The sequence below is a fragment of the Lactuca sativa genome, chromosome 8 (assembly GCF_002870075.4).
Source record: "Lactuca sativa cultivar Salinas chromosome 8, Lsat_Salinas_v11, whole genome shotgun sequence".
In the NCBI taxonomy this organism is placed as follows: Eukaryota; Viridiplantae; Streptophyta; class Magnoliopsida; order Asterales; family Asteraceae; genus Lactuca; species Lactuca sativa.
This window is the reverse complement of record NC_056630.2, coordinates 303427582-303571760: the sequence shown is the minus strand read 5'-3', so window position 1 is coordinate 303571760 and position 144179 is coordinate 303427582. Positions and strand designations below refer to the sequence as shown.

Below are 144179 nucleotides of genomic sequence, written 5' to 3'. Positions count from 1 at the left end.
ATGTTATGGGGTTTAACAATTTCATAGGAATCACACAGAATAAAATTTGAGATTTCCTCAAGGTACATCCGTCAGTTCTTTGGTGAAAACTTGAGAAAATTAATTGTTCACCGTCAATTCAGATTTGGTGTTGAATTTTGGGTTTCACTCAGCTCGTAGTGGCACGAAACTAAGATCATAAACACAGTTGTTGTGTAACCATAAACCTCAGTGGTAATTTCTGAGAGTCTCAAGGGTTACGTTGATGAAACGAATGTAATGGAGAAATGTAATGGAGATGGTGTAAGAAATTAAAGTACCTCAGCTGCGAAAATAAGGACCAAGCAGAAAACTCTTGTCTAATGTGAGAAGAGAGTGAGGTAGCTCACGATTAGAATAAATGTGGTAGCCTAATTGGGAAGACAAGGTTCGTTTATACCAGGTCATTAAGGCTATTATTCAGAATCTTATGAGGCTTGGGACACACACAGCAGCATGCTTCTAGGGACACTTAACTAATCCAACAATTTTATCCCCATAAACGAACGAACACACAAATAAAATAAAAGATAAAAAAAATATTTTTGGAGTTTTTGATATATAAAAAAAAATAAAATAAAATAAAAAATAAGCAAGAAAAAATAAGACTTAGAAAGAGTAAAAAAAACTTTGGAAAAATTTGGTAACCGAACCTGAATGTTCGGTTGGTTACGGTTGAGAAAAATTTTGAAAAACCGAACACGTGCGTTCGGTTGGTTTCGGTTTTGAAAAATTTTGAAAAACCGAACTCGAGCGTTCGGTTGGTTTCGGTTTTGGAAAATTTTGAAAAACCGAACCCGAGCGTTCGGTTGGTTTCGGTTTTGGAAAATTTTGAAAAACCGAACCCGAACCTTCGGTTGGTTTCGGTTTTGGAAAATTTTGAAAAACCGAACCCGAACCTTCGGTAGGTTTCGGTTTTGGAAAATTTTGAAAAACCGAACCCGAACCTTCGGTAGGTTTCGGTTTTGGAAAATTTTAGAAAACCAAGGAATTTAGGCTTGCAATAAGAAAATACTTTTGACAATAAGATAAACAACTTTGTACATGAAATTTACAAGCAAGAAAACTACCTTTGAAGTGATGAGCGAGTCAGATGATTCAACCGAACCTAAACGTTCGGTCAATTTCGCTTCTTACGATTGAGGTTGAGAGATAGTTTGAGGTACTGACTCTGATTCCATCATACCTAGCCCTTGTAATATTCTGTTGAATGATGCTTCAGGAAGAGCTTTGGTAAAGACATCAGCCAGTTGATCAGTGGTTCTAACAAAGTGTACTTCGACGTTTCCATCTTCCACATGATCTTTGATGAAGTGATACCTCAATGCTATGTGTTTGGTTTTGGAGTGTTGCACTGGATTATGACAGATCCTAATTGCACTTTCAGAGTCACAATATAGTGGGATCTTCTTCATATTGAGTCCATAGTCTCGAAGTTGACTCTGGATCCAAATCACTTGAGAGGTGCAGGATGCAGCTGCTATGTATTCAGCTTCGGCAGTAGACAAAGACACGCACATTTGTTTCTTTGATTGCCAGCTAACCAACTTCCCGTCAAGGAATTGGCAGCCACCTGTGGTGCTTTTTCTGTCGAGTCCACATCCTCCAAGGTCTGCATCTAAGTAGGCTTGAACAAAGAAGCCTGAGTTGGAAGGATACCATAGACCTAAGGAGGCAGTTCGCTTGAGATATCGTAGGATGTTCTTCACTGCAAGCATGTGAGGTTCGCGTGGGTTTGCCTTAAATCTAGCACAGTAACACACAGAAAACATAATGTCAGGCCTGCTAGCAGTGAGATACATCAGTGAGCCTATCATTTGACGATAGAGCGTGATATCAACAGCCGGTTTGTCCAGGGATGGGGTGAGCTTGGTGCCGAATGCCATTGGGACTTTGACTTTGGAATCTCCCATCATACCAAACTTTGCTAGGAGAGTCTTCATGTAAGCTTCCTGATTAATAAAGATGCCTTTGGGTCCCTGTCTAATATTTAAACCAAGGAAAAAGTTAATAGGACCCATTGAGCTCATTTCAAATTTAGTCTCCATCAGCTTTCTGAATTCAGCTGTTAGGCTGGGATTCGTTGAGCCAAAGATGTTATCATCGACATAAATTTGAACGATCATAAGGTGGTTACCTTCCTTTTTGCGAAAGAAGGTTGGGTCAACCGAACCTTGTTTGAATTTAGACATCTTTAAGAATTTAGTTAGCGTTTCATACCAGGCTCTCAGAGCTTGTTTCAATCCGTATACAGCTTTATCCAGAATGTAGCAATGATTTGGATATTTTTCGTTCATGAACCCAGGAGGTTGCTCCACATACACTGTTTCTTTCGAGTTCTCCATTAAGAAATGCACACTTGACATCCATTTGGAAAACTTCAAAGTTTTTGTGGGCAGCATAGGCAAGGAATATTCTGACGGATTCAAGCCTAGCTACAGGAGCGAAAGTCTCTTCATAATCAATCCCTTCCTCTTGACAATATCCTTTCACTACTAGACGAGCTTTGTTCCTTATGACGTTTCCTTCCTTGTCCATTTTGTTCCTAAAGACCCATTTGAGACCAACAACCGAGGCTTCTGGAGGAGTTGGAATGAGGCGTCAGACTTTGTTCCTTTCAAATTCGTTCAGTTCGTCTTGCATTGCTTGAACCCAATCGGAGTGATCAAGAGCAGTGTTAACTGTCTTCGGTTCAACTTTTGATACGAATGAGTTAAACATGCAGAATTCAACTTTGGAAAATAAGGATGTCTGTTTTGCCTTGATTTGTGATCGGGTTAGAACCTTTTCAGAGACATCACCAACAACTTGAGAGACAGGATGATCTCTGGTCCATTTGGTGAGAGGAGGGTAGTTTGGATCAAAGGTTGGATCCAGTTCAGCATTTATCATTTCTTCTGGTTCGGACTGGCTTTCATAGTTGTATGACATATCAGCATGCTCCCCCTCGATAGATGAGCTTTCAGGAATGCCTTGAGCTTCAGAGGTTTCTTGTTGTTTGGAGCTTTCGGGCGTAGATGCATCTTCGGATGATTTTGCACTTTCGGTTGGCGAAGTGCTTTCGGTTGGCAAAGTGCTTGGCTCCCCCTCAACTTGTGAGCTTGGCTGGGATGATGATGGTGGATTCTCCCCCTCGACTGAAGCATTGGGTGATGGAGGTTCGTCAGAGTTTGATCCTCCTTCATTTATTCTCCTGGCAGCTTCTTCGACAATTTGCCTCATGTGATCTACTTTATTATCTGTTGCGCCTGCTTCTGAGAGAGTGCCTTTCTCTGGTTCGTCGAATAGCTCCAGAAACTTCTCGTATAGATTAGCGATCGAGACCGTAACTTGGCCAGTTTGAGGAAAGATTTCCCCAACAGTGTTTTCACTGGCCTTTAGCTTTTTGACATAGCTATCATCGAAGGTCACGTAGTAAGTCTCTTCAATTTTCTTTGAACGCTTGTTTAAAACCCTGTACGCTTTAGAAGTGAGAGAATAGCCCAGAAAGATTCCCTCGTCGGCTTTGACATCGAACTTGTTACGGTGTTCCTTAGAGTTAAAGATGAAACACCGTGAACCGAACACATGGAAAAATTTCACATTGGGCTTCCTATTGTTGAGAATCTCATAAGGTGTGAGCGTGAATCGTTTGTTGAGATATGACCTGTTCTGTGTAAAACAAGCAGCAGAAATAGCATCAGCCCAAAAATAAAGAGGTAAGGAAGCGAAACTTAGCATGGTTCGTGCAGCTTCACACAAAGATCAGTTTCGTCTTTCAACAATTCCGTTCTGTTGAGGTGTGTAGGGAGCTGAGAAGTTATGACTTATTCCCTTTTCTGTCAGGAATTCTTCAAATTCTCTATTTTTGAATTCCCGACCATTGTCGCTCCTGATGTTGCGAACGACCTTCTTCAGTTGTACTTCAATCTGCTTGATAAACACCTTTAGCTTGTGAGTCGCTTCAGATTTAAGCTTTAGAAAGAACACCCATGTAAAACGCGAAAAGTCATCAACAATAACAAGAATATACTTGCTACCACCGATGCTTTCGATAGATGATGGACCACACAAATCAATATGAAGTAATTCAAGTGGTTCAACAACTTTAGTGTTAATTATAGATGGATGACTTTGACGACTCTGCTTCCCCATTTCGCATGCAGCACACAAACGATCTCTATCATACTTGAGCAGTGGAAGACCTCGAACATGACCTCCAGTGACAAGTTTGTTGATATCTTTAAAGTTGAGATGAGAGAGCCTTCGGTGCCACAACCAGCTTTCGTCAGATTATGCTTTTGATAACAGGCAGATAGCTGGGTTTCCTTTGATAGGTTTGAGGTTTAGAGGAAACATTTCACCCTTACGCTCTGATTTGAGAATAACTTTCTTCGTCTTCTTCTCAATAATTTCAGAACCCTCATCGTCGAATGAGACTTTGAGATCGGTACCTCCAACGAGCTGAGATACACTGATGAGGTTGTGTTGTAGTCCTTCCACGTATGCCACCTTCCTTATAGTGAAATCACCATTGGTAATCATTCCATAGCCTTTTATGGTGCCAAAGGAGTTATTTCCAAATTTGACGTTTCCACCATTTGAAAGAGACCGGTATTCCATAAGTTCTTCTTTCCTCCCTGTCATGTGACACGAGCAGCCACTATCAATGTACCATTCTTCGTCAAACTACTCGTCACTTATAACCTGCAAAAATTAAGCAGATTTAGGAACCCAAAGTTTCTTGGGTCCACGTGAGCCTCTCACAGGTACAGGAATAGTAAGAGAGATGTCAACAAGGTATGTTCGTTTTATTAGTGTTGTTTCATCTTTCTTTTTGATGGTAAAAACTTTGGTTTTATTAGGATTAGGTGCGTTCGGTTTAGACTCAGGTTTAGACACCGAAATCTTCTGTTTCCCTTTTTGTTCAGCTAAAGATTGAGATTTTTGAGAAGGAACAGAGTGGAATTTAGAACAAGGTGGAGAGTAATTGGAAGAATTAGAAGAATTAGATGAGTGAGAATGAGAGGGCTTAGATTGAGATGACTTCTTGGCTGGAGACTCTAGGTGTCCCTTTGGCTTTTGATCATTGGTGGGATTAACCTTAGAGTTTTGATCTCTTTTGATTTCAGAACCGAACCTTTGCTTTTGGTTGGTTTCGTTCTTTGAACCGAACCTTTGCTTTCGGTTGGTTTCGTTCTCTGAACCGAACCTTTGCTTTCGGTTGGTTTCGTTCTCTGGACCGAACCTTTGTTTTCGGTTGTTGTGGCTCTCGTGCATTTCAACAGGATTTTTCTCATACTTCAGGTTCTTGTCTTGATGTAAGAAATAAGCATTCTGGGATTGCCAGAACTATTTTCTTTCAGAGAGATTCTTCCTGTATCTCTGATTCCTTTGACGTTTCTGATTCCTCATCTGCTTCGGTTGACGATGGATGTTGGCTTTCATTTTCGGTTTTTCTTTGGCTGGTTCACTTTGAACTAAGGAAGTTTCACTAGATTGAGTATCTTCTTTTGCTGAACTTCCATTTTCTTGAGGAATGTCTTTCGTACCACAAGTACATGGCACATCAAAATTATCTGGCTTGTTCAAGAGTTCTGGTACGTATCTGCCTTTACTTTTCCATGAGGTCCTTTCTGATAACCCTACCGTTTCATCAGCATTATCGATTGGAGCTGACTAGAAAAACTCATCGTAGCCATCAGCATTGTCTTCGTTTGCAATTGCTGTGAGTTCAACAGTTTGATGTTCGGTTACTCCGGTGACCTTGTACACTTGATTTGGAGTGGTCCTAACCTTTTGATACACAACCGCCTTCTCTGCTAGGATCGGGGACTTTTGTTGGGACAATCGAGCGAATTCCACTAAATTTTCTGAAATCAGATTTTTGTGGTTTTCAGGTTCGCTTTTCACAAATTCTGAGCAGTCAACCGTGTCCTCTACAGAAATTTCACTCATATTGTCATCCTCATTAAGCTCAGATGCATTTTCAACATCAATTTTGTTTTCTGAGCTCAAGTTGGAGTTTAAAGAGTCAAATTTTTGTATGGTTTCGGTTCTCAGTTTAAGTCTATCATTTTCATCCAAAAGGTTTTTAAGCATGTCCTTATGGTCCTTGGATTTAATGAAAGATTCTATTTTGTCCAGTCCATACATATAGGTCGGATTGACGTCATCAGATGATATCGCACTCTCACAATTATAAGCTTCAGCATCAATTTCATCCTCCTTAAACTCAAGGAAGGGCAAAATCATGCGATCAATCTTTTGTCCTATTTCACAATCCAAGTGAAGCTGAGTAATATTAGTCTAAAGACGTTTAACAATCAAACAAAAAACATTTCGTTGTTTCAAAAGCTTTAAATTGTCTCTTTGCAAATAAATGTTTTCATCTTTTATTTTGACTAATTCTGACTCCTTCAATTCGATCCACATGCGCCGTTCCTCACTCTTCGAAGACACCCTGCTTAATTGATCAGTTAGGTTAGAATTGGTGACTCGAGTTTGAGTTAAACTACTATCTAGATGAGAAATTCTTGAATTAACACTTTTTAGTTCTTTTTCATATGAGCATTGTGGGACTTAAAATGAAACAAAAACCAATTGTACCTTCTTGATCAGTTCATTGAGCTCGTTGAACTGCACGCTGAGCGGTTTGGCTGTAAAGCACATATCCTGCTGCTCCTTCGGTTCATTGCTTCCACCATCAGTGTTGTATCCCCTCATCTGAGATACGTCAGACACCATCAAGCACCTTCCTCCACTGCTTTCCTCTTTTGCCACACAAGCCTTTCCATGAGATGGCTTCCTCACTTCATCGTCTTCAGAATCGGTTGACCAAACCTCCACGCCACCGAACTCGTCATCAACAACCGAACCCTGCACAATTAGAGCATTCATAGAAGTGTTAGCGGTAGATTTCTTCTTCCTTATCTCATCAAGCTTTTTTTGCAGCAAAGCCTCCTCATCCTTTTCAACCATCTTTTTGAGGACACAATCCTTTGCATAGTGGTTCTTTCCCCCACAATAGTAGCAGCTTACTCCAGAATCACCTTCTTCCTTCGGTTCCTTCTTAGACTCTTCAACCTTCGGTTCATCTTTAACCTTTTCTGAACTATAACTCCCCTGCCAGTTTCGGTTTTTGTTGTTGGGGAATCTCTTCTTGATGAACCTCTTGGGGTTAGACATCATCATAGCATAATCTTCAGACGTGAGGTCATAATCCTCCAAGTTGAGGTCTTCGTCCTCCATTACGGCTTTACTTTTGGACAGGAGGGCTAACGAGCCTAGGCTTGAAACCACATTCTTTTCCTGCAACACAATCTTCTCCTGAGATTTGAGAATACCCACCAGTTTCGCCAAGGAATATGATTTAAATTGCTCATGGGCTTTAACTGTAGACACCACTTCTCTCCACTCTGATCTTAGACCATTTAAAAACGTAACCTTCTTCTCAATAAGCTTCCTTTCGATGTCATGTTTGATCATCTTGCTGAGAAGATGATTGAAGCGATCGAACGTTTGGGTCATAGTTTCTTCGGCTCCTTGCCTGAATTCTCCAAACTCAGACAAGAGTAAGGTTTGGATAGAGTGTTCAAGATCCTCGTCTGTAGAGTACAATTCACGTAGCCTATCCCAAATTTCCTTTGCCGTCGTGCATGAGCTCACCAACCTGAAAGTGTTGGACTGAAGGGCGAATCTGATCAATCTTAACGCCTTGATATTACACTGAAATTTATCTTTTTCATCTTGCGCAATATCTTTAACATCTTTCAGAAGATCATTATACTCCTTTTGAGTTTTAATAATCCTTGAAGTTGCAGAATGAGAAAATGGACCAGAAATAATTGCTTCCCAGATGAGGTATCCATTATCCTCAGATCCTATAATGTAATCTTCAAAATGATGCGCCCAGACTTCATAATTGTGGGTGTATAGGATGGGAATCTTCGTTGTTGATCCAATGATGTTTGAAATATTAATGGGATTCGATTAAGACTCGTCCATAATGATCGAATAACCTGTTCAAAGATCAGACTTGTAATAAATCAGATTAGGGCAAAACAATAAATATCAAGATACGTCAATAATGAGATGACGGCTCAATAAATATCAGTAATTGCGGAAAACCCTATTTGAAACCTTTTTCACAGAAAAGAAGTGTATCGATTACACAGCCTCCCGCTTTGATACCAATTGTTAAGATTAAAACTTAATCTTGAAGATCGATTATATCTTAAACAGGTAAAATAAAGATTAAACAGCAAGAACACAAAAACAATAAACAAATCAAGAATGAATCAAACGTGTCGAATGATTATAAAACAACCCTCAGAAGAGATCGATCAAGAACATCAACTGTAGAGGGTTAAAAGGTTTACAGGAACGACAAAGAAAAATGCAAAGCTATCATAATTCTCTCTATTGTATTCTTGATCGTAACCTAATATGCATTCAAGCATATTATTATATAGTAAACCTAATAGGCTCACGGTTGGACAGGCCCAAACCGGAGTACAAAATAATTGGACTACTAATCGAGCCCAATGACGCAATACTAAACGAATCTGCAACCCAACAAACTTCTTGCTAAGCGCAAGAGAAACAAACGATCGGGTAGCACCCAAATCAAACAACACCTGAACTAGGATATTGTTCACATGGACCGATCCTAAACATATATATATATATATATATATATATATATATATATATATATATATATATATATATATATATATATATATAGAGAGAGAGAGAGAGAATGAGAGAGAGAGCATATATCAATCTCATAAGCATTATATGAATAAATCAGGGAGAAAGAATCATACCCGTCACCACATTGGGTGCAACGCGTGCCTCCTCGGTAGTCAACTGGATGGCCCGGCTCCTCACCACTGGAGCTTCTGACTTGCCTTGCTGGCCATCCATAATCCGCAGGGTCGTTGGAGCTGGCGCCTTCACTGGCCTTGCTTCTGTCTACAGGGGGCAATTGGCCCTCTTATGGCCCCTCTCGTTGCAGTGGAAACACAACAACTCGGATGTCTGAATAGTGGGTGTAGGGGCAGTACAATCCTTGCTGAAATGCCCTAACTTTCTGCACTTATACCAGTCCAACGATCCCAACCTGCACGCTCCCTCGTGTGACTTGCCGCATTTCCTGCAATGGCCTCAGCCCTGCTGGCCTTTTGGCCCAACGTCTGATCCCTTGGGATTCTTCCCTGAAGCCTCAGTTACCTGTCCCTCCTCGGCCTTCCTCTTCCGAACAAGCTCCAGGTCAATCTCCCTCTCCTTTTCCCTGGCAATCATGGAATCCAGAGTAGAGCAAGCTGAAAAAATGACATGCTCCCGAATGTCGGCTCGTAGCATGTCAGGGTAGTGGGTTCTCCTCATATCCTCATGTCACGTATACTGGGGCACCAGTAACGTCCTCTCCTGGAACATGGCGGTGACCTACGCCACTATGTCAATCGTCTGTCTCATATCCAGGAACTCTCGGGCCAACTGTTGGAGCTCCACCGCAGGCACAAACTCAGCTCTGAACCGGGTCAAAAAATTCGTCCATGTCATAGCCTCAATAGTCGATGGTCCTAGAGAGTCACCAACCGACTCCCACCAATCCCCGGCCCGGTCTCATAAGCGTCCTGCTGCATATCGCACCTTCCACCCCTCGGGGCATAAGCTAGTCAACTGTGTAGACTCAATGTATGTAATCCATCGTCTGGCAGCAATGGGGTCCTTCGCCCCATGGAAATCCGGCGCACCACTGCCCCTAAAATCCTTAAAGAATAGTGTACGTGATCCTAACTGGCTGGTCGCCATGTCACCCCTGAACGCCCTGAGGCGATCTTCCATCAGCTCGATGATCCCTTCCTTGATCAACCAAATAATGTTCAAGGCCGCATAAAGGATGCCTCTAGTGATCCCAGATGCGATGAAATCGCCTAGCCTCTCATCCACTGGTTCGAAATGTAAACCTAAACCCGATCCCTCTCCTGAACTGCCAACTGCTAGCCTCGGTCGTAGTACCACCATTCCGTAATACACAATGACAATCGTTTGTGATACTGATACATCTAGAGGTATCACATCTATCACAAGTTTCCTTGTCTCGTCTCAGCCTTCCTCGACTCAAGTATGGATCCTCTACTTTTAGTAGTACAGGCTGTAACAGCCGGATTCCCAGGTATTAATTAATCATTATTTCTCTTGTAATTTGTAAGTGGACTCGGCGAGTTGGAGCCTAGAACTCGCTGAGTATGATCGCAGATTTGGACGCGGGTTCGCGGCCGGACTCGGCGAGTCCATGCTGTTTAATGAAACCCTAATTTCCCGGCCCTGAACCCTATGTAAAGGGCCTTATAACCCTTCATTGCGGCTACCTTCGACCTTGAGAGCACCAGAGCATTTGAGAGTCCTTGTGAGTGAGAAAATAGGTCATTATTCACCATCTTTGTGTGTGTTTGCAAGAAAGGAAGAGGAAGGCCAATCTAGGAGAGTTGGGGAGCTTGGATCTACTTCTATTTCAGCAGAGGAAGCCTTTTGACGTAACATTCAGAGCTTATTCTCGTGTTTTGTTGATATGGCCAAATCTAGGGTTTCTTTATGCCTTGTTTGCCTTGTATTTGGAGTGTGAGAGCTCCCTTGGGGAAATGGTACCAAGATCTGGACCTTAGTAGGTCCAGAGAGTCCCAAATGCCCTGCTTTATGCCTTTCCTTTTGAGTTGGGGATTTAGGTTACCATTTTAGAGGTCATTTCACCAAAAGGAGCCTTGTAAGCGTTGCATGGTAGCCAAGATTGTGACTTTACGTGATGAATGTGCTTGGAAGGACTGGATCTATGAGTTAATGGAGCAGATCTAACCTTAGGAGCGAGTTTGGGTTAATGCATGGCATGGACTCGCCGAGTCTGAAGAACAGACTCTACGAGTAGCATGAAGATTGTCCTTAACCACTCAGCGAGTGGTCTTGCCGAGTTAAGGTGTTGACTCAGTGAGTCAGAGAGGGTTGTCGCCGAGTTGTTCTTGAGACTCGGCAAGTTGAGTCGTGGTGGTCCCGCGATTCATGCCAGGTAGAACTCGTCGAGTCAGGGAAGTACTCCACGTGCCAGGAGAGGATCCGACGGAGTCAGTGAAGACGTATAGACTCGCCGAGTCGCTCTAGTGCACTCGCCGATTCCGGTCAAGGTGACCGTTGACCAGGGTTGACCAGTGTTGACTTGATAGGGGTAGACAACCTTAGTTGAGAAAGTGTTAATTAGAGATATATTGTATTATAAGAGGATTATAGCTCGAGGATCGAGCGCGAGTGATTCCGGAACTTACGAGCATCGAGATACACGAGGTGAGTCTTCTCACTATACTTTACCTTGAGTAGGTAACCAGTGTTATGATACAGTGTTTGTATACTATATATGTGTTATATGTTGCATTGCATTATTCTATGTGATTTATGTTGTGCATGTTTACAGAGTTAGAACTTGAGGGTTCACAGAGTTTGGGTGTACGGGCCCACAGAGTTATAGCCTCGAGTGGCTAATATTTGTTATGTGTGGTATTTTGGGGAACTCACTAAGCTTTGTGCTTACAGTGTTGGTGTTATTTGTTTCAGGTACTAGTGATGACCGTGGGAAGGCGCCGGCTTGATCAGTACACACACATGGGATTTTATGATATGTGATCTTGGGATGCTTTGTATGACATTGATTGGAGTTTCAAACATTGATGTTTTATGAAAATTAAATGAAAATGTTTTTATATTATGCGAAAAATTGTTTTGAAATTTACGTTGTTACAAGTTGGTATCAGAGCCTTGGTTTGAGGGATTCGGGTACACCTTCGGGGGGTATTTGAACTCAAACTGAGGATTTGGAAAACATTTTCAAAAGAGAATCAAATTTTATAAAAGAAGTAAAAGATTTTTAGAGAAACTCAGAGCAGAAACGTGTGTACGATCAGTCAACGCCCGAACGGTGATTTCCTAAAATACCCTTATATTATATGATTGTGAGATTGATATGATGTATTTTCTTGCTAGAGCAGGCTAGGTATTCCTATTAGGACTAGACTCCCCTGATTTGTGATGCCTTAGCCTAGGAAGGTGAGCTGCTATGAGATGCTTGAGAGTGAATAGGTAGCGGCGAGGAGCTTATGAGAGATATGTTAGAGAATGATGGAGTACTTGGGACTTGGAGTCCGAAGAGGAAGATTTGGGGTGTATACTGAGACGGTGCGGACAGTAGTATTGGGCCCGTACTACTGAAAACACCGGAGCGGTGTACAATTCAGATAAGAACCTTCGGAATGCCAAGGATCAAGGAGGGAAGAGTTGTTGAGTGTGAATATGCTCGAATGGGTTCTAATATATCGTATGTTGTATTTCAGAGGTTGATCATGGTGAGGACACGTCATATGCCAGAGAGTAGTGGGGCTAGTGATGAGGAGATCCGTCAGATCATCCACGAGGAGGTGGCTGCGGCTATCAAGGCAGAGATACCAGAGATGTTCGGGTCTATTAAGACCACGCTGATTGAGACTTTCGACGAGCGTTATGTTGCTCTTTTTGAGGCTGCAGTTGCGGCAGCCACCGCAGCTGTTGCTGCTGCAAGGCTGCAGGGTGGTGATGCGTTGCTGTTCCTAGAGTTCAGCAACACAAACCATTAGAGTTCGATGGGACCCAGGACCCGGTGGCAGCTATGAGATGGATTTCTGATATAGAAGGGTGTTTCTTCACTTGCTCATCTCCTAAGCATTTGAGAGTTCGGTTCACGCTGAACCAGCTTCGCTTGGGAGCGAAGGACTGGTGGAAGTTTGTGACGACGCACTTTACGCCTGCTGAGCTTGCGGCAGTGACTTGGGAGAGGTTCACTGCCATGTTCCGAGACGAGTACATTCCCCAGGTGGAGAGGGAGCGTTTGGCCCAGGAGTTTCTGACCCTCAAGCAGGGTACTGAGTCAGTTACGGTGATTATCAGGATGTTCCATGAGAGGGCGATGTTCTGCCCTGAGCACGTGTCTACGGAGCAGGCACGTATGAGCAGATATCTGAGTATCTTGAGGCGAGACATTAGGGAGTTCGTGGTGAACTCCACGTACCGGACATTTGCCGAGCTTCAGGCAAATGCCCGGAAGAGGGAGATTGAGCTAGAGACTCAGGCCAGAGAGGAGGCGGAGTCTCAGGGGAGGGATCGGCGATCGGCACAGTCTCAGCCGGCAACCAAGCGGGCCAAGCCCGCTGATCCCAAACCAGGGAGCCAGAAGGGCCGCACTTGTGGAAAGTACGGCAAGGGTCATGATGGGGTTTGTAGAGCTGGGTCTTGCTACAAGTGTGGCAAGGAGGGGCACATGGCCAAGGACTGCCCCAAGGGGTTTGCAGTGTGTTTTCACTACAATCAGACCGGACACCGGAATGCGGAGTGTCCACAGTTGCGGGGATCAGCTCAGGGTACACCTCAGGGATCTGCCCCTGCCGCCATCAGGGTTACCGAGGTTCGGCCAGTGAAGGCCGAGGCGCTGAGGCACGAGGGAGAGCTTTTCAGTTGACCGCGGAGGAGGTCCGCGCAACGCCCGATGTCGTGGCTGGTATGTATTTTTTCGTGTATTTATTTTGATTTTGAAATAGTATGCTTATATTATGTTATACGTAGGTACTTTTCTTGTGAATTATGTACCTGCATTGGTGTTATTTGACTCGGGTGCGAGTCGGTCTTTTGTATCTTTGGCTTTTAGTCAGCATATCAGTGTTAGTCGTGAGGCATTGAGTCGGCCTCTGAGAGTTTCCATAGCTGATGAGAGGGTGATATATGCCACAGAGGTTCTCTGAGGGTGTGTGGTCGAGATTTTCGGTGTTGAGTTCCCGATTGATCTGGTTCCTATTGCGATGGGTGATGTCTGTGTCATTGTGGTTGAGCAGATTTGGTGCGGTTATCAACTGCGAGCGGCAGCTGGTGACCATACGAGACCCTAGTGGGGGAGTTCTTACGATGTACGGCGAGGGCACCCATTCTGGATCAGCGTTTTGTTCAGCTGCTAGGGTGAGACAGTGTCTACAGCAGGGCTGTAAGGGTTTTGTGGCGTACGTGTCAGATACGCGGGTTGATTCCGAGAGGCCGAAGGCAGTGGAGGAGGTTCTGATAGTGCGTGAGTTTCTGGATGTCTTTCCAGAAGAGTTTTCGGGGTGTGCCTCCTGTGAGGCAAGTGGAGTTCAGTATCGATTTGGTTCCAGGGGCCGCAACAATCGCTAAGGTGCCTTATCGCCTTGCACCTCCAGAGATGCAAGAGTTATCCTCGCAGCTTCAGGAGCTGCTAGGGAAGGGGTTTATTCGGCCGAGCAGCTCACCGTGGGGAGCGCCTATCCTGTTCGTCAAGAACAAGGATGGTTCACACCGGATGTGCATTGACTACCGGGAGTTGAACAAGCTGACGGTCAAGAACCGTTACCCGTTGTCGAGGATCGACGATTTATTCGATCAGTTGCAAGGAGCATCTTGGTTCTCCAAGATCGATTTGAGGTCTGGATATCATCAAGTGAGGGTGCGAGACGAGGACGTCCATAAGACAGCATTCAAGACACGTTATGGGCATTACGAGTTTGTGGTGATGCCTATTGGGCTCACCAATGCCCCGGCAGTGTTCATGGATCTAATGAACCGAGTGTGTAGGCCGATGCTGGATCGGTCGGTGATTGTATTTATCGACGACATTCTGGTATATTCGAGATCTAGAGAGCATCATGAGGAGCATTTGAGAGAGGTTCTCGGAGTTCTGAGATCGGAGAGGCTTTATGCCAAGTTCTCCAAGTGTGATTTCTTGTTGCGGGAGGTCCAGTTCTTAGGGCATCTCGTTAACCAGCAGCGGATATTGGTCGACCTGGCCAAGGTTGAGGCGGTGATGAGTTGGGAGGTGCCGAGGTCACCCTCCGAGATCAGGAGTTTCCTAGGATTGGCAGGGTATTATCGGAGATTTATCAAGGATTTCTCTAAGATCGCAGTGCCACTCACCAGGTTGACCCGGAAAGGTGTTGCTTTTTCATGGGCCCCCGAGCAGCAGGCCTCCTTTGAGACGCTTCGCCAAAGGTTATGCGAGGCCCTGGTGTTAGCCCTCCCGGAGGGAATGGAGGATTTTGTGGTATACTGTGATGCGTCGATCTTGGGGTTGGGAGCGGTGCTGATGCAGAGAGGGCATGTGATAGCATATGCATCGAGGCAGCTGAAGCCTCATGAGGCGAAATATCCCACCCATGATCTAGAGTTGGGGGTAGTGGTGTTCGCCCTCAAGATTTGGTGTCACTACTTGTATGGGGTTCGGTGTACGATATACACGGACCATAAGAGTTTGAAGTATTTGATGGATCAGCCCAACCTAAATATGCGTCAGAGAAGGTGGTTGGATGTGGTCAAGGATTATGATTGTGAGATCCTGTACCACCCAGGCAAGGCAAATGTGGTAGCCGATGCACTGAGTCGCAGGGTGGAGAGCACCCCGCTGTGGGATGTATGTTTGAGATTGACCGTGATAGCTCCAGTGTTGGACGCCATTCGTGGGGCGCAGGCCGAGGCTGTGCAACCAGAGATGCGGAAGAGGGAACGGGTTGTTGGTTTGGTTTCAGAGTTCTTTACCGATAGTCGGGGGCTTATGACATTTCAGGGGCGTATCTGGGTGCCGATTGTGGGAGGAACGCGTACCATTTTGATGGAGGAGGCTCATCGGTCAAAATTTTCGATCCATCCGGGGGCCACTAAGATGTATTTGGATCTGAGAAAGGAGTATTGGTGGCCCTGTATGAAGAGGGATGTTGCGTGGTTTGTTGAGAGGTGCTTGACCTGCCGTAGGGTCAAGGCCGAGTACCAGAGGCCGCATGGTAAGTTGCAGCCATTGGAGGTTCCCGAATGGAAGTGGGAACAGATCACCATGGATTTTATCACCAAATTGCCAAGGACTACTAGGGGAGTCGATGCAATTTGGGTGATTGTGGATAGATTGACGAAGAGTGCTCACTTCCTTGCCATCAGTGAAAGTTCTTCCGCAGAGAAGTTAGCAGAGATATATGTGAGGGAAGTGGTATCTTGGCATGGGGTGCAGACCTCGATTGTTTCAGACCGTGATGTGTGTTTCACTTCTAGATTATGGAAGAAGTTTCATGAGGAGTTGGGTACTAGGCTGCATTTTAGTACCACATATCATCCCCAGACAGACGGACAGAGTGAGCGGACGATTCAGACGCTCGAGGATATGCTTCGGGCATGTGTGTTGGATTTCGGGGGGAGTTGGGATACGTACTTGCCCTTGGCAGAGTTTTCCTACAACAACAGCCATCATTCGAGCATTGGTATGCCGCCCTTTGAGCTGGTGTATGGGAGGATGTGCAGGACCCCCATTTGCTGGGGAGAGGTGGGTCAGCGCGTGATGGGCAGTACAAAAATAGTGCTTCAGACGACAGAGCAGATCCAGCAGGTCAGACAGAGGTTGTTGACCGCTCAGAGTCGTCAGAAGAGTTATGCAGACAGACGCCGGTCCGAGCTTGAGTTTCAGGTCGGTGACTTTGTGCTCCAGAAGGTCTCTCCTTGGAAAGGAGTGATCCGATTCAGGAAGAAGGGGAAGTCGGGGCCCCGATATATTGGTCCATTCCGAGTGATCGCGAGGGTAGGCTGGGAAGCCTATCGTTTGGATTTGCCAGCAGAGTTGGGGCAGATTCACGACACTTTCCATGTGTCGCAGCTACGGAAGTGTATAGCCGATGAGTCGGCAGTGGTTCCATTAGAGGATATTTAGGTGGATGTGAGCCTGAATTATGCTGAGAGACCAGTGGCCATCAGAGATCGGAAAATCAAGGTTCTGAGGAACAAAGAGGTTCCCCTGTTTTTGGTTTAGTGGCAGCATCGGAAGGGGTCCGAAATGACTTGGGAACCGGAGCGCGAGATGCGTGAGCAGCATCCAGAGTTATTTGTGGAGCAAGACTTCGAGGGAGAATTCTAGTTCTAGTGGGGGAGAATTGTAATAGCCGGATTCCCAGGTATTAATTAATCATTATTTTTCTTGTAATTTGTAAGTGGACTCGGCGAGTTGGAGTCTAGAACTCGCCGAGTATGATCGCGGGTTCGCGGCTAGACTCGGCGAGTCCAAGATTGGACTCGACGAGTCCACGCTGTTTAATGAAACCCTAATTTCCTGGCCCTGAGCCCTATTTAAAGGGCCTTATAACCCTTCATTGTGGCTACCTTCGACCTTGAGAGCACCAAAGCATTTGAGAGTCCTTGTGAGTAAGAAAAGAAGCCATTATTCACCATCTTTGTGTGTGTTTGCAAGAAAGGAAGAGGAAGGCCAAGCTAGATGAGTTGGGGAGCTTGGATCTACTTCTATTTCAGTAGAGGAAGCCTTTTGAGGTAACATTCAGAGCTTATTCTCGTGTTTTGTTGATATGGCCAAATCTAGGGTTTCTTTATGCCTTGTTTGCCTTGTATTTGGAGTGTGAGAGCTCCCTTGGGTAAATGGTACCTAGATCTGGACCTTAGTAGGTCCAGAGAGTCCCAAATGCCCTGCTTTATGCCTTTCCTTTTGATTTGGGGATTTAGGTTACCATTTTAGAGGTCATTTCACCAAAAGGAGCCTTGTAAGCGTTGCATGGTAACCAAGATTGTGACTTTACGTGATGAATGTGCTTGGAAGGACTGGATCTATGAGTTAATGGAGCGGATCTGACCTTAGGAGCGAGTTTAGGTTAATGCATGGCATGGACTCGCCGAGTCTGAAGAACAGACTCGGCGAGTAGCATGAAGATTGTCCTTAACCACTCAGCGAGTGGTCTTGCCGAGTTAAGGTGTTGACTCAGTGAGTTAGAGAGGGTTGTCGAGTGGACTGAGTCAGATGGGACTCGCTGAGTTGTTCTTGAGACTCGGCGAGTTTAGTCGTGGTGGTCCCGCAATTCACGCCAGGTAGAACTCGTCGAATCAGGGAAGTACTCGACGTGCCAGGAGAGGATCCGAGGGAGTCAGTGAACACGTATAGACTCGCCGAGTCGCTCTAGTGCACTCGCCGAGTCCGGCAAGTTAACCGTTGACCTTTGACCAGTGTTGACTTGATAGGGGTAGACAACCTTAGTTGAGAAAGTCTTAATTAGAGATATATTGTATTATAGGAGGATTATAGCTCAGAGGATCGAGCGCGAGTGATTCCAGGACTTACGAGTATCGAGATACACGAGGTGAGTCTTCTCACTATACTTTACCTTGAGTAGGTAACCAGAGTTATGATACAGTGTTTGTATACTATATATGTATTATGTGTTGCATTGCATTATTCTATGTGATTTATGTTGTGCATGTTTACAGAGTTAGAACTTGAGGGTTCACAGAGCTTGGGTGTACGGACCCACAGAGTTATAGCCTCGAGTGGCTAATATTTGTTATGTGTGGTATTTTTGGGAACTCACTAAGCTTTGTGCTTACAGTGTTGGTGTTATTTGGTTCAGGTACTAGTGATGACCGTGGGAAGGCGCCGGCTTGATCAGTACACACACATGGGATTTTTATGATATGTGATCTTGGGATGCTTTGTATGACATTGATTGGAGTTTCAAACATTGATGTTTTATGAAAATTAAATGAAAATGTTTTTATAGTATGCGAAAAATTGTTTTGAAATTTACGTTGTTACACAGGCCCATACTACCTTCCACATTTATCCGTACTTTCTCAAGAACTGCCTCGACTGCACCAAGTCCCTTCTACTGCTACTGATATTTGCTACTCGCATCCTAGGCTTGCCCTAGGGTACCTCTAACTCCACCCAAACTAGTCCTTAGGTACTGAAGGCCTCTTTGCAACGCCAATTAGCCACCATATGGATACAATCACATGCCACAAGGCTCAAATAATCCTTCGAGTAAGGGACCCATCTCTACAATGGTTAGGACTCAAACAAGAGTTACGCAATAAGGTCAAATCCAACACTCTGAGATTATTCAACCCTAATTGCATGTAACCTAACATACCCACCTAATAGCTATCTCCCATCACTCCGAGTCCCACAAAGCACAAAGCAAGCAGCATTTAGACAAAAAAGAAACAAGCTCGAGCAATTTTATCCACATAAAAAGAATTTGTACTAGCATGTGATATAAGCTGATATAATCAGGCCTAACCTAAATAGGCTATCCTATCTCTGTCTAATCAACACAATCATGCAGCTCAAAAACACATATAATAGGCACATATGGCATCCTTCCTAAATCCTTAGTCCTAATCTAGCATGTTGTTCTACTGAAACTGATAATCATAACACAAACTTGTATAGGTACTTTGGGGAAAAACTTAATTGAGCTCGGCTGGTCGTGCACATCACAAACCTTGTTATTTCTTAACACTTTATAACTTAGCTTTTAGAAAACCATTTTCTTTGTAAAAATCTTTTAATCCTTCGGTGTGAGTCCAGACATCCCCGAGGGTGTGTCTGAATCCCTCAAACCAGGGCTCTGATACCAACTCATAACATCCCAAAGTTTGAGTCCAAAAATTTCATTTTTAATTAATTGATTTATAAAACTTCCATAAGAAAACATAGTGAAAACATATCCTTTTATAAAACTAATATCTGATGTATGAAAACCAAACCATAAATATAACAATGTCAGAGTACAATCCCAATTAGTATGAATCCTTCGTAAATTATAAAATATAACATGAATTATAATATTTTATAATGAGATCTACAATTAGTTTGAAAACTAACCCTGCAAGTTAAACGGTTGGTTAAAACGGTTTCCAGTGTTAAAAGCATATGGAAAATGAAACATTACAATCGAAATAATAATTTTTAGTACAAGACATTCTAGTACTTTTGCTTGTATTCCCCCCCCCCCCTGAAAACATTGAAAACACAAAAAAAAAGTGTAGGGGCTTGAGTACACATGAGGTTCCTATGTAATATGAAGAGATACATAATTGTATCTAGTTAGACTTTGAACTACTAATTAGATAAGACAATACACTCCGAGGCGCGAAAACACTATAATTCAAGTGTTAGGAGTGATCCGGGCAGTATCTAAGGGTGTGTAAGGCCTAGATATGGAGTTTGGTCTTCAAGAGTAAACTCTTAAAGGAGATTACAGCCCTAAGACCACATCCCCATGAGTTTACGGCCGTAAACTCATGGGTGGTGGGTTCTTGGTTGCTAAATGGTCTTATAACACTTGAGGGATGATGCTAGATTTGGTTCTAAGGCATTGGAAAGGGAATTGACCAACATATGGACCATTTAAGGAGTTTAAGGCAGTAAACTAGCCGTTTATGGAAATAAACTCTCAAGTACCCATTCCTTATGTGTTTTGGTGTCCGTAGGTTAACCACAAGTGTTTCTAGTCCAAAGTACAAGCCATGGAAGGAAGTTAGGGCATCATTTGACCAACATAAAGGAGTTTACGGCCCAGGAACCATTCCTTGGGAGTTTTACGGCCGTAATCTCCTAAGGGGATGGTTTCTTGTATGTTTAAGGTCCCTAACACAATGGAGGATGGTTCTAGACATTATTCCAAGGCTTATGAGGTGTTTAAGGGGCATCTTAACACCTTAAAAGGTGTTTGCAGCCTAAGAAAGGGTGTTTACGGTCCAAGCATGTTCTTGGGCCGTAAACTCATGTTAGCCCCTCAAATGCTAAGGTTTTTGTGTTCTAAGTCCAATCTTGTAAGCCCCTTGGTCATATCTAAGCTCCAGAAGTGGTTTGGAAGGGTTTTAGGGCTCCAAAACCCCATTTATAGGTGTTCACGGTTTGGGGAGGTTCCTAGACCGTAAACACAAGTTCTTGGTCCTATTTCATGATTTAAACATGAATTTGAAAGCTAAATATGTTACACAATGAGTTAGGATGGATTTCTTACCAAAATGGAGCTTGAAATGGGTGATTTTGGATCAAGACTTGGATTTGTAGAGAGAGAGAGAGAGAGAGAGTGGAAAAGCCTCAAATGAGGTCCACTCAACTTTATATATGGATTGAGTTTGAGACCCGATGGAAATCTACCCAATACTGACGTTAAATGAGGTTTATGGTCGTACCCGATTTAGTTGTCGTAACCCGACGTGGTCAAAACTAAAAAATTTTCCAATTAAAAATTGGGTATGTTTTCATTTGTTTTTAATGGGTTTGGACACTCACAAGGTCAAAATAAGAGTCTTAAATTAAATGACCTAATCCAAAATGTTAACGGAAATTTTTTTAAGATAACTAGGTTTTACTGACGGGAAAGAGTTATCGTGAAAGAAAAATTTTTGGATTGTCACAAAACACATGTTAAGTATTGAAGAAGGGCTTTCATAATTTCCATAAGCTTAGTTCTTTTACTAGCATTAAGCTAAAGTTTCAATTTAGGATAAAAGATTCAGAGAATCAATGTTAAAATGGTGATGATGGCAACCATACATATGTTCATCACTAGTTGTTGTTTGGTTGTTGTAACACTCGTTTTCAGGTATTTTGATTTTTAACCTAAAAATGAAATTTTTTGCAAAATAGGTCCTGGGTGTACGCGAAGTGTACGCCGAGCGTAAGTCACTAAATGGATCACAAACTTTGTTGAGTACGCAGGACATACATGCTGAGTACGCAGGACGTAATCGTCCTATTCCAAAACCCTAAAATTTGGGGTTGTAACCCCTATTTAAGGACATTAAATCCTCTTGGACCTTCTTATAACCAACCTTCATTCCTCTTAGCCTTGATATCGATACCCTAACCCTTGAGTGTGAGTTTTGAAGCTTTTGAGTGATTTTTGGTGTTCTTGGCGGTGAATGAAGATTTAAGAATTGGTGGTGCATTCAAGCTCTTGGATCCAAAATATACACCTCATTGTTCATCTATATAAGGTATAAAGACTACTAGAAAAATGGCTTTTCTTGACAATCAAATTACGACATAAAGCAGTTTTATGACAGACATTAACGTCTGTCATAAATTTTATGTCATATTTCGTAAAATATCAATGATTTACCACAAAAGGAAATGTTCGTTGTAAATTTATGTCGTATTTTAGTGTCTAAAAATTAAATTAAAAGAAAAATATGGACACTAAATTAATTTGTTTATATCGGTTAATACGAGAAGTAAAATTTGAAATGCAAATGACATACTATTTAACTTATTTATAAGAGAAAGGAGTGTTTTTGAAAACTAAAGTTCAATAAGAAATATAGCAATGACGTTTTTAAAATAATACAAAAAAATTTTAAATATGTAGATATTGTTATAAATTCAACGTGATTAAGATAATTTAAAACAAACTAAACTAACAACATACGTAAAGAAACTTGATGGAGAAGAAGATTTAGAAAAGATATCAGATATTTTATCTTTGTGAAATTGTCTACTCTTATTCTTGCAAGAGCATGTTATATATACAATAAAAACTACCTATCATACGTCATGTAAATAGTATGATATGATATCTTTCACAAATTCACCAATTATTGGTGTCATTCACAATAATTTACAATACTCTCCCTTGGATGACACCATTTCTGATCTAGAGTTCAGTTTTGAAGTACTGCCTCATTAAAAACCTTGATAAAGAAAACCCAATGGGAAGAAACTTTAGCGAAGGGAAAAAGAGTGCAGTGTATAGTTGACTCCCCCTTATTTAGACATTTGTTACATTATATTCTATGCACATGTCGAATTCCAATGCCATGTACATGCTTCATGAAGGTTGCAGTAGGAAGTGCCTTCGTAAAAAGGTCTACTACATTGTTGCTTGATTGAACATATTTGATTTCAACTTGATGGTTCTTTATAAGTTCTTGAGTGTACTCACAAAACTTTGGAGGTATATGTTTTGTCCTGTCGCTCTTGATATATCCTTCTTTCCTTTGAGTGACACATGTTGAGTTATCTTCATATATTAAAGGTTGATCTATATCTTTTTCAAGTCCACATGAAGTTAAAACTAGTTGTGTCATTGATTTCAGTCATTTACATTCTCTACTAGCTTCATTTAGTGCAATTACTTCAGCATGATTTGAGGATGTGGCAATAAGTGTTTGCTTTTGAGAGCGCCAGGAAATTGCAGTACCTCCATTCATGAATACATATCCAGTTTGAGATCTAGCTTTATGAGGATCAGACAAATAACATGCATCTAAATATCCAATCATGCCTTGTTTTGAATTGTTGGAATAAAATAATCCTGAATCACTAGTTCCTCGAAGGTATCGAAAAATATGTTTGATTCCATTCCAATGTCTTTTCGTTTCGGGCTGAACTAAATCTTGCTAGCAAGTTTACAGCAAAAGAAATGTCAGGTCTAGTACAATTGGTAAGATACATAAGAGCTCCAATTGCATTAAGGTATGGTACTTCTGGACCAAGAACTTCTTCATTTTCTTCGCATGGACGAAATGGATCATTGTCAATATTTAATGATCTAACAACCATTGGAGAACTTAAAGTATTAGCATTGTCCATATTGAAACGTCTCAAGACTCTTTATGTGTAATTTGATTGATGTACAAGTATTCCGTTAGGCATATGCTCAATCTGTAAACCAAGACAATATTTGGTTTTTTCCAAGATCATTCATTTCAAACTCTTTCTTTAAAAGTTCAATCACTTCAATGATTTCTTTATTCGTTCCAATGATGTTTAGATCATCAACATAGACTGCTATGATCACATACCCAACTGTTGTTTTCTTAATAAATACACATGGACAAATAGTGTTATTTTTATAACCTTACTTGTCAAATAATCGCTCAAACGATTGTACCACATGCGTCCAGATCGCTTTAACCCATACAAAGATCTTTGTAATTTTATAGAATACATTTCTTTGGGTTTTGCACTTAATGCTTCAGGCACTTTAAATCCTTCAGGGATTTTCATATAGATATCACTATCAAGTGATCCATACAAGCAAGTTGTAACAACATCCATAAGACGCATCTCTAAATTTTTAGAGACTGCCAAGCTAATTAAATATCTACAAGTGGTTGCATCCATTACCAGTGAATAAGTTTCCTCATAATAAATTCCAGGTCTTTGAGAGAAACCTTGAGCAACAAGTCTAGCCTTGTATCTTACAATTTCGTCTTTCTCATTTCTTTTTCGTACGAAGATCCATCTATACCCTAATGGTTTCACAACTCCAGGTGTGAGGATAATGGTCCCAAAAACCTTTCTCTTGTTACGAGAATTTAACTCAACTTACATAGCTTCCATCCATTTAACCCAATCATTTCTTCTTTGACATTCAATGACAAATTGTGGTTCTGGATCATCATTCATAATATCACATGCAACTGAATAAGAAAATATTGTACTTATATTTTCAGTTTCATTTTGGTCACGTATTCTATTTGCTTGACCATAATTTTGTGCATCATCCGCCTTTCCTGGGGGAATTTGAATAATTCGTGTCTCTCTAGGAACACTTTCCTCATGATCCAGTGCAGTTTCTGATCCTCTTCTTTTTCGTGGGTTCTTATCCTTAGAACCAAATGGCCTTCCACGCTTCAGGCGTGTTTTAGAATCTTGAGTGACTTTATCATCAGATTGTCCATGTGGAATTTCAATTCGAGCTAGAACATTGACATCCGGTATATATGAATTAGTCACCCTTTTTGTGTCAGGAAATGCATCAGGCAATTGATTTGCCATTTCTTAGAAATGCCTTATCCTTTGAATTTCCATGTCACATTGCTTTGTGCAAGGGTCAAGATATGATAAATAAGGCTCATGCCATGACACATCTTTTTCCATAATCTTCTTTTCTCCCCCTAATGATGGGAAATTTGTCTCATTAAATTGGCAATCTACTAGGCGTGCTGTAAAAACATCACATGTTAACGGTTCAAGATATCTTATAATAGATACTGACTCATAACCAACATATATCCCTAACCTTCTTTAAGGACCCATTTTGGTTCATTGAGGTGGTGCAATAGGGACATATACTGCACACCCGAAAATTCTCAAATGGGATATATTTGGCTCTTGACCAAAAGCAAGTTGTAGTGGAGAATATACATGATATAAACTCGGTCTCATGCGTATCAATGATCCAGCATGTAAGATTGCATGACCCCAAACAAATACATGAGTTTGGTCCTCATTATCAATGGTCTAGCTACCAGTTGGAGACGTTTAATCAGTGATTCAGCTAAACCATTTTGTGTATGTACATGAGCAACTGGATGCTCAACAATAATCCCTACAGACATACAATAGTCATTAAATGCTTGTGAACTAAATTCACCAGCATTATCAAGTCTCACTCTTTTGATAGTATAATCAGGGGAATGTGCCCTTAATTTAATAATTTGGGCAATAAATTTTGCAAATGCCATATTATGAGTTGATAATAGGCAAACATGAGACCATTTGTTGGATGCATCTATTAATACCATAAAGTATCTAAACGGTCTAGATGGTGGGTGAATCGGTCCACATATATCACCTTAAATTCTTTCTAGAAATATAGGTAACTCCCTTTCAACTTTCATTGGAGAATGTTTTATAATTAACTTTCCAAAGGAACAAGATGCACATGGTTTTAAGCTGTTGGATTGAGGGAACTTTTGGTCCTTCAATGGATGCCCATTCGTATTTTCAATTATCCTTCGCATCATTATTAATCCTAGGTGGCCCAACCTATCATGCCATAAACTGAATGTCCCAGGATCCAATGTTTTCCTTTGATTACCATATTTGATTCAATCATATGTATATATGTATAATGCAGACCATAATCAAGTGTTTGTAGTTTTTCAAGCACATGGTTTTTGTCTATAATATACATATATTTCTTATTTTCAATGGTCACAGTTTTTGTATCATATCCTTTGAAATATATGTCATTGAAACTTAGTAAGTTTCTATTAGACTTTGGAGAAAATAAGGCATTTTCTATAGAAAATCTTGTACCATTTGGTAATACAAAATGGGCTTTCCCAGTTCCCTCTATCAAGTCTGCAGGACCTGATATTGTATGTATGACTGTTTTTGTTGGTACTAATTTTGAAAAATATTTCTTTGATTTCAGAATAGTATGCGCACTACCACTATCTGATATACAAAGATCTCTAACCGTTTCTTGATGTTGTGCTCCAGGTGGACTCATATTAAACTTCACATATGAAAGAAATAATAAGCGAATAAACATAATCATAATAATTATTATAAAGAAAGTTCATTTATTGTAGGAGATACATTACATGAGAAACAAATAAAGGAAAACAAGTTTATTAGAACAATAATATAAATTTTTAGTTTAGTTTATCAACAAGGCTTGCTTCTTTCCTTTTCCTTTAATGGACTCTTGATAAAGTTGACAAAGATGTGTAGGTGTGCAACAGGTCCTTGACCAATGGCCTGTGCTACCACATCTATAACATGAACCATCAGATTTTTGTGATGTCCCAGTATCATGCCTTGCCACTTTGGCCTTATATTCTGTATGGACATTGTTTCTTTGTGAAGATTGGTAATTATTCCTTTTCTGGCCACGATCACGATTATTACTTTGTCCACGACCAAATTTATATTTCTGATTATGGCTTTGGTTTCGATTAAAATAGCCACAACCTCGTCCTCAGCCCCGGCCTCGCCCTCGTCCACGCGTATTGTTTCGATGACCATCAGTATTTGTAGCATTTGCTTCAGGAAGTGCTACTGATCTTGTTGGACGATATTCATGGTTTTTCATCAAGAGCTCGTTGTTTTGCTCTGCAACAAGCAGGCATGCATTTAGTTCAGAATATCTTGTGAACCTTTGCATCCAATATTGTTGCATCAAGGTAATGTTTGTTGCATGAAATGTGGAGTAAGTTTTCTCCAACATATCTTCATTGGTAACTTCTTGTCCACAATACTTGAGTTAGGAACATATTCTGAACAGAGTTGAGTTGTATTCATTTACTTTCTTGAAGTCTTGAAACCTCAGTGTTCTTCATTCATCTCTATCATTTGGAAGTATAACTTCCTTTCGATGATCAAATCTTTCTTTCAAAAGATTCCAGAGCATACTTGGATCAGTATGTCACACCCCGAAAACCAAAGGCGGAAACATTTCCGGGGTTAACTCCATGTTAAGTATCAAATCCAATGTACATAGTAATCAAAGTAAACAACCATTACATTACATATATTTGAAAGTTTACATTTGTTTCAAAAGTAAATTGTACAAGTATGATACATAATATATATATATATATATATATATATATATATATATATATATATGAAAAAAAACGAGACGAGTCTTCTATACACTCCGTCTTCACAAAAAGAGATCGTCGGGTACCTGTCTAATGCGGACCTAAGAATACAAGCAGTTTGAAAATCAGCATAAAGCTGGTGAGTTCATAAGATGTTTGTTTTATGAAAATGTACCAGTTTCCTTTAGTTTTCCGAAAAGTTTTGTTATCCAAGAAAATCCCATATTTTCTTATGTAAAGTTAGTTTAGTTATCACTTGTTACTAATTCGATTTTGTGTTATATTTTACCCCAGGAAAATCCCATATTTTCCTAAATGCAAGAACGATTGAATATCACAAAGTATAGTTTAATATGCAAAACTATATATTGAAAATCATGGGATTACTATCCCGAATTAGATATAAAATACTTCGATATACGTGAATTATAGATAGAAAGTAGTTTGAAAACCATGGGACTATCATCCCGTACTAGATACAAGATAGTTTGATATGCATGAAATATAGATTGAATACCATGGGACTACCATCCCGGACTAGTTACAGATTCAAAACCATGGGATTATCATCCCATACTAAATATAGTTTCAAAACCATGGGATTACCATCCCGTACAAGATATAGATTGAAATCATGGGACTATCATCCCGTACTACATATAAGATATATATACATACTGAAAACCATAGGAATAACATCCCGCATTAGATACAAGATCAATAGACCAAAAACCATGGGACTACCATCCCGTACTAGATATGGAGACTATAGATAGAAAGTAGGTATGAAATTGAATCAAAGTCAAAACCAAACCCAAAGCGATACCGTAAATAAACTTATATTAATACATATTGTGAGTCGGGTAACCATGCTGATACGACAACGAGACCTCCTTGACGCTTGTCAGACGTCGGACGATATCCAGAATTTGTCACCCCAGGCGTGCCCGCCTAACTGTAGCTAGCAGTTAAGGTGTAGGATTGTCAGTCCCGAATAGATCTATTCACAAATTCCTCGCTCTCCCTCCCGGAGACTCTGGTTACACTTCCGGGGAGGATTTACTGATCATCCAAAAAGGGTAGTGACGAACTCACAAGCTAGTACTAAACTATTCACAGGGTTCTCATACGATATCAAACATACAAAAGATTATGAAACATAATACAGTGAATACAGATACATACAATGAAACTATCTGGCAATACATTCAAATGATACGGAGATAAACTGAATCAGACATAGTTTATCTAATGACTTTATATACATATCAGTACGTGATTAAACAAGAACTAAAGAACCCCAAATTATTCCCATAATAATTTGATTTATTTGGTTATTTCCTTAACTGAAATTCATATAGTTGTAGTTGATAAATCATCCCTTATGCTCAGCATAATACATAAGGGGTAAAAGTATTTATAAGTTTGCCAGATATTATTTGAAATACATCAAGTTTATGTTTTGAAAACTTTTATAGTTTGCTTGTATTCCCCCCCTGAAAACATTGAAAACCCATTTAAAAAGGGTAGGGGTATGAACTCACCGGACGAGAAACGTGACGATTTCGGATGCTAAACGTTGGTTCGGGGCTTGCAAACGTACGAGGTTCCTATGTATAATGAAAAGATACACATTTGTATCTAATTAGGACTTAGAGAGGTTTATTAATTATTTGCAAAGAGATAATTTAAAATTGTTAAAACAGCGAAATGTTTTTTGTTTAATTGCAAAACGTCTATATTCTAATATTACTCAGCTTCACTTGGACTGTGAAATAGGCCAAAAGATCCATCGCATGATTTTGCCCTTCCTTGAGTTTAAGGATGATGAAATCGATGCCGAAGCCTACAATTGTGAGAGTGTTATATCGTCTGATGATGTCAATCCGACCTACATGTATGGACTGGACAAAATTGAGTCCTTCATTAAATCCAAGGACCACAAGGACATGCTTAAAAATCTTTTGGATGAAAATGATAGACTTAAACTGAGAACCGAAACCATACAAAAATTTGACTCTTTAAATGCCAACGTAAGCTCAGAAAACAAAATTGATGTTGAAAATGCATCTGAGCTTAACGAAGACGACAACATGAGTGAAATTTCTGTAGAGGACACGGTTGACTGCTCAGAATTTGTTAAAAGCGAACCTGAAAACCACAAGAATCTAATTTCTAAAAATTCAGCGGAGTTCGCTCGATTGTCCCAACAAAAGTCCCCGATATTAGCAGAGAAAGCAGTTGTGTATCAAAAGGTCAGGACCACTCCGAATCAAGTATACAAGGTGACTGGAGTAACCGAACATCAAACAGCTGAACTCACAGCGATTGTAAACGAAGACAATGCTGATGGCTGTGATGAGTACTTATGATCTGCTCCAATAGATAATGCAAACGAAATGGTTGGCTTATCTGAAAGAACCTCATGGATGAGTAAAGGTAGATACATACCTGAACCCTTGAATAAACCGGATAATTTCGACGAGCCTAGCACCAGTGGTACGAAAGACATTCCTCAGGAGGATGAAAGTTTGGCAAAAGAAGACGTTCCCTCTACTCCCTCAGCTCAAAGTGAAACTCCTTCAGACATTCCCTCTACTCTCTCGGCTCAAAGTAAAATTCCTTCAGTTCAAAAGGAACCAGCCAAGGAGAAACCGCAAACGAAAGCTAATGTTCATCATCAACCAAAGCAGATGAGGAATAAGAAGAGAGAAAGGAACCAAAGATACAGGAAGAATCTTTCTGAAAGGAGACAATTCTGGCAATCCTAGAATGCATACTTCTCGCATCAAGACAAGAATCTGAAGTATGAAAACAATCATGTCGAAAAGTCTGAAAGTCACAACAACCGAAAGCCAAGGTTCGGTTCACAAGAAAATACCAACCGAAAGCAAAGGTTCGGTTCTGAGAAAGACTTCAACCGAAAGCCAAGGTTCGGTTCACAAGACGATTCCAACCGAAAGAAAAGGTTCGGTTCTGAAGTCAAAAGAGAACAAAACTCTAAGGTTAGTCCCTCCAATGATCAAAAACAAAAGGGTCACTTAGAGTCTCCAGCCAAGAAGTCCTCTCTATCTAAACCCACTTCTTCTACTTCTTCTAATTCTTCTACCAATTCATCTCCATCTCGCTCTAAAGCTGATTTTGTTCATTCTCAAAAATCTCATCCGTCAGCTGAACAAAAGGGCAAGCAGAAGGTCAATGAATCCAAACCAGAGTCCAAACCGAACGCACCCAATCCTAACAAGATAAAAGTTTTTACCATTAAAAAGAAAGATGAAACAACACTCATAAAACGAACATATCTAGTTGACATCTCTCTTACTGTTCCTGTTCCCATGAAAAGCTCACGTGGACCCAAGAAACTTTGGGTTCCTAAATCTGCTTAATTTTTGCAGGTTATAAGTGACGAGCAGTTCGACGAAGAATGGTACATCGATAGTGGCTGCTCACGTCACATGACAGGGAGGAAAGAGGAGCTCAGAGAATACAGATCTCTTGCAAATGGTGGCAACGTCAAGTTTGGAAATAATTCTTTCGGCACCATAAAGGGATACGGGATGATAACAAATGGTGACTTTACTATTAGGAAGGTGGCTTATGTGGAAGGACTCCAACACAACCTCATCAGTGTATCTCAGCTTGTTGGAGGTACAGGTCTTATAGTCTCATTCGATGATGAAGGTTCTGAAATTATTGAGAAAAAGACAAAGAAGGTGATTCTCAAGTCGGAACGAAAGGGTGAAATGTTTCCCTTAAACCTTAAACCTATCAAAGGAAACCCAGCTATATGTCTGCTATCAAAAGCTCAATCTGACGAAAGCTGGTTGTGGCACCGAAGACTCTCTCATCTCAATTTTAAAGATATCAACCGACTTGTCACTGGAGGTCATGTTAGGGGTCTTCCATTGCTCAAGTTCAACAGAGATCATTTATGTGCTGCATGCGAAATGGGGAAGCAGAGTCGTCAAAGTCACCCATCTATAATCAACACAAAAGTTGTTGAACCACTCGAATTACTTCATATTGATTTGTGTGGTCCTTCATCTATTGAAAGCATCGGTGGTAGCAAGTACATTCTTGTTATTGTTGATGACTTTTCAAGATTTACATGGGTGTTCTTTCTAAAGCTCAAATCAGAAGCGACTCAAAAGCTGAAATTGTTCATCAAGCAGATTGAAGTACAGCTCAAGAAGGTTGTTCGCAACATCAGGAGCGACAATGGTCTTGAATTCAAGAACAGGGAGTTTGAAGAGTTTCTTGCAGAAAAGGGAATTAGTCACAACTTCTCAGCTCCCTACACACCACAACAGAACGGAATTGTCGAAAGACGAAACCGATCTTTGTGTGAAGCTGCCCGAACTATGCTAAGTTTCGCTTCCTTACCTCTTTATTTTTGGGCTGATGCTATTTCTGCTGCTTGTTTTACACAGAACAAGTCTTATCTCAACAAGCGATTCACACTCACACCATACGAGATTCTCAATAACAGAAAGCCTAATGTGAAATTTTTCCACGTGTTCGGCTCACGGTGTTTCATCTTTAATTCTAAAGAACACCGCAATAAGTTCGACGTCAAAGCCGACGAGGGAATTCTTCTAGGATACTCACTCACATCCAAGGCATTCAGAGTCCTAAACAAGCGTTCGAGAAAAATTAAAGAGACATACTACGTGACCTTTGACGATGGCTATGTCAAAAAGCTACAAGCCAAAGAAGACATCGCTGGGGAAATCTTTCCTCAAACTGGGCAAGTCACAGTCTCGATCGCTAACTTATACAATAAATTTCTAGAGCTCTTTGACGAACCAGAAAAAGCTTCTCTCTTAGAAGTAGGTGCAGCAGACAACAAGGTCGACCACATGAAGCAAATTGTCGACGAAGCTGCCAGGAGAATGAATGAAGGGAAATCGACTGCTAATGACCCTCCATCTAACAATGCTTCAGTCGAGGGGGAGCCAAGCTCACATGTCGAGGGGGAGCCAAACTCACATGTCGAGGGAGAGCCAAGTTCTACAACTGCAACTGAAGGTGCTTCTCCAACCGAAAGTGCTTCTCAAAACGAAGGCGCTTCAACACCTGAAAGTCCAGCACCACAAGAAACCCCTGAACCTCAAGTTACTCAAAGCTCATCAATTGAGGGGGAGCATGATGATATGACGCTTGATTACGATAGCCAATCTGAGCCAGAAAAAATGATCAACGCTGAACTAGACCCAACATTTGATCTGAATTACCCTCCTCTTACCAAATGGACTCGAGATCATCCTATCTCTCAAGTAGTTGGTGATGTTTCTGAAAAAGTTCTGACCCGATCACAACTGAAAGCAAAACAGACATCCTTATTTTCAAAGGTTGAGTTTTGTATGTTTAACTCATTCGTATCGAAAGTTGAACCGAAGACAGTTAACACTGCCCTCGATCACTCTGATTGGGTTCAAGCAATGCAAGACGAACTGAACGAATTTGAAAGGAACAAAGTCTGGCGCCTCATTCCAACTCCACCAGATGCTTCGGTTGTTGGTCTCAAATGGGTCTTCAGGAACAAAATGGACAAGGAAGGGAATGTAATAAGGAACAAGGCTCGTCTGGTTGTAAAGGGATACTGTCAGGAGGAAGGGATGGATTATGAAGAGACTTTCGCTCCAGTAGCTAGGCTAGAATCTGTTAGAATATTTCTGGCTTATGCTGCTCACAAAAACTTTGAAGTTTTCCAAATGGACGTCAAGTGTGCATTTCTCAATGGAGAACTCGAAGAAACTGTGTATGTGGAGCAACCTCCTGGGTTCGTGAACGAAAAGTATCCAAACCATTGCTATATTCTGGATAAAGCTGTGTACGGTCTCAAACAAGCTCCGAGAGCCTGGTATGAAATGCTAACTAAATTTTTAAAGATGTCTAAATTCAAACAAGGTTCGGTTGACCCAACCTTCTTTCGCAAAAAGGAAGGTAACCACCTTATGATAGTTCAAATTTATGTCGATGACATCATCTTTGGCTCCACGAATCCCAGCTTAACAGCTGAATTCAGAAAGTTGATGGAGACTAAGTTTGAAATGAGCTCAATGGGTCCTATTAACTTTTTCCTTGGTTTAAATATAAGACAGGGACCCGAAGGCATCTTTATCAATCAGGAAGCTTACACGAAGACTCTCCTAGCAAAGTTTGGCATGATGGGAGACTCAAAAGTCAAAGTCCCAATGGCATTCGGCACCAAGCTAACTCCATCTCTAGACAAACCGACTGTTGATATCATGCTCTATCGTCAAATGATAGGCTCACTAATGTATCTTACTGATAGCAGGCCTGATATCATGTTTTCTGTGTGTTATTGTGCTCGATTTCAGGCAAACCCACGCGGACCTCACATGCTGGCAGTGAAGAACATCTTACGCTATCTCAAGCGAACCACCTCCTTAGGTCTATGGTATCCATCCAACTCAGGCTTCTTCGTTCAAGCCTATTCTGATGCTGACCTTGGAGGATGTGGACTTGACAGAAAAAGCACAACTGGTGGCTGTCAATTCCTTGACGGGAAGTTGGTCAGCTGGCAATCCAAGAAACAAACGTGTGTGTCGTTATCTACTGCCGAAGCGGAATACATTGCCGCTGCATCCTGCACATCACAAGTGATTTGGATCCAAAGTCAACTTCGAGACTATGGACTCAATATGAAGAAGATCCCACTATATTGTGACTCTGAAAGTGCAATTAGGATCTGTCATAACCCAGTGCAACACTCTAAAACCAAACACATAGCACTGAGGTATCACTTCATCAAAGATCACGTGGCACCTGTGCTCGGACCGAACATGGTTTCGGTTCAATAAACCTGGAGCGAACCTAGGTTCGGTTGGTTGTGCTTGAAACGAAAGTGCCTCAGATTCGCGTCTTCATGATAGGAAGCGATGGAATTGATTGGAATCGGTACTTTGGTTTTCGTCTACGATTTGATTCGTTACAATTGTTCTTTTAATCAGTCAATATATGGGAAGAAGACACAATGTTACATTTTTGGTCCCTATAACTCCAGCGAATTGGCTCTTTTGGTCCCTGTCGTTTTCACAGATTGATATTTTTGGTCCAATCCCAGAAATTGTTACAAATAAAGGGGTATATTGATGCAAATTTACCATTCCAGCCCCTGTCTTTCAGCAAGTGACAGTTTCGGCCCAATATTCAGAAAAGTTTATAACTTTGTGGGCCGGTGAACAGTTTTGAATTTTTTAACGCTCATATTTTTTCGTGAACAGCAAAATAATGATTCCATCAAGTCTTGGCAGTTCGGAAAGTCGTTTTTCGTGATAACGTCAAATTTTCACGACTTTTTCGGATTTTATACTTCATCGTTAATATCATTTTGTCACGGGGGAGCTTAGTAAATTTTTATCCATTCAAGATCATTCTCATGACCATTTAAAGACTTTATAATCATGTTTTTTGATTATAAATCGGGGGAGAATTTGGTATGGCCATTCGAAATTGGATTTGTGACTTTTCAAAGTTGAAGATTTTTGATAAAGCTTGTGGTAGAATTATGAAGGTAGCTTTTACAACAGAAGTTCTTCATCGAGCTCTACTAAAGCTTTTACAGAGAAGTATCCTTTACAGCGGAAGTTTTTCATCGAGCTCTGCTAAGGACTTGTTATATCTCCGACTTCTTGTATTTTCTCGATCAATTGGCGTTACGAATCTTAAAGTTTGGGTTGTTACATGATATTTTTTGATGGCTTATATCATTAGCTTATTTGAAGATCGTTGTGACTTGGAGGGGGAGCTCTTCAAAGACAAGAAGTGATTCAGTTTCTTTGTTCTGAAATGGTTTTTTATGGCGGGTTTGGTTTTCATGAAGATTCTTTGGGATTACATTCGAAAATGAAGTTTAAAGACATTACTTCAGTGCTTGATTTATATATCCTAGAGCCCGTGTTTGAAGACTATTGAAGAATCAAGATTCGTGGATTGCTTCATATATTCCTCGTTGCAGATCTTTTTATTTGCTAGATGCTTGTTTTGGAAGTTAAAGCATTGTCATCCATTCCATACTTTGAGGGGGAGATTGTAGGGTTTCAAAGCACTCCATGGATGATGGCAATGGGCCCCTTTGATGAATTCTAGGTTAAAAGCCCAAGACTTGTCTTTTCCCTATAAATAGTCATGTATTATTCACTATTAGGGTTAAGAGTGTGAGGCAAAATGTAGCCGCCACGTGAGGTTTCTTATGTAGTGTTAGATTCTTTAGTCTATGCTTTAAGTGTAATTTATTCCTCATATTTCAATAAATCGAGTGATCATTCGACATATTCTTCATTATTTGTGTTTGTTCTTATTTTCCGCATCTTGTTCATCAAATCACAATTAGGGTTTCATTCCCAACATGTTAGGGAAAAACACTTTTAGTTGCGGAAACACCCCATTGCAAGTGTTTGGAGGGACCCGGGTGGCGTTCAAGGACTTGTATGACCGGGAAATGGAGTTTACTCTTCAAGAGTAAAATCATACAAGAGTTTTCGGCCCATAACACCCATTCCCCATGAGTTTACAGCTATAAACTCATGGTGGGGTGGTTTATGGTGCAAAATGGCTTGAAACAATTAAGAGGGAATTTCTAGGGTTTGATTTAAGGCTTGGAAATGTAATTTGAACAAAGTAAGGGCCATTTGAAGAGTTCACGGCTGTAAACTCTATGTTTATGGCCGTAAACTCTTATATACATACTCAAAGTGTTTCTTGGTGGCCTTAAATTAATCACATGTGATTCTAATGATTTTTCCTAGCCTTGTATGGATTTTTGAGGGACTTTGGACAAGGTTTTTGGAGTTTACGAACCATGAACCCCCCTCATGGTCTTGAACTCCCTTGCTGTGTGATTTATTATGTTTTAAGATCCAATACTTGTTTGTAGACACTTCTAGAATTTATCCCAAGGCTTTAGGTGTGTTATAGTGGCAGTATAACACTTTTAGAGGAGTTTACTCTCGATGTTTGAAGGGTTTACGGCCCAAGCATATACCTTGGCCGTAAACTCTCATTTTTTCCTAAAAATTTATGATTAGGATGCTCTAAGGCCAAAACCAATATTCTAGAAGTCATATCTAAGTCTTGTTGGTGTCTTGGAAGGGTTTAAGGGCTTAAAAACCCCATTTATTTGAGTTTACGGCCCAAGCATGCTCTTGGGCAGTAAACTCATGTTTAATCATCAAATTCCATGTTTAAGTCATTCTAAGTCCATTCCTTTCAGCCATTCAGCCATATCTAAGCTCCAAAGGTCGATTGGAAGGGTTTTTGGGCTCTAAAACCCAATTTATGTGAGTTCACGGCCTAGGACTGTTCTAGGGCCGTAAACTCATGAATATGGTCCTATTCCATGATTTGAACTAGAATTTGAAGGCTTAAGATGATATACTAGAAGTTTGGGTAGTTACCTTGGTGATTTGGAGCTTAAATTTGATGATTTTGGACCCTTAAACTTGGTTGAGGAGAGAGGTTAGAGAGAGAATAAAGAGATGAAGCAAAAGCTTCAAATGAAAGCTTAAACATGTTTAAATAGATCTCAAATCTTGGACATGGTGGAATTCTACCCGATACCGGCATTAAACGGGGTTTTTGGTCACACCCGATTAAATTTCCGTAACCCGGCGGGGACGTTTCTAAAATTTCTGAAATAAATATTTTTTGGGCTAATTTCATGAGTTCCTAAGGGGTTTGGACACTCATTAGATTATAATAAACATATAAGTTTAAACGATTTAGCCTCAAACGAAATCGGAACAAATTGGTAAACAACGAATCTTTACGGGTAGAACGGTTTTCGGCGTTGGACAACTTCGGGTTGTTACATTATCCCCCCGTTAGAGGGAATTTCCTCCCGAAATTCAGAGATTAAGATACATGCCATGAATTGGAATAAGATACGGATGGATTTGTTGCCTTGGATCTTCATGCTCCCAAGTGGAATCGGGTCTCCGCTTGGCATTCCAGCGAACCTACACTATCGGGACGCGTCTTTGTTTCATACAGCGACTCTCTTAATCCATGATCTCAATTGATCCTCCCATGGAGGTTCCGACCCTTGATGACTTCGGTCTCCTCAAAGGAATTACTAGGATTTCATCAGGTAGGTACTTCTAAGGATTCGAGACGTGAAGTATCGGATAGATGTTACCAAGCTCTAAGGGCATCCGAAGTGTGAAGATTGCAGAATCGATTCTACGAGGATCACGAAGGGTCTGGTGTATCACCACGTAAGTATTTTACACTTCCCAAAGCATATCATGCTTTTTTGGGATACATCCATCAACAGGACACACGCTCCAACAAGAAAGCACGTCTTCATGGAGCCGAGTAGCTAAGGGTTTGATGGCTTTTAGAAGAAATTTATGGGTAAGTCGGCGATATTAGTCGATGGGACCCAAGAATCGACAGGTTTCTATGGGTATTTTCGGTGCTGACTAATTCCCTATCGCCTTAGATGTTGGAAAGTACACGGTCACGACTGCTTTGCTTGGCTACATGATCAAGGGAAAAAGGTTTGACCGAAGGATACCACTACTAATCCATAGCGATCATACCAGTTTTTGGTCATCGTCTTGAACACGTCATTCTCACTGAGGTTCGGTCACGAGGTAGTTCTAGAGATTAGGTCGATGTGGGACTAAGCTAGACGTTCGGAAGGAATTCTTGGGAATCCTTCGGGAAGGACATTTAGGGAAAAGAGCTGCAGACTTCCCGTTTCCCAATGATCACAAGAACAAGGGATGCATGGCAATTCCTATTGGGAAAACTTTTTGAGCTTCGATGCACGAAATGATGCGAGGATTGGATTTAGGTTGGATGCCGAAGATCGCGAGAGCCGGGTCGGGGGAAAGATTTAGACGAGCGACCCTTTTGAAACCAAGAATAACAACATGAATGAGACTCGGTCATTTCATGTCAAACATAGCATCAAAGCATTTCAAGAAAAGTTTGCCATTTAAATCGAATGGAACAGAATAATCCTCCGGACTGAGAATACAATCTATAGGTACGAAATTAGCGTTCTCTATCTTATCGGTTAGCCATCTTGACGTTACACCTTTTCGATTACTAACGAAGGATTGAGTTTAGAAAGAAGTTTGAATGGATAGATAACAAGTTTCCCTTTTTGCACTCGAATCGAAAAGAGTTGCAGGCATAAGGGTTGTCAAAGAGAAGTATACCTGCAGCGACAGTGGGATCGGCGGTTGTCTCCTCTCGTCCTATTGCTAGGACTCTTCCAGCGTTGCCAGTTGTTGCTGCCTTGGGGCAATTTCTTTTGAAGTGCCCTACTTCGCCACAACTGTAGTAGGCCGGACTGATTCCCATTCCGGATGATTGGTTTGTCGATTTGGCTTGTTTTCTGCAGGTTCGAGCAAGGTGGCCCTTATTTCCAAAGTTGTCACAGATTCTTTCATGACATGGACTAGGAATACGGTGATGGTAGCTGCACTTACCGCACCAAGGAAGGGTACCGGTGTATCCACTGGTGGGAGTTTGGGCCGTGGATCCGACAGATGAAACAGCAACAGGGGCAGTAGCAGCATGGAGTGCTACCGTTTGTTGTTTCTTAGAGGAACCTTGCATACTTTGGGCCTTCCTCTTGTTCCAGAATTTCTTTTTACTTCCACCTCCACTTGTGACTGGCTCAGGAGTGGTAGCCTCCTCATCAGAGTTGTCTTCGTGATCGATCAGGGTTTGCGCAAGACATTTAGCGCTGTCATAGGTGTCTGGCTTCGCAGCCAAGACATTCCCTTTGGTTGGCTGGGTTAACCCCCAGATGAACCTCTCAATCTTTTTACTCTCCGGGGTAACCATTCCCGGACAGAGTAATGCCAGGTCATCGAATCTTGAAGTATAAGCGGCTATGTCGGAACCCTTCATCTTAAGGTTCCAGAGTTCGTGTTCTAGTTTCTGTATTTTGCCCCGAGGGCAATACTCAGCGAGCAGAATCTCCTTCATAGCTTCCCAACCTAAAGCATTTGCTACAGGTAGAGTTAAGGATTTGACTCGGCCGTTCCACCAAGTTAGTGCTTTGTCAAGGAAGGTGCAGGCGGCAAACTTTACTTTGTCAGATTTCGAACAGGCACATATTTCAAAGATTGATTCGATTTTCTCGAACCATCGAGTTAGGGAAATGACACCTCCAGTGCCATCAAAGGATGTGGGCTTCGCGTTCATGAAGTCTTTATAGGAACCGTCTTTTCGGTGTCCCTGGCTATCTTCTGGGTTTGGGGCTGGGGACCACCTCCTGAACTACCGGCGTTCATTTGCGACATGGCTGCTACCATTGCAGCAGTCAGAACTGTCTGAAGCGATGCAAGATCAAATTGAGGAGGAGGTGGTGGCAGAGGAGGATTATTGTTGCTCTTTGAGCTAGGTCTCTTTCTTGGAGGCATCTTGATTTAAAAAGATCATGAAAGAGAGGATCATAAGTCCTCTGAATTGAATCAAGAGATATGGATCAGGGGATATCTCATCAAGACAGATATAACATTATATCAAGCGATAAAGCAGGAAAGAGTTATCAAGGCAGATAATTTTATCGCTAGAGGAACGATCAAGGAACAACACGTATACGAGGATTTTCTACAAAGGATTGACTCGAGAAATACTCCCATAGTATTTCATGATTCACTGCAACGACGACTCGTTGTTTGGGGTATTGGGTAAGTTTTAGATATGTTGCGTACCACAGTCACTCCCAAGCACATGTTGGCCGTGTCTCGAATGAATATAGTTGGCCAGGCTATATTGACCGTAGACACGACTACATAACTGCCCAGGTTTAACCGCAGCGTACAACACCCATTTACTTATGTTTTGTTCTACTTGTAGTTACGAATCTCGACGTTTCGGTATACTTGTATACTTTCGAAAATACTTATATTTTGAAGGATACTTTTAGTTCAGAGCACTTAGGCCCTTTAATGTTTATAGTTTTATACCATGTAAGGTTTGGTATACTCCGTTCACTATAAACAAGGGCTCTGATACCAATCTGTCACACCCCGAAAACCAAAGGCGGAAACATTTCCGGGGTTGAATCCATGTTGAGTATCAAATCCAATGTACATAGTAATCAAAGTAAACAACCATTACATTACATTTATTTGAAAGTTTACATTTGTTTCAAAAGTAAATTGTACAAGTATGATACATAATATATATATATATATATATATATATATATATATATATATATATATATATATATATATATATGAACAAAACGAGACGAGTCTTCTACACACTCCATCTTCACAAAAAGACATCACCGGGTACCTGTCTAATGCGGACCTGAGAATACAAGTAGTTTGAAAATCAGCATAAAGCTGGTGAGTTCATAAGATGTTTGTTTTATGAAAATGTACCAGTTTCCTTTAGTTTTCCGAAAAGGTTTATTATCCAAGAAAATCCCATATTTTCTTATGTAAAGTTAGTTTAATTATCACTTGTTACTAATTCGATTATGTGCTATATTTTACCCCAGGAAAATCCCATATTTTCCTAAATGCAAGAATGATTGAATATCACAGAGTATAGTTTAATACGCAAAACTATATATTTAAAATCATGGGATTACTATCCCGAATTAGATATAAAATACTTCGATATACGTGAATTATAGATGGAAAGTAGTTTGAAAACCATGGGACTATCATCCCGTACTAGATACAAGATAGTTTGATATGCATGAAAATATAGATTGAATACCATGGGACTACCATCCCGGACTAGATACAGATTCAAAACCATGGGATTATCATCCCGTACTAAATATAGTTTCAAAACCGTGGGATTACCATGCCGTACAAGATATAGATTGAAATCATGGGACTATCATCCCGTACTACATATAAGATATATATACATACTGAAAACCATAGGAATAACATCCTGCATTAGATACAAGATCATTAGACCGAAAACCATGGGACTACCATCCCGTACTAGATATGGAGACTATAGATAGAAAGTAGGTATGAAATCGAATCAAAGTCAAAACCAAACCCAAAGCGATACCGTAAATAAACTTATATTAATACATATTTTGAGTCGGGTAACCATGCTGATACGACAACGAGACCTCCTTGACGCTTGTCAGACGTCGGACGATATCCAGAATTTGTCACCCCAGGCGTGCCCGCCTAACTGTAGCTAGCAGTTAAGGTGTGGGATTGTCAGTCCCGAATAGATCTATTCACAAATTCCTCGCTCTCCCTCCAGGAGACTCTGGTTACACTTCCGGGGAGGATTTACTGATCATCCAAAAAGGGTAGTGACGAACTCACAAGCTAGTACTAAACTATTCACAGGGTTCTCATACAATATCAAACATACAAAAGATTATGAAACATAATACAGTGAATACAGATACATACAATGAAACTATCTGGCAATACATTCAAATGATACGGAGATAAACTGAATCACACATAGTTTATCTAATGACTTTATATACATATCAGTACATGATTAAACAAGAACTAAAGAACCCCAAATTATTCCCATAATAATTTGATTTATTTGGTTATTTCCTTAACTGAAATTCATATAGTTGTAGTTGATAAATCATCCCTTATGCTCAGCATAATACATAAGGGGTAAAAGTATTTATAAGTTTGCCAGATATTATTTGAAATACATCAAGTTTATGTTTTGAAAACATTTATAGTTTGCTTGTATTCCCCCCCTGAAAACATTGAAAAACCATTTAAAAAGGGTAGGGGTATGAACTCACCGGACGAGAAACGTGATGATTTCGGATGCTAAACGTTGGTTCGGGGCTTGCAAACGTACGAGGTTCCTATGTATAATGAAAAGATACACATTTGTATCTAATTAGGACTTAGAGAGGTTTATTAATTATTTGCAAAGAAATAATTTAAAATTGTTAAAACAGCGAAATGTTTTTTGTTTAATTGCAAAACGTCTATATTCTAATATTACTCAGCTTCACTTGGACTGTGAAATAGGCCAAAAGATCCATCGCATGATTTTGCCCTTCCTTGAGTTTAAGGATGATGAAATCGATGTCGAAGGCTACAATTGTGAGAGTGTTATATCGTCTGATGATGTCAATCCGACCTACATGTATGGTCCTATTCCATGATTTGAACTAGAATTTGAAGGCGTAAGATGTTAGATTTTCGGGGTATTGATATACTTGGATCAGTGAGAGTTGTGAAACACTTTCAGATTAAAGCATTTCGAGGGTACACTCAAAATCTCTAATCGGATGAAACTCACTAATTTTGTAGAATATAGAATGAAGAAGATGTTATGAATCTGTACCCAAAAGAGAATCCGAAATTGATCATATATAACAGAAAACTAACTTTCTGTCTTAAAACTGCCATATGGTAGTTATATATCTAAATAACTTCCTGTCCGAAAACCTTCATATTACCTTTCATAAACTACCATAAAACCAGGTCTATTAAAAGGATCACAAAACCGGGTGTTTTTAACAAAATACGGATTTCTTAAAACAGCACGACCCCAGCCAGGGGCTCTGCCCCTTTTACCCCGCAAGGGGCTGCCGCCCCTTGGACCCCGCTCCCAGGGGCACTGCCCCCGGACCCCCGTCAGTTCAGGGGCTGCACCTCTAAATAGCAGTATACTTTCAATAATGACAAAATCAAACAAATGTGCACTCCGCACCATACTAATTTGTTCAATAATTGTCAAAGTGACATTGATCAACAAATTAACCCCATTACACTTAAATAATATTAGTGATATAAAATCACCAACAAACCTCCCCATTTAAGTGTAATCTTGATTAACTTAAAATAAATCATAACAACAACAAACTGATGCATAAATGAAATATCGTAACGATTGAATTTCACATTAGTATAGTATTCATTCCAAATATTCGAATATCAGGGTGTCACTTAGGATTGAACCCTTTCTATTCTAAGTGAATACATGAAGATAATATACACAACAGTTTTCATTCTCAAAATTCTAACTTGACACTATATTTTACTAGCTTGTGTCCTATCCTTCAATAAGCATATCAAAGTCAAGTCCCAACTTCTTGAAGCAGCTAAACTTCATGCTTATATAGGTAGTTCTTTTGTTCTTGCACCTGCATATGCAATTTTTCAAAGAACTATTAAGAAATTAAATTTCAACCTCCTTAACTTGCAGTACTGAACACATACCTTGGGATGATGATAACAATGTGTTCCAATCTTCAAATATCAAGCTTTCCACATTGAATTCAGCATCTAATTATATTAGATGGGAATTGGGTATCTGAATATAAAAGATTTTAGGTGGACTTTAAACCCATCCCTACAACCGCCTTGTGCACAAGATCTCTAGCTAACCCTTTGGTTAAATGATCAGCTAGGTTCAACTGAGTTCTCACAAACTCCACAGATATTACACCAGTCATGATGAGCTCACGAATCATGCTATGTCTAACACCTAAATGTCTAGACTTCCCATTATACACTTGACTATAAGCCTTAGCCAAGGTTGCAGCACTATCACACCTGATAGAAATGGTAGATATCGGTTTTGGCCAGAGTGGAACTTTCAAAAATCAAATTCCTTAGCCACTCAGCTTCTTTACCAGCAGCAGACAATGGAACAAACTCAGATTCCATGGTTGAGTTAGTAATACAAGTCTGCTTCTTGGATGCCCAAGAAATAGCACCTCCTCCAAGAAGAAACACCCAACCACTTGTAGAGGAGTGATCCTCTAAGTTGTTAATCCAGCTGGCATCTGAATAACCTTCCAAAATAGAAGGATATCCACTATAAGTTAAACCATAATTCATGGTCCCTTTCAAGTACTTGAACACTCTACTCACAGCTTGCCAATGATGTGAACTGGGATTACTAGTATATCTACTAAGCCTTCCCACAGCATATGCTATATCAGGCCTAGTACTAATCATGGCATACATTAGACAACCAATAGCCCTTGAGTATTCAAGTTGAGACACTGGAGATCCTTTATTAGGTAGAAGCTTAAGACTAGGATCTATAGGAGTGCTAACAGGAGAACAATTCTCAAAGTTAAACTTTTTCAATATCTTCTCAATATAATGTGATTGAGAAATTGAAATCCCATTGTTTCCTTTTCTAATTCTTATACCAAGAATTACCTCAGCCTCCCCCATGTCTTTCATATCAAAACTAGATGAAAAGAATTTCTTGGTTTTATCAACTTCTTCTAAATCAGTACCAAAAATCAACATATCATCTACATATAAACAAATCATGACTCCTTTAACAGAAGTATCAAATTTGCTATATACACACTTGTCAGCTTGGTTTAATGCAAAACCATTAGACAAGACAACATCATCAAACTTTTGATGCCATTGTTTTGGTGCTTGTTTCAAACCATATAATGATTTCTTCAACTTGCACACTTTGTGTTCATTTCCAGGCATCACAAACCCTTCAGGTTGTTTCATGTATATTTCCTCATCCAAGTCACCATTCAAGAATGCAGTTTTCACATCCATTTGGTGAATTACAAGATTATGTATAGCTGCAAGAGCTAATAATAATCTAATAGTAGAAATTCTGGCAACAGGAGCATAAGTATCAAAGAAATCAATGCCTTCCTTTTGTCTAAAGCCTTGGATAACCAATATGGCTTTGTACTTATCTATTGTGCCATCCACCTTCATTTTTCTTTTGAGGATCCATTTACATCCTAATGCCTTGCAACCAGGAGGTAAATCAGCCAATACCCAAGTATTGTTATGCATGATAGAATCAATCTCATCATGAATTGCCTCTTTCCAGAAATGTACATCCCTAGAAGCCATAGTTTCACTGAAAGTCTTTGGATCCTCTTCAATATTAAAACAATATTGATGTTGAGAAATAGTCTCACTCCTTGTTCCTTCAACTAAATATAGTTGAAAATCAGATCCAAAAGACTTAGCTTTTTTAGCTCTGGTGCTTTTCCTAGTTTCAGGTACAGAACTTGCACCACCAGAAACATCTTCAGCTTGAGTAGCACTCTTGCTGGAAGATGGATGAATCATGTCCCTTGGTCTAGGTATAGATGTAAATCTTTCATCAAAAATAGCATCTCTTGACTCTATCACTGTGTTTACAGACATAGAGTAATTAGATTCTAAAACATAGAATCTATATGCTTTGGAATGCTCAGCATATCCAATAAAGATACAATCTATACCTCTCTCACCCAATGTTTTCCTTTTGGGTTCAGTGAGCCTTACAACTGCTCTACATCCCTAAACTTTGAGATAACTCAAATTTGGTACCTTTTTACACCAAAGTTCATAAGGAGTATTCTTACTCCTTTTATTTGGAGTTCTATTCAAGATGTAACATGCAGCTAACATTGCCTCGCCCCAAAACCCTTCACTTAAACCAGAATACAACAACATGGAATTAACCATTTCTTTCAAAGTCCTATTCTTCCTTTCAGCTACACCATTTTGTTGTGGTGTATATGGAGCTGTGGTTTGATGTATTATTCCAGTTGATTCAAAATAAAGTGGATCATAATACTCACCACCTCTATCAGTACGCAATACTTTTATTAATTCATTTTTATGAAGCTCAACTTGTTGTTTATAAATTTTAAATTTATCAAGTGCTTCATCTTTAGAATGTAGCAAATAAATATAACAATATCTAGATGCATCATCAATAAAAGTAACAACATACTTCTTGTTTCCAAGGGAAGGTGTTGCATGGAAATCACATAAATCACTATGTATAAGATCCAACACCTTGCTTTCCCTAACAACATCTTTGAAAGGTTGTCTAGTGATTTTAGTTAGCATGCATGTTTTACATTTTTCATTATTTTGCATATCAAAAGCAGGAATTAAACTCATTTTAGACATGCCTTTTATTCTCTTGTAATGAATGTGTCCTAGTCTAGCATGCCATAATTCAGATTTATGAAAATTATTGCTAGTACTACTAGAAACCATGCAAACATAATTATCAATAGAAGGATAATTAATATTAAGCCTAATCATTCCATTACATATATAGCTAAATCCCATAAAAGAACCATGTCTTGACAAGATATACTTGTCACTTTCTAACACTTGTTTGTAACCACAATTATTTAATACAATTTCAGACACGAGATTCTTACGAATCCCTAGAACATATAAAACATTGTTCAAACACAAACATTTCCCAGAAGTAAAAGTAAGTAAAACAGATCCTATGCCCTTGATTGGTTCAGTTGCAACATTTCTCATCCTCACAACATATCCATCATTAATTGGTTGAAAGTCCTTGAACCAATATAGATCTTTGCAAACATGACTTGTTGCTCCCGAATCAACCCACCATGCAACATTATCATCCTGCACATAAAATGCTTCAGAAATCACAGAAATATAATTCTAAATATATTTAGAATTCTGCATGAATACAGAAATCTGACCTTGTTGCTTTTCTGGATCCTTGGATCCACTTGGTCCTGCACCATCCTTGTTCACTTTACGCAAACGACAATCTTTCTTGAAGTGACCCGGTTTGTTACAATTCCAACACACCACTTTAGCCTTCTTGTTGGAAGACTTGTCATCCTTTCCTTTAAACTTCCTTTTTCCATTAGACTTCTTTTGATTCTTTGATCCTTCTCCATCCACCATGTTCACAGAAGAGGAACCAACTTGGTTCTTTCCTTTGGGATTGTTATCAAGTTCTTGAGTCCTTAAGGACTCTTCAATCCGTAAATGGCTTCCATGTTGAGTCAAAGTCAATTCCTCTTTGTTATGTTTCAGATTATGTTTAAAATCCTTCCAGGAAGGGGGCAGTTGGTCAATGATCATAGCCACAGCAATGGCTTCATCCATTTTCAGATTATGTTGAGCAAACTGTCCCAGGATCCTTAACATTTCATGGTATTGTTCCATAACAGGCCTGGATTCAATCATCTTGTAACCCATAAAGTTACTGACAAGAAACTTCTTGCTAGAAGCATCTTCAGCCATATACTTGGATTCAAGAGAATCCCATAATTCTTTTGCAGATTCAAAATTTTGATAGATATCAAAAAGAGAGTCAGACATACCATTTAGAATATGACCACGACATATGTAATCATCATTTTCCCACTTTGATCTCCTTCTTGTTGCCTCCAAAGGTTCATCTTCAACAGATTCTGGTAAGACTGGCATGGGTGTACCCAGAACATACACAACTTCTAGAGTGGTAAGGAGAAACTTCATCTTCTTCTGCCATCTATGAAAATCTTGCCCTTCAAACTTGTTCAGTTTTTCAAACTTACTAGTCATTTCCTTCACAGAATCACCACTTGTCATGATCATAGAATGCTTTAATCTTTGTTAGATTTTCGGGGTATTGATATACTTGGATCAGTGAGAGTTGTGAAACACTTTTAGATTAAAGCATTTTGAGGGTACACTCAAAATCTCTAATCGGATGAAACTCACTAATTTTGTAGAATATAGAATGAAGAAGATGCTATGAATCTGTACCCAAAAGAGAATCCGAAATTGATCATATATAACAGAAAACTAACTTTCTGTCTTAAAACTGCCATATGGTAGTTATATATCTAAATAACTTCCTGTCCAAAAACAGTCATATTACCTTTCATAAACTACCATAAAACCGGGTCTATTAAAAGGATCACAAAACCGGGTGTTTTTAACAAAATACGGATCACAAAACCGGGTCTATTAAAAGGATCATAAAACTGGGTCTATTAAAAGGATCACAAAGCCAGGGGCTCTGCCCCTTGGACCCCGCCAGGGGCTGCCGCCCCTTGCACCCCGCTCCTAGGGGCACTGCCCCCGAACCCCCGTCAGTTTAGGGGCTGCACCTCTAAATAGCAGTATACTTTCAATAATGACAAAATCAAACAAATGTGCACTCCGCACCATACTAATTTGTTGGATAATTGTCAAAGTGACATTGATCAACAAATTAACCCCATTACACTTAAATAATATTAGTAATATAAAATCACCAACATAAGATGTTATACTAGAAGTTAGGGTAGTTACCTTGGTGATTTGGAGCTTGAATTTGATGATTTTGGACCTTTAAACTTGGTTGAGGAGATAGGTTAGAGAGAGAGTAGAGAGATGAATCAAAAGCTTCAAATGAAAGCTTAAACATGTTTAAATAGATCTCAAATCTTGGACACAGTGGAATTCTACCCGATACCGGCATTAAACGGGGTTTTTGGTCACACCCGATTAAATTTCCGTAACCCGGCGGGGACGTTTCTAAAATTTCTGAAATAAATATTTTTTGGGCTAATTTCATGAGTTCCTAAGGGGTTTGGACACTCATTAGATTATAATAAACATATAAGTTTAAACCATTTAGCCTCAAACGAAATCGGAACAAATTGGTAAACGGCGAATCTTTACGGGTAGAACGGTTTTCGGCGTTGGACAACTTCGGGTTGTTACACAGTAGATATTCAAATCTTAACATTTCATTAATATGCTTACGAAGAAAAACTTGTGCTTTTGCTTTGTCTTGTGCCAAGCAATTTTTAAATTTATTTATAGCATTTGAGATTCCCATGGACTCAAGATGCCTTTTTACATCTATCATCTATGACACATAGTTTTTCCCACTAACTTCAAGTGTTGCAAATTCGAGCTTTGCAATGTTGGACATATTGTAACTATAAATTTTAACCAAAATAAAACAAAAATTAAAATCCATTTATTTCAATAAATATTACACAAAAAAGAAGCGGTAAAGCTAGCATTGCATACAAGCCTAAAAGTAGATGAAATTTCATATTATCTTCGATGTTAAGAATTTGGATGAAAAGTAACATGACTATTATAGTCATGATTATCACAAACGGGTGAATCATCCTGAAGCTTGATTTCTTGAAATTGATTTGTTTGATAGAAGAGAGAAATATTATTATGTGTAAAATAAGCAGGGTAAATATGTTTATTTATAGTAAAAAAATATAGTCGTTGTTTTTGCTGTTTATAATCGTTGCATATATATATATATATATATATATATATATATATATATATATATATATATATATATATATATATATATCCGTTGTGTATATTTATAAATCATTTGATAGGATTTATAACTAATACATAACTTTACTTGGTATAATTTTACTAATTAGAAATATAAATAAATATTGTTAAATAAAATTATGAATAGTATCTAAAATATGAATAAACATTGACATGTATAAATAAACGTTGGTATATATAAATAAAAATTAGTTGCATAATTTAAATGTTAGTATGCATAAATAAAAGTTAGTTGCATAATGTAAATGTTAGTATGCATAAATAAAAGTTAGTTGCATAATGTAAATGTTAGTATGCATGAACAATTAGAATACATAAAGAAATGTTAGTATAAGAAATAAAAATCGTTAGTAGTCCATAATGTCCATAATGTATAAGTTTTATTAGTTCATTAGTATTATTATTATTTTAATATGATGAAGCTTTTTATAATTAATAATGTTTTTACTAAGTAATACATACATTGATTAAGATAGATGTGATTTCCACTTCTAAATAACCTTAGTTTGAGCTTTCGTTCTGATAACGTGTTATAAATTCAATGTGATTAAAATAATTTAAAACAAACTAAACTAACAACATACATAAAGAAACTTGATGGAGAAGAAGATTTAGAAAAGATATCAGATATTTTATCTTTGTGAAATTGTCTACTCTTATTCTTGCAAGAGCATGTTATATATACAATAAAAACTACCTATCATACGTCATATAAATAGTATGATATAATATCTTTCACCAATCCACCAATTATTGGTCTCATTAACAATAATTTATAACAAATATCATTATTTTTTAGAATGGCTATATGAGATGGATAATTGTAAAAACTAACATTTGACAAAATGTTATCTCCTGTGGATAAGAGCACATCACTCTATAGTGATATTACTGTGATTTACTACAGGCATCTTGACTTTTAAGAATCCCCCTCCATGAACTCGCTGCATATTCTTCATTTCTCTCCTATCTTCCTTCTCCACCACCATCATTAGATAACTAGAGCACCACCGCCGAATCGTTGCCCTCTAGAACCATGACCTTGCCTTACCTCACCAACTTGCACTTTTGGATTTGATTTTTTCGGTTGTTAGTACCTTTTATAATGTTTTTTCTTCTGTTTTTTTAATCGTTTTCAAGTTCTGTTTGATTATTTTAAGTCTGACCCAACATGAATTGTTTTTAGTTTGTTTCTTTGTTCTCAGGTGAACAGATCGGGAAAGAATCGACTATATAACATCTCACAGACCTTCACCCATTCTCCTCTTCTACTACATTGTTAGGAGCCAAAGAGGTCTTGCATTTACTGCTAACCCAGGTAAACCAAATATGTGAAAACCCCAGCCAAAGGAAAATATCAATTTGTTCATCATTTTTGCTTAACAAGACTTTTAGCTGTTTTGGTTGATAATTTACTTTCCGTACTTAGAAGATGATGTAGATATGGATTTCATATTCATCTCGAATCCATGAAGATTAAAGTTCAAGAAGTTAAAATCTATGAAAAAGAAAGAATATTGGAGTAGTGTGCTTCTAATCAGGGAACCGGTGGTACAGATAAACCCTAAATATAACTGGGCACATTTACGCATCGGCTACCAGTACCACTATTTCTTCTCTTCTTTTCACAGTGCACTTTCCTTTTTCATAGATCACTTTATTTTTCTTTCTACAATCTAACTAACACCTGAACAGCTTATTTCCAATATTTCTCATATCGATATCGTTTATTCTGACATCCAATGGCCCAAGAACTTACCACTCACCACCGTCATCATGAACTTCGCCACATTCAAGCACCATTTTTTTGACCCTTTTTTTCTAATCTTTCTCTACATAAGCTTTAATTTCATTTAACAAGTATCATGTGCAGGTACATGAAGAATCATAAATCAAAACTTAAAATTGTAATGTGAAATTAGGGGAAAGAGGATCTACGTTGATCATTGATCAAGTTCAGGTACCATTTATTTTTATTCATATATTTCACGATTTATTCCGAAAAGATTTGTTTTTTTTTGGTTTTTTTTTTTTTTTTTTTTGTTATTTGAGGGTAAAATGATCATTTAGTCATGGGTTTGTAAAGATTTCATTTTGTTGATTTTTGTGGATTTATCATAGCTTATTGTGGATTTTTTGTTGTTTTTTATTCACAGATTAGTTATGTTGAGTGGTTCATGATCCAGGCGATCTATGATGAAAACGACATCTTAAAATAAATTTGATAACAATTTTTATATAAAGATCAGCGGAATAATCTGATGATACAAGACTTAAACATCTCCCAAAGAAATTATCATTTTTAGCCTATCTTAATTAGCTTAAGAAAAAGACCAATTATCATTTTTAGCCTATCTTGATTAGCTTAAGACAAAAGACCTGTTGTTGTAGTTTTATGATAATATGCTATTTTCTTTCTTTTTTTGGCCAACCATCCAATTTTTTTTATAATGATCCCTACAAATGTCTTCATTATGATCAACATCATTCATGGCCAACCCCTTCTGAGGTAACATCATCTTAACATCTCTCTCATGTCTCTTTTTAAGTCTTGAGTGAGGATGTTGAAGATTTCAAGACAAGTATGACTGGTTTACTAATATAGTTAAGGGTTATGATCTACATGATGTTTCTTGGCTTTCTTGGTGAATTTAAAGGCGACACATTCTCCCGAATTTTCAATAATTTATATCTTTTTAGCCAAAACATTTGTGTATTTCTAACACTCTTCAATGGTAATTTTTTCCCTCTAATTCAATAATTTATATCTTTTTAGCCACAACATTTGTGTATTTCTAACACTCTTCAATGGTATTTTTTCCCTCTAATTATACCTGATTATACTCATCTGAACTTTTATTACTGCTTTAATTTTATTTTGAATCGTTTATTATAGTTGTTGAGCATGATTTTAATTTGGGGAATGTCACTAAAAGCAAGCTTATCTTATGGAATAATACGCTGCTCAACAGAACAACTATTCCTTTAATGTATGTTTTTATTTTATTAATAATAATAATTTATATGAGATTAAAGTTTTCCACATTTCTTATGTGGCATTATTAATGCATGTTGGAATTGTATGCTAGAGGAAGACCACAACTATAAGTTCATTATTATTATTACTTTTTTTTTTAAAAACTTGACTATTATAGTCTTTGAGAAAAGAGTTTGGGTTAATGATTAACTAGGGGACATGCATCGAGTAAGATATATTTTTTTAGAGCATACTTATGTTGTAGGCCTTAAAATATGTGATTTTTATCATTTTAATGATTTTGACATTCAATATCTATAACTCAAACAATATGTACCGATAAATCTACCTGTAAAGTATTGCCTGTAAATCAATTTCAAAAAAGAAGCTTAGAACAAGGGCGCATATTGAAGATGTAAGGAAGTAAGTTGAGATTATGAAACATGTCAGTAATGCCACCACATCAAAATATTGGGGGCTTATAAGACACTTATGAAGATGATAATGTTGTTCCTTTGGTTATGGAATTATATGAAGGTGAGATATGATCGTTACTAGGGGCCATTAAATAGAGAGGGCTATTGAAGACATGATTCACACCAATGTTGAAGTGATTAAAGTGAAGATTTATCCATCTCTATTTTCATTTATAGAAAGCATGCAACTTGGATCTTGATTGTTCTTGAGTTATTTATTGTATGCAAAAGTAATTATAGGATTAAAAAAAAAAAATCTTGATTTTGGACCATAGTCACATAGTTCGTGGTACGGTCTGGTATGGGAACAGGGAACGGGAACGGGATTCATGAGGTTGGGCGTATCGGGTACGAGGGGGGTAGGTTCATTTCGGTATGTGTCCGGTACGGCGTACCATTGGTCCCGATACGGTGTACCTGTTTTTAGAACACATATTTAGCAACGTATTTCATTTAGAAGTACAATTCCAGCAACATATTTCATTTAGAAGATAATTCCAACAATATATTTCATTTAGAAACAGAATTCCAGCAACATATTTTTATAAACTCAATTCCAACAATATTTTTCATGATTCCATAAATCAAAATACCAAAATACACATATTGTAAAGATTACATGCTGGAATTAGAACAGATTACATGTTGGAAATCAAAAGTTCAAAATAGCAACAGTTTTGTAATAACTCAAAAACACAAACAGGAAGGGTAATAGAATAACAGTAGAAGAGAAGAAGAGAAGAAAAGCAGAAATCGGCAAGTGTATTAATGGATGTTGATGTTACAGTGGAATGCAAGAATCATCTAATTGAAAAAGATGAAGTTTATGGTGACAGGGGCCTAATTTAATAAGCAAATCGTACCTAGTATCGAGGAATCAAACCAATTGTCGAAGTGTTTTTTTTTCTGAATCATTACTTTTTGGATTCGACATCACCATTCCCGCCCAATCGGTGATCCAATCGCCGTTTTTTTTGCAATCGTCGACCCAATCGACGAATTGCTGCGATCCAATTCGACAGAAACGCATTCCCGACATCGTACCGGGTGATTGCTCGGATCGCCAAGGAGCCGTACCAGAGAGCGTTTCGCATGGCGTTGGGATCGACTCTGTACCCCGTTTGGGTACGAAACGTTCAAAACGTGGTACGTGACCACATGAGCGACTCCCGTGACTATGTTTTGGACACCTTTTGCGGTTTAATATTAGCTCTTTTTTTCCGATCAAACTCTAAAGTTTTAAATATTTTTAAATTATGCATTTTGATATTTCACCAATAATTCCTTTTTTGAATTAACCATTGGGTAATCTTACGGTTTACTTTGCTTTACGATTCCAAACAATTTTCTAAATTAAAGCAAAAAATAAATAAATAAATAAATGAAAATTGTGATAAAAAAATCATGTGTGAATTTTTTTTTTTGACACAACTAAGGCTCTTTGCTGTTGTGTTCCAATATGTAATTTGTTCATGAAGAATTTAACATTATTATTTGTTTTTTGCAGGGAGCACAAGTTGAGAAAGTAATACTTTTACTAATGATACTATATTTAATATTTCTAAAACTAGGGTTAAATACAAGAAATAACAATTGACTTTCATTAAGCTGTTAATATATCTATTGTAAAACATACCCATACGTTTAAATAAGTTGTGCAGAGGTGACTGTATGTATATAGGTGTATTTGTATATATGTAAATATGTAATTTATATTTGTCATTGATTTTCCATTAGTAGCAATGTACTTCCATTAAATTTGCAAAATGTACTAAAATGACCCTTAATGATTTCTTCCCATCTCAATAAAAATTATTGCATAAACTCCTGCAGCAACGCGCGGGCCTAAAAACCTGGTTTTAAATATTAATGTATATACGACAAGTTAGGTGGCGGTTATATATAGACATTAGTCGTTAACAGATGTTCACAAAAAAAATTATATGATTTCTGAAAAATGTAAATTTTAGGATAAATTTAAATATAAGGCTAATGATTTATATTTATGCGGCAAAGAAGTGATATTTCTCAACAATTTATATAATGGTATTTTATCTATTTAAAAGCAAATTTATTCCAAATGATATTTTCAATTCTATTTGTTTTAAACAATTAAACAATTATTAATTTTGTCTTTTTTAATAACATTAATTTAAAACACAAACTTTTTATATTAATACTTCATTGGCCTAATTTTTTATATTAACTAGGTGTACATGAGACCCGTGTAATACACGGGGTTATTACAAGAAATGAATTTTTGCATTTTTATCCCTTAATAGCATCATACTTTCATTTGTATCACATAATACATTATGATGATATTAAGGGATAAATAGGCAAGTATGATGTTATTATGGTATAAAAGCAAAATATAAATTATGATGCTATTACACAAATTAACAAACAAAAACAACATGAGCAGGGGAAATATTATTTAAGAACTGCAAAATCATAAAACTAAAGCCAAATATAAGTCTATAATGTTAAAAATAAACAATCTATAAGGTAGAATGCTATTACATTATTAAAACAAACATATTTAATGCAGTAAAATCAACAAACACTATACAATTGGAATAAAAGGAAGCTAATATGTTCTATAAAGAGTATATGTGTTATAAAGATTGATTTTTTATTTGCTTTTTTGCGTTGTTTAAGTAAAGATGTATAAATTCAAGGGGAAACCACGAACACATACCAAAACTTGTAAAACTGAATAGAAAAAACGAAATGCAATTTTCACCAAAACAATCCTAATAACTTCATAAAGGTAATTCAATCCAAATAAAATAATGTCAAATACTTCCAACCATCAAAGCAAAACAAACCCACACAAAGAAAAAACAAAAGTTGAAATAGTTTTAAAAGGGAGAATCCACTTAAAATATTCAGTTGGGTTATATGCTTAAAGATGCATTTAGTTCTCTATTTTTGGAATCAAAAGTTCCATCTTGCCATGTCCCGAAAAGCCATCATCCATGATAACTGAACGCACTTTTGTCGATGACATTGCTGGTGGGTCATCAACATCGTAAACTTCAGAATGATTGCGCTTTAGCTCTGCATTGGGAGAAACAACTTTAGAAAAACGGTATTTGGGCAACGGACTCGTCGCTGTGCTTTTCTCAACATTAGAGACTGGAGTGATGTTATCTCCCGTGAATGATATTGCATCCTTTTTTTAAGTACATAAAAAATGATAGTTAAGTAGTAATGCAAATGAAGTTAAATTAAAATTAAACTTTCAATGTAAAATAAATAGCACCTTCAAATTTGTAGTTTCTTGAGATGTGACTTCGAAGGTTGCAGTGTTGAAAGAGTCGGAATCAACATGCTGCAAATAAGAACATACTAAGAATGTCTTAAACAATATAATAGTATAGGGATTAAATAAATTGTGCAAGATTGATACCTGGTCAATTGTAAACTTCTTTTCAAGTTCAGAAAGTATTTTACGGTCAATAGTCAACTTGCTTATTGAATACCCTTGTACTTTATTTTTCAAATTATATTCAGAAACTTCAATCGGAAACGCAAATTTCCTCTCAAGCAAATCAGTGATTTCAGCGGGGAAAATAGCAGTATTACCATCCTACAAGACAAATGGAATACAACATGTAAGATAAAACATGAGAAGAACAATTAAGTTGTATAGTAAAACAGACCCAACCTTATTAAAAGTTTCCAGCAATTCTTGTGCATTTTTTCTTAAAAGCCTAATAGCATCACCATCAAAAAGAGTCAATGAAATTACTCCTGTAGGATCTTGGACTCTAATTGGGATTTTAAACCTAAACATATTAAAAAAACAATAATGAAATATTACATTAATGTGTAAAAAAAATAATAACAATGAGAAAGCATAAAGTATGTGTTCAATACCTAGGAAGAACAGATACAACTTTATTGTTGCAGATTGAGGATGAACACACAACCATTTTTTTGCCGTTTGATCCATCATTTAGCTCAGTGTTCATCATAATATCTTCATCAACCTTCTTATGACACGATTTACATCCCCAATAATACCATGAAAAATTTTTGCACACACGCTTAACTGTACCAAGCACAATTACTCGGCTTACCTGTAAAAAATAGAAGTTGTTTTAGTATACAATCAATTGAAATTAGGTAAAACTTAAAAAAAAATACCTTTGTCATTTCTTGGATTTCGGTAATGGGTTTGAAGTCATGTTTCAAAAGAAACTCATCGGTCTCAGAATACAATAGGGATGATGAATCTTTGCTACGATTAACAGACAGATTTTCAAAAGAATTTTTGGAAACCAAACTGTTCATGAATAAAGTTTAATTTTTGTTATGTAAAAATGCATAAAACCAGTACAATATTAAGAAAAAAGATGGAAGCTATCTAACGTGTTCTTGAATTGTAGGATTTCTTCTATGTTAGCATTGATGTAAAGCTTGGTAACAAAGTACCAATTTGAAACAGACAAACGACCTGCAAAAAAGAGTTATATTTCAGGTTTCTGTGTAAAAAATGGAACAAATATGAAATTTTATGTTGTAGTTATTTGAGTAGGGTCAAAACAGTACAATTGGTTCCCAATAAAATATACTATCAATTTGTTGTTTAAAGTGGGAGGAATTTATTACTTGTTAAAGTATATTGTTGTTTTTTGCTTTTAATGTTCTGTTATAAATTTTACTCCTGGCAAAATAATATAAAGATTCTGGGGCAAATCAGTCATGAAAAAGTATAATAGTATACGTTATAATGAAAAAACTACAAATCTGCATATCATGCATATTGTCTATAGCTTAATTGTTTAATTTAAGCTTTATTTAAAAAAAGGATTTGTGAAGGGACAATAATGGTAACCAAACAAAAAATATTAAAGTAAGAAACATACCTCGATAATCAGACAGTTTTCCAAACTGGATAATTATTATAACAGTCCTTTCTTCCGGATTATTTGACACATAATCAACAAATTGTTGAGCATACTCATCCCATAAAGTAACACTCACTTTTCGCCCTCTGAAAAAATGAAGTAAGGGGAAATGAGATTGTTATACAGGTAAAATAAAATTGTTTGTGTACAATAACCGATTCTCACTCTAAATCTTGGATTTGCACATTCTGTCTACGTGTTTCTTGCCATGCTTTGACATAAAAGTCTCCATTGGAAAATATAAAAGCATGTGACCAATTACATCTAGAGAAAATCAAAGTATAACACAAAGTGTAACACAGGCATTAGGAATGGTAATGTATGAAAGAAAAGTATAATAAATTAAATAATTAAATTTAGATTAAGCACTAACCGACTGGTGTTTTTTCTGGAATATTATTTTCAATGACTTTTTGGTAATTCTCAAAAGAAAAACCGTACAGAGGACCCACAAAATCATTGGATTTGGTAACCATTGTGATTGGACAGAAATCTAATTTGTTTGAATTAATCACAAATTTGTTATCCGCAGTGTTTTCACCAACTTGAGGATTCTCGATATAATAAGATTCATTTTCAGCAAGCATCTTTTCAAATCTGAAAACCCACCTACTTGGAACTTGAGCTTCAATTTTAGTACCCTATATGCAAAAATCATAATTTAGAATAATAACATAATTATTAGAATACCATTGAGAAGTAGTATGCTTAACAAAAAATGAGACAAAGTAACTGAAAATTGAATAAATACCTCTTCATCAACTAATATCATATCAATACGAAAAGTCTTCTTCTTATCATAAGTTAGTTGTTTAGTCAATCGAATGACTCGAACTTTCAAAGTGAACTTCTCATGCGACAAATCAAGTTGTCCTAGTAGTGTGATGTTTTTAGGAGCCATGAATCTGTAACACGCACAACCAACAAAAGCTACGTTATAGACAATGCTAATATTTACCAAAACAGAATGTACACTGAAATGAAAGCATTATGTTATTCTAGACAATGCTAATATTTGCCAATATGAAACATTTTTACTCATTCAAATAGAATATAAGTATTATGTTATCATGAACAAAAAAAGATAACAAACAAATTCTTAATTAAAAAGACCATACTACACTTATACCCACGATTAACTTTGGAGGTTATCAATACTTAATCGTACCTGTAATAACACCAACAATAAACATTTTGAAACATTTTTACTTATTCCAACAAAGTATAAATATTATGTTATCATGAACAAAAAATATACATAATCAAATAGATTGTGGCAAATTTAACAATTTTCTAATATTTGCCAAAACATAATGTACACCAAATTGAAACAAAAACAGTCACATCTATGATTTTTTAACAAATAAGAGTTTTTTTTTCAGATTTGTTTTTAATCACTCGATCATGTGTGTAGGGATAATTTGATGAGAGTGACATTTTTTAATCTTAATTGAAGTTGTATATTAAGATTCTCACAAACTTGCAAATTACACCAAGTGGGTTATTTCAACTAACCTAAACCATTAACCATCTGGTGGTTACATAGCAAGCAGTTATATCATCAAACACATAATCTTCATTTTGACCAATTATCGAGAAATCCAGAAGCTACATTATAGACAATGCTAATAAAACTTAAGTCATAGTCCAATATTTTAATTTGGCTGAGGCATTTTAGCAAACACATAGAGTGCAATATATGAAAATTTTAGCAAACATAAAAAAATTAACAATCTGAATGAAGCATTCAATCAACAAATAATGTAAGATTCTTCTTTGAACATTATCAGATGATGGTATGTATAAGATGAAGGAAATAAAATACATACCTGTATGCAGACTGCGTTGAAAAAGAATAACGATGGCAGCCTCTACAGATGGGAAATTGCGAGAATATGATAGATGATAGCAAACGTATTTATACACAGTTTTGATTATAGAATCCATTCTGTTTCCTAAAATATTGAGATATTACGCTGTCAATCTAAAAATCAAATCCTTTATCTTAGCATATAATTTCAGGAAAACATCAATTCCCTGTCAATTTTTTTCTGATTTTTAGGGGATTTAAACTTGACATCCGATTGTACAGTTATACAATAAAGGCTCATTGTCGTTAAAATAAGAAAATTTTGTATCGAATGATGGTGACGAGATATATGATACAGGAATGTGAGCGTGAGAAACTTGTTTTGGTAGGGAAAATGAAAAATAGTGTTTTTTAAGAAAATGATTTTGAAAATGTAGTGTTTGTCCGTTTTTTTTTTTTTTTGTATTAAAAATGCCATTGATTGACATTATTTTGACTTCTAATTGCAATTTTTATGTTTATTCAAAACTAATATCCGTTTTTTTACAGAAGTAACCCAAAATTGGTGTTGATATTATGGAGTTAAAGAGATTGGCATTACCATCTAAAGAGGTTGGCATTGCCATCTGTAGAGCTATTAAGGTCATTGTTCGTATATTGGCTGCATTGTAATAAATTTGTTTTTATGCCTTCTTCTTTGCCATAGTCCATAGTGGATAACGAAAATATTTTGGCACCAATATTCGACAAATCTTATTTTATTGTACCAGTGAAATTATGTTTCTATTTATTTAATTAATTTAAGAAAAGCCTTATAGTTTACACTTTGATAATTATTTTTTTTAATGAACCCGTGTAGTACACGGATCTTACTTAGATTTTTTATTTCTATTTTTGATCTAAATGTTTTTATTTCTATTTTTGATCTAAATGATCATTTTGACCTTTATATCCAATTTACTTAGATTTTAAATGTATATTAATAATTTATTTTCATTATTTTAAAATTGGCATACTTCAAAAAATTATAATACACTAATATGAAACTCTTAAAACATAAATCAATTTTATTTGTTAAAAGTTGTTATTTTGACCATTTTAACGGCAAATAATCATTTTGACAATCATAGAATAATTAACATTCTACTTGAATATTATTTTCTTATTTTTTTTAAATGTACAATTACTAAAAAAAATGATAACTAAATGATTAATGATTACACATTCATATTTATTTTTTCATGGTATAGTAATATAAAGTTGAATTTTAGAAATAAATATAAAGGAAATGATGATCAATTCAATAATTGAATCTATACAAATAAAAAAAAAAGTATTGAAATATTTTAAAAAATTACTCACAAATTTCCAAATACTTCTTTGAATACAACATTAGACGTTTTATTGCTAAGGTTGCCATCACTATCTAAAACTAATATTTTTAATCCATCTTTGCTTTTAACTCTCGACAATGCAACATACAACTGTCCATGAGTGAACACTGGTTGTCTCAAAAATAAACCTACTTTCGATAGTGATTGTCCTTGACTCTTGTTTATTGTCATTGCAAAACATACAGCCAATGGAAATTGTCTTCTTTGAAACGTGAGAGGAATTCTTTTTTCTGAAGGAGTTAAGGTCATTCTTGGAATAAAAGTACGGTTTCCTATATTACTTCCGGGAATTATCTCTGCTTCTATAACACGGTTACCCAATGTTATAACTCGTAGTCTCATTCCATTACACAAACCACTTTTTGGATCAATATTCCTCAGTAACATAACTGGAACACCAACTTTTAATACCAACTTATGGATCGGCAAACCTGACGGTTTAAGACCATTTAGAACATCCGGCGAATACAAGCTTTCATCAATGTCATTATGAACAAAATCTGAATAACAAAGACTGTCTGAACTCAAGTATTCTTTTTCATCACCTGGAAATAGTGATAACAGACGATCATTTATTTCCTGAACAACTTCGTTTTTCGGTGCAAGGATTGCTCTTCCTTGAAAAAACTTGGGATGATTGGCATTTTCAATAATAGAAGGATAGACAAATGCAATTAATGAACCGATTGGATCAGATGAATCAATAATGAGAAGATCATCAAGTATATCAATAATTTCCTCACCATCATTGAAACCACCCACATTTCCTTCTCCTATATCCAAAATCCAGTTTGCAAAGGCCTTTGTTTCCTCAATATCATTTGTTTGATCACTCAACCTCATGGTTTTTGTTAATCTTAAGACTTTGCAATCTGGCCAAATGTAGGAGGAACTTAATGAAGCATTCACAATGTCTTTCCTGCTTCCGTTTGGAACAACAGGTAGAATCTGCCTAAAATCGCCTCCAAAAACAATTGATTTTCCTCCAAATGGCAATTTTAAGTTGCTGCGAAGATCACAACTCAATATATCCTTCAAAGATCGATCCAATGCTTCAAATGCATGTTTATGAATCATTGGTGCCTCATCCCATATAATCAATGATGCTTGTCTTAACAAATCGGCAACATCACTATCCGGCGCGAACGAACAAAAAGAATCCTCAGTAAGATTTATAGGAATTATAATGTGAGAGTGTGCCGTTCTACCTCCGGTAAGTAATAACGAAGCAATACCACTTGAAGCAATATTTAAAACCATTTCACCTTCAGATCTTAAGGCTGCAGATAATGTCTTCCAAAGAAAAGTTTTCCCAGTACCACCATAGCCATATACAAAAAACACGCCTCCTTTTTTTTGTTGAACATGTTTCATGATTTCGTCAAAAACACCTGTTTGTTCAATTGTTAATGAATCCAACAGATGAATCAACTCGTTGTGTAGAACGGTCCTGTCAAAATCTAGCTCCTCGGTTATCAAACGATTGTTTGAAGAAGATATAGATTCATGATCTGGGTAAGGCATCCCATTATAATCTTTGAGGCTTAACTTGTTCTGGAGTAAAACTTTTTCAATCTCATAAAGGGTCAAGTTCTTATGTTGATCCTCATTAAGCGATAAACCTGTATAAATCGAAAGCTAATTATTTGTAAAGAAACATACACAATCATAAGTACATAGAAATAATGTTTCCAAAAATAATATGATAACATATTATGAAAAAAATGTAATTGTGAATAAAAAAATACTTATTAAACATAAGTATATTATTAATGCATATATTTAAATGTTAAAAAATATCATAATACCTGGAGAATTTAATCGCTTCTGTTGATTGTATAGAATTCCATCCGATAAATATTTCCATGTATTTTCCCAAACACAGGACGGGTTAGACAAACTATTCGGCTTTAGCATAATTGCAAATAGAGATCGTAAATAATAACCAGACCCTGAATGATTGGCTTCCTCGATGGCATCAATGTATTCTCTATCATCTTCTAAAAGTCCAAGAGCATAACATGCCTCTCTAAAAGTAGCATATTCGTGACCATTTACCGTGCGGATATCTTCAAACGATTTCGGACCTTTGACTTTATTTAAAAGAATTCTTAAAAAATACGCTTCACCGAGATTAGGTGAAACTGCATGAATTCTACCGATCGATTTTCCTATTTTTCTTGGCATCCAGCAATGATCTTTCAATTTCCATACAAATTTTGAAGGAAATTCAACGTATGAAAGTTTTTGTGCGTCTTTATTATGTTCGTTACATGTCATCCAAGCTAAGAACATCGAAAAAGAAACAAATTCTTTGTCGAGGACATCGTCGATATCGTCGTCTGCACCATACACAACATTTTGCTATCCAGGAAGATGGAAAGGAAGTCTAACAACAGAAGGATACCTGTAAATAATTATTATTTAACTAAGAAAAATAATTAGTATTTAAAATTTATCTTTTTATAAAACAACATTTGTTTAGTGCTAATACCTATAATGGACGTCAAATCCAAATATCCGCCACGAGGCTTCACATGTAGACAAATATCTACAATCGTAGTAGTTCTTTATTTCATCAACTGCATCTTCAGTATCATCTGCATTGTTGCTTTGGATAACTGCCATGGTAGCCCTATCAGGACCCTTGTTAATATATTTAAGCAAATATTTGATGGAAGCACCCTGATTGCACCATTCAACATTAATGTGAGCTTGATATCTTTTCAAAAGGACTTTGTGATATGGAACGACAGTTCTGTTGTCTAATTTCACACCCGACTTTTCAACAAATGAACCATCATTACGTCTCCTGTATATAGGATAACCATTAGAATCAACAGAAGTATGATCTAAGAATGGTTTTGGGAAGTTTTTTGAACACTTGTTCTGAATCATGCATGGGCATTTAGGATTATCACCACCACAAGGACCATGCATCATGAACTCGCTGACAAGTGCATATAATTCCGGATCCTCGTCTTTGTTTGGAATTTCAGCAGAAATAACTCGATCAATATGTTCAACGGTAGGCAACTTGTAATCAGAGTGCATGAATAGACATATATGGGCGTGAGGCAAGCCGCGTTTTTGAAACTCCACCGTGTAAACAACTACATATGTATATTAATAAATATCATATTATAAAATATTGGAAATAGAACAAAAAATAACAACTATAAATATAAACATATTAAAATTATAGTTGTTATATAACATACCTGCTTGGACCGAACCCAATAATGCATTTGTCTTTAAGTCTGTAATCAACGAATCGAGCTTCATTTTAAATAGCCTAGATAGGATATGTGGCCTGTCTTCAGGGTTGAGCTTTGTATCCTTAAGAAACCTTTTAATTTCTGGCCACTTTGGATTGCATATTACGGTTATGAAAAAAATCCTGGTACCCATACCACTTACAAAGAGACATAGCATCTAAATAGTTCTGCATCATGTATCGTGCACCACCCGTAAAAGAAGAAGGCAAGATCACACGTTTTCTGATGTTGGAAATATCATTATTTCCATGACTTTCTAGGCTACGCAAAGTTTCATAAGATTCACATCTAAGAACTTTTTGCTGGTTGCGTACGTAATATAGCCGCTCACTTTCGATCATCGTATAGGCATCAACCAGGAATTGTTGAAAAAGTCTTTTTGAATTCAAAACTAATGAAAAAATATTCACCCTGTCTTGAATTCTATAAGCAAAGAACTCTCTCATTGTACACTTGCGTCGTTTGGTATCCGTTGAAGGCGTAACATCTCTATGAGGGATGTCAACTCTATATCCATCATCTCCATAAGGAAAGAGTAGTAGGTATTGAAGAGCAAGGTATGCAGGATGTAATTCATTTATACGTTGTAGACGTCCTGATTGAGTTGTTACAATGATATCTCTATTATCAATTGAATCACCAATGTCACCAACAATCAAGGAAGCAACCTCAGAAGCAGTAGGTAGGTTATACGTTCGTCCATCTGTTTGCCTTCTTCCTATAAGACGTAACTTTAAATCCATATGAGGATTTTCAGAAAAACAATCTCTTGCCCTTCTATACCACTTAACAATCTCTTGCCCTACCACTTAACCAGTTCATTTATTGAATCGAACATAACCTTCAAGAACTGTATGGTCTCGATATCAAGTGAATGAGAAGGTGATATATACCCATCTTTTTCTTTACTGTTAAACATAAAGGTTGTATGAAATATTCAGTAATTAAATAATTAAATATATAAAGATAATAAATTAAAAAAAAAAAAGCATACGGAAATAAATATGAAGACAAACCTGAAAGTGTTTTGCCTATGTGAAATTTCGTTTTCAGTATCATATATGTAAAGTTGAGAGAACTTTGGTTTGGATCCATATGAAGGTAACAAACTTCCCATAGTATGATAATTTTGACCGCTAAGTCTGAAGGTGTACGGAGCATTGCCTTTGTTAATGGAAGAGTCAATTTTTCCACCCATTGAAGTAAATGAAAACATCGAATTGAAGCGACGAATATTCTTCATGAAATATTTGGATTTGGGATCAAGCTGATGATACAGATTTAGGTATTCTGGAGGCGCTTCTTTTAATTCAGGAAGCTCAACTTTGCCTTTACCACAACACATCGAAAAATATGTGCTCTTCCCAGATTTATTACCTGGATGGGCTTCATCTTTCCATAATTTTGCATGACAGATAGCACACACAAGAGTCTTATCACCATGGTCCAAGTAATCTGATATATATAAAAAAAGTTGTTAAAAGATTGAAAAAATTAAAGTTTAATAAAGAATTAGTTTAATTAAAAATAAATGGAGTTATAGCCAACGAACATTACCTTTTGAGAGACCTGAAATTACATCTTTAAGAATGTAACGATCATTTAAGTCTTCATTTGATGTCAAGTCAAGAAAGGGTATAGCAGATATATTTTCATTCTTCCTTTTTAAAGTTTGTTTCCCGAACGATAAATTTATGGAAGAATCTCGAGTGGTTCCTGATGAAGTCAATGACCTCATATGAGCGAATAATACAGAATATTGTCCATTTCCTGAGGACAATGTTTTAATTGTTAGTATTGAATTTAGAAATGAATTGGATATAAAAATAAAAAATGTTAAAAGAAATGTATTTGTACCATTGAAATGTCAGATAACGGAGTTCTTAGATTAAAATTGGAAGTAGATTCGGAAGTTTGTTGAACACGACCAAGATTTGCTATAAAATAAAAACATTAGTAACTACAGATATGTATTAATTAGCTGAAAAAGAAACAAATTGATTTGGATAAACATATATTTTTCATAAATTATATATATGGAATGGTGGGCATTGTTCGATTGTTAGTATTGAATTTAGAAATGAATCGGATACAAACATGAATTGAAATATGTATAATGCATGCAGATGGACATAAGTAACATATAAAATAAGAAATATCAGATGGAATGTATTTGTACCGTTGGATATGTTAGATAACGGAGTTCTTAAATTACAATTGGAAGTAGTGATGAAATTTTGTTGAACACGACCACGATTAGCTATAAAATAAAAACATTAGTAAATACAAATACATATAAATTAGTTCAAAAGAAACAAACATATTTGGATAAAGTAATATATTTTATATACTATATGGAATACCTATTGGTGTGGTGGTCATATCATTACATATTCTCTTATCCAAATACATTTTTCTTTGTTTTCTTTTGACCTTGGGATCGTTATATAATGGACTTTTGCTATTAACAATGGGAGAAGATTGGAAACTTGTGTGCTGATATCCATATGCTATATATTGGTTAACATTTTCATCAAAACGGGTATCACATGTAGAATTATCTGAATAAATTATATGTTGTTGCCGATAACCCACACCTGATAAAAAAAAAGTAACAAAAATAATTAAGAAAATACACTAGTTATATGACATAAAGCTTCGATTGGATATAATACAATATTTTGTATAAGTTAATTGATATCAACCTCTGAAATTACAATATAAAAATTTCAACTGTATACCAACGATTACCAATTGGCATGCTAGACGTAACATTGGATTTTCTTTTATCGATGCATGTATATCGACATAAGTAACATATAAAAACAAAAATGTGAATAGAAATATATTTGTGCCGTTTGAAAAGTTAGATAACGGAGTTCTTAGATTAAAATTGGAAGTAGATTAGGAAGTTTGTTAAACACGACCAATATTAGCTATAAAATAAAAATATTAGTAACCACAAATATGTATTAATTAGTTCAAAAAGAAACAAATTGATCTGGATAAACGAATATATTTCGAAAACTATATATATGGAATACGTGTTGGCGTGGTGGGCATTGTTCGATCATTAGTATTGAATTTATAAATAAATCGGATAGAAACATAAATTGAAACATTTATAATGCATGCAAATCGAGATAAGCAACATATAAAATAAAAAATATTAAACTGAATGTATTCGTACCATTGGAAATATTAGATAACGGAGTTCTTAAATTAAAATTGGAAGTAGATTCGAAATTTTGTTGAACACGACCACGATTATTAGCTATAAAATAAAAAACATTAGTAAATACAAATGCATATCAATTAGTTAAAAAGAAACAAACATATTTGGATAAACGAATATATTTTATATAGTATATGGGATACCTATTGGCGTGGTGGTCATATCATTATATTTTCTCTTATCCAAATACATTTTTCTTTGTTTTCTTTTGAGCTTCGGATCGTTATACAATGGACCTTTGCTATTAACAATGGGAGAAGATTGAAAACTTGTGTGCTAATATCCATATGCTATAGTTGGGCTAACATTTTCAATAAAATGGGTAACGTGTGTAGAATTATCTGAATAAATTATATGTTGTTGTCGATAAGTCACATCTGATATATAAAAGTAACAAAAATAAATAACAAAATATATTAGTTATATGACATAAAGATTCAATTGGATACAATACAATATTTTGAATAAATTAATTGATATTAACCTCTCAAATTACTATATAAAAAATTCAATTGTATACAAACGATTACCAATTGGCATGCTAGACGTAACATTGGATTTTCTTTTATCCATATGTAATTATCTATGTTTTTGTCTTTCTTTAGGGTCTGTAGAATCCATATCTTGTTCGAAACCGTTTTTTTATATTCCTGTAATAAATAGTGTAACGGAAAGTGTTAATTTTTTTAATTAAGTTGTTACTTTTAAGACAATTGAATATAGTTTTGCTTGTAATGACGGTGTTTATGTCATTATGATCATTGAATATAACCACAAACAAACTCAATTCCACAAGAAACTAAAAAAACCACATCAACGATTAAAAAAATTAAAGACAAATACAAACGACATACTTAAAACATAATTAAAGACATAAAACATAATTAAAGATAAATACAAACGACATACATAATTACACACAAACACACAGTGATAAAACGGTTAAAAAAATAATTGATGTCAGCGCTGTGTAGAAGCACATTCCAACCTTGCGTAGAAGCTGTAAGGTAACAAATATACACTTTATCTAAGCAAATTAGTATAAGATAATGACAGTAACATGTATGCAGGATGTTTTTTTTTTTGAAAAATAAATGTCCGCATACACAAACATGATAACATAGTAGTTTCAATTTGGTGTTTAAAGTGGTAGAAATGTGGTAGTATACTCATATTTTATAAATTAAAACGACATGTCACGAAGTAGTTAGTTGAGAAGGGAAAAAGGTTAATTTACAACAAATACACAAAATAAGGAAATCATTAAACAGAAATGGACGGAGTGTGGATGCAAAATAAGACCGAAAATGATATACAAATCAAGTTTTGTGCAGCACATATAGAACATCTAAAAAGTTAATAATACCTCAAGTACCACGTACCTACTTATACTATCAAGTATGTACCATTTAGATAGACAACAATTTGATAGAGAAAGTAGTCTCTCAGAACAATTGTACCACCTGTGGAGATAACAAACAAATACTTGATTAAAAAGACGTTACTACCCTTATACTCACAAGTAAATTTGGGGGTTATCAATTATAACAAACAAACACCAATAAACAATATGAAACATTTTTACTCATTCAAACAGAATATAAGTATTATGTTATCATGAACAAAAAAAGATAACAAACAATTTCTTAAGTAAAAAGAATGTACACCAAATTGAAACAAAGACAATTTTCTAATATTTGCCAAAATAGAATGTACACCAAATTGAAACAAAAACAGTCACATCTATGATTTTTTTAACAAATAAGAGTTTTTTTTTTTTTTTTTTTTTTTTTTTTTTTTTTTTTTTGCAGATTTGTTTTTAATCACTCGATCATGTGTGCAGGGATAATTTAATGCAAATGACATTTTTTATTCTTACTTGAAGTTGTATATTAAGGATGTACCATTCAGATAGGCAACAATTTGATAGAAAAAATCGTCCCCCAGAACAACTGTACCACCTGTGGAGATAACAAACAAATACTTGATTAAATAGACGTTACTACCCTTATACTCGCAAGTAAATTTAGGGGTTATCAATTATAACAAACAAACACTAATAAATAATATGAAACATTTTCACTCATTCAAACAGAATATAAGTATTATGTTATCATGAACAAAAAAAGATAGCAAACAAATTCTTAACAAAAAAGACCATACTACCCTTATACCCACGATTAACTTTGGGGGTTATCAATACTTAATCGTACTTGTAATAACACCAACAATAAACATTTTGAAACATTTTTACTTATTCCAACAAAGTATAAATATTATGTTATCTTGAACAAAAAATATACATAATCAAATATATTGTGGCAAATTTTACAATTTTCTAATATTTGCCAAAACAGAATGTACAGCAAATTGAAACAAAAACAGTCACATCTATGATTTCTTTAACAAATAAGAGTTTCTTTTTTTTTTTTTTTTTTTTTTTTGCAGATTTGTTTTTAATCACTCGATCATGTGTGCAGGGATAATTTGATGCAAGTGACATTTGTTAATCTTAATTGAAGCTGTATATTAAGATTCTCAGAAACTTGCAAATTACACCAAGTAGGTTATTTCAACTTACCTAAACCATTAACCATTTGGGGGTTACATAGCAAGCAGTTATATCATCAAACACATAATCTTCATTTAGACCAATTATCGAGAAATTCAGACCAAAAACTGTTATGAGCATATAATCAAACAGTTGGTGTGCAGGGATAATTTGATGCAGGTGACATTTTTTAATCTTAATTGAAGTCGTTTATTAAGATTCTCAGAAACTTGCAAATTACACCAAGTGTGTTATTTCAACTAACCTAAACCATTAACCATCTTGGGGTTACATAGCAAATAGTTATATCGTCAAACACATAAGCTTCATTTGACCGGTTATCGAGAAATCCAGACGAAAAACTGTTATGAGCATATAATCAAACAGTTGGTGTGCAAGGATAGTAGAATCATACATGTTATAACGCCAACAATTAAACTGAGAACGTGGAAGATCGATAATTGCAAGGGTTACAGCCTAAAGATGGATGTAGATCCTAATGATCGATGTTGGTAGATCAAGAAATTGGAAGATCGATGATGGAGTTTTGGGCTGGATTGCTGATCGAAGATGGGAAGCTTGAGGATGGATTGAGAGAATAATTGGATGCATTGTAGAGATGGAGGCGTAAATGAGGAGATGTAAAATGAGGGTATAAAAAAGAAATCAATTGTATTAATTATCGCCTTTATTTCTAGCAAATTTGTAACCGAAATAAGCTATGAATGTAAACCAATCAGAAAATTACATTTGGAAATAATAAAATTCTAAAAATCTATTAAAATGCCATGTGTCCAAATCATTAAGGACATGCTATGTGGCAGAAAAATGGTTTTATTTATTAGTATAGATACTTCAATCTTCATTTTGATTAGTTTTGAAACTTGTATTAATCTGTGAATTGTTTTGTTTCATTTGGATTATAATTTAAAGCCCATTAATTGAGTCCAACTCATTTAAAGGATTTAACCCATATATAAACTTATAAGCTAAAGCTAATATTCACAAGAAAAATTATGTTCAACTCCTTCACTTCCGATCGACGGCTTCATCTCCAAAAGAAGCTTGGTAGTCTAAAACACACACATACACACATATATGATGGAGATAACGTCGAGCTTCGATCACGATAATCGAAATCCAAGGGCTTTGATTGACAACAAACTTATTGTTCGAGGCTTGTCGTTTTCATATCACAGGGTTCCTAAACAGCTTCTCAGGTTATCAGTTCTGAAATTAGACGGTTCTTCCTTTGGTAAACCTTCGATTCTTCTGTTTATTACATAATGTAATTTGTTTTCACGCTCAATTTCGGTTGTTTAAAGTGTGATTTTTTTTTCTTTGACTATTTAGGCATCGAGGTTTCTATGAATGCTACCATAGCATATCTTAAATTCGTATTAGAGGACTTTTTCACTTCTTGCCTAAGGAGAAGAGATGCATTCTTATCTTCGATTCGCTGTTGTTACTTGTTACATATACATATTTTGGTGCAATTCACATTAACACGCTATAATTTTTAACTTATAAAATCGTTTTTTCTTGATTGCAATCAACTCGTGTAAGCTTTTACGTTGAATTTCCTTCCCTTGACCACAAATCTAGGTCAAAACTGCAACTTTTTCCAACTATGAAGATCATTCCTAAAAGCGATACATCAAACTAAACTGAAACTGATTTCAGTGAAGGAAACAGTTAGACTTGAAAATGGTTGGATCAACGCATGTGAAGACTGATTTAGACTTCAATTATTTGTTGAATTCTAAAATTGTTAATGAATTAATGCTATTGAAATTGTCTTCAAATTTATTATTACAATATCTCAAGAAACTTCATGATATTAGGTCACATATATAGGGGCATATTTGTCTGTGCCATAAAGGGCAAAAGCTGCAGAATGATAAATGTGCTTTAAATTTTTTTCATTGAAAGCCGTGTTTCCTTTTTTCCTTGAATTCCAAAACTACCCTTTTTAAATGGAATTTCAGTCACATACATTTTACTTTCCATTTAAAATTGATTCAATCATTACATATGAAACTTTATTTGGAAAGACATGTTTAGTTCGTCGGTTTTGGCAAATTCCGATGAAATCAGAATACGAGATCTCCTTTCATGGCTGCAAAGTGGACAGACTTTAGTTCCCTTCTTACTAAAAGACCAAAATACCCTCAACACTATGCATGAGCAAACGGACCGAACCGGCTGCAAACGGCCCGACCCACGAACCGGCTTCGGCCAAAATCAAGAACTGAACCGGCCCGGCGGTTCTATTGGTTCCGGTTCCGGGTCCGGTTTTTGACTGGTTTTTGATTTTGGAACCGGTATGATTTGACATGATTCCTTGCGGGGCTTGTAACTCATTTAATTTTTAACCAAATCAAGCGTTTTTATAGTCTAAACTTAACTACAAATCCAATCTACATATAGGAAAAACGATTCGGGTCAAAACAAGTTAAATTGAATGAGTTATGCACATCCTACTCAACAAACACACACACACACACACACACATATATATATATATATATATATATATATATATATATATATATATATATATATATATATTGAAATAAGTTTGAATTATATTCCATTCTTTCTATATCTCAATTTCCTCATATTCTGATTCCATTGACAGATTCCATTCCTATGAAAATCATAACACAAACCAAATGCTCTTTAATTATTCCACTTTCCACATAATCTTAGAGATTCTAATTTCTATATTCAGGACGTTGGTGAATCATTAGGTGGAGATGCTGCAACCGGAAGATGAGTACTTTTTGCAATAGAAGCCCTTCTTAATGACTACAGAATGAGTGTTTCTGGTCAACAATTTGTCATACAGGTATATGCGTGGTAATTCTTTACAAAATATATTTGTAATTTAGTCAATTATTTTATTTACTTAAAAAATGTGCTTTTATTTAGAGAATTGGGACATCAGGAAAAGGAAGTTCCACATGGTGTGGTCTTTGGTGGGTTGAAATGTAAAAAACAAATGGTAATAATCATTTACCTTATGAATAACAAGTGTCAATTCCTTCACTTTTGCTACCATTAAGAAGTCATATGACACAAAACTGAAGGTATATAATATATTACATGTTTTATACATGGTTAAGTAGAACTCTAAATTCTACCTTTTTGTTAATTTGTTTTACTTTCCTTCACATGACAGGATGCAAAGATTCTTATTCCAATAATACCCTTCCTACCGAAATATGAGGTTCTCTTCCCTTCTTGCTATAACAAGCTCTCTAAAAATACAATAAAAGCACTTAACAGTTACCATATCTTTTTCATCTTCACCTGTTTCCCTTTTTAAAAAGTAAATTTCCAACTTTTTTTATTTATTCATACTTTTGATCTTCTGGGAGAAAAAGAAAAGTTTCAATTGGTTAAATGAACCATATATATATATATATATATATATATATATATATATATATATATATATATATATATAGGTTTAGGTTCATTTGAGACCATTCTAATTTTGTGAGACCGTGAGACCAAATCTAAAAATAATTTTAAAATGCAAAAAAATGGAAAAATCCAAAAAAAAAAAATTTAAATATTATTTTCGGAACTTGAATTAACTAAAAAAAATATAAAAAAAATAAAAAAAAAATCCCGTTTTTTCTAAAAAATAATTTTAAAATGCAAAATAAATGGAAAAATCTAAAAATTCTTTTTTTAAAAATTATTTTCGGAACTTGAATTAATAAAAAAAAAATAAAAAAAATCTATTTTTTTTGAAAAATACATGAAATATTCTAAATAGAATATTACACTGTACATATTCTAAAAATAATTTTAAAATGCAAAATAAATGGAAAAATCAAAAAATTCTTTTTTTAAATATTATTTTCGGAACTTGAATTAACTAAAAAAAAATAAAAAAATGCGTCTCACGGTCTCACAAAATTAGGCTGTCTCACATGAACCTAACCCTATATATATATATATATATATATATATATATATATATATATATATATATATATATATATATATATATATATATATTAAAAAATTATTACCTAAATGGTTTTTAGAGCCTAAAGTTGGTTCAAACTCAAATTAGCTCAAAAGATAAAGAATTCGGTTTGTTTATTATTTCAAATTAAACATGTCTATAGTGAAGAGTAAATGATATTTTTTTGAATCTTTATTATATTTCTTTGAGGGGTCCATTTTTTTTTCTTTTCGCCCTGGGCCTGTATATGTTTGGACCAGCCTTGAAATCTTCCATCAGATATAAATTCCAGGTTGCTCTTACACGTACCTTGGAGGTAACTTTTACCCACTAATTAACTTTGTTATTTTCATTGTCATTTGACCTATATGTTCATGTTGTTGTAATAGGATATAATAAACAAGTAAGTTAAAGGTACACTGGTATTTCCTGATTTTAATTTTAATTCTAATTTATGATCTGTTATTAGAGGAATCATCTCAAGTTGGTCAAGGTTCAGTTCTTACTCCAATTGAAGTAGTAATTTGTATTCATGGCATTGATCCCGAGAAAGATTGAATTCCCTTAAAGAAGGCATGTATTTGTATTCTTTAATTTTTCTTTCCTCCTTTTGTCCCTTTTCCACACATTATTCATCCAAAAAAGTATTTTGTTTAATTATTTACCGGTTATTTGCATTTGATAAATATTCTTTGATGAATTTAGAACACACTTTCGAATTTGACACTAGAGTTTGTGCAATGGGTTGCAATTTTGTATATGTATGTTGTTTTATTTTGCATTATTAGATATTAAATGTGAAATATTGTTTGATTAAGATTTAGATTAAAGATTTGGCAAAAACTTAGAATATAATTCGTAACATTTTGTAGTTATTGACAAACATTTACGACATATTTATGTTATGATTGTTTACATTGTTTTATGACATGCAATTTATGTGATGGTTCTATATATATATATATATATATATATATATATATATATATATATATATATATATAGAACCATCACATAAATTGCATGTCATAAAACAATGTAAACAATCATAACATAAATATGTCGTAAATGTTTGTCAATAACTACAAAATGTTACGAATTATGACATACAAAGTCAATCGTAAATGTATGTCAAAATGGTGTGTTGTGTATGTATGTCTTAATTTTAGGTCATAAAGGTTTGTCGTAAATTTTAGGATAGACCAAATGTCTGTCATTTTTATTTATAACATGACTTTCAATGACATACATTTGTCTATCATGTATAGGCATTTATGACAAACATTGTCTGTTAAGGAAAACCTTTTTTCTAGTAGTAAAAGTTCATACCTTGAGGCATGCTTTGCTAGATCTTGCTAGGGTTTATGTTTATGTTCATTTTGTCCCCAAACCTTGGTCTTTGTGAGTGTGGACTACTCCAGACCATTTGAGCTGTTTTTATTGACACTTTTTAGTGCATGGTGTCATAAAAATGCAAGCTTGGTCATTTCCTTTCATCTATGAACGAGTTATGGGGTTTTTAGTAATGTTAGAAGTTAGGGTTTTGGGTTTGAGCTCTCTTTAGCCATGCAAAGGCATAAAGTGGGAGACTTTATGGATTATAATGCTTCTTACGTCAGATCTAAGGTTGGGGTGAAGTGTCTTAATGATTAAGAGCTTAAAAGTTAAGAATGGAGTTTAGGCTGAGTACGACATGCATAGCCAGGATTTGTGTTCTACGCCATGCGTACAGCCTTGGTACGCAGCACGTAAGGTCATCTATGTTGACCTTTAACTTTTTTACTGAGTTTGACATTTAGTCAACTGTGAGGTTTTTAGTGTTGGAAAATGGTATTTTTCCCAAATTGTGGATTAGACTTGGCTTAGGACTTGTTGAGTTTGGATAATTACCTTAATTATTAATTAGGGTTATTTGGTGCGATTAATAAAAGGAGTCTAGTTTCGGCAGTTTGGGTAGGTTTTATTAGTGTTTTGTACGAGGTGAGTTTTCTCACTATACTTACCTATGTGGCAGAATATATGTGTTTACCAATTGGGTCTATTTGTTGTTATAGTGATCTGTATTACTATGTGTGCTGAGACTTCGGGTAGTCTCCAGCGCCCTCTAATATTTTAATTTCAAAAAACATTAAAAATTAGATTAATGAAGAAATTTCAATTTATGGGTTGGGTTTGGGGCTTCTTTGTCGTCGGCTAGGGTTGTGGATGGCGGAATAGTAGAGGAACTATCGACATCAGACATCAACTTTTGATGAAGAAGAAGTGGGGTAATTTGATTTCTCCAGAGGAGGTAATTTGATGATGTTAATTTAATGGTGAACATATGGATGAGAGTGTTTACGGAAAAAGAAGATTCCAAAGAAGACATCGTGAGATGAAGATAGAAAATGAAAGGCAAAAAGAAGAAAGCGGCGAGGGTTAGGGTTAGGATCGATATTTAGGTTGATACCATGTGATAATAGGATAATTGTTCCCAATAAATTTTATTGAACAATAGAGGAAAATATATATAAAAGATACAACATTAATATAGGAGATATACAAGATAAATAATCATTATACTATATATTAAATTTCTCTTCCGTTAGCTACAGTAATCTTCTTAATGTTTTGGCAGAATTGGTTCCCAGTCTATTTATGGTTGGTAACTTGCAGATGTTTTGTGGGTTTCTTTTACAAAGTAACTTGCACATGTTTTGTGGGTTTGTTTTACAAAGGGTTATGGCATTATCTAGATTGGAGGTGGACACGTGTATTTTTATTTGGCTTCACCGTTTTGTGGCCCAATCACGTTTGGATCGGTGTTATTCTTTTTCACCGTTTTTGTTAGAGACCTCAAGATTCCATATATTGTATCGTATCGGCTTTATCTCACTTCTCTTCCAGAAACCTCCTCCACTACAGATTGAACATTGACAGGCGATTCTCGCCACCAACATGGACGATCATCATCTATTTTTCATCCGTTCCTTACTCGACCATCTTCACCGCCTCTTTATCGACTTCACCTTCTTTCTGCTTCTCGCAATCCTCACATTCTTTGGAAAAATCCGGTCGGCATCACTACCACACCACCAACATTCTATAGTATCTCCACGACTATATGTCGCTGGGTGGATGGGTTTGTAAAAGGCAAAAGTGAATCAAGTTTTCTCGCCGTTAGTAGTTCCTCCACGTTTTCTTCGCTTCTCTCGCAACACCGTCTAATTCTTCTTCTTCTCAATCAGTTGACAGGATAACCACCGCTACCAAAAAAGCCCTAAGCTCATCGACAGTGGAAGAAACGACGATGTCTTACCGTTTGTCCATGAAATTCGCAACACGTTTCGTGGTTTGGCTTGACTTTCATTCAACATCAAAATCGTTCTTTCAACACATACAATACCGCCTTCCTTCAGTATCCTCTTGCTTCCAATCAAATAACAGATCGATAGACGCAAAAAGAAAGGAAAAGGTCGCTTGACCCGGACCCTGCCTCCTCACCGTCGATTATAGCTGTGCACCCTCCTATGGTGCTAGGGCTCTAATGGGACGACCGGTGTTACCGTGTTATGATCAATCGATGATTGCCTCCAAAATTTTAGTCACAATTTCTCAGTCAGTGGCGTAGATACGAGCATGTTAACGTGAAAATATGCTCGATTCGTATAGCAGAGGTATGTATTCATTGATTTTTTTTATTTGCTACAAACGTTAGTGTCACTCTAGAAATATGGGATGATTGTTTTGCATTTTATCAATATACTCTTCATCTTTATTTTCTTTTGATTTTTTTTCTTCTCAGGGAGAACAAGAGGTTCCTAATTGATAACTCTTACTTTATACCTACAACAAAGGGCACCATAATTTCGGGGCAACTGAGTAAACTTCGGCCACTTCATCTCCTTTATGCTCGATTGAGAAAAACACAAGCCCATTTCTATGGCTACTAACCTCAACTTCTTCTCCTACATTTAACTACATGGATTTAACTACATGGATGGATCCCTGCTTCGCTTATATTTTTCAAGTAAACCAAGCCCAAGAGTACTAACCTACTTTTTAAATATATTTTTAAAACAATAGTTGCTTTAAGTAAAATTAGTGTCAAGACTTTTGTATTTGTTATCTTTAATATATTTTAAAAACAATAATTGCTTTGACTAATTTCATGTGGGTTCTGTGGATTGGTTTTCATTTACGTGTTTCTGATGACCATTTGGTATAATCCTGTTGGCTTTTGCATAGGTTTAATGGCACTACCTATGCCTTTGTGCAACTACCACCATTTCCGTTAGCACTACCTTCGTTGAAAATCACAGGTGGTTCAATGGCAAGGTACTAACTGGACCTAAATCACTGCAGACTGCTTAATTTCTGATTTTACCCTTATCTACCACTCGGGAAGCAAAGAGTGGAGGAGCTTGAATTTATATTTGTTATCTCACTGTCTTATCCTAATCATCTAATAGCTTATTAGATTCTTTTCATTTATGTATATCTAATAGCTTATTAGATTCTTTTCATTTATGTATACGTTATTAGACTACAGTTTGTTATTTGTCTATTGTTTTTCTATTATAAATTGTAGGTCCAGCAATAGGTTATTGAAATTGTCACCCATATAGCTTTTACAACATCAAAGTTGGCAAAAAAATGTTTCCTACTTTGCATATCAGGTAATTTTTAAATTGTAATTCTAATTTCATGTATGTGAATGATATATAATAATGGATATTTGTTCTTTTTCTTATAAAAATATTATAACGCTGGTTCGATATTTGAAGGGCTACATCATCCAAAATCTAACCAAAATATAATATTTCCTAATATGCCCTTCCTTCCTTGATTTGTATCTGTAATGTCAATTACTAACTTTTGAAGGTATCTGTAATTTGGAATCATTTCATGCAGCCGATTCAAAGTTTGACCAAAATATCCTTATTAAGGAGTGTGCGGTATCATAGAAGTGTGTTACTAACTTCTAATTCATTTTTTTTTTTTTGTTATTAATGATGTGTAATTTCTTTGTTTCCCAATAACCACATGTACTATTCTAATTGATTTGTTTATCAATTGCTTAAATTTTTATTTTTTTACTTGAGCATTTTCATAGGTCTGGCATTGTATTTTTTGTAAAGTTTGTTGCTATTTCCTGTTACTTATTGGGACCCTGGATCAACAGAAAGGGCTTGTGAAGACCCCAACCCTATGATGGATTGAGGAAGAGGTAACTGTAATATCGCATCTATTGGTCGTTCTTGAGCTTCTCCTCAAGGTTTTTGTCATAATCTTTTAAAACAAAACTAAATTATTTAATATGTTTTCTGTAAAGAAAGAGAAATAATTTAATATAATGTGTTTTGATCGAAACCCCAGGAAGGAATCAACATGGGAATATTGCATTTCAAGGGACAAATACAATGGGCCAAGGTGCATCATCATATTACAGTGGTGTAGCACCACCACTTGCTCCTCCTCCGCCACCTCCACCACCACCTTCTGTCATGTACCCACCGTATGGGTGACTTTTTCTTACACTTTGTGAAGTTTAGGTGAAAAAGTGAAGTTAAAAAAAAACATTTATAAATTGATAAAGAAAGTTGGTCTTGACAGAGGATAAGTGGGTAATGGGGGAATACATATACATATATGTTGTTGAATTTTTTATAATTACTTGTGTTCCTTGCTTTATTGCCAAGTTGGTTGCCATTGCAGGTTACATAAAACTGCAGACAACCTTCAGCTTTTTCAGATTTAAATGGTCTCAATTAACTCTTTATATTAATTATATAAACTCATCAATTAGTAATTTTTTAATGAAAAAAAGATCGATATAATTCGCTATAAAAATAGGAAAATATGTTCGGTTGTTTTTAATTTAGGTTTTTGAATCTACACTTCTTGGTTAAACTGTTTGTTTGATTTACCAAGTTCTTTTCCTATATTAGTTAGTATATAATGTCAGCTAATTTAGTTATTTCATTTATTTAATGAGCTTTTTATCAAGGAATTTATACTAAAATCCGTCTAAATGTGATTGTAAAAGAAGTTGTTAATTTGGCCATTTGGGTCATAATGATTTCTTCTACTAGGTATTGAGCTTTGAAAAATCTATCTAATTATAACATTGTACTTTTAAATATTTTTCTAATTATAACACTGCAGTCGAACGCAAAAAGGGAAGAAAGTTTCCCTTTTTTGCATGAAGTCATAAAGAAACAGAAAAAAGGAAAGTATGTTGCTTTTTAACACGATAAAATAAATCATTTTTCATATTTACAGTATGGCTGTTGTCTGAAGTGCTTTCTGCTGTTTTGTCCATTTTACCCCTGCTTGGTAAAAACTTTATACAAAATAATCCTTTTGTGATGTTCAGATTTTGGTATTCTTCTCAATCTATGATGATATCAGTTACCATCATGGACTTTTTAGGCAACCAAAACCACCTAATCTGGTATTATCCACGTGCATTTTTTGCATAATTTTTTTTTTGTCTAAATCGTTTTAATATATTAATTGCTGTAATATTTTTTGTCCATAATGGAATAAGATTTCTCTATGAAGAAAGTGTATGGAGGGTGTTGGATTGATACAATAAGTCTGACACTATCCAAAATGATCTTAAAATTAGTCTTTATTTTCTGATTTATTTTACTTAAATGATGTTACGGATTCCATAAATATAAGCCATTTCTCATGAGGTTGGAGTCGTTAAAGAAGATAGTAAAGGCTGGAATTTGTCCCACCATCTCCTGGACATAGAAAAACTTAGGAAGAAGAAGTAAGTGAACTTTTTTACTTTCCTCATTTGTTGATTTTCACATTAGGGCAAATTATTATTGAAACATGATATAAGAGGTGAACATGGTTAGATTAGGAACAACATATGAAACTTCTATGATTTTTTAGGTTTTGATTAGATTTTTTTCTTGCATTTGATACTTAATTCTTTTTTTTTTTTTTTTTTTTTTTTTTTTTTTGTGTAGATACTCACGGATTGAAGGCTATGCAGGACATTAAATGCACATGTTAGCAATGAACTTTCATTCATTAGTTTAGACTACTTTTAGAGTTCGTTTATTAGGATATTGTAATCCTAGGGTTATTGGTGCTGTATTGTAACTACAACTGGTGGATTGACATTAAGCAGTCTGCAGTGATTTAGGGATTGGTTGGTATGGACAATTTCAGATTCTAATACCCCTCCCGACCCATTCTTTTTAAGTACTTATTACTCTTGCCAATTAATATCAAGAAACACGTTCAGTCTAGATTTCCATCATGTAGAAACGACATTTTACAAACAATCGACCAAAAAGAGTTCACACATCTGGACCCCGCAAAGCGGGGTCACTCATCTAGTTTATAATAAGGAACTAAATAAACTAATTATATATACGATTTAATCTCCAATATGTAAGACCGGTACAAAGATGGTAGAGTGTATTATGTATATACAACACCATAAAACCTAAAGTCAAGAAAGGCAAGTTTGTGATGGGTACTAGTGTTGGGAAGAGATGTGTATATGATGTGGATGCAACATGAAGGTAACATATTTGTTAATTACATTTAAATTTATCTAATATTCATTCTAAACAATAAATGATTGATAATTTTGAAGTAGAAAGGACATCTTACTTTTATAAATTTATAATTTTCATACAAATATAATAAAAAAATAAAAATTAATATTAAATAAAATTAATAAAGGGATATTAGTCTTTTTAGTTCAATCAAGGACCACACAACATAAATATATAATACAGATTGTCCGACTTAAGAAAATAAGTTAGAGATCAAACGCACAATTTATCCCGAATTTATTCTTTAATTAATTAGTTACGTCATAATTTGATGTATATAAATATATGGCATAGAAACACTATCGTTTTTACCTTACAGTTAACATACTGTTTATGTGCAAATGATACAATAGATTTAACATATGAACACATTGTTTATGAGAATAAGGGTTTAGATAAGAAGCTAAAAGTTAATTAACTAATGATACAATGTAATCTAAGTGTCATTACATTAGCTTTTATTGATCGATGGTTTAAGTTTTTATATAAGTTGATTAAGCGTAAACTAATGTATTATATAGTATATAATTAGCATTTTGTTCATGGATTAAAGGAGAATACAAGAGTACCAAGTAGGGTAATTTTTACAGCAACCAAATGTGAGTAAGATTTTTTTGAACACACATCCCTAAAAGATTTTATTTTTGTGTTTACGTGGTATGTGTTATGATTTTTTTTATTGATTATATGATATGATTGATATTTTATGATCTAATTACAAGATTTTTATGAATTTATGTGAATATATATGTTTTTCTTCTTTTATTTCTTTAATATATATATATATATATATATATATATATATATATATATATATATATATATGTTTTTCTTCTTTTATTTCTTTAATATATATATATATATATATATATATATATATATATATATATATATATATATATATATATATATATATAACTCTTTTAAAAAACATAGTTTTTCATGTGCACTAATGGATTTAATTACTTCTGTTAAACACATGTTAAGTATTGAGGAAGGATTTTCATAATTTTCATAAGCTTGGTTTTTTTACTAGCATTAAGCTAAAGTTTCAATTTGGGATAAAAGATTCTGAGAATCAATGTTAAAATGGTGATGATGGCAACCGTACATATGTTTATCAGTGGTAGTGGTGGTTGTTTGATTGTTGTAACACACGTTTTTAGGTATTTTGATTTTTAACCTAAAAATGACATTTCTTCTAAAATAGGTCCTAGGTTTAGGTGATGTGTACGCCGAGCGCAAGTCACTAAATGGATCATAAACTTTCTTGAGTATGCATAACATACATGTTGAGTACGCAGGGCGTACTCGTCCTGTTCCAAAACCCTAAAATATAGGGTTGTGACCTGTATTTAAGGACATTAACTCCTCTCGGACCTTCTTATAACCATCCTTCATCCCTCTTAGCCCTAATATCAAAACCCTAACCCTTGAGTGTGAGTTTTGAAGCTTTTGAGTTAATTTTGGTGTTCTTGGTGGTGAACGAAGATCATTTGAGAATTGGTGGTGCATTCAAGCTCTTGGATCCAAAATCTACACCCCATTCTTCATCTGTATAAGGTATAAAGTTCATACCTTGAGGCATGCTTTGCTAGATCTTTCTTGGGTTTATGTTTATGTTCATTTATCCCCAAACCTTAGTCTTTGTGAGTATGGACTACACCAGACCATTTAAGTTGTTTTTATTAACATGTTTTAGTGCATGGTGTCATAAAAGCAAGCTTGGTCATTTCCTTTCATTAATGCCTGAGTTATGGGATTTTTAGTAATGTTAGAAGTTAGGGTTTAGGGTTTTAGCTCTCTTTAGCCATACAAAGGCATAAAGTTGGCGACTATGTATTAGAATGCTTCTTATGGCCAGATCTAACGTTGGAGTGAAGTGTCCTAATGATTAATTGCTTACAAGTTAAGAATTGAGTTTAGGCTGAGTACGCCATGCGTAACCATGCTTTGTTCTCTAAGCCATGGGTAGAGCCTTGGTACGCAGCACGTAAGGTCATCTGTGTTGACCACTAACTTTTTGATTGGGTTTGACATTTGGTCAACTGTGAGGGTTTTGGTGTTGGAAAATGGTCTTTTTCCCAAATTGTGGATTAGACTTGGCTTAGGACTAGTTGAGTTTGGATAATTACCTTAATTATTAATTAGGGTTATTTGGTGCGATTAATAAGCGAAGTCTAGTTTCGGCAGTTTGGGTGTGAGTTTTATGAGTCTTTCTTGCGAGGTGAGTCTTCTCACTATACTTACCTATGTGGTAGAATATATGTGTTGACCAGCTGGATCTATTTGATGTTATAGTGATGTGTGTTATTGTGTGTGCTGAGACTTCAGGTAGTCTCCAGCCCCCCTCTAATATTTTAATTTCAAAAAACATTAAATATTTGATTAGTGAAGAAATTTCAATTTGAAGTACTCTTGACGCTTGATACTTAATTTCAATTTGAATAACGACTTCATCAATAACAAAACATTATCAGTGGTGGTTGTCGGAAAACATGGACATAGAGGAGGAGGGGGCTATTAATCCTATGGGGAGAGGGTAAGAGGAGCTTTGGTCTCTTCTAATATTTTAATTTCAAAAAACATTACAAAATTGATTAAAAAGGAAATTTCAATTTGAAGTGACCTTAAACCGTGACACTTAATTTCAATTTAAATAAGGACCTCATCTACAACAAAAATTATCAAAATGACTGAAATTTGCAAGTTTAAAACCTTTTACCAGTTTAGTCAGATAAACCATTCGTACCATATTTGCACTTTACTTTTTAAAGATTGACCCTAATAGACAAGAGAAGAAACGACTTTTCTACAGAAAGGCAGAAAAAAGGACATTTTTTTTGTCCGTCTCACCAAAAAAATGATTAACATGTTAAAAATCCAACAAACGATAAATGTTTTCTAATTAAATGAAAAACATGTTAAAATGCCAACAATTTAATTGAATAACATGTTATTTATCTTTTCATTATATTTATCCACATAAGTGATTCATTTATATAATGGGAGCTCCATGTGATAACTTTGGCACACAATTTTGTTACGTTATTTCTTTTCAAACAAAAAATATATATATTTGGAGCTTCTTCTAATGGCGTTTTCTACATTTTCTTTGTCCATTACAATCTTTTTAATGATTTTGCAAGTGTTATGGAATACTAGCGTGTATGCGAATGGATGCTATACGTCCATCTTTAGCTTTGGATACTCCTTGCCCGACACTGGAAACATTAAGCAAATCGCCTCCATAACCCACACATACGTTGAGGCTCTTCGGTGGCCTTACGGAGAAACATTCTTTCATCAACCCACGGTTCGTGCCTCCAATGGTCGCCTCCTCATTGATTTCCTATGTAACTCCTGTGTATGTGTGAAAGTAATAACTATTAAATGTGACTAGTAATGGTTGAGCCCTAGCTAGAACAACTTAAATATTGCAGTAAACAGCAAGATTTGATAGGACATAGTTAAATTTGTTTGTCCCGGATTAGACTTGACTTAGAGTGGTTTTGTTTGATTGAGGATTAAATTTGACTTATGGTTTAAGGTATGTCTTATATGATAAATGAGATTCTAGTTGTCAGTACCATTGCATACATACATCGAATTTCGTTCATGCATTGACAAATACCTAAAGCAGTTCACCGACCACGTTCCTCATATCATGTACATGTCTGGATAAGCCAAATCCATATGTGTAATGCTACGAGCGCATTAAAAATTGACCTACATCTTGGAGAGAAACATTATCTTTGTATCAATCCTAGTGGTGGGTTTAGATATTTGACATCTTGTAAATAGTATCTAATAAACTATGTAGTTCATGTTCTAGGTGAACAAATTTTGATCTTTTCTTCTTCCTGAAGCTAAGAGTCTTGGGTTGCCATTGATACCACCGTTTCTGCATGACAAGGAGGATGACAAAGTGGTGGAATTTGGACAAGGAGTTAATTACGTGGTGGTGGCTGCAACAGCATTGGATACATCGTTTCATGAAGCAAGAGGGACTGTTAATGCTGCGACAAATGTTTCTTTAGGAGATCAATTGAGATGGTTTAAACAATCATTGCCTTTTATTTGCAGCAACACTTCAGGTAATCAAACATACATATGTGCTTCTACTGTATACAGTTGTGCTAACCATATGTGTGCAAAATATTTGTTATATATTGGGATTATAATATTTTCTAAAAAGTCAAAGATTCTTGTTTATAATTTTGAGATTCAATTTACAATTTTTAGTGAGTACTTGTATTTATTATAATTGTTGGCAGACTGTAGAAACTTAATTGGGCGTTCTCTGATCCTAATGGGAGAGATTGGTGGAACCTGTTAGGGTACAAAGTTATTCATTCATGACTTTGTAAATGTTTGACTTTTGTAAAACCCACTTGCATGTGGTGCTTTAGCCTTTAGACCCATTTGTTTGTGAGAGTGAGAGAGAGACATGTAAACACCTCTATAAATAGTGGGTTTTTACCACTTGTAGAGGTGTGCTTGAGAGATGTAAAAGTGAGTGTGTAAGTGTGTGTTATTTATGTAGTCTAGATCTAGATCCTTTTTGTGTAACACCATATACATTCAATATATCTCTTAAACACCAAAATCACTTTGTTCAATTGTGCAAGCTTTAATTCCGCATGCCAAACCATGTTCTTTGTCACTTCAATTGATTACAACAATCCAATAGTTGGTAATAAACCAATCGATCAGCTCAATTCAAACGTTCCACTTGTTATTGATACCATCATCTCAGCAGTTAGTGTAACTACTCAAATCATTCAAATTATATTTTAAATTTCTTTTTCTAGTTTATGATTTTCTGTTGGAGTTGAATCTAATAGTTTTAAATACAGGAAATAATTAACATGGGTGCTCAAACATTGGTTGTTCCAGGAACCTTTCCAATTGGGTGTTCTGGTATGATTCCAACAAGCCATTTTTTTGAAAAAGAAGAAGAGTATGGTAACAGAACCAGTTGCCTCATCAACTTCAATAGACTTGTTGAATACCACAATGAACTGCTGCAATCCAAACTAAACCACCTTCGAGAGCTTCATCCGAATGTCACCATCATCTATGCTGACTACTACAATGCTGCCATGCAGATTATCCGTTCTCCAGATAAATTCGGTACTTTTTTTTCTTGAATGGCCAGATTTATATTAAAACAGATGATAGCAACCAGAGACCAATTTGAGACTCTACTCAAGTAAGCCAGTAGGTATATATATTCACCCAATCTTTTCACGTAAAAGGAATATACACAACACCAAGTTTTCCCAATTTCAAAAATCTTCCCAACACAAACAAAACACGTTTTTAACATGAAAATTATCTCAATCACACCAACACCCTTTGATCTCACAGTTAAGATTGCACCCCAAAAACCTGAACACATTCTATGAGTTCCCATGCATCCAATCCACTATGATCCGTGTTCCAAATAATGAATGTGCGACATGCATGCTCTTTCCTTTCTTCATCATTCTTAGACAAAGGGCAAACTATGATCATCAAGTTATACGCCAATTTCAAATTGACAATAGTAGGAAGTCGTTTTTTAGGAGTTCCCTAGATCAAGACATTAATTTTTCCAGAGATCAGGTTATTCCACTTCCACTTTGCACAACAACCACGAAAAATCATGTCATTTGATATGCCTTAACGATCCAACCCTGAATCTTTTCGAAGGACCTAGAGACCATTTCACGCAATCTGTGTCTCCAGATAGCCTTACATTTATGTAAATGTCAAACAGATTATCGAATTCCTCGGTAGTCCTTCCAGCCACCTTTTCTTGAATCCCCTCCCATGAGAATTCTACCCCCTCACTATATTATTTTAATCTTTGGCTCACTAGAAAATCTCTATTAGTTTCAATTGCCAATACTCTTGGAAATGGATCTGCAAAGGCTGGTTTATCACACAATGTTGTTAGCGGGTAATATAGCAAACCCCTTGTAATTGTGTTCACAACCCTTGTATAAATAGCCCAACAGTATGTTGTATTTTGTTACATATTTCTATTGTAATCCCTAATATCAGCAACAAGAGTGAACCTTTCAAACAAGGTATCAGAGATGGTATCTTCTCCTAAAAATCCACACTTTCCCTTCTTTCTCGACAACTTCCTTTCTTACTCAAGGCGGCACCACCTGCTCCACCTCCGGCCACCATCTTGTGGTCTGTCTTTTTCTTCTTCTTCTTTTCCAAACAAGGTCTTTGGTATCACCAATATCAAAACTCACATACCCTTGATCCTGGACTTAGATCGATTGAACTTTGACGGTTGGAAAGAACAATTTTCAGTGGACCCATGTGGACAACACCATGCCTAAGCCAACAGATGTAGAAGGGAAGATGATTGATGCTACTGTGAAACTCTAGAGATATGGCAATGTCTTCCAAAACCTATCGCCGATGATTTGAAGATTGGGTTCACTGTTAAAGACGTGGGTGAATCTAGAAGGCTTATTATGAGTCAGTAAGGATGCAAAAGCTATGGAGTTGGATAATAAATTGTGTAATGTGTCCATTATTGATATCTCAGTCACGAGATCTTCACAAAAATCAAGACAATGGTTGATTTAACTGAAAATGTCGGATCCCCATTACTAGACAAAAAACCTAGTCTTCTTTGCTATTGAAACATCCGATATCCCAAGCTAAACCTTTCATTTCAAAAACAATAAAACATCCAGTTTAACAAAGTTACATTTGGGGCAACCCATTTTTTCATAAACCATTATTCATAAATCGGAGTTAATAAGAAGACAATGAGAAATCTCAAATCATAAATCTGAAGATGTATGTGTATAGTCTCGCCTTTGCAATCGGATAAGTCCATGCAAAATATTTAATCCACAACTGTAAGCACAAAATTTAGTGAGTTCCTAACATATCGCATACATCACGGGTTATCAGCAATCCTGGGGACTATCAACAGTCCTAGTGGGCTAACGGTATGCCATGTAGATTCCACAGCACACCTCATGGGTAATCAACAACCCTGGGGACTATCAACAGTCTCATGGACTCACAACAGTCCAAAAGTTATCAACAACTCAGTTCCCATATAACAGAAATTAATAAACAATACCCAGCTGGTCCACATTCATATACTACCGCACATGTAAGTATAGTGAGGCGGCTCGGCTCGCAAGTAGTGGCTAAACACCACAACTCTCACTCGAAAAAGATTGATCCTACATGGAACCTAACAGCTATAAATAGTACCCTCTCAGTCTACACTCCAAAACCCTTAGTTTGACCAAAAACGTAACAAATGTCGAAATTCAATGGTGAAAGTCAAAATCAACAACCACCAATATTAACAGTTGACCCTCATGTCGTGACCAACCCTTGGTCACATTATGAGAACGCACCACGATGTGAGTCCTCCTTGTTCATGTCGTGAACATATCAGGACAAGATAATCACGAGAACTTCCATTGTCATGTCATGACACTCTCTTAATCACGACATGACCACAGTCTAAAACATAATCCTAATGGTTTGAGTCCTTAATCTAATAAGCCATCAACTCCAACTTTCTAAAAGGTTTTCCCCAATCCAATGGACCATAAAAATCATAGTTTTTTAGTCATGAATGTCCAATGCATGACTTGAACACTAACTAGGTCAAAAAAAGGAAAATGAGGCCATGACTGATGCTTGGAATCCAATCCACTACCAAACTTTAGATCTGATACTTATGATTAACAAATGAAACCATGTTCGCTATCCAATTCCTGAAAACAATGGGGTCTTTCACCTCGAAGAACTTTGGTGCCCCACATCCCCAAAAACCCATAAACGTGAGGGTACGGTCTTCATACTGCCCGTCAAACATATTGGCTTGATAAACCCGAAAGCGCTCCTCCATCATTTCAATGATCCCTTCCTTGATCGTCCCGAACGTCACCGGGTCGCATCAATGATACTTCGCGTAATCTCCGATGTGATGAACTCAAGTAATCACTCATCAATTGGTTTGTTACCATAACTAGATCCTGAACCTCCTTCCCCACCTTGTGTCATCACTATACTTAAACACAATACACAAACAATTTGTATACAAGCGAAGAGGTTCAGACTCTACAAGTTCCTCAGAATCATCATGACTATCCTCGATTTGAGTGTGGATCCTATGCTTTCAGTAATACGGGTCTAATATTACCTTGCACACCTATCCATACTTTTTCATACTGGTACACTCAGGTACCCCGCTAAACAACACAACAATCAGACTAAAGTACTTCCTAAGCACTCCTAGAATTCCTACATCACCCTACCATCAGTTGCTGAAAAACTCCTACTAATGTTAGCTAACTACTTCATGAATAAAATTACATGCAACAAAGCTTAGATAATCCTTCCACTAAAAGACTCAACCCTACAACGGTTAGAATCAAACGAGAGATGTGCAATAGGCTCAGATCAATCACTATTAGATTATCTAACCTTTGTAGCATGTAACTTAACATATTCTTGTACTAATTAACTCACATCAATATGAGTCCCACAAAGCACAAAGAAAGCATCATTCAAGCATCGAGTAATCTAAACTAAGGAACCACTAAGCAGGGCATTCTATCCAATATCTGAAATCCATACTAGCATGCAGCTCTGAAATCTCAATCAACAAGCATATAAGGGCATATCTGCTAGTATCCTATCATGCAATCCCGAGGAGATCCTTAGCCCTAATCTAGCATGCAATTATCATATATTCATACCAAAACAATAAACATAACACATGTATGGGTATTTTGGGAAATACATACTCGAGCTTGGCCGATTGCATGCGTCACACCCCTTTTCTTTGAAGAAATACTTTTAGAAAAGTTATTTTCATACAATAATTTTACAAATTCCTCAGTTTGAGTTTAGACACACCCAAGAGTGTGCCCGAATGCCTCAAACCAAGGCTCTAATACCAACTTGTAATGTTCCAAAAATTCTAAGTGATTTTTTTCCTTTAAATCAACCAAAAACAACCATTCAATAAATTTTAAATCCCATCAGAAAATGGAAAATAGTCATTAGAGTACAAAACAAATCAAATCATGCGGAACACTAGTGGATGTGGTACAAACATGTTGAGCTCTTCCCTTTGGAACTGGATGTATCTGAAACCATAAACATAAAACCGTAAGCAACAAAGTTTAGTGACTTCCCCAAAATACCCTATACCATACATAATCTCGGGCCCCGTCCACCCATGAGGTCCCGCCCATCATAATGGACCCAAACAACATATAATCTGGCCCCGTCTAGCGCACATAATATGACCCGCCAACATACATAATGGGCCCCGCCCACCAAGCAAAATAGGCCCAACTCATCATACACATGCAAGGCCACCCAAAACAGTTAGCATCAAACCTATCATAATCCAGTGGGCTGGCATTGGTGCCTTCGACCCATGAGTATAGTAAAGAGACTCACCTCGATCGATAAACGATAGATCTCACATACAAGCTGTTGGTGTTAAAGTCACTCCCACTAAACATATTAAAAACGAAACCCTAATTAGTAATTAAGGTAATACACCCACATAATTGATCCAAATACCAAGGTTAATCTCTGTTTGGGAAAAAGACCATTTTCCTATTCTAAGTCCTCAACCCTTCACAGTTGATAAAAGAACAAACTGGTCAAAAAGTCAATGGTCAATGCTCAATTGTTTTACCCCATGTAACCAATCTACACCCTACGTAAAGCTACACGATGCATACTTAGAATATGCCCTGCGTATCACACAATTAAATCATTTCCATTTTTGACTCTTAATCCATATAGACTACCCATCTATTGCTCAGATATGGTCCTAATAAAGGTGTAGAGTGATAAAGTTCCTAACTTTATGCCTTTTCATGGCTAAATATAGCTCAAATCCAATCTCTAGTTTCCTAACACCTTCTAATGTCCAAAAGCTCTTGCATGGGTGAAAAAAGGCAACCAAGATACCATTTTTATGACATAAAAACCTTCGAAACATAAGAAAATAGCTACCCTAAGGTCTGGATTAGCTCATACTCTCAAGAACCAAAATCATGGGACAATAAGCATGAAAACCAAGAAGCTAATGAGATTTAACCTATGGACCAGCAAGATTCAATCATTATACATTTTAGATTTGTGAAAAGCAATGTAGGCTATGGATCCACAAGCTTGAGCTTCAACAATCAATAAGCTTGGGCTTCTAATTTTTCCAAAATACTCCGAAACACACAAAAAGGCTCAAGATTTGATGTAGGGGATTAGGGTTTCAGGTTAGATGCTCAAAAGGGTGGATGTTGATGATAAGAAGGGCCTAAAGCGGTTAGAGTCCTTGGATAGGGCTCGAAACCTTAGAATTATGGTTTTTGACAGCCGCAGTTATGCCCATGTGTAGCTTATTAAAAATGCATCCCTTCATCAGCCACTACGCCATTCGTAGCTGCCTTACGCATTGTGTAGGGTAAAAATCCCTTCTTCCATCTGAATTTCAAACATCCATAATATCTTCGTTTCAACTCTATTTTCGGCATTCTTTATATGCACAAAAAGCTATTGGACAGCCCACAATCGTATTTAGTTACTTTTATCTTAGCACATGTCGAACTAAAACCCTAATCCATGCAAGAAACCCGACATATAACTTTTACCTTTCTACCCTTCGGTTCCAGCACACAAATCAAGGGCTTAGATCTCACACCTAACGCCTTTACATGATCTAAATTTTGGTCCACAACCCTGAATTAAGAAACAACTCAAAACAGTGTGTTTCACTCCAAACCTAAGATCACTTTAAGTCTCTCGGACGAGACATTCTTAATGATTTGATAGACACAACCAATAAGATCAGTTGGTCTATATGTACTCACTAAGATTTGATATTTCATCAACCTTCGAGATTAAGGTGATGAATGATGAAGTAGATCCTTTGTCAATGGATGAATTTCTTTCAAAGTGGGTAACCATATCATTACCCTAATGAGGTAGATCTTTTGCCAATGGATTAATAGTGACTAACTGTTTTAAGAAAGCAAAGGAGAAGCCATCAGGCCAATTGCGTTATCTCTACTATACACTCGTACCGACTTCTTGACTTCGTCAACTGATAGTAAGTTTTTAGAGTTGTAGGTTATGATATTGAGAATTTCCTGAGCTTACTACTAAAAAATATAGGTCTTCAAAATTTATTGTCCAAGAATTTGGACTTAAATAATTCAAACACAGAAACCTTAACTAAAGGATAAATAATGCAACTTATGCTAATGGTAAGGTTGTTAAGACTATTAATCCTTCTTTTTTTGTTTCTAACTCGATGAAAAAAAGCGAACTTTTCGTCCCCCTCGACCCCTATTGCACCCTCTCCTTTTGTTTCACGTCAAACACCGACTTCCTCCTTATGTATACGCTTTTGATATGGTGAAGCTTTCTCTCCAGTCAATTCATTTCTTATTTTATCTCACTCGACACCATTAGGAATCTCATCCATCATATTCTATAACTTCATTTTTGCTACCTGATTCTTTATATTTTTTAATTTTCCAAGATGATGTCGAAATGTGATTAGGAAGTGGGATCCATCTCCCTAATAAATCATATATTTGAATCCATCACAACTAAATCCTTATATGTTAACCAATAACTAAAATTATAAAAATAATTAGTATTGAAATCTACCTTATCAATATGTCAACATGATGATTGGGAAATGATCTTATAGATCCGTTTCATGGAAGTGGATTATGCATCCGAGAATTCTAAAGAAAAAACTCAAGAAACAAAGACTTTGTCTTACTTAATTTAGCTCCATAGCGACATTCTTGTAAATCCCTTCCTCCTATCTTCAGATCTACCAAACAATATTTTCTATGAATTTATCAAAGTAGCATACACCGGCAGGGCAAAACAATTAGCATTTCCTTTCATTGGCTTTTCTAACATCTATAAATCGTTGAATATTATCCATCAACCTTCTTTGTTACTCTCAATCAGCCTATTAATTTCTCCCCATAATAATTTCTTATCAGATCAAGCTTGTGGAGCATATACATGGATGAGCTAATTATCCATTTTTATGTACCCATATGCTTTTTATTGCTAGGAAGAATTCTTTCTTTATACCAATGACTTTGTGGAATAACAGAAGGTTTAAATTGAAAATAGACCACCTGGTTTCCAGTTTAGAATTACAAGGTAAAATTGCATGTTATGTCTCCCCAAATATATCTATAATGCTTAATTCAACCTTTGATGTGATAAGTTCCTGAACCCCCATGAACTGTACCCTATTTTCTCTACATAACTCAGCTATCCAATTTATTTTGGATGCATAGCCCACTCCTATTTCCAATAAAAAGGGTATTCAGAGGTGAATGTTTAGCACAACTCCTTTTTCACAATTTCTAATATATCATTTTCATTACTACACATAGTGAAATGTTCTTGAAATTCTTCTAACTTCTACATCTACATCATAAATTGAGATTTTGCAATTAGCCTTAGATGGGACTATCAAGTTTTCTATGTCATTGGCCTTATTTATTTTGTTGATTTGAACGATCTTTGAGTCACTTAGAGAGTCAGACCATATCTCTATGGACCTAGAAACAACAATAATTCATCACGTTTTCCATTCTTCTTCTTTTTTCTCCTATCCTTGTTTAATGTTAATTCACTAGGCTTTTTTCTTTTTCTTCTCTTTCTACCCCTATCCTTTTTTGTTTTTTATTTATCTAGTTTTTCAATAAAACTTAGGTCACCATACAAGATATATGAAAGGGTAGCCATCTTTAGACTTGTACTGGATTTCTTAGCTCCACTTCGTTTAATTTTTCATGAATGATTTGAGTTAGTTGAATAGGGATTTTGATTACTACTTCCATATCCTAAACTTGTACATAATATGTTATAAACTCAAATCACTTTCTTTTTCATCAATGGGAGCCTAGTGGTTGAGGTCCAAAATTCCAAAAAGGAGATCTGATGTTTAAATATTGCAACAACCAAAATATTGCAAGTGCTACACGATTACCTTATTATTTGTTAATTTAGGATCTTGATTTTCTTCTTCTGATGGAACTAAAAATATTGTAGGGTTCACAAAAATGGTTTTGAAGTCGTGTTGTGGAGGAGGAGGTCCATATAATTACAATCCCTTGGCACAATGTGGATATGCATTTGCGACTACGTGTGATGATCCCAATATGTACGCTTACTGGGATGGAATACACTTTACAGAAGCAGCATACCTAATAATCTTCAAGAGTTTATTTCAGGGCCCATATACTACACCCCAATTTAATTTGTTGTGTCCTTCATCAACATTAAAAGTTAGAGTTGGGTTATCGGGTTCACAAATGCAACACAAATGCAACAGAGACCTATTAGAACTGGAGTAGAAAAGAGAGATGTGCATTTGCTAGAAAAAAAATGTAATGTATAGTTAAAATAAAAAATGGGAACATGTCATCCACAGTCTACAATTAGTGGAAATGTGAAGGGGTGCAGTGTATTATAAGGAATAAATCGTTATCGAGTTCAATGGTAATAGCATCATTCATTGAGAAATAATAAATTTTTTAAGAGAACGTTTGGATTGTTAGATTATTTTTATGGGGTATGGAATCTGTCAAACCATTAGGAGTTAGATGGATTTAAACTTACAAAGACTGAGATGGTATTGTGTGTTTGTATAATATTTTGAACATAATTAAAATTTATTATGTTTACAGTATCGTTTAGTTTTCAAAAGATTTTGAATGTATTTATGCCATGGTTCTAAAGTGCTCGTCATGATGCGTCATTGCTACAAGGCTTATACTTGAAGAGAGGCATTAAAAACATGTCACGTTAATTTATTTATGTATATAAAACAAATCATCGTAGAATGTGTGTGTGTGTGTATATATATATATGTATATATATATATATATATATATATATATATATATATATATATATATATATATATATATAAAACTACCGCTTTTAGTCATGTCTTAATAGCAGTCGTGACTAGCCACGACTAATAAGCTTGAGGGTTCACATTTCCATCATGACACACCTCGCGTTAATTAGAATCTTTATTTATGTTAGACATAAGTGATCTTTAACTTTTTTGAAAAAAAAATAATAGATCTTATTTATATAACCTATAAAATATATTTCAAATTTGTTGTGGAGAACATAAATGATCAGGAAAAAGCTTTCGTGGACAAGTGGCAGTGTTGGGATACATATTTGTATAAATTTGAGGATGAAAAATATATACATTATAGTTATAGTTTATCTGCTCATTGTAGATAATCATTATTGCCTAAGTGTAAATAATATAACTTAGACAAACTGATTTATCAGAGTTTATTTATATGGTTAATTTGAACATGCCGATGGAAGTTCATTTTTCAAAGATTGAAGTTCATCCCCTGATGACGAAATGACACTGAGGAGACTATCAACACCAAAGGCACTGAAAGTTATCAACACTAAGAGCATTAGTCACTATAGATTGATGAATGTGTCCATAGGTTGAAGTACTTACACTGATGACACAATGATTATATGATACGTTGATACTCTACAGACTGATGCACTACGATGGTCATACACTATTTGCTGAAGCTGAAGATGCATAACGTGTAGCTGAAGCTGATCAGTGGATGGCTCCCCGACAATGATGTTGATGCCATGATTAGCGTGACTTCGATACGCTGATGCTCTGATCAACATATGACGTGTTGATGTTGATGTCCGAATATGGAGTAGAGAAAATTTACTTACTGAAGAAGCATTTTGAGGATCTAATCTGATCCATTCCTTAAGTACCATATCTACATTTATCATTGAAGATTCAATCCTATCAAATCAAGGATTTGATATTAGAGTAGTGTAACGCCTCGATATCGCGTTATGCGTTTATTCTTTTATATTTTTATTTTATTTATTTATTTTTAGTAATTAAAATATATAAAATAAAATAAATTAATAAATAATTAAAAATATTAGTAAATTGGTTAGAGAATTAATTATTTAAGTGGGAGGGTCCTCTTTGCCAAAACCTAAAACTAGTAATGCTAACATCTTTGCCTTTTGGGCTAATATCGTCGTTGTGAGGACTTGAAGGGCTATTTTTGCTATTTTCGAATTTCTTGCATGGCAGCCCACACCTACGAGATTCTTCCCTCTATGCAGCCCGATAAAACCTCTATAGGATCGGCCCTCTCCCCAATCCTTGAGCTCCACACAATAAACCTAATCTAAGTGTGTGAGTGTGGTTGCGGCTACAAGATCAAAGAGAGAGAGAGAGAGAGAGAGAGAGAGAGAGAGAGAGAGAGAGAGAGAGAGAGATGAGAAGGGAGTGATGGGAAAAAGGAGGCATAGATTGATGTGGTGCTCATACCTATAAAGGGAGTGTTGCAAGGCCTTGTCTGGAATAGGTTTCTCCTTAAGTAAGTCATAAAGGTACTCCTTTCTTCCTCCTCCCTTTCTTGTGGTTCAACCGTGCACTCTCCACCATAAATCACCATGATTGGCTTGCCATTACTTTCCTTACCGACAACCACTGCCACAATTCTAGGTGGCGGTGGGTGGTGTCCATAATTGACCCCTTTGACACCTTGAATCATTCTTGAAGGCTTAAACTCAAACCTTGATGATTTGCCCATTCTAGCATTACACTTTGTTCTTGTTCTCGTACAAATTATATACTTTGGTGTATGACCTACCCAACAATCAAGATTTCTAGTCCCAAACCTTTAAGTCAGTGTTAATACTTCATACTCCAGTAATTAAGTCATTCACCTCATGACTTAATGTGTTAAGTAGCCTCATTAACCCTAAAAAGCCAAGCTGAGAATTTCTGGAAAATGTCCTAATCTGTTCCGATCTTTGAAAGACCATATCTTGGTCATGAAAACCCCTTTTTATTCGAAATTAGTGCACAAAGTTTCCTAATTTAGTCCTCTACACTTCATTAGTTTCGACCTAAATCCAGAAATGCCTCTAGCTAGGGTAAAAATGACTATTTACCCAGACTGGTCCGGATTGAACCGTTCTGCGAGACAGTTTTGTAAAATTCACCATAAATCATAGAAAAATAATTGGGAAGTGTTCAAATACTAAGTTTAAATCTAAGAAACGGATCTATCACCATATTACACATTATTTAAAGTTACGGAGTTTAAGGTGGGAAAAACAGGTCCTAAAAAGACCCTAAATTTTATGTAGAAAGCTGAAACTTAAACCCTTAGTCTATTTGCATGATTAGGGAAAATAATTAACTAAACTTGACTTAAATCATTATTAATAGGTAGTGTGAAGGGAAAGCAGATGTGAGTGAGTCTTGGGTTGCTTTGGATAATTCTTTGCTCTTGGAGGTGAGTTCCTTACTACATGGTCTTGTGTTATATTTTCCTTATGTTAGTTCATGTGTGCTATGTGTGTATTGTTTGCATGGGTAGTACTAGGTTGGGTAAAGTCTAGTGGTTTGCCTCATGTATTGAGAATATGCATGGTAGGACTTGGCACATCCGAGTGGGGATCGGGCATAGCCAATGTGTCCCAAAGGCTCAACGAAATAAGCAAGGGGGATCGGGCATGGCCAATGTGTCCCAATAGGTTAGGGTACGGGTGATCGGGCTTAGCCAATGTGTCCCCAAGGCTCGATGCATTGAGCAAGGGGGATCGGGCATAGCCAATGAGTCCCAGTAGGAGTATGTTTGTTAATGATTTTTTCTTTGACATTCATGCGTGATTATGTGTTTGATATAGTTTGTATCCGTGGGTAGGGGTAAGGTTGATATAATATGATACTATGTATGTTTGGAATTCACTAAGCTTTGTGCTTACCCCATTTCCCTTAAAATACTATTTCAGGTACACAAGACAACATGTTAGGACCGGTGAATACTCCATGTTAAGACTGGTGAATACTCCATGAGATGTATGTTGGATTAGTGTCGAAGTCCATAACTATTTTGGTATGTATTTGACCCGATGGTGCATGGTCCTTTTGGGTTGCCTTCACCAAAGCAACTTGATAGGATGAATTATGGAGAGAAAGGATTAAATATGATTTATTAATATATTATGGGAATAATATATTAAACAAGAAATCATATTGTTTAATTAATATTAGTCAATAATTAATTGGTAATTAGTTTTGTGACTAAAAGAGATTAATTAAACTTAAGGGTCTGGAATTGTAATTATAAGATAATTGCAATTTGGGCCATGGATTGCCTTATATTAAGGAGTGGACGAATTCTATGGGGGAAGCCCATAAGAAATCGTCCAAGGCCTTAAGGAAAGGGATCCATGGGTTGCTTAGGGCTTAAGCATCCAAATTAGGGTTTCCTTGTTAGATAACCCTAATAGCCTCCTATATATATGGATCCCTTATGACCAAAAACGTGGCTAAGACTTGTTCTAGGGTTTCACAGATTTTTGGGCATCCTCTAGCCTCTCTCCTCTTCATCCTCTTGCTTATGGTGTTTGTGAACCATTAGAGGAGTGACACTTGTGACTCTAAGCCTTCCAAAGTTAATACAAGGAGATTTGGGATTGTTGTTGCTACATAACAATCAAGGTAACATCTTAAACCTATTCTCATGTTAATATGATTATTTGAATGCTAGTATTAGGGTTTATAGTCTTGAATAATTTGCATGTACAATAGAGAAACCTAGATCCAAGCATTAGGGTTTGTATGAGCACATAAGATGTTCTTAGGACCAAAACCCATCAGTGGTATTAGAGCCTTGACTAGTTTCTATTGTATTGATGCTTGATATGTTTGAAAAATTCGGTTTTTTTAGTTTCTGGAGGCTGGACTCGTCGGGTCCATAGCTGAACTCGCCGAGTCCATGTAGACTCGACGAGTCCAAGCTTGACTCGACGAGTCAACTCGTTAGATGGAGCATATTTCGCGATTTCTTGTTGTTTTTGCTTTGGGATAGTTACCTTATCATATTAGATCAATATAAATCCGATTTTATGATATATTTGACTATATTCTTGATCTAATTGAAGATATTTATCAATTAATAAGATAATTGTTTCCTTATGTGATAATTGATTAATTATTTTGACTAAATTGATAAATTGTTTTGCAAGAAATCATTAAATAAATAAAATATGGATAATTATGTGATTAAATGTTAATTTAGATTATTTGTTATTTGATCCTTGTTGTTATGAAAAGTTTCATATTTTCCCCTTTAGGTTTTATAGTTTAAATTTGAACCCAAAAGTTTTTGTTGTTTTGAAATTTAAATAGTTAAAACCCTAATGTTTTGAAAAAGGTTTCAAAACTTGCCCTCAAGTTTTGAAATTTAAATTGTGATTAAAAGTTTAATTTTGGTGTATATTTAAATACTAAACCTAATATTTTGAAATGTTTCAAAACTTGCCCTCATGTTTTGGAATTTAAAAGTTGATTAAAAGTTTAATATAGGAATGTTAAACTCTAAAACCCTAGTCATGTTTTGAAAAGATTCAAATCGCACCCTTATGGTTTTATTAATTAATTAAGGTGTATAATTAAAGGAGGTTTAATAAATCCATAAAGTTTTGGTTTACAATTTAATTGAATTAAAAGTATAATTGTTAAATTTGACCACCTAGTATTTTAAAAGTGTAAAATACACCCTATACTATATATAACATTAAAAGTCTAACATTATATATATGTAGGAGTAAAAGTCAGTCTTACCGTTAGTAGGCCTCATTCACGAAGCTGGTCTATAAGGGGTGTTTAAGGAAATTGCCTATAAAATGGCGATTGAATGGGTATCCACTCTTACCCACCGCACTCTTGACTAGTGGAGGGTCGTTAGCCGAACGGGTAGGATAGGACAAAACCTTCTATTATAAGTATAATGAAGTACAAAAGTAACTAAATGTCTTACAAGTTCCCAATCTTAGTTACTTAGGCAAAAGTGAACTGATGCAATTCCATGAAATTACACTTTTTGCCCTTGCGAAGACGTTAGTGGAGCGTGTGTGGTTTACCGGCACACTAAATGGTTCTAAGCAAAGGTAGCAAAGGGTGACTCAATGTTTGTTATAGTTCGGTGGAGCGTGTGTGGTTTACCGACACATCGAATAGGTGACTGTAACATGTTAGGGCACCATGTAAGTTTGCATGGTTATTCACACCCGCTTTGTGATCCTCGGCATCCCAGTCACAAACAAGAGGGGCATATCGAGATTTAAACATGCCATTGAAAGTTCAATGAATCTAAAAGGATCTAGGAGTTTTCATAGATTTAAAACTTAAATTTCTTTTTCGTTTTTCGTGGTGGAAATTAGTGAATCGTCATTCACTTACCTTCAAATATTCTGCAATTAGGGTTACGGCATCCCTCTCCCGAGTTGTAGAATATTGTGTTGGTTCCTAGCCTTAGTATCTCATTTGGGTGATTTACTAAGGACTCAATCAATCAACTAACTTGAATTCGTTTTCTCCCGTTTTGTAGATGTCAAAGTTCGACAACTATGGTCTTCCCAAATCCCGTGGAACAAGCATTCCACATGAAGATGGTATTCAACGATTCGATCGAGGAACAAGAAACCATGCTTCACTTCCTCCACCTCCTCCAATTATTCTCCCTAACCCACAAGTTCGAAGGCTTGAAAAGTTCAAGATCACTCAAGCCCTTTTGGCAAGTAAACATAAAGAAGGAAAGTCGGTGTGTGCACACGTCCTAGGGATGAAGTCACACATTGATAGGGATCCATTGTCTGTGAGGAGATGGCTGTTGATTGGGTTCTTCAGTCACTTCCTAACTCATATAATGAGTTCGTAAGAGAGTACCATATGATGAACCGCGACGTGACCCTTATAGATCTCACCAATATGCTTATTGCTGATGAATCAGCAATGGTTTGGCACAATAGAAAAGCAAAGTTGATTGGTGAATCTGCCTTCAAGACCTCTATGGATATAGACAATGGAAACGAAAGACACGCTATGATCGAAAAGTTTGATCATGAGAGAAAGGCAAAGTCTGAAGTAGTTCCATGTCATGTTCTAAGAGAGTCAATTTGCTTTTATTGCCAAGAGAAGGGGCATTGGAGACAAAGCTGCCCCATTTACCTAAGAGATCTAAGAGATGGAAGAGTCGAAACGTATGGCTCTAATATAGGTAAAATCCATTAACTAACTCTTTTAGGCTTCTATTCTAGATTCTTAATACATAATGTGATAAGATTACAATTGATGTTTTGTAGGATCGAAGAAAAGAAAGGAAGCTTAAGGGAAGAAGTGAGCAAAATCTAACCGTGAAGGAATGGATTTCGATCGCATTTCTCGAAGATTAGATTCTTGAGCTACTACTTAGAGTTAGAATTAGATTGCTAAAAAAGATGTATTAGCATAGTTTTTCAATGAATTGCATTGTAAGGACAAATTTTTCCGCAATAAAATTAATTTTGATTTTATATTATTTATTTATCCTTGCAATGGAGTATATGAAAAATTGATGTTTGAATGTTTCTATTATTAGCAATAATGAATTTGGTTCATATTATGTTATTTATGGAAAGTCGAGAGTTTACCAAATAGGGAGAGTTTCTCATCGCCCAAGTTTCAATTGGACAGAAACTTGGAATCATGCAACTTGGTTGCATGATGAATGAGAAATTTCATATTTGGAAATTAGACTAATTCATTGACAAAGTGTCGAGTGAAGGACTAGGAGATCGAGTACACAAAGTTGTGTGCTGATCAAGTCCACCACAAGAATAATAAACATATTCGTCATGATTTACTAAAGGTTTAGTAAATGTGATTATACTTACACGATTAAGTGTAATTCTGAATTGATTAAAGGGTTTAGATCAATAGCAGAACGAATAAGAAGAATCAAGTAGGCAGAAAGATAAAAGTTTCTCTATTCTAAGAAGAAGGGAGAGTACCTTTTATGCTTTATGATAGGTCTTAATGATTAAGAACCATATCTTAATTGATCCTCTAAGTGAGTCTTAGTGCAATTGTATGTCTAAGAAGAGGAATCAAGAATTGAAGAAATGGTTAAACCAGAAAGTCAATCATACTTCGTTCCAAAACAAGTCTTAGAGTTAAGATTGCGACATTGAGTGATAAGTATTAAGAAGGTTTATAACATTCATCAAATATGGAAAGTTGTGATGTCTTGGATAAGACAAAGACCTCCTAGGACCAATTTATTAAGTGTTTTGATAAAACTACGCTAACTTTTGAATATTTGTTTGTCAAGAAATGGTTATTGACAAGAGAATCTTATATGTCAAGGAGTCAGTGGGAGTCTTAATGGTCTTGAAAGGGTTCAAGAACAAATCAAATAAACCTTATCGATCATCACTATCACACGAGTTGAGGTTTACAACCTATCGTGTTGACATTAGTTTGTTTCTGTGCCAATCCAATCTAGTTAATTATGCATGTGAGTCCTATGAGTTCTCATTTGAATGCATAAAAGGCAAGGACCTTGATCAATGGAAAGTACATTGATAAGAAAATGTGAGCTGCTTAACTACTTGGAAGACATGGTGGGCAGCTGTGCTACCATAAGGCAAGAAATCGAGATTAAGAAAGTTCGATCCATATGAGTTTCAATTTGTCGTAAACTTTGGTTTTAACAAATTAACATGGATAGGAACACATACACCGTTTAAATCTAAGTGTCATAAGATTTCCTCCTTCATGAAAATGATTGTGAGGAAATGCTTTCACTAAGAAAGATTTTAAGAAGATAGTGATTGTAAAGTTGCATTCTCGAATTCAATTATGGTTACGGTATCCCTTTCCATAATTTGAATTGTGAGGTTTGGCAATTAGTCTTAATTGTTTAGACACACATATGAGCTATCTAAGCAAAGGTGTATAAGTTTAAGAGGCTTTGATAAAAGATTATCAAAGCATTAAGTATTAGAAACATGGACTTAAGAAATTCAATAGGTATTGTTTTTCTGAAAGTTAAGATGTTTATGAATACATGTCGAAGCTAGTGGGAGCATAAGTGTTATGTTTTATAATAATCATCATGGTAGTGGGAGCATAAATGTTATGATTGTATGATTATTAAGGCACATATTGCAAGTTGGCAATATTAATTATAGAAAACAAGAGTTATACCTTGCAAAGTAGTAAGGGTTGTAAAGTTGTTTTGTTATAATTAAGGGAGAGAATATTATGCTTCATTTCAAATCTAAAGGCTTAGGTTGTGGAATGTTAATAACTTAGTCAAAGAAACATAGTGTGTTCTTAAAATTTCGATTATGATTATGGCATTTCTCTTCACAATTCAAATTTTGAGAACATAGCAAATAAAATATCATGGCAGAAGATTGATAAAGTATCAAATCTTTATGTAAGACATTATGCATCGTGTCCCATACGCTTCGAGTATAGGATTGATTGCAAATGTTTGGATATTTGACCATTCTAAAATTTTCCAAATGTCTAGCGCATTTAGAGGGAAAAAGGACAAGAATTGGTTTTGACTAAAATAATTAAACAATTATCAAAGGACAATCCAAAGTTCACCGAGGATTGGTCGCTTGTGAGTAGTTGGAAGTATAGTATTGGAAAATATGGAAATGTTTCATATTGGATGAACCATATCGCCATCATTATGAATAGACAAGATTCTATTAAGAATGAGTTGTCATATGGAAAATATGGAAATGTGTCCATATTGGGAATTGAATATTGAAAATCTATGTCTAGATTAGAAACGTTTATGCAAAAGGATGTTCAAAGGAATGTACTTTGAGTGAGAGACATCATATCTAAGGAATTGTATTGTAACAATCTCCAATAGAGGATTTCGGAATATCATTGGCAATAGTCTTTGTGACTTTGGTGCAGTGACATTACGAAAGGATCATTGCATAAAATGTTAGAATCTAATATATTCTATAAGTGGCAAGAATTTGATATTCTTTCACTTATGGAAAAGGATTTGGAGTTGTGAAATAAGTATGATTGGAAATGTGTTCAATGTGATATATTTCACAAAGTAATAACCATAAGTAAACATTGTGTGCATGCTAGGAGCATGGGACAAGTGTAATAATTCAAGTAAGAAGTTGATTACCCGAAACGACAAATAATGAGTAATCGATATGGTGATAAATAAAAGGTGTTTTATTTATACTCAAAGGTTTGAGGCCATATGTGATTAGTATTATTCTTGTGTTTCACTTTGCATGTTTTGACATCCTGAATAATTTAATTGGTTAAGAACAGTCAAATTATTCAAACGGGCCACAGTCGTTCATATGTTGGAAGTAGGTATGAATGAAGACTGTCGTGAATTGGTGTGTGGATTGTCTAAAAGGGTATTAGACATAAGCAAATGTTTGCTGCAACGTTCATGAGTGCTTATGATTTGAGCATTGGATTAAACCCATGCTCACTTGGATCACTCCATGGATTGTATCACGAGTGATTGGTGAGACGATAACATCTTATATATTCTTGAAACCGAGATGTATGAGTTGTATCTTGCAAATTGGTTGCACATTGATAATATGTAAACACACTAGTAACTTGGTGTTATAAAACATATTGTTGTGTGTGATTCGGTGAGTGAGTGCAAGCAAGCATTGTATCAAAGTTTATGCATTCCTTTTATCCAAAGTAGGATAAAAGCGATATCTTTGGGCCCCTCGATGATTTTGTGATGACAAACGTAAATGCTCGGCCGGGCTAGGGCTAATTTGATTTGTTCAATTAGTCAGTCGTCATAAATTGGGAATCGAGATATAGTACAGAGAGAATGATTTGAAATCATATTTCATATGATATCTAGAATGGAGGAGTATATGATCCCTTATCTAAGGACACGCGTATCTGATAGGATCAGAGTTGACAGCGGCTTTGGAAAGCTACGATTGCAGATCAGGATCTGAAGTCATACACATAATAGTTATTAGACTTATCCAAGTGGGAGACTGTTGGATTAGTGTCGAAGTCCATAACTATTTTGGTATGTATTTGACCCGATGGTGCATGGTCCTTTTGGGTTGCCTTCACCAAAGCAACTTGATAGGATGAATTATGGAGAGAAAGGATTAAATATGATTTATTAATATATTATGGGAATAATATATTAAACGAGAAATCATATTGTTTAATTAATATTAGTCAATAATTAATTGGTAATTAGTTTTGTGACTAAAAGAGATTAATTAAACTTAAGGGTCTGGAATTGTAATTATAAGATAATTGCAATTTGGGCCATGGATTGCCTTATATTAAGGAGTGGACGAATTCTATGGGGGAAGCCCATAAGAAATCGTCCAAGGCCTTAAGGAAAGGGATCCATGGGTTGCTTAGGGCTTAAGCATCCAAATTAGGGTTTCCTTGTTAGATAACCCTAATAGCCTCCTATATATATGGATCCCTTATGACCAAAAACGTGGCTAAGACTTGTTCTAGGGTTTCACACGTTTTTGGGCAGCCTCTAACCTCTCTCCTCTTCATCCTCTTGCTTATGGTGTTTGTGAACCATTAGAGGAGTGACACTTGTGACTCTAAGCCTTCCAAAGTCAATACAAGGAGATTTGGGATTGTTATTGCTACATAACAATCAAGGTAACATCTTAAACCTATTCTCATGTTAATATGATTACTTGAATGCTAATATTGGGGTTTATAGTCTTGGATAATTTGCATGTACAATAGAGAAACCTAGATCCAAGCATTAGGGTTTGTATGTGCACATAGGATGTTCTTAGGACCAAAACCCATCAATGTATATGATTGTGTATTCACAAGACAACATGTTAGGACTGGTGAATACTCCATGAGATGTAGAGTAGAAGGGTGAGAGTGATTCCTATGGGTCTAGGGAAATTATAGCAGATGCTAGAATTGAGTGGATGTGATAGAATTGCCTGTTAGACTTACTGCTTAATTGTCAACAACTTTGTGCTTTTAGGAATTCTTGTTAATATTAATTAACTATCAGACGAATACGTTAAGTTGTAAGCCCCTAGAACTAAGTGGCCTTAGATTGTAGGTTTAGCTCTATTTCGCAGCTCCTGTTTGATTCTAATCGTTGTAGTGTGAGATCTTTGATCAAAAGACCACTTAATTCTAGTTGCATGTAATAGTATTCGCGAGATAGTCAATTCACAATCTTGGAGTATGACTCTAAGATTCGATATTGGAATGAAGTATAATTAACTTCTTGATTTAACCATTTCCACAATTCCCGATTCCTATTCTTAGACATACAAATGTACTAAGACTCACTTAGAGGATCAATTGAGATATATTGTTCTTAATCATTAAGACGTATCATAAAACACAATAAAAGGTACTCTCCCTTCTTCTTAGAATAGAGAAACTTTTATCTTTCTGCCTACTTGATTTTTCTTATTCGTTCTGCTATTTATTGAAACCTTTTCAATCAACTCAGAATTACACTTAATCTTATAAGTATAATCATATTTACTAAACTTTAGTAAATCATGACGAATATCTTTATCACTCTTGTGGTGGACTTGATCGACGCACAACCTAGTGTACTCGATCTCCTAGTCCTTCACTTGACACTTTGTCAAAGAATTAGTCTAATCTCCAAATATAAAGTTTCTCATTCATCATACAACCATGTTGTATGATTCCAAGTTTTTGTCCACTTGAAACTTGGGCGATGAGAATCTTTCCCTATTTGGAAAATTCTCGACATTTCCACAAATAACATAATTAAGAATCAAATCCATCATTGCTAATAATAGAAATATTCAAACATCAATTTTTCATACATGCCATTGCAAGGATAAATAAATAATAGAAAATAAAAATTTATTTTGTTGTGGAAAATTTGTCCTTACAATGCAATTCAACTGAAAACTATGCTATTACATATTTCTTAGCAATTTACCCCAACTCTAAAGTAGCAGCTCAAAACATCCGATCCTCAAGCAATGTGATCAAAATCCATTTCTTCACGATCAGATTCAACTTACTTCTTCCCTTAAGCTTCCTCTCTTTTCTTCGATCCTACAAAACATCAAAATGTAATCTTATCACATCATGTATTAGAAATCAAAGAATAGGGACTTATAGAGTTAGTTATTGGACTTTACCTGAAGTAGAGCCATACGTCTTCACTCTCCCATCTCTTAGATCTCTCAGGTAAACAGGACAGCTTTGTCTCCAACGCCCCTTCTTATAACAATGAAAGAAAATGGACTCCTTTGGCACAGCACATCGGAAAATCACAAACTTAGTCCTTTCTGGACTTCCAATGTTACCAGTGTCCATTAAAGTTTGGGAGTTTGATTGACCAACCAAATTTGCTTGACCAGCACGCCAAATCATTGTTGATTCAGCAGCTATAAGCAAATAAGTCAAATCCATGAGGGTCACATCGTGAACCATCATATAGTACTCTCTTAAGAACTCACTATATGATTTAGGAAGCGACTGAAGAACCCAATCAACAGCCAACTTACCTGAAATCTCGACACCCAACATCCTTAACCTATCAATGTGTGACTTCATTTCCAAGATGTGTGCACACACAGGTTGCCCATCTTCATGTTTCATTGCCAAAAGGGCTTGAGTGAGCTTGAACTTTTCAAGCCTTCAAACTTGTGGGTCAGGGAGAATAATTTAAGGAGGTGGAGGAAGTGAAGCATGCTCTCCGGTTCCTCGATGATATCGTGGAATATCATCTTCAAATGGAAAACTTGTTCCATGGGATTTGGGAAGACAACTGTTAGATTCAGACATCTACAAAACGGGAGAAATTCAAGTTAGTTGATAAGAATCCTTGACGTAACACCCAAATGAAACATCAAGGCTGGATCCAACACAATACTCTACAACCTAGAAGAGGGATGTCGTGATCTAGTTGCAGAATATTTGAAGGTAGGTAAATGACGATTTACTAATTTCCACCATGAAAAAAACAAAAAGAATTAAGTTTTAAATGTATTGAAACTCCTAGATCTTTTGAGATTCATTGAACTTTTCAATGGCATGTTTAATCTCGATTATGCTCTTCAAGTTTGCGACTGGGATGCCAAGGATCACAAACAAGGTGTGAATAACTGTGCGAGTCACGTGGTGCACTCAATGCTACTATCACCTAATCAATGTGTCGGTTAACCACACACGCTCCACTAATCTATGATAAACATCGAGCCACTATTCACTACCAATGTCAACCCCAAATTAGTGTGCTAGTTAACCACGTACGCTCCACTAACGTTTGGCAATGGTGTGAAGTGTAATTCCATGGATTAGCATACAATTTCACATTTTGCCTAAACTAACTGTGATTTGGGAATTTGTAAAAGCATGTAGTTACTTTGTACCTCGTTATACTTTTAATGGAAGGTTTCGTGCTATCCTACCCGTTCGCTAACAACCCTCCACTAGTCAAGAGTGCGGTGGGTAAGAGTGGATACCCATTCAATCGCCATTTTATAGGCAATTTCCTTAAACACCCCTTATAGACCAGCTTCGTGAATGAGGCCTACTAACGGTAAGACTGACTGTTTACTTACACATATATAATATTAGACTTTTAATGTTATATATACATAGTGTAGGGTGTATTTTAAACTTTTAAAATACTAGGTGATATAATTCAATTAATTATACTTTTAATTTAATTAAATGTAAACAAAAACTTTATGGATTTATTAACTCTCTTTTAATTATACACTTTAATTAATTAACAAAACCATAAGGGTGTAATTTGAAATTTTCAAAATATGAGGGTTTTAGAATTTAACATTTCAAAATTAAACTTTTAATCAACTTTTAAATTCCAAAACCTGAGGGCAAGTTTTGAAACTTTTCAAAACATTTGGGATTAGAATTTAAATATTTCAAAATTAACTTTTAATCAAAAATCTAAATTCCAAAACTTGAGGGCAAGTTTTGAAACTTTTCAAAACATTATTAGGAATATTCTAGATCACAAATTCAAATAAATCACTTAACAATTAATTGGTGATTATCTAATTTTGAACTAGTCCAATTACATGCAAGATAATACATCAAATAATTCAAATAATCCAATTTTATCATATAAGGAAGTAATTATTCAATTAATATGACATTATCTTTTATTTTGGCAAGGATAATCACCCAATATCATAAAAATCTGATTTCTATCAATAAAAAACGTTTTGGTAATTATCCCACAACAAAAAGGCAAGAAAATCACGAAATTTACTCCATCTGCGACTCTAATAATATATAACTGAAATTAGGGTTTAGATCTTACCTTTGATTGTTATATAACAATAATAATTAATCCTTGGCTTCAAAAAGCTTAGTACCTCAAGTGTTGCACCTCTAATGAAGTCACAAACACCACTAAGAAACTTGGATGAAGAGGGAGGAGAGAGGAGGCACCAAAAATAGCTGGAAACCCTAAAGGAAGTATTCACCACGTGTTTGGGGCCATGAGGGTTCCTTATATATGTTGGCTATTAGGGTTTACAGCTAGGAAACCCTAATCTGACTGCTTAAGCCCTAAGCAGCCCATTGACTCCCTCTTTAGAAGCCTTGGATGATTTCTAATGGGTTTCCCTATAGAATTCGTCCACTCCAACTTCTATGGAGTCCATTAGCCCATCAATGTAATTATCTTATAATTACACAATAAGTCCCTTAAGTTTAATTAATCTCTTTTAGCCACAAAATTAATTCTTAATGAATTCTTGACTAATCCTCCTTAATAAATGAAGGTTTTTTTTTGCCACATGTCAATCTCTCATGAGTTTTGAACTTGTCATTTTGTAGTATTTTTGAAAGAAATATTATCCACTTGTCAATTTTTGGTTTGTTTCAATTTTTAAAATTAAAGTCATATACTATATATGTAAAGAATTAAATATCATTATAATAATAAATTGCAATAAATATATTTCTTTCTTTCTTATTTTAAAATAGTACATTAAAAAATATTAATAATTTACATTTTAATGTTTAATTTTTTTTTTTAAAATCAACCCGTGTAATACACGGGTCTCACACCTAGTATTAATTAAACAATATGATTTCTCCTTTAATATATTATTCTCATAATATATTAATAAATCATAATTAAACCTTTCTCTCCTTAATTCATCCTACATATTGCTATGGTGAAGGCAACCCAAAAGGACCATGCTCATAATCGGGTAAAGTACATACCAAAATAGTTATGGACTTAGACACTAATCCAACAGGTTTGACATTAGTGTGCCAAGAATTGATGGTCAGAAGAACCACGAAATCTGTGGTAAGGGTGGGAGGACCCACGTGTTCGCACCCTACAAGTGTAAATACGGTTGACACATACAGAGAGGACATGTTCGTCAAGATTGCATATTGGAGATGAAGATATATCACCATGATCATTATTATGATCAAATTAATCGAGATGTTCCTAGTATGTTTTCTTTATGTTAGTGTGGTTATTATATCCTAATTACATACGTTCGAGTATGAATAGCCACCCTTGTAACATTTAAAGCACGACCAAGTTAGGAAGTTGTACGTGTAGGGTGCATAACCTTTAAATTACGAATATTTATTTGATCTTATATTGTGTGCAAGTGCTTAAACCAATTTTGACTGGGGAATGAGTTTCTCTTAGGATCTTTTACATTTAGCAAGGATCTGATGTTGTGGTGGGAGTTTTGGAGCATCTTAATAAGTAAGAGGTGGCCGATCGACTTGGCTCCGATAATGATGCGGGAACTGCCTATGACAGTGAAGATGGATTTTCAGGTCACGATTGATGCTTAGTTTGTTTGTTGTCACGAACAGTTCTGAGTTCAAAACCATGTGGGAGAAGACAATTAGTACAAGGTGATTTCATAGGTAGGGCATATCATTATGTCTAGTCGTAAGCACTCGCGGTGGATATTTTCAACAATGTAGAAAAGAAGATATATGAGGATGTGTCGGTTGTATGGCAGTCTGCAGGAGTTTTCCTTGAGAAGCTCTGAGATATTTTCATAAATAAAATGATCTACCAAGTTTCATCTTATGCATAGTCACATAGAATCTAAACCATATGGTCCATCTAAGAGAATTAGGGTTCGATCAGTCAATAGCAACATCAATTGTTCGTTGGATCCCAAGTGGGGGAGAGTTACCCATGTAGGAAACAGTCTAACAACTGTACAAACCTTAGTATAATAGGGAAGACTTAAGTCAGCTACGATTCGATTCAAGAATGGATTATCATTGCCACCTGCTATGTATTCAAGAATATTGGGGGTTTGTTCGTATTTAGCAGGTTTAGCTTATTGGAGTAATTTTTCATCAGATGTTTCGGTTCATAAAAATTTATTCATGTATTAGGTATTTGAATAGGTTCTGGTTTAGGATCATGGTGAGGGTCTCGTTGCATGTTCTTATCCGATGAAGTCTTGTTTATTCATGATATGGTACGAAAACCAGATAGGTTTAGATTCCTGGGTTTCAATATATCAATTTTTCTTTATTGCTATTTCAAGGGGATGTTGGGATGATAGTTTTATACCTATAGGCTCATTAAGGTTTCGTCGTCATTCTTTTGGGATGATATCAAGACCAAAGAATTGTCATGGGCTAAACGAATGGTAATAAAAAAACCTATAAGTCTATGGGAGGATGGTCACATGTCTATAGACCCACAATGGTGGGGTGTGAGATTACAATTTGTAGGAATTGTATACATGTTTAGCCTAGTTAATCTGATTGTTAATGATGGTACCATAGTGGAGGGTTCAATGCGTGGTACGAGACCTGGGGTGCAAAGAGGAACAATATAAGAGTATGAGTTGGGCATATCAATGGAAAATTCTTAGTCAGTATATAAGATACACCTTTGTCCATGTAGTTGGAAGTGTTGATAAAAAGTTTGCTTTATTTGGGAGCGGTGGAGCTCCTTGTTAAAGGATTAGCTATTTTTGTACGTAAAGAAGTACGAATGATCATCGACTTAGAGGATTGCTATCGGGAATTTCAGAACATATATTTTAGAGTTATGAGATCCTTGCAAGGAGTTGAATTCTGATGCTATACATGGTTAAGGATTACGATGGTAAAGTTCTTTATCATCCATGTAAAGTAAATGTAGTTGTTGATACCTTTAGTTGGAAGTTGGTTGATGATCCCCTTAGATAGTGTTGTCTGTGTATGGCAATGTTTACTCCTCTGTTGGAGTTGTTGGAAAAGATTCTGGAAGTGACGTTATTGGAACAAAAAGTAAAATGCGAGAGATTTTCAAGAAAGATTTCGATAGTCGATCAGGACATTCGGGGTTATTTTGACATGTTGGTCAGTCTGTGTCCGTATACTAGAGGTATCAAGAAGATGTCTACGATAGGGAGGTCATAGCCATGCGCGGGGTGCCGGTTTTTTTATCTCTAATAAATACTTGTGGTTCGTGTCTCCATTTTGGAGAAAGGTTTCAGGAGGAAATACGTGGTGTGATAAAAAGTGTAGGATGCCTATCTATTAGGCGAGATTGGGTATCGAGTACTAGGGAGCACGGATATCGTGCTTAAGGAGAATGAATTGATTCAGGTGTCACAGTCGCAGATGGAAACCACACAGAGTATACATGAGGGTTACGCTGATATGAGATGTTTAGAGTTAGAATTTCAAGTAGGAGACTATATATTGTTGATAGTATCACATGGAAGGGGGTGATCCGGTTTCGTAAGAGGGGAAAGTTTCGACCTCGACACATAGGCCCTTATACAGTTATAACATGAGTGGGGAAGGTGGCATATCAACTAGAGTTACCGGAAGAGTTGAGCTGGATTCATGACACCTTTCATGTGTCTCAGTTGAGGAAATATTTGGTAGATGAGACAACTGTAGTCCCCCTGGAAGACATTCAGATTGATGAAAAGTTAAACTACGTGGAAAAGCCTATTGCCATTATGGAAAGGAAGACGAAGACTCTACGAAACAAAGAAATCAAATTGGTGAAGGTGCAATGGAAGCACAGAAAGGGATCTGAATGGACCTGGGAGCCGGAGTCTGAGATGCAGATTCATTACCCTGAGCTTTTTGCAAGAAACGACTTCTAGGACAAAGTCTGATTCAACTGGGGGAGAGTTGTAACGCCTCGATATCACAGTATGCGTTCATTCTTATATATATATATATATATATATATATATATATATATATATATATATAGTAATTAAAATATATTAAATAAAATAAATTAATAAATAATTTAAAATATTAGTAAATTGGTTAGAGAATTAATTATTTAAGTGGGAGGGTCCTCTTTGCAAAAACCTAAAACTAGTAATGCTAACCTCTTTGCCTTTTGGGCTAATATCGTCATTATGAGGACTTGAAGGGCTATTTTTGCCATTTTCAAATTTCTTGCATGTTAGCTCACACGTACGAGATTCTTCCCTCTATGCAGCCCAATAAAACCTCTATAGGATCAGCCCTCTCCCCATGCCTTAAGCTCCACACAATAAACCTAATCTATGTGTGTGAGTGTGGTTGCGGCTACAAGATCAAAAGAGAAGAGAGAGAGAGAGAGAGAGAGAGAGAGAGAGAGAGAGAGAGAGAGAGAGAGAGAGAGAGAGAAAGAGAGAGATGAGAAGGGAGTGACGGGATAGAGGAGGCATAGATTGCTGTCATGCTCATACCTGTAAAGGGAGTGTTGCAAGGGCTTGGCTGGAATCAGTTTCTCCTTAAGTAAGTCATAAACATAATCCTTTCTTCCTCCTCCCTTTCTTGTGGTTCAACCTTGCACTCTCCACCATAAATTACCATGATTGGCTGCCATTACTTTCCTTGCCGACAATCATTGCCACAATGCTAGGTGGTAGTGGGTGGTGTCCATAATTGACCCCTTTGACACCTTGAATCATTCTTGAAGGCTTAAACTCAAACCTTGATGATTTGCCCATTCTAGCCTTACACTTTGTTCTTGTTCTCCTACAAATTACATACTTTGGGGTATGATCTACCCAACAATCATGATTTCTAGTCCTAAACCTTTAAGTCATTGTTAATACTTCATACTCCAGTAATTAAGTCATTCACCCCATGACTTAATGGGTTAAGTAGCCTCATTAACCCTAAAAAGCCAAGCTGAGAATTTCTGGAAAATGTCCTAATCTGTTCCGATCTTTGAAAGACCATATCTTGGTCATGAGAAATCCCTTTTATTCGAAACCAGTGCACAAAGTTTCCTAATTTAGTCCTCTACACTTCATTAGTAAAATTCACCATAAATTATAGAAAAATAATTGGGAAGTGTTCAAATACTACTTTTAAATATAAGAACTAGATCTATCACCATATTATAGAGTTTTGAAAGTTACGGAGTTTAAGGTGGGAAAAACAGGTCCCAAACAGTCCCTAATTTTTATGTAGAAAGCTGAAATTTAAACCCTTAGTCTATTTGCACGATTAGGGAAAATAATTAACTAAACTTGACTTAAATCATTATTAATAGCAAGTGTGAGGGGAAAGAAGGTGTGATTGAGTCTTGGGTTGCTTTGGAGGTTGCTTTGCTCTTGGAGGTGAGTTCCTTACTACATGGTCTTGTGTTATATTTTCCTTATGTTAGCTCGTGTGTGTTATGTGCGTATTGTTTGCATGGATAGTACTAGGTTGGGTAGAGTCTAGTGGTTTGCCTCATGTATTGAGAATATGCATGGTAGGACTCGGCACATCCAAGTGGGGATCGGGCGTAGCCAATGTGTCCCAAAGGCTCAACGAAATGAGCAAGGGGGGTCGGGCATGGCCAATGTGTCCCAATAGGTTAGGGTACGGGGGATCGGGCTCAGCCAATGTGTCCCCAGGGCTCGATGCATTGAGCAAGCGGGATCGGGCATAGCCAATGAGTCCCAGTAGGAGTATGTTTGTTACTGATTTGTTCTTTGACATGCATGCATGATTATGTGTTTGATATAGTTTGTATCAGTGGGTAGGGGTAAGGTTGATATGATATGATACTATGTATGTTTGGAATTCACTAAGCTTTGTGCTGACCCTATTTCCCTTAAAAAACTGTTTCAGGTACACAAGATGGTCGGTCGTGATTATACACATTGGCTCGAGGCAGATGTTGTTTCTATTTTTGAACTTGAATAAACGTTTCTTCTAAATATTTTAGTACATTGATTGACATTGGTTTACGAATTTTGAATGGATCTTGGGTTTTGCTTAAACTTAATTTGAATAAATTTATTAAAGTGGAAGAGTTATATTTTATAAAAAGAAACAAAAAAAATGTCCAAATTTATTGTAAATTTTGGGATGTTACAAGAATATCTAGAGAATCCGCAGAACTCTTTTTTCCTAGGTTTAGACTAGTATTTATACTAGCCTCTCTCTTTAGGAGTGTTGATGATTTATATTGTATTATGAGAGTTAGAGTTTATGTAGAGACATGTCTTACAGTTCTTAGTGAATTCTTAGATTGTACTCGTTCTTTTTGTAAGAGATTTATTCTTTTGAAAAAACTTGTTAAATAATATTGGTTATTATTTGTCAAATACTTGTGCTACTATTCTGCGTTTCTTTTAGATTCATACCCAAGTGTTAGGGTTTGGGACCATCAAGTGGTATCAAAGCAGGCCAGATCATTCGTTCTAGGATCTGTTAAAGATTCATAAGTTGAATCTCTATTTAAAAAAACTAGAAAATAAGAAGAAGATGAAGAAGATATCTTATACAATCATCAAGTTATGAAGAATATTTTAGAAACAAAGAAGAGAGAATATGGTATGTTTTGTTATCTTTGGTACTAACTAACTGCATTATTTATGTCTTGTCCTTAAAATGTCTCTCATATGTGAGAACTATTAAGTGGAAGGATCAACAAAGATACAAATGTTCTTGATGATGTATGATCTAAAGGCACTTATATCTATGTTCTTTAATGCTGAACTTGATCTGAAATACCAAATCATCAATCAAAATCAAGAAAAATAGAAGTGTTGAAGAAGAAACTGATAGAAAAGGAGAAAGATATTTTAGATTTGAAAGAAAAGATAAAAGAGAAAGATGTACCTAAAGAATGTTCATCATCAAGAAACCCTATCTTTCATTCTGATGAACATCACAACATCTCTTGCACTTAGATGTCTCACGTTGATAAGTTTCATGTTGAGAAACCTCAAGTTGCTAGAAAAACTTCATCAGAACCGATTACCATTCCCAAAAAACCCTCTCCTTAAGCTTCTTCTCACATTAGAATGACTTCAGTTCACTCTCTAGAAAAATCTCATCCTAATAATTTTATTCACAATACAAAGAATTTTGGCAATGTGAAACCTTTTTAAATTGTGAAGAATCCATCTCACCTTGTCAAGGCTCCAACTGCATCTCAAACTCCGATCATCAAAAAAGCTAAAAACATGCAAATTTTTTGATGTATGTTTTTGTTTTAATAATGCTTCTTACAGGGAAAAACAAACAAAGAAAAGGAAACAGAGGTCACAAGGTAAGAATTATTAGGTTCTAAAGAAGCTGAAGGTAAAGCAAGTTTGGGTTCCAAAGATTTCATCTCAACAGTCTGAATAAAAGAAAGCAGTCAGAGTTAGAAAGAAGCACTATGATCAAAAGTCTCCAGGAAAGAAGAAGAGGGTTCTGAAACCTCAAACTGGTTTTTCTTCATTTGATCAGAAATTCTCAGAAGAAAGGTATGTTGCAAAGACCAATCTCAAATGAGTTCCTAAAATTGTTTGTTAATTTCTAAGGATGTGAGAGAGTGAATTTTTGTTTTTTTTTAAATAAAAAAGATCTATATTTGTTGTCTCTCTCATTGAAGAAATGTTTAAAAAGGGTGTGTATATGGTTAATGTTTAAAAAGGGTGTGTATATGGTTATTTTTACTAATGATGTTGAAACAATTTTAATGGTTGTCTTGTAAAATCTTTGTCACAAGATGTGTCAATTCATTTGATCAAAAAGATGCTAGCTGTATTTTGTCTTTTGTCATTATTATTACAAACCACGACAAGTGTGTACCAAAAAGCATGGGTACTATATTTACTATCAAATGAAAAAGAGCATGGTTGTTATTTCCTTATGTAGCATGGGATGTCATAAAGTTCAAATAAGTTTGCTGAAAAGGGGTAGTTTGGTTATTATACTTCAGGTGTTGATGACTAAGAAAAGGCAATTGACGAGAGTGGTGGCTGTGTAAAGCTTAAAAGCTACTAATACACATAAAGTAGTGTTTTGATGGTATTCTCTTATGTTGACTACTAAAGAAAAATGTAATTTTATTATTATCCAATGGATATAAGGTATTATTTTCGATTTTTTTAGGCAAATGTAGTGATTGTGTGGTGAAGTTAGAACAATGGTCATATAGAATGAATGGGTTACAAAAGAAAGACATATGTTTTTGTATAAAACCCTTCGATAACTACCCTCATATCGCTAATACCACTAGAGCCTACTCATACTTTAAGCTTTTCCAAAATCCTTAAACAAGCCACCGGTATCAGTGCATCACCACCATGAGATTCTTCATCTTCCCGCTGCACATATCAGTGTCATACTCACATATCATAGTTCAATGACACTCTCTTTGATCTCAAGGTCTTGTTGAATGTTTATTATGTGTTGAAGATTCAATATCATATTGTTTCTAATAAAGATAATGTCATGATTTTGGAAGGAACACCTCATTTCCTTGCGTCTCATAGAAAAGTTTGGGTTGATTCTATTTTCTCACTACAAGGAAAAAGGCCATTACCAGCGACAAAAGTCGCCGGTAAAAGTCCCAAAAGTCGCCGGTAATACTAATAGCGGCGACGCGTCACCGGTACTGAGTCGCCGCTACTGCTTCGTCGCTATTGATCAGTTTGTCGCCGCTAATGATAAAAGTCGCCGCTATTGACTCTGTCGCCGCTAATAAGCTAGTCGCCGGTAATGACTTCTATCGCCGGTAATAACTTTTGTCGCCGGTAAATTTTTTTTAATTAATGATTTTGGTTGCCGGTGATAATGTCGCTGGTAAAAGTGTCGCCGATAATAACAATATTCGATTAAATATCAAAACCAATAGTGTCGATGCTAATTACAAAACAAACATCCTGTTAAATATCAAACATGATAATGTCAATGCAAATTACAAACAAACATCCAAATACAATTAAATATCAAAAGTCATAATATCCGAGTAGCAAAACAACAAAATTTTTACAATCTACCAAGTAGCAAAACGTGACAACATATGCAAATAAAACCCATCCTTACATACCATCATCGTCGTTCCCATCGTTTCCTTGATTATTTTGGGATTGAAAAAACGAATAAAGCTCATCCCTACATGCCGGGTCGGCGAGCATTGCACAAAGATTTTCCAACTACATAATTAATAACAATATATATAAACTTATAAGTTAGATCGTCAAACATAAACAAAAACTATCAAAATGCATTGATATTTTTAAACTAAGTAGAAAACCAAAGTACATTGCTATTTCTTGCACTTGGGACAAAAACCAAATTACCAAACTTTTTAGCAAATAATCACCACAAAACCAAAACTACCAAATCAACATGCATTTTACGATGCTAAAGTAGATTGCTATTTTACCTGTGATGGTTGTGATGGTTGCAAAGGCTGTGGAATCGTCGGGAGACCAGAAGGTTTGCGGCCAATGCCTCTAATGTGGCCACGTCGCTCTCTTAATACTTTCTCGAACGTAGCTCTTTCTTGAGCGGGTGTAACTCACTTTCACATTGAGTTTATTCTAACAACTCTTCAACTAACCGATTCTGTAACTCCCAAAAGTGAGTAACAATTAAGTATAAATAAACATTTAAATATATGATAAAATTATAATTAAATACTTACATATTGTTGTTCCGATTCAGCAGTAACAAATACACCATTCTTATCGGTCTGAGCTTTGCGAAATGTTTCCACTCTCTTAAGGTTCTGTTTAACTTTAAAAATTATATTATATTTTAAATAAATTATTACATGTATCGTAGGGTACCTTCTTATAGCAAGTACTGCTATACGAGCTCGAACCCCCACAATTCACATTTGTTTGCTTTTCACTAGTTTTTTTGTTCCTTTATGAAGCAATTATGTGTTTGTCAGTTTGAAAATACTCAACTGCCTTCACCCAGTTATCAACAACCATACCATCCGAAGGATTGACCAATGCTCTCGGGATATCTTCATACCCTCCGACCATCTTGAAATATTCTTTTGTGTCGGTTGTACGCTCTCGATAACCTTTTAACAAGGTTGCTTGAAAACCCTCTGTCAATAGATTAGCTTGTGCATCCTGGTACATTTGATTGAGATCAAACTTCGTCTACAAAAGAAAAGTTAACCAAGTAAAAAACAATTATAGTTAACCCTATAAAATATATTTAAATAAATAATTACCGCTAAATGTTGTAATACAGTGTCCTTTATATAAGGGGAAACTCTTTTCCAACTCCATTTGTCAAAAGGGAGCATCTGCCACATTGTTTTTCCAACTTCTTGGGAAAACATGTCTCCCGGCTCTCCTACGGGATTAAATGTCATATCCCTATCATATTGCATGCCAATTGGTTTCCCCTGGTTCTGTAAGATTGCTTTTTCAAGCATTATATTTTTAGCTTTTCCTCGAACTTTCCTTTGGGCACGTTCCTCAACGACAAATGTAATTAAAAATTATTAGAAACGATATTTAATTTATGATAATTGAACGAAAATAGTAAATAAAAATTCATGATAAGACTTACCGTCCTGCTCGTGCTGGCCAGGACCTCTACCACCTGGGAAAGGTGGGTCCTCAGTTCCGTCTCCCCCATGTCCACGACCCATGACAGCAGTCATGGTAAACATAAACAAAAGCCACACTCTCATCATTTCCTGAAAAATTATAAGATATATAAATACAAATTTTATTACAGATACACATTACTTGTAAGTTTTTAAACAATTTTATAATAGACATTATGTTGTTGTGTTGTTCTTTTTTATCATCGAGATTAAAATATATATAAGTTTTTAAACAATTTTATAATTTTTTTTTGTGTTTTTTTTTCCAATTATAACAATAATTTTTTTTTTTCAATTATAGCATCCTTTAACCTATTTTTATGGTAACCGATTATTATTGGTTATAGAAATATAATCTTATGAATTAATTTGAAGATTATAAGTTAACTATATCACTTATTGGTTAATTAATTTGGAGTTAGCTTGAGTAAAAACTAGAAGCTTTCTAGTTTTTGTATACAAGTTTTTAAACAATTTTATATTTTTTTTTGTGTTTTTTTTTTCCAATTATAACAATAAGTAATTTTTATTTTATTTTCAATTATAGCATCCTACTTATAAGAAAACCACATAATTTTACATAATACATAAGAATATGAAATTCACATACTTCTACACACATATTATGTTGTTGTGTTGTTCTTTTTTACCGTCTAGATTAAAATACTCATATACCACATATACATCAAATACACATACATTGGCATATATACAACAAATTCACATATATTCAAATTAAAAGTGAAATTAGCAAATGAACTTACCTTTCTTCAAGAAATGGAGTTAGAAATTGGTCCCAAAAGCTTTAACCACACCTAGAGAAATTTGCTTGGAACAATGTGAGGAGAAATTTGCTTCTAATCCAAAACAACACCACCAAAAACAAATATATGAACAATTTATTACCATTCAATCACTATATGAAGCTAAAAATCGAAATTAACATACAAATTGAAAAGGAAATTACAAAATCAACTTACCTTTGTTGAAGAAATGGAGTTAGAAATTGGTCCCAAAAGATTTAACCACACCTAGATTCTTAATAGGACACAATGTGGGAAGAAATTTGCTTGGAACAAGCAAATAGAAGTGAAAATCGGAAGAAGCTGGAAATGGCGAAGGAAAGAAGCGCAACAAACAGAAAGCAAATGGAGAAATGAGGGTTCCTTGTGCGTTTTTTTATATGCGAGAGGCAATAGCAGCGACACCTTTAGCGGCGACAGGTAGAGCTTTACCGGCGACTTTTAGCAATAGCGGCGACAAACTGGAGGGAAGGATACCACGTGTTTTTTCGTTAACTATTAGCGGCGACTTTTTTAACTCTTTAGCAGCAACAAATATGTCGCCGGTATTAGGTTAGATAGGATAAAACACCCCACCCGTTGGATTAGATATCTCATCGAACGGTAACAGAGGGGGAAAGCGCGGATCCGGGTGCCAACCCTTTACCGGCGACACTATTACCTGCGACAAAGGGCTTTAGCGGCGATAATATCTAGAGTCGCCGCTAAAGTCCCTTGTCGCCGGTAATAGTGTTGTCGGTAAGGGTATATTTCTTGTAGTGTCTCGAAAGAGTGGGTGTCTTTGATATTGTTAAAAGAAGAAAGTGAAAGCATGCACATGGGTAATTTGATCAATGCATAATTCAAACAAAAGTTGCCAATTAGATATAGGGACCTGCGTAATTGGTCTCAAAATTGAACCTTGATGATTAAAAGAAACAATATTTGTTGCATGGGTGCATGAAACGAATGGAAGGATTTTTTTGTCTTGTTCTTCACGTGAGTTGGTTGGGTGTTCAAGCATGGTGAGTTTTCTTGTCGGTTATTGTCATTGAGGAGCGGGTGTAAGTATTGGCTGTAATTTTTTTGTGATAAAAGAAGGATAGTGTGTGTGCTTTTACTTTTGCAGTTTAAATGTTTAACTAAAGGAGTTCATATAACAAAATATGTCAAGACAAAATTTTCACGTTGATAGTCTCTTATCATTATATAGTTATAAAGAAAACATTTTTCCAAGCATCACATTCATTTGAAACTCCTATGTATTTTTTCTTTCACCACGTTCATTTGAAACTCTCATGACTTTTCAAATTCTTTCTAATAATAATTATAATTTGGTTAATTAAGTTAAATAAATATCAAACCTAAAGTGTAATGATATATAAACTAAATTTTAATATTAAAATAATATATTTATTTCTACTTATAAATTTATGTTTTTAACTTTCAACATATTATATTTAATTTATTAGTTTTAATATATTGTTGGATGTAAACCATTATCATTTTTAAGATACAACTTTGGAACAATTTGTATAAAATACTTAAATTATTAATTTAAATATAAAATTATAAGATCAACTTAAATATAAATTTTAGTTTAACTTAAAACTCAAAGAATATTTAGTAAATAGTTAAAAATGATAAATTGTAGTGTCTTTCTAATAATGATTATAAGTTATGGCTTTAACTTTTAACATATTATACTTAATTTATTAGATTTAATATGTTATTATATATAAATCATTATCAGTTTAAAGCTGCAACTTTTGAATAGTTTGGACAAAATACTTAAATTGCAAACTTAAATATACCATTACAATGTCAATTTAAATATAAATTTCAGTTCCACTTAAAAAAGCAAAGAATAATTTGTAAATATTTAAAAGTGATAAATTATAGTGATTAATGCAAAACTAAATTGTAATCTCAAATTAATTAAAATATTTCCTAAAGATAGTTTTATAATCGTTAAAAGTTTTCAAATAAGTAGTTTATAATAAGTTACAAAAAACAATAGTTAAAAATAACTCAATATAAATGTTTATATTGTTACCTTTAAAATCAAAAAATAATGTTTGATGTTTTAAATAATTATAATGATAGAAATTAAAACATTAACATATAAATTTTAAAAAATTAATTAAGAATAACAACAACTATAAATAACATTAAACCATATATTATATTTAAATTTATTCATGTGTAACTCACGAGTAGAAGTTATCCAAACGATTAAGATTAAGAAGTTATAATATATATATATATATATATATATATATATATATATATATATATATATATATATATATATATATATTATCGTATAATTGAAAGTAATCAATATATTATATCAATTTAGTATACGAATTATTATATTAAATTTAACGACGACGTTACTGTTATATTTAAAAAAAATATATATTTGTAAGGACTTCAACTATATAGGTGTTATCACGCATTACAATGTGAACTTCAATATAAATTTTTGTTCCAATTAAAAAACCAAAAAATATTTTGTAAATAGTTAAAAGTGATAAATTGTAGTGATGAATGCAAAAACTAAATTGTAATCTCAATTTAAGTAAAATATTTCATGAAAATATTTTTATAATCGTTAAAAGATTCTAAATAAGTAGCTTAAAATAACTTACAATAGCAATAGTTAAAAATAACTCTATATAAATGATTATATTGTTAATTTTAAAATCAAAAGTAACGTTTGATGTTTTTAATAATCATGATGATAGAAATTAAAACATTAAGCAGATAAATTTTAAAAAATTAATTAACAATAACAACAATTATAAATAACATTAAACTATTTATTATATTTAATTTTATTCATGTATAACTCGCGGGTAGAATTCATTCAAACGATTGAGATTATGAAGTTATAGTAGATTTATATATTATTATATAATTCAAAATAATCAATATATTATATCAATTTAGTATACAAATTATTATATCAATTTAGTATACAAATTATTATATCAAATTGAACAACATCATTATTGTTATATTTTAAAAAACATATATTTGTAAAAGACTTCAACTATATATGTGTTTCTACGCAACGCGCGGGCATTTGCCTAGTGTGATGTGCTTTCTGGATATCTCTCTAAAAGGCAACAGCATAAAAGCATTTAAAAGTCAAAGTAAAAAAAAGGTCATCTTTAATTAAGTTTTCTTTTTAGTCAATTTTTTTTTCAAATTCTGAATTAGCTTGTCTCTAGTTTTTGCATTAGTTTATATATATATATATATATATATATATATATATATATATATATATATATATATATATATATATATAGCTTAAAATAAAAAATAAAAAAATAAAAATAAAAATAAAAACTAAAAAATATAAAATAAAATAGTTCTGTTTTCTAAAAGTTTTTACTTAAATTTCTTTGAGTAAAATTTTCTTTTGTATTTTCGTTCATAGTTTTTAAATTTATTTAATTTTGGTTAGTTTACATTTTTTTCTTTTATTTTTATTTTGCTTTTGTAATTATGGTTTAACTATAAATTTCAAAAAACGTGTTGTGTAGGTCTTCTCAGATTATCTATGAACATCATAAATTGTTTACCCCCTAAAGTTTAATGTTGTGTTTGGCGTTCCAATTATCTATGAACATCAGAAATTATTTACCCCGTAAAGTTCTAATAGTCATGTCATTGTTGTGTGTGTAAGGTTCTTAGGTTTCATGCACCGATTTACAGATTGAGTAAGAGATAGCATGGAAGTTTGATCACGTGATGTGTCTTTTTCTTTGAAAAGAAAGTTTTAAGTTGGTCTTGGTGACAATATATATAATGTGTCAATACACATTTGGTTCATGATTTGCATAAACGTTGCTCCACTTTCATAAAATCGATGAGAAATTTCATTCTTTATGATCAATCATTGTGCTGACAAAGTGTCTCAAGAAGGTGCAAGAAATGAACCACAAAATTAGGGGGGGGGGGGGGGCAATTAATATTGACACAGGCATTTCATAATCCAAGCATATAACTTTGAATGATAAATTGTTCTTAGAAGCATGTTGATGTATGTGCCTAAATCTCTCTAAGTATCTCATCAGTATGACCGAGACCGACCAAGACCGTCTGCTGAGATGTCATTGAGTCACCCACTCATACTAATTGTTATGCATTTACATACCCTTTAACATGAGATTGCCTAGTCTTGATCAAAAAATTATTATAAGTCTTGGGTGTTTATTTCCTGATTAACTGTTTTATCCAAACCTTGTCCCTGGAAGCATGCTTGTCATATGCATCGATCTCATTGTCTGCTAAAACACTGAACATTGCCAAGTAGCTTAACCTGATTGCGTTGTAATCAGAGAAAGAGATACTTATCTGACCTTTTAATGACAAATGGTTATTGATGTACTTTACCTACTAGATTGAGGTATGACATGGTACGAATACGAATTAACTACGAATATATTCCACGGTTTTGACTAATCCGCCCAACAAATCTTCTAATACAGAACTTGATGATTTACTATATGATACCATACACTAATAAAGTTCGAAACTTTGTACCAATGTTTAAGCTATGCACCGTAGTTTATCACACACACCAATCCACTCGTGTCGTTAAATTCTTCTTAAAATCTTTATGATTCAGTGTCAACTACCAATCACTGATGAGAGCTTGAAAAATTTAGGTCAATGGGTATATCATATACGGTGATATATTATTAACACCTACCCACTCTTGCCCTCTTTCTTATAATAGAATTGGTTAATGATTCAACATATGAAACCATACGTTGATGAGACTACGCAAAATTGTGTACATGATCTACTATTGCAACAACACAATAGTGTGATACACCAAATCCTCTATTATCCTTTAACTTTTTTTTTGATGTTTTCTTTCATTTCAAGTTACTTACTATCTTCTTAAGAAACTCAAAAAAATAAAAAAAGGCAGTGATCATTGATGTTATCAAAAAAGGGGAGAAATGTTTAGTTCTGCTATGATGTCACTTGATCAATCACATAATTGCAGATACTCTTATAAGAAGAAGGTTATTTATCTAAGGGGACCAGACCTCAGATGTTGTTTATCTAAGGGGCAGAAAAATGTAAGGGGAGCATATATCAGCATATTACTTCATCTATATATTTATTCATTATTTCATTCTTTATTAATTTGGTTTTGATATCATCAAATAGGGGAGATTATTGGGAAACACATTTGTATAGAATTGATGATGCAAAATATATACATTATAGTTATAGTTTATTTGCTCATTTTAGACAGTCAGTCTTGTCTAAGTAAGTGTAAATGAAATAACTTACACAAGTTGATATGCCAGAGTTTGTTTATATAGTTAATATGAAGATATGATGATGGAAGTTTATTTATCGAAGACTGTAGTTCATCCCTTAATGACCAAATATCACTGGAGACACTATCAGCACCTAAGGCACTTAAAGTATTATCAACAAGAAGAGCATCATTCACTGCAGACTGATCAATGTGTCCATATGTTGAAGTACTTACACTGATGACACACTAATTATATGATCATACATGTTGAGTATGCAGGATGTATGTGTTGAGTATGCAGGGCGTACTCGTCCTGTTCCAAAACCCTAAAATTTAGGGTTGTGGCCCCTATTTAAGGACATTAACTCCTCTTGGACCTTCTTATAACCAACCTTCATCCCTCTTAGCACTGATATCAAAACCCTAACCCTTGAGTGTGAGTTTTGAAGCTTTTGAGTGAATTCTGGTGTTCTTGGTGGTGAATGAAGATCATTTGAGAATTAATTGTGCATTCAAGCTCTTGGATCCAAAATCTACACCTCATTCTTCATCTATATAAGGTATAAACCTCATACCTTGAGGCATGCTTTGCTAGATCTTGCTAGGGTTTATGTTTATGTTCATTTATCCCCAAACCTTAGTCTTTGTGAGTATGGACTACTCCTGACCATTTAAGCTGTTTTTATTGACATTTTTTAGTGCATGGTGTCATAAAAGCAAGCTTGGTCATTTCCTTTCATCCATGCATGAGTTATGGGATTTTTAGTAATGTTAGAAGTTAGGGTTTTGGCTTTGAGCTCTCTTTAGCCATACAAAGGCATAAAGTTGGCGACTATTGATTAGAATGCTTCTTACCGTCAGATCTAAGGTTGGGGTGAAGTGTCTTAATGATTAAGAGATTAAAAGTTATGAATTGAGTTTAGGCTGAGTACGCCATGTGTAGCCAGGCTTTGTGCTCTATGCCACGTGTAAAGCCTTGGTACGCAACACATAAGGTCATCTATGTTGACCTTTAACTTTTTGACTGAGTTTGACATTTGGTCAACTGTGAGGGTTTTGGTGTTGGAAAATGGTCTTTTTCCCAAATTGTGGATTAGACTTGGCTTAGGACTAGTTGAGTTTGGATAATTACATTAATTATTAATTAGGATTATTTGGTGCGATTAATAAGCGGAGTCTAGTTTCGGCAGTTTGGGTGGCAATTTGGGTGTGAGCTTTATGAGTCTTTCTTGCGAGGTGAGTCTTCTCACTATACTTACCTATGTGGTAGAATATATATGTTGACCAGCTGGATCTATTTGATGTTATAGTGATGTGAGTTACTGTGTGTGTTGAGACTTCGGGTAGTCTCCAACCCCCCCTCTAATATTTTAATTTCAAAAAACATTAAAAATTTGATTAATGAAGTAATTTCAATTTGAAGTACTCTTGACCCTTGATACTTAATTTCAATTTGAATAACGACTTCATCCATAACAAAACATTATCAGTGGTGGTTGTCGAAAAACATAGACATAGAGGAGGAGGGGGCTATTAATCTTATGGGGAGAGTTTAAGAGGATGTTTGGGTCTCTTCTAATATTATAATTTCTAAAAACATTACAAACTTGATTAAAGAGGAAATTTCAATTTGAAGTAACCTTAGCCCCTGACACTTAATTTCAATTTGAATAAGGACCTCATCTACAACAAAACATTATCAAAATGACCGAAATTTGCAATTTTTAAACCTTTTACCGGTTTAGTCAAATAAACCATTCCTACCATTTTTGCACTTTACTGTTTAAAGATTGACCCTAATAGACAAGAGAAGAAACGACTTTTCTAGAGAAAGGTAGAAAAAGGACATTTTTTTGTCCGTCGACTTTTCTAGAGAAAGGTAGAAAAAAGGACCTTTTTTTGTCCGTCTCACCAAGAAAATGATTAACATGTTAAAAATCCAACAAACGATAAATGTTTTTCTAATTAAATGAAAAACATGTTAAAATGCCAACAATTTAATTGAATAACATGCTATTTATCATTTCATTATATTTATCCACATAAGTGATTCATTTATATAATGGGAGCTCCATGTTATAACTTTGGCACACAATTTTGTTACCTTATTTCTTTTCAAACAAAAAATATATATATTTGGAGATTCTTCTAATGGCGTTTTCTACATTTTCTTTGTCCATTACAATCTTCTTAATGATTTTGCAGGTGTTATGGAATACTAGCATGTATGTGAATGGATGCTATACGTCCATCTTTAGCTTTGGTGACTCCCTGGCCGACACCGGAAACATTAAACAAATCGCCTCCATAACCCACACAGACGTTGAGGCTCTTCGGTGGCCTTACGGAGAAACCTTCTTTCATCAACCCACAGGTCGTGCCTCCAATGGTCGCCTCCTCATCGATTTCCTAGGTAACTCCTGTGTGTGTGTGTGAAAGTGATAGCTATTAAATGTGACTAGTAATGGTTGAGCCCTAGCTAGAACAACTTATATATTGCAGTAAACGGATAGATTTGATTGGACGTAGTTAAATTTATTTGTCCTGGATTAGACTCAACTTAGAGTTGTTTTGTTTGATCGAGGATTCAATTTGACTTATGGTTTAATGGATGTCTTATATGATAAATGAGATTCTAGTTGTCAGTACCATTGCATACATACATCAAATTTCGTTCATGCATTGACAAATACCTAAAGCATTTCACCGACCACGTTCCTCATATCATATACATGTCTGGATAAGCCAAATCCAGATGTGTAATGCTACGAGTGCCTTAAAAATTGACCTACATCTTGGAGGAACATTATCTTTGTATCAATCCTAGTGGTGGATTTAGATATTTGACATCTTGTAAATAGTATATAATAAACTATGTAGTTCATGTTCTAGGTGAATAAATTTTGATCTTTTCTTCTTCTTGAAGCTGAGAGTCTTGGGTTGCCATTGATACCACCGTTTCTGCATGACAAGGAGGATGACAAAGTGGTGGAATTTGGACAAGGAGTTAATTACGCGGTGGTGGCTGCAACAGCATTGGATACATCGTTTCATGAAGCAAGAGGGACCGTTAATGCGGCGGCAAATGTTTCTTTAGGAGATCAATTGAGATGGTTTAAACAATCATTGCCTTTTATTTGCAACAACACTTCAGGTAATCAAACATACATATGTGCTTCTACTGTATACAGTTGTGCTAACCATATGTGTGCAAAATATTTGTTATATATTGGGATTATAATATTTTCTAAAAAACCAAAGATTCTTGTTTATAGTTTTGAGATTCAATTCACAGTTTTTAGTGAGTACTTGTATTTATTATAATTGTTGGCAGACTGTAGAAACTTAATTGGGCGTTCTCTGATCCTAATGGGAGAGATTGGTGGAACCGATTACAACAATCCAATAGTTGGTAATAAACCAATCGACGAGCTAAATTCATACGTTCCACTTGTTATTGATACCATCATCTCAGCAGTTAATGTAACTACTCAAATCATTCAAACTATATTTTAAATTTCTTTTTCTAGTTTATGATTTTCTGTTGGAGTTGACTCTAATAGTTTTAAATACAGGAACTAATTAATATGGGAGCTCAAACACTGGTTGTTCCAGGAACCTTTCCAATTGGGTGTTCTGGTATGATCCTAACAAGCCATTTTTTTGAAAAAGAAGAAGAGTATGATAATAGAACCGGTTGCCTCATCAAGTTCAATACACTTGCTGAATACCACAATGAACTGCTGCAATCCAAACTAAACCACCTTCGAGAGATTCATCCGAATGTTATCATCATCTATGCTGACTACTACAATGCTGCCATGCAGATTATCCGTTCTCCAGATAAATTCGGTACTTTTTAATTTCTTGAACGGCCAGATTTATATTAAAAGGAAAACGAACCAATAACAAAAACAAAAATTACAAAACCACACCACCTACGAAGTTAATGTTGGATTTAATGCCTCAAAATATGATTAATATAAACTCACAAATATATGTCTGTGAATTTGATCAAAACTATAGCTCTCACTCTTCTGTTATGAATAAAGAGTTATGAATTTTATAGAGGGTAAAGGAGCTAAAAGATACTTCTATTATAATAATGAAACAAAACAGGTAGCAAATGAAAGAAAGCTACTACTACAACTCTACTACTCTAGCTATGTTATCTATTTAAATAATAAAAAAAAAAAAAGATACCCACGTTTTGAAACTTACTCCTAAAGCAAAGCACATATGGGGATGAAACCCCTCAAGAATCGGTCTCCCTTTGAACATATAAACCTTTCTTATTTTCAACGTTTATTATTTGTGGATATGTTAACGTAAACTCCATCTAGAAAACTGATACCGACCCGTACCCGGTACCCGTGACCCGATAAATAAACGATTAATTATCCTAACAGTTAAACAGTCCAATAGGAATACAAATACACTACACCAAACCTTTTCTTGTTGCCAGAATCCAGTCTCCCCCCTGTTTCGTGCATCATGATGCCCAATCTAGTGATCGGCGTACCCATGATAACCCAAAATCTTGTTGACGTAAAGAAACTTTTTATCCAATTTGAGACTCTACTCCCGTAAGCCATGAAGTATATTCAACCAATCTTGTTCACGTAAAGGAATATACACAACAGCAACTTTTCCCAATTTTCAAAATCTTCCAAACACAAACAAAACACCTTTTTAACGTGAAAAATATCTCAATCACACCAACACGTACCCTTTGATCTAACAATTAAGATTGCACCCCAAAACCTAAACAAATTCTATGAGTTCCCATGCATCCAATCCACCACGAACCATTTTCCAAATAATGAATGTGTGTCCTATGACACGAAGAATCAATCCTTTTACATTCCCAAATAGATGAACTACGCACTACCTTAAAGTGATAACCACTTACAATTGTTGAGACGTTGAAAATATAATCGAACGAATCCACATTAGCCGGAAGGAAATTAACCCCAACAATTTGACACCTATGCCCACATATAATTTTGCCACCAAACGTTTTACTAGTGCATGCTCCTTCCTTCTTCTTCATTCATACACAAAGGGCAACTATGATCATCAAGTTATACGTCAATTTCAAATTGACAATAGTAGGAAGTCCTTTTTTAAGAGTTCTCTAGATCAAGACATTAATTTTTCCACGGATCAGGTTATTCCACTTCCAATTTGCACAACAACCACGAAAAATCACATCATTTCATATGCCTTTACGATCCAACCGTGTCGAGATAGCCTTAAATTTATGCAAATGTCAAGCAGATTATCGAATTCCTCATTGGTCCTTCCAGCCCACCATTTGTTGAACCCCCTCCCATAAGAATTCTACCCCCTCATTATATTATTTTAGTCTTTGGGTCACCAGACAATCACTATTAGCTTCATTTGCAAAGACTCTTGGAAATGGATCTGCAAAGGCTGGTTTTTCACATATACCGCACTAGTTGTAGTTGTGTTCACAATCCTTATATAAATGGCCCTACAATATGTTGTATTTTGTTACATATTTCTCTTGTAATCTCTAATATCAGCAATGAGAGTGAACCTTTGAAACAAGGTATCAGAGCTCGTATCTTCTCCTAAAAATCCTCATTTTCCCTTCTTTCTCGACAACTTCCTTTCTTACTCAAGGCGGCACCACCTGCTCCACCTCCGCCCACTATCCTTGGGTGGACTTATTCGTCTTCTCTTCCAAACAAGGTGTTTGGTATTACCAATATCAAAACTCATATACCCTTGATCCTGGACTTAGATCGATTCAACTTTGATGGTCGGAAAAAACAATTTTCAGCACACTGTAGTTTTGATGTACTAACCCATGCGGACAACACCATGCTTAAGCCAACTGATGTAGAATGGAAGAAGATTGATGCTATTGTGAAACTCTGGTACGGTCTTTCAAAACCTATCGCCGATGATTTGACGATCAGCATCACTGTTAAAGATATGGGTGAATCTATAAGGCTTGTTTCAAGTCAATAAGGATGCAGAAGCTATGGTGGATAATAAATTGTGTAATGTGTCCATTAGAGATATTTGGGCCACAAGATCTTCACAAAAATCAGGGCAATGGCTGATTTAACTAAAAATATCGGATCCCCGATACTAGACAAAAACCTAGTCTTCGTTCCTATTGAAACATCCAAGATCCCATGCTAAATTTTTCATTATTAAAAATAATAAAACATCCATTTTAGAAAAGTTACATTCAAGGCAACCCATTTTTTCATAAACCATTATTCATAAATTAGAGTTAATAAGAAGACAATACGGAATCTCAAATCATAAATCTGCAGGTGTATGTGTATAGTCTCGTGTTTGCAATCCGATAAGTACATGCAAAATATTTAATCCACAAATATAAGCACAAATTTTATTGAGTTCTCCACAATATCTCATACAACACAACATAATAATCAACTAAGGGTTAACAACAACTTTGGGGACTATCAGTGGTCCCAGTGGGCTAACGACATGCCCTGTGGGTTAACAGCACACCTCACGGGTTATCAGCAACTCTAGGGATTATCAGCCGTCCCATGGACTCACAACAGTCCAAAAGTTATCAGAAAACTAGTTCACATATAATAGAAATCAATAAAGAATACCCAACTAGTTAACATGCATATACTACCGCATATGCAAGTATAGTGAGAAGATTCACCTCACAAGTAGCGCCTAAACACCACAACTCTCTCCTGGAAAAGACTGATCCTACACGGCACCTAACAACAATAAAGAGTACCCTCTAAGTCTACCCTCCAAAATGCTTAGTTTGACTAAAACTCAACCAATGCCGAAAGTCAATGGTCATAGTCAAAGTCAACAACCACCAATACTAACAACTGAACCTCATGTCATGACCAAACCTTGGTCAGGTCGTGAGAACGCACCACGAAGTGAACCTTCCTTGTTCATCTCACAAACGTATCAGGACAAGATAATCACGGGATCCTCCATCGTCATGTCGTGACACTCTCCTGATCACGACGTGACCACAGTCTGAAACATAATCCTAATGGTTTGAGTCTTTAATCCATTAACCCATTAACTCCAACTTTCCAGAAGGTTTTTCATAATCCAAAGGACCATAAAAATCTTAACTTTTTAGTCATGCATGTCCATTGCATGACTTGACCACTAACTAGGTCAAAACAAAGGACAATGAGGCCATGACTCAAGCTTGGAGTCCAATCCACCAGCAAACATCAGATCTGAAACGTATGCTTATCGAATGACCCCATGTTCTCTATCCACTGCCTGGCAGCAATGGGGGGTTTTTCACCCTCGAAGAACTCTGGTGCCCCACATCCTAGGAAATCCTTGAACGTGAGTGTACGGGCTCCATACTGCTCGGCAGACATCTTGGCTCGATAGAATCGAAAGCGCTCCTCCATGATCTTAATGATCCCTTCCTGGATCGTCTCGAACATCACTAGGTCACATGAAGGATACCTCGCATAATCTTTGACGCGATGAAATCGTGTAATCCCTCATCAATTGCTTTGGTACCAGAGCCCGAACCGGAACCAGATCATGAACCTTCTTCCCCACCTTGTGTCATCACCATATTGAAACACAATATACAAACAATCATTACACACAAAGACGTTCACACTCCAGAAGTTCCTCGGAATCATCATGACTTTCCCCAATTTGAGTGTGTGACCTATGCTTTTCAGTAGTTTGAGCTTAATACTACCTTCCACGCCTATCCATACTTTCCTCGATAATCATCTTGAATCCTCTAAGTTACCTTTTCATACCGATACTCCCAGTACCCCGCTAAACAACATGCCAATCACACTAAAGTACTTCCTAGGCTCTCCTAGGATTCCTATCTTACCTTTCCATTAACTGTTGAAAAACAACTACTAATCTCAACTAACTATTTCATGAAAACAACTACATGCAATAAAGCTAAGATAATCCTTCGACAAAAAGACTCAACCCTACAACGGCTAGACTTAGACGAGAGCTACGCAATAGGACCAAATCAATAACTCTGCGATTATTTAATATTTGTAGCATGTAACTTAACATATTCTTGTAATAATTAACTCACATCAATATAAGTCCCACAAAGCATAATGCGAGCAACATTCAAGCATCGAGTAATCGAAACTAGGGCACCACTAAACATATCATTCTATCAAACATCTAAAATCCATACTAGCATGCAGTTCTATAAGCTCAATCAACAAGCATATGAAGGCATATCTCCTACTATTCTATCATGCAATCCTGAGCAGAACCTTAGCCCTGATCTAGCATGCAATTCTCATATACTCATAGTAGAATAATAAACATAACACATGTATTGGTATTTTGGGAAATATTTACTTGAGCTTGAATGATTGCACGCATCACACCCCTTTTCTTTGTAGAAATATTTTTCGAAAATTTTATTTCATTCAAAAAAATTTCCAATTCCTCGGCTTGAGTTCAGACATACTCGAAAGTGTGCCCGAATCCCTCAAACCAAGGTTCTAATACAAACTTGTAAGGTTCCAAAAATTCTAAGTGATTTTTTTCTTTAAATCAACAAAAAACAACCATTCATTCAATTAGAAATCCCATCAAAGTATAAAAATATGTCAAATAATCATCAAAGTGCAAAACAAGTCAAATCATGTGGAACACTAGTGTATGTGGTACAATCATGTCGATATCTTCCCCTTGGAATCGGAAGTACCTGAAACCATGCATATAAAACCGTAAGCACAAAGCTTAGTGAGTTCCTCAAAATACCCCATACCAAACATAATCTCTGACACCGCCCAACATATAATCGGACCCCACCCAACATACATAACAGGCCCCAACCAACAAGCAAAATGGGTCCAGCCCATCATACACATGCAAGGTCACACAGATAGTTAGCATGAAACCTATTACAATCCAGTGGGCCGACATTGGTGCCTTCGTCCTATAATTACAGTGAAGAGACTCACCTCGATCGGTAAATGGATGGATCTCACACACGAGTTGTTGGTGCTAAATTCATTCCCATTAAACATATTCAAAACCAAACCCTAATTAGTAATTAAGGTAATACCCCACATGATTGGTCCAAATACGAAGACTAATCCCCATTTAGTAAAAATAACCAGTTTGCCCTTTAAGTCCTCAACCCTTCATAGTTGACCAAAGGTCAAACTGATCAAAAAGTCAACGTTCAATGCTCAATCAACTTACACCCTACGTAACCAATCTACTCCATGCGTAGAGCCACGACATGAATACTTAGAGTATGCTCTACATAGCACACAGTCAAGCCCAAAATATAATCGGGCCCCACCCAACATACATAACGGGCCCCAACCAACAAGCAAAATGGGTCCAGCCCATCATAAACATGCAAGGTCACACAGATAGTTAGCATCAAACCTATCACAATCCAGTGGGCCGACATTGGTACCTTCGACCCATAAGTACAGTGAAGAGACTCACCTCGATCGGTAAACAGATGGATATCACACACGAGCTATTGGTGCTAAAGTCACTCCCATTAAACATATTCAAAACCAAACCCTAATTAGTAATTAAGGTAATACCCCACATGATAGGTCCAAATACAAAGACTAATCCCCATTTGGGAAAAATAACCAATTTGCCCTTCTAAGTCCTCAACCCTTCAAAGTTGACCAAAGGTCAAACTAATCAAAAAGTCAACGGTTAATGCTCAGTTAACTTACACCTTGCATAACCAATCTACGCCATGCGTAAAGCCATGACATGAATACTTAGAGTATGCTCTACATAGCACACAGTCAAGCCATTTCCATTTTTAGCTCTTAATCCATAAAGAGCATCCATCTATTGCTCAGATATGGTCCTAATAAAGGTCTAGAGTGATAAAGTTCTTAACTTTATGCCTTTGAATGGCTAAATAGAACTCAAATCCAATATATAGTTTCCTAACACCTTCTAACTTACAAAAACTCTTGCATTGATGAAAGGTAGCAACTAAGATGCCATTTTTATGACATATGAACCTTAGAAACTTCAGAAAACACCAACCCTAAGGTCCGGAGTAGCTCATACTCTCAAGAACCAAAATCATGGGACAATAAGCATGAAAACTAGGAAGCTAATGTGATTTAACATAAGATTCAAGCATTATACCTTTAGGAGTTAAGAAAAGAAATGTAGGCTCTGGATCTACAAGCTTGAGCTTCAACAATCAACAATCTTGGACTTCTCCTTTTTCCAAAATGCACCAAAACATATAAAAAGGCTCAAGATTTGATGTAGGGGATTAGGGTTTCGAGTTAGATGCTTAAGAGGGTGTATATTGATGATAAGAAGGACCTCAAGGTATTAGAGTCCTTAAATACGAATCAAAACCTTAGAATTGGGGTTTTTCTCAGTCGCAGCTACACCCATGTGTAGCTTATTAAAAATGTGCCCCTTCATTAGCCACTACGCCATGCGTACCTACCTTACGCCCCGCGTAGGGTAAAACTCCCATCTTCTACCTCAACTTCAAACATCCATAACTTCATCGTTTCAACTCTGTTTTCGGCGTTGTTTATATGCACAGAAAATGTATTAAAGAGCCCAAAATTGTATTTAATTACGTTTGTCTAAACACATGTCGAACTGAAACCCTTATCCATGCAAGAAACCTATCATATAACTTTTCCCTTTTCTACCCTTCAGTTCTAGCACACAAATCAAGGGCTTAGATCTCACACCCAACATTAAAAACCTTCAATGAGGTCTAAAGTTTAATTCTTCAAAACCTAAAAGCCTTTACATGATCGAATTTCGGTCCACAACCCCGAATTAAGAATCAACTCGAAACAGGGTGTTACACTCCAAACCTAAGACCACTTTAAGTCTCTCGGATGAGACATTCGTTATGATTTTATAGACACAACCAATAAGATAAGTTGGTCTATATTTACTCACTAAGAATTAATAGTTCATCAACCTTCGAGACTAAGGTGATGAATGATGAGGTAGATCCTTTGTTAATGAATGATTGCCTTTCAAAGTGAGTAACTGCTAAAAGGATATCATTACCTTGATGAGATAGATCCTTTTCCAATGGATTAATAGTGACTAACGCTTTTAAGAAGAAAAGGAGAAGCCATCGGGCCACGTGATATATCTATAATATACCCTAGTACTGACTTCTTGACTTCGTCAACTGATAATAACTTTTCTAGAGTCGTAACTTATGATATTGAGAATTTCCTAAGTTTACTACTAAAAATCTAGGTCTTGAAAATTTATTGGACTTAAATAACTTAAACACGGCCACCTTAACTGACAGATCAACAATGCAACTTTTGTTAATGGTAAGGTTGTGAAGGCTATTAATCCTTTTATTTTTGTTTCTAATTGTATGGAAAAAATCCAAGTATTTGTCCCCCTTGACCCTTATTTCACCTCTCCTTTCATTTCAAGTCAAACCAACTGAATTCCTCCTTATTTATGCGATTTTGATATGGTGAAGATTTCTCTCCAGTCAATTCATTTCTTATTTTATTTCACTCGACACCATTCGGAATCTCATCCATCATATTCGATAACTTCATTTCTGCTACCTGATTTTGTTTGACTTTCAATATCCAAGCACGAATATGATTCTTTAGGTTTTTTAATTTTTCTGAGACGATGTCGAAATGAGATTAGGAAGTGGGATCCATCTACCTAATAAACCATCTATTTGAAACCACCACAACTAAATCATTATCTGTTAACCAATAGTTAATATTATTAAAATAATTAGGACTAAAATCTACCTTATCAATCTGTGAACATGATGATCGGGATCGAAAATGATCTGGTAGAATAGTTTCATGGAAGTGGATTACACATGCAGGAATTCTAAAAAAAATCATGAAACAAAGACTTTGTCTATCTTGCTTAATTTAGCTCCATCAATTGACATTCTTCTAAAGCCCTTCCTTTCATATTCAGATCTACAAAACAATATTTTTTTTATGAATTTATCAAAGTAGCATACACTCGTAGGGGAAAAAAATTAGCATATCCTTTCATTGTCTTTTCTAACATCTGTAAATCGTTGAATATTATCCATCAACCTTCCTTGTTACTCTCAATTAGCCTACTAATTTCTCCCCACAATAATTTCTTATCATATCAAGCTTGTGGAGCATATATATTGATAAGATAACTATTTATTCTTATGTACCCATATGCTTTTTATTGCTAGGAAGAATTCTTTCATTATACCCTCGACCTTGTGGAATAACAGAAGGTTTAAATTGAAAATAGACCACCTAGTTTCCGATTTGGAATTACAAGGTGAAATTTCATAATTTCTAATATATCATTTTCATTACTACACACAGTGAAACGTTCTTCGGTACTAATTTCAATTATTCTTTTAACTTCTGCATCTACATCATAAATTGATATTTCACAGTTATCCATAGATGGGACTAATGAGTTTACTTTGTCATTGGCCTTATTTATTTTGTTGATTCGAACGATCTTTGAGTCACTTTGAGAGCCAAACCATCGTTCTATGAACCAAGAAACAATACTAATTCATCAAGTTCCCCCTTCTTTTTTTTTCTATCTTTCTTGAACGCTAATCCACTAGGCTTGTTTCTCTTTCTTCTCTTTCTACCCCTATTCTTGTTGGTTTTTAATTTATTTATTTTTTTCAATCAACGTTAGGTCACCATACAAGATATATGAAAGGGTATCCATCTTTAGACTTGTGTTAGATTTCTTAGCTCTAGTTCATTTAATTTTTCATGAATGATCTAAGTTAATTGAATATGGATTTTAATTACTACTTCCCTATCACTAAACTTGTACACAATATGTTATAAACTCAAATCACTTTCTTTTGCATCGATGGGAGTCTAGTTGTTCAGGTCCAAAATTCCAAAAATTAGATCTGATGTTTAAATATTGGAACAACCAAAATATTTTTACTGCTACAAGATTACCTTATTACTTGTTAATTTAGGTCTTGGTTTTCTTCTTCTGATGGAATTCAAAATATTGCAGGATTCATAGAAATGGTTCTGAAGTCATGTTGTGGTGGAGGAGGTCCGTATAATTATAATCCCTTGGCGAAATGTGGATATGAATTTGCGACTACGTGTGTTGATCCCAATATGTATGCTTACTGGGATGGAATACACTTTACAGAAGCAGCATACCTAATACTTTTCAAAAGTTTATTTCAAGGCCCATATACTACACCCCAATTTAATTTGTTGTGTCCTTCGTCAACATTCAAAGACGGAGTTGGGTTATCGGGTTCACAATTGCAATAGAGACCTCTTAGAACTGGAGTCGAAAAGGGAGATGTGCATTTGCTAGAAAAAAATGCAATATATAGTTAAAATAAATAATAAGGACATGGCATCTACAATCCACATTTAGAGGAAACGTGAAGGGGGTGCAATTAATGTATTATAAGGAATAAATGGTTATGGAGTTCAATGGTCATTGCATCATTCACTGAGAAATAATAAATTGTTTTAAGGGTACGTTTGGATTGCTAGATTCTCTTTGTGGGATATGTAATCTATCAAACCATTTGGAGTTAGATGGATTTAGACTTATAAAGACTCAAATGGTATTGTGTGTTTGCATAATATTTTGAACATAATTAAAATTCATTATGTTTACAATAATGTTTGGTTTATAAAAGATTTTGAATGTATTTCTGCCATGGTTCTAAAGGGCTCTTCATGATGCCATTACTGCACAATACCCTTTAAGGTCATGCACTGTGTGTCATAAAACCCACATACAACACGCAAATGTGTGTCAAGGAAGGCTCTGTCATAAAGGAAGACGAAACACATTTACGTAACATAAGCTTACAACATGCATTTACGACGTGCATAGATGACACACAATGTGTATCAAGGAAGCCCCTGACATAAAGGAAGAGGACACACATTTGCGTGTTGTAACCTTTTGACACGCATTTACGACACACACTGTGTGTCATAATTTTAAACGTTTTAAAAAAAAATCTATTTATATATATGTATATATATATATATACATATATGTGTGTGTGTGTGTGTCTGTGTGTATGTGTGTGTGTGTGTATATATATATATATATATATATATATATATATATATATATATATATATTATAGATTTAGTAATTTTCAAATTAAATGACAATTAATGTCTCATAACACAACATAAAATACATTATATAATTAAAAAAAAAAATTCTTACTATAAATGTAGCAACATGATTCATCTAATTTACTTTGTGTTTCATACAAAAAATCTATTTCATACAATAAATGTATCATAAAAAAAGAAACCATTTCCTTAAGAAACCTAAGAAGAGCATAAGATAATAAACTGGCCTTATGTATCTGATCTTTAAATAAATGGAGCTTTCTTAACACATTTTCAGCATCTTCCATGGCTTCTTCCATTTCCTTTATTAGCAGCTTCCATCTTCAATAGTACAACTAATAGGAAGTCATTTTATATTCCCTTCTCAGTATGTGATGATTGTGGCCATTAATTGCAATAATTAAGCATCTACTTGTAATGAAAGTAGATACCATTTTCACAAAAGAGTTGCCTTTATGCAACAACAATACAGATATCATAACCTTGGAAGATCACATGTAATTTTAGTGTAGATTATAAAATAACTATCCAAGAATAGCTAACAAATTTGGTACCTTCTTCATATGAATGTTAGTAGTCATGGAAGCTGCATTGTATGACAATTTTTCATCAGGGAGTGTGAATAAATATTCATAATACATATCCAAGATGTTAGCCAAGCATACCTGAAAATAAAACTAAGTTATATCTTTCATTTATCCAAAAATAAATATACATAAAATAAAGGAAGAACTAGAAAATCCCTTTTGGTGATTTCAAGGGCAGAAATGGAAATCACTTCTGCAAGCTTAGAAATGGCTTTTACATTTTAGGAACCGAAGGTGAAGGAAGTATGGACCTTGCTATAGGAAAGGACTGTTATAGTCTTCTATCTAGATACATGTTTGGATTAAGAGTAAGCGCAAAGAGAAGGGTGTTTAACCTCTCTTGGGTTTGCAAGATCTTTCAGATATATTGTGGTTCCAAGTGTAAACAAGACGAAAAAAAATTAAAATATTTGGGTCAATAGTATTCCAATAGTGATAGAGAGATAAAAATAGGTAAATTATATTAAAGTGTTTAAGTCGGTTCACAAAATAATAAAAAAAATAATAGATGACAAGTTTTCATGATGAAAGAAAAAGAATCATAAGTAACCTGGTTAACAGATTCTAAGCTACCTCTCATGTTTTGAGGTGAGATCGTAAGTGCGTGACTTTTCAAAACTATTTTCGTTATTTTATTGAAAATAATTAATTTTCATATTAATATTTATAATTATAATTATGTAATTTCATTTTTTAATCATCATCATATATATATATATATATATATATATATATATATATATATATATATATATATATATATACTAGCCGTTTACCCGCACTAAGTGACGGGTACAAATTTTTTCTTTCAAAAATTAGTTTCTAGTGGTGATTAGTTATTTTATGCAAATAGTGTACTACATCTAAACAATTATCAATAAGACTCATGCCAGAAGAAACAAAATCAATAAAAAATGAAAATGAAAAGTTGGTATTATTTACAAGTGTATATGAACATGTGATTGATTATGCATTATTAATCGCCCAACACTTTTTATACACTACGTTTGATGTATAGACTTCATTGTCATTGTATTGTTCGTCAGACTTCACTTTTGCTTTCGTTGTCTTTTTATATGTTGGAAAAGAGTTATCATGGATAGCATATTTGATTCCAAAGAACACAAAATCAACTATAAATATCATTCACTATTTAAATATATCGTTAATGTATGTAAACAAGTGTATGTCCTTTTGGATTTAAGTTGTTCATTCAAATTGAACACCATAACCAATTAATATATCACTAATATATATAAAAAAATTACTTTTGGCATACTTTCTTTTAACGAATAGTTAATTATTTATTTTTAAGAATAGTTACTTATATATTTTTAGATAAGTCATTTAAAAATATAAACTTAAAGAATAAATGTACTTATCAATATAACTTATTATTATCAATATAACTTATTATCATAAAGACAATAAAAAGTAGTAATTCTTTTATGAAAGTTAAACATAGCAATTGACAAGTTTTTTGTTTTTTTTACGAAGTGCAAAATAAATAATAATAATAAAGGATAAAATTAGTTTTAGTGGTTTATTGTTAATTTATGTTTGGGGGTTTTTGTATTTCAAAAAAAAAGCAGTTATAACAATACTAATATTAAAATTATCGGTTTTAATTTATTTTTTTTTTGAAAACCATATAATCAAAATTTACAAACCATTATTTCTATCAAATTGTCATGCTGTAAAATTTAGATTGTACAGTGGAAATACAAAATTGTATATTGATCCAATCTTGTAGGTGAAAAAAAACTGCGATATAAACATTGTCTAATTAACTTAATACAATTTAGAGACTAAATAACATAAAAGAGTTGCGATTTTTTATATTTAAGTAGGTAATTAATTATTTTCAAATGATAAGGTATCCATCTTTCGATGCACACAAATATATTTTATTTACATAATACAATTTCAAAATCAATCAATTCCCAATTAACTGTTGTAACTAATGCCATGGTTGCAGCCACAAATACTTAAAAACAACATCCCTTTGTTCGAGCAATACAAATATTAGAAAGATTAAAGTACCTACAACAATAACAGATTACCATTTCAAAAGTATTAAATACTGAAGAGAGTTTAGATACATAAAAATATTACAAATACAATCCATAATGATATATCTATACTTCTATTCACATACCAAACTAAAAAGTTAACAAAATTGAAATATCATTGCATAATTGATTGTTTAGAAGTAGACAACATGAAGCAGACACATAATAGAATCTATGTTTCATAACACCGCAAGATTTTTGATGTGTTAAGAGGTTTAAATGTAAGCAATACCAATGTAGTTGAAGTTATTTTCTTTTATTATAACAATCTACTCTCATTTCCGAAATACAGATTAATGAAATTAGGATGCTAAAATATACAAATAAATGAAAGTATGTTGTCATTTCATGCAAGATTCCACTGTTTTGTCATTTCTTTTGTATTATAGCAATGACAAATCAAAGGCATTGCAATCTCAAAATTATTGTGTATTATGGCATCATACTTTCTTATAATTATGTATTATAGTATCATACTTTCGTTTCTTTTCATTACAATATTATTTCCATTTTTTTCTTATCATAGCATCTTACTTTGAAATTTCTTCCCACTCTTGGAATTGTACTCTCCTAATTATTTCTTAGCAAAACATTATACTTTGCAAAACCTACCCAAATTATGTTTCATTAATTGAAAGTACAATGCTATTTTTTCAAAGTACGATGCAAAAAAAGTGAAAATACTAGTGTTATTTTTTCAAAGTATGACGAAGACAAAACCAAGAACATTTCGAGTGAGGGAAGAAAGAAAAAACCATGATATGGAGATCGGATCTGAAATGCCTTTTAGTAATCAATGCAAAAACATAGTACCATTACAACAAGGTTAGCAATATACAACTTCAACAAGATGGCATTAACATCATCAATGACTGTAATTCCTAGAAAGAAAAATTCCAACCACTTCAAAACAATATGGTTAGATCGAGCTATATATATATATATATATATATATATATATATATATATATATATATATATATATATATATATATATATTTCATTCAAAGATATTGCTAAACATTTAAAGAAAAATTAACAGTAAGATTTAACTATAAGGAAAGGGCGCAAACTCACTTTTCTTCTTTAACTATAAGAAAAAAAAGGGCAAACTACCTTCCATTCCAAATTCTCCATACGCCCTCCATGCAGAGTGATC

General features: G+C 35.4%; 3 protein-coding genes and 4 long non-coding RNA genes across 18 annotated transcripts; 5 read left to right on the top strand and 2 right to left on the bottom strand.

Annotated features, from left to right (window-relative positions):
* The first annotated feature begins 50073 nt into the window (after window positions 1–50073).
* LOC111913705 (uncharacterized) lies at window positions 50074–51653 on the top strand. The gene is made up of 3 exons (XR_002857589.3): window positions 50074–50324; window positions 50441–51195; window positions 51392–51653. It is a non-coding gene; the product is annotated as an uncharacterized LOC111913705 (long non-coding RNA).
* LOC111913706 (uncharacterized) lies at window positions 51243–53879 on the bottom strand. The gene is made up of 2 exons (XR_002857591.3): window positions 53552–53879; window positions 51243–53105 (listed from the first exon to the last, which is right to left on the bottom strand). It is a non-coding gene; the product is annotated as an uncharacterized LOC111913706 (long non-coding RNA).
* A 6838-nt stretch (window positions 53880–60717) lies between these two features.
* LOC111913687 (uncharacterized) lies at window positions 60718–67516 on the bottom strand. Its single transcript, XM_052766775.1, has 13 exons — window positions 67468–67516; window positions 67280–67363; window positions 66453–66686; window positions 66269–66349; window positions 65647–65859; window positions 65106–65544; window positions 64904–64997; window positions 64232–64820; window positions 64033–64071; window positions 63367–63924; window positions 62620–63153; window positions 60780–62433; window positions 60718–60730 (listed from the first exon to the last, which is right to left on the bottom strand). The coding sequence occupies exons 1-13, from the start codon at window positions 67514–67516 to the stop codon at window positions 60718–60720; spliced, it is 4581 nt and encodes a 1526-aa protein (XP_052622735.1).
* Window positions 67517–70885: 3369 nt separating this feature from the next.
* On the top strand, window positions 70886–74586 carry LOC111913703 (uncharacterized). Of its 3 annotated transcripts, none has more exons than XR_008225678.1 (5): window positions 70886–71130; window positions 72610–72726; window positions 72810–72967; window positions 73060–74176; window positions 74330–74586. It is a non-coding gene; the product is annotated as an uncharacterized LOC111913703 (long non-coding RNA). The 3 variants fall into 3 exon arrangements; XR_002857587.3 differs by adding an exon at window positions 71229–72199 and having other exon boundaries at window positions 73060–74586; XR_002857586.3 differs by having other exon boundaries at window positions 73060–74586.
* A 2098-nt stretch (window positions 74587–76684) lies between these two features.
* On the top strand, window positions 76685–81090 carry LOC111913702 (uncharacterized). Of its 9 annotated transcripts, XR_008226021.1 has the most exons (7): window positions 76686–77516; window positions 77645–78177; window positions 78431–78518; window positions 78724–78808; window positions 79025–79117; window positions 79219–80623; window positions 80829–81090. It is a non-coding gene; the product is annotated as an uncharacterized LOC111913702 (long non-coding RNA). The 9 variants fall into 9 exon arrangements; XR_008226020.1 differs by having other exon boundaries at window positions 76685–77516; window positions 77645–77886; window positions 78088–78808; XR_008226018.1 differs by having other exon boundaries at window positions 76685–77516; window positions 78431–78808.
* Window positions 81091–84471: 3381 nt separating this feature from the next.
* LOC111913686 (GDSL esterase/lipase At1g28610) lies at window positions 84472–94947 on the top strand. 2 transcript variants are annotated; one of them, XM_023909402.3, is made up of 6 exons: window positions 84472–84784; window positions 85298–85525; window positions 85706–85760; window positions 86102–86195; window positions 86288–86564; window positions 94527–94947. In XM_023909402.3, the coding sequence occupies exons 1-6, from the start codon at window positions 84523–84525 to the stop codon at window positions 94829–94831; spliced, it is 1221 nt and encodes a 406-aa protein (XP_023765170.1). In that variant the 5' UTR covers window positions 84472–84522; the 3' UTR covers window positions 94832–94947. The 2 variants fall into 2 exon arrangements, 1 of the variants encoding a protein (XP_023765170.1); XR_006185878.2 differs by lacking the exons at window positions 85706–85760; window positions 86102–86195; window positions 86288–86564; window positions 94527–94947 and having other exon boundaries at window positions 84607–84744; window positions 85298–85436.
* Window positions 94948–128305: 33358 nt separating this feature from the next.
* LOC111913701 (GDSL esterase/lipase At1g28610) lies at window positions 128306–139916 on the top strand. Its single transcript, XM_023909416.3, has 5 exons — window positions 128306–128648; window positions 129162–129389; window positions 129570–129718; window positions 129811–130087; window positions 139253–139916. Exons 1-5 carry the CDS (start codon window positions 128387–128389, stop codon window positions 139522–139524), a joined length of 1188 nt encoding a protein of 395 aa, XP_023765184.1. The 5' UTR covers window positions 128306–128386; the 3' UTR covers window positions 139525–139916.
* The last annotated feature ends 4263 nt before the right edge of the window (window positions 139917–144179 follow it).

What these genes read in the sequence shown, in the direction of transcription:
- LOC111913687 (XM_052766775.1), bottom strand. Translation starts at nt 67,516, where the DNA reads ATGTATTTGGATAAGAGAAAATATAATGATATGACCACCACGCCAATA. An exon ending in GTTATCTAACATATCCAACG is followed by an intron (nt 65,860 to 66,268) that starts GTACAAATACAT and finishes CATTGTCCTCAG; the next exon opens with GAAATGGACAATATTCTGTA. An exon ending in TTTAGATGCTATGTCTCTTT is followed by an intron (nt 64,072 to 64,231) that starts GTAAGTGGTATG and finishes CGTTGATTACAG; the next exon opens with ACTTAAAGACAAATGCATTA.
- LOC111913686 (XM_023909402.3), top strand. Translation starts at nt 84,523, where the DNA reads ATGGCGTTTTCTACATTTTCTTTGTCCATTACAATCTTTTTAATGATT. An exon ending in TATTTGCAGCAACACTTCAG is followed by an intron (nt 85,526 to 85,705) that starts GTAATCAAACAT and finishes AATTGTTGGCAG; the next exon opens with ACTGTAGAAACTTAATTGGG. An exon ending in CCATCATCTCAGCAGTTAGT is followed by an intron (nt 86,196 to 86,287) that starts GTAACTACTCAA and finishes TTTTAAATACAG; the next exon opens with GAAATAATTAACATGGGTGC.
- LOC111913701 (XM_023909416.3), top strand. Translation starts at nt 128,387, where the DNA reads ATGGCGTTTTCTACATTTTCTTTGTCCATTACAATCTTCTTAATGATT. An exon ending in TATTTGCAACAACACTTCAG is followed by an intron (nt 129,390 to 129,569) that starts GTAATCAAACAT and finishes AATTGTTGGCAG; the next exon opens with ACTGTAGAAACTTAATTGGG. An exon ending in CCGTTCTCCAGATAAATTCG is followed by an intron (nt 130,088 to 139,252) that starts GTACTTTTTAAT and finishes AAAATATTGCAG; the next exon opens with GATTCATAGAAATGGTTCTG.